Raw genomic sequence first — 144,179 nt, forward strand, 5'->3', positions numbered from 1 at the left:
GGAGATGCGTTCAATTAAATGCAAGCTTTTCACCTCTCGTGCGAATTGTGCAGAACTGTTACTTTAGTCTAAAGACAAACGTATTTAAGGCATTGGTAGCAAATGACATTGGAGGGAGTCTACGATTAGTGCAATTAACAGTTTTTGTCACCATCCTATTCGACATTAGCTTCTGAAGTAAACTACAAATGAACCCAAATTACCTGGCATATTGGAATAATCATTTATCGATTTCCATATTTCATATTTACAAATTAAGTAATTCTGACACAGATCATGTGTAATACTGTTATTAAAAATCCTTCTACAATTGTGCTAAAATATACTTTCCAATCACATTGGTGCATTGTAATCAAAACAATGAAGTTGATTTAAATTGTTTTATACAACTGCTATCCAAAAGCCCTCAGTTGCCCCAAGGATAGTCTCTTTTTATCTTTGTCCATTGCCTCCCTCAGTTCAGATTCTTCACAACCAAACTGCTCCCTGCCTTACACAGAGGCAGCCAAAACTAATGAGACCTGCAAGATGTACAATTGTAATGCAATAATTTTTTTAACCCTGCTGAGGATTCAATGGGGAAGGGGGAGCTTTAATTAAACTGTTCCCTATCCCCAAATTCTCACTGACTGATTTGACAGTTGTTTTGTATTTCTGACTCAATTTAAAAATTCTGATTGCACACTTTATTTCCGCTTAAATCAGAATCATTACGCTGATTCAACAAAAAGCTGACTGGAATTGTTCCCATCAGATCATTTTTAATAAAATATAACGAGACTGGTCTGCTCGATCCTACTGCAACTTAAGAAACCCATTTTATAAATTTATCAGCCAATATAACATTAAATTGTACATTTGTTCTGTATGTTATTTACCCTGAATAATGTTTTCTAAAAAGATGTTCTATTCAAAGTTGTAATTTTTTTTTATGGTGACACACACAGTCCTTATATCGGTGCACAAACCCAAATTCATTCCGCACATGGCCGAAAAAGATGAGAGAGAACATTGGTCAGGAGACGTTTTCCATCAACTGAAGAGCCTGATTTTTAAAAAAGGGATACTTGTGGAGCATCCAACATATATAGAGGCACTGGAGACAGTGTCCCAGGTGTGCTGCAGATGGTGGCTCATTTCTGCAATTCCATGATGAATCTGTGCAGCTCTGCAGTCAACCTGGGCATGTGCCAATTCTAGAATGATCCACACAAGAAGCCTCCCCGACAGAGGAACTAAGAGGTTGAATGAACCTTCTGGCATGGAACTGTGGCTGCTGCCATCGTGCCTTGGGTGCCAGAGTGGAGAGGGCTATCTGCTCTACATTAACTGACTCAGGCTGGATTCGAGACAAGTGCCTCTCAGGGTTTCAACAATCTGATGGCTCTTGTGGCCGAATAATACCTAAGACCCAATACTAGTGATCAGGCTGGCAGGCCCACATGACAACGCTATCTCTTAGGATAGTACCATCTGTATAACCTCCCACCAGCCCCCTCAGATGCCTGCAAATGTAGCAGTCACACTAATCCTTCTGCAGCACAGAAGGCACAGCCTGCAGCACATACCTCTGTGGCTTCAGTTGCCCTGAGATGAGGGCCACCATAGTTCCAAAATATTCCTGGAAGAATGCTGCAGCCAGCCAGCTCACACCCTCCTACCACTGAGGAAACAAAGAGTGGTGCAACTTTGCACTGCCACAAAATGAAGGAATCATGGCAGCTGCCAGGAAAGAAAGTATTAACCTCCATGATTTGAAATAAGCTGCAAATTGCATGAATTATTCCCTTTCCTGTTGAGGTAGTTAATGGCATTGTGAAAGTGTGCATGTATTTTGGGGAATCCTGTCATACATTCAAAGCACAGTGCCCTGCCACACTGTGATGGAAGACCATGGGGGAGCAAATGTACTTGACAGCTCCAGCAAACAATGCATCTTTACACAGCTGATCGACTAATGTTGGAAATATTCCCAGAAGCATGGTAAAATGGCCTTGCAGTAAAGAAATTGAGGGCAGTGGCAGTGCAGTATATGTGGTGGAAGTAATGTGTAGATCCAGTGCTACATCTGCCATAACTCATTGAGGCAAAATGGGCAGGGCAAGCAAATGAAAGCGACACTGGTGGCCAGCACAAGCCTCATTTCAATAGTATAATAATGCAAATAAGGTCCCATGACAAATTTCACATTCTTCTGTAGAGTTCTGATCCAGCTCTCACGCTGGCTATATAAAATGGACACTGGCATAGCCTGGCCAGGCCAGCTGAAGTTGAATTCTTAAAACTAGGTTGCTAATGCAAAGGTTTATTCTAGTGATTTTACTTCATTTAGCATTGATATGTGGTTTTATTTTACTCCCTGCTTTATTTTTATTATGGAGTGCACCATTTTGCACATTTGGATCTCAGTGCTGAGAATGGGAATTGCTTCGGGGGCTCCTATAGCATTGGATCATTTAGAGACAAAGAGACACCAAATTCAGGTGCAGTGACACCCAAAGCATTATGCCCGCACCCATCATTATCCCAGGATCCTGCCAGTCAGAGAGTTATTTTACCCACTTTTCCTGTAGCAGTGAAGGCTACCAGAACACTAAGCTTTCATGCTACTGGATCCTTCCAAACCACCGCAGGGGACATCTGCCAAATCAGACTGTCTGCAGTGTCCAGATGTATAAAGCGACATGTGCAATACTTGCAAAGGGCAACACACATCACTTTTCCTGTGCAAAGGTGGCATCAGCTGGACAGGCACATCATTTTCATCAGGTTGTAGAGTTCCTAAGAGTGCAAGGCACTGTAGATGGCATCCATGTGGGCATCAGGGCTCTTCACATCAACCTCATGGCCTTCATAAATAGAAAGTGCTTCCAGTCAATTAATGGTTAGGTGGTTTCTCACCCCAGAAACATCACAATGCAGGAGAATGCCCAGTATCCTGAAGGCACCCATGATGCTTTCAGTATGCAGCAGTTCACGGTGTCCATAGTATTTGAAGTCTCAAAAGATTGGACGGATGGTTACAGATGGCCTCCCAGTAGCCATGGCTGCTGTTTACGCTGAGAAACCCTGGATCAGTGGAACACACATACCATGAATCACATGCCTCAACCAGAATTAGTGCAAAACATAGTTTCATTCTGCCAAAACCAAGATTCTGCTATTTGGACCATCCAGAAGTACTTCTGTATAGCCCATCAATGGTTTGGAAAATAATCATGGCCTCACGTATACTGCATAACCTTGCAACACAAAGTGGAGCAAACGTACAGCAGGACAAAGAGTAGATCCGTGGTGTAGCAATGGCAAAGGAGCAAAATGAGGAAGAGGAGAAAACAGATGAAGCAGAGGTCTAACCAAGAATGTGTATGCAGGAGTCATTCATTGATGACTGCAGTAATTCACAGATACAAGCCTTGCACACATATTGTAGACACAAGTGTTCCCAGGAACAATATGTTGTACATTTCATCTACTATAACTTAACTGCCACCGTGTGCCAGTCTATTATAGATTGGAACCTTAACATGGTGTCAAGTTTCTGGATTTTTGATCATTTTTCTTTGTAGAAAGGATGTTGGGATTGAATTATGCTTAAGTGGTATTTTAAAACAAAGTGAATTCACACTGCTTCTAAATTTTACAAATATATTAAAAAGAGGGTGGCTAAGAGTAACGTGGGCCCCTTAATGACAGACCCAGACGATACTGTAATTGGAAATCAGGAAATGGCAGACTTACTAAATAGTTACTTTGTATCGGTCTCAACAGTAGAGGATGAGGATAAAATACCAGAGATACCAGGAAAACTAAAAATAAATCAAGGGGAGCAACTAACTAAATTCAATATAAGTTAAAAAATGTTGAAGAAACTAATGTTATTAAAGATAGACAAATCTCCAGGACCTGATGGTTTCCATCCCAGGGTATTATAAGTGTAGGTGCGGAAATTGTCGATGTTTTAGAAATGATCTTCCAAAACTCTCTCGATTTAGGAATTGTCCCCTTGAATTGGAAAATTGCCAATGTCACTCCACCATTTAAGAAAGGTAAGAGAGATAAACTAGGAAATTATAGGCCTATTAGTCTAATGTCAGTTGTGGGGAAGTTACTAGAATCTGCTATTAGGGACAGAGTGACTGAGCATTTGGACAAATTGGATTTGTAAAGGATAAATCATGTCTAACAAACCTAGTTGAATTTTTTGAGGCGGTAACTAACGTGGTAGGTAAAGGAGTGTCTATGGATGATATTTATATGGATTTCCAGATGGCATTTGACAAGGTTCCACATAAGAGACTTAACAAAAATGAGAGCGTCTGGAATTGGAGGCAACCAATTGGCTTGGATAGGGAACTGGTTAGGAGGTAGGAGAGTAGGGATAATGGGTGTGTGCTCCGATTGGCAGGATGTGACTAGTGGTGTTCCCCAAGGATCTGTACTGGGGCCACAGCTTTTCACGATATTTATAAATGATTAGATGAATAGAGAGCCGTATATCGAAGTTTGTTGACGATGCTAAGTTAGGTGGCTCAGTAAACAGTGTAGATGGGAGCAGAAATTTGCAAAGGGACATTGATAGATTACTTGAGTGAGCTAAACTGTAGCAGATGGAGTTCAATGTAAGGTTATCCAAAGAAAGATAGATCAGAGTATTTTGTAAATGGCGAAAAGCTAGGAACTGTGGATGAACAGAGAGATTCAGGGATCAAAGTACAGAAATCACTAAAAGCTGGAGGACAGGTACAAAAATAATTTAAAAGGCTATTGGAATGTTGGCCTTTATCTCAAGGGGGCTGGAATACAAAGGGGCGGAAGTTATGTTACAGCTATACAGAGCCCTGGTTAGACCTCATCTGGAGACTGTGTTCAGTTCTGGGCACCGCACCTCAGGAAGGAGATATTGACCTTGGAAGCGGGTGCAGCACAGATTCACCAGAATGGTACCTGGACTAAAAGGGTTAAATTATGAGGACAGGTTGCATGGACGAGGCTTGTATTGCTTTGACTATAGAAGATTAAGGGTGATCTAATTGAGGCATTTAAGATGATTAAAGGATTTGATAGGGTCAAGAGAGAGAAACTATTTCATCTGGTGGGGGAGTCCAGAACAAGGGGGCATAAAATTAGAGCTAGGCCGTTCAGGGGTGATGTCAGGAAGCACTTCTTCACACAAAAGGTAGTGGAAATCTGGAACTCTCTTCCCCCCAAAAAGCTGCTGAGGCTGGGTCAATTGAAAATTTCAAAACTGAGATTGATAGATTTTTGTTAGGCAAGGGTTTTAAGGGTTACAGAACCAAGGCGGGTAGATCGAGTTAAGATACAGATCAGGCATGATCTAATTGAATGGTGGAACAGGCTCAAGGGACTGAATGGCCTACTCCTGTTCCTAAAGAGGCCACAGGCTATAGCTATTGAAGATGTTCATTAAATCCAGATGATCCAGTTTGCGTAATGTCAGAGCTCAGTCTATGTCAAACTCATACAATGAGGTATTAGTGAACAGTGACCACAATATAATTAGATTTAATCTGGTTAGCCAAGTAAAGGCTACCTACAATTTAATGCTTGTTTCTGATTTCAAGCTAATTTTATTAAACTGGCTGAAGATTTGGAAAAAGTTATGGTCAACCTTATTAGGCAGGGAAATTACTGTTGCGGAGAAATGAGTAGGCTTTAAAACCAAAGAAGCCATGTATGTTCCAAGGTTTAAAAAAAAAAGGGCACATGGCAAAATAAAACCAAAATGGCTGACTAGATAGGTGCATGGACAAATTAGGCTCAAGCAAAAATACTTTTATAGATTAAATAATATAATTCACAGTGCAATTGGGAAATAAAAGCAGCTATCAGTTCAGCTAAGAGAGTGATGGAGAAGAAGATAGTAGACAATTACAGTAACAATGGTAAAAAGCTTTTTTAGCTATGTTAAGAGTCAGAGGACCATTAAAGAATGTATTGGGGCATTGAAAAATGCCTTAGGGCAGATTCAAACAGTGCTGTTAAATGATTACTTCACGTCAGTCTTCACCCCTATGGACAATGCTTAACTACCAGCTATGTAGTTGTGGTTGTACAGTAGATTAAAAAAAAGTAAATATTAAAATAGCTGAGGATATAATTCTAGACAGAATAAGGAACCTTAAAGTAGATCAGGCTGCTGGACTCAAGGGTGATTAAAGAGATGGGACGTTTGCTTTGCAAGCCCCTTACCCAGATTTTTAATAGCTTGCTAGAGTATGGGATTGTTCCCTTCGATTGGAAGGATGCTCCTGTAGTTCCGATTTACACAAAAAGGTGACAAGTCAGATGCAGGGAACTATAGGCCTGATGTCAGTTATAGGTAAGATAGAGGAGTCATCCAGACACTCAACATGGCTCTGGAAGAGGTCATGTCTTACACATTTACAAACTGAGACAGACTGCTGTTACTTTGGTTGAACGGGTTTGTATTGGCTCCAAGAAGCAAATATTAAGAATAACCCAGTATACTAAGAGCTACGACCAAGCACCTACAGTGTTGCACTCAAAGACATTTTGCATGCAACCCCTGCTACATGAACACTTGTACCTCTTGGGCTCAGAGGATATTACTTGATTTCTTCAAGTGGCAGCTAACATAACAGAGTCGAGTCTGTTGAGAATTAAGTGGAAAGTGAAACTAGAAAATATAACTGGAGTAAAATGGATTTTAAAGGCGCTTTAAGAAATATGAAAAGAAAGTTTATTATGTATGAGAAAGGAAGAGAAATACCAAGACTAAGATCAGAGTGGTTGAATAAGGAAGACAAAAATAACATTAACAAAGTCAGATTGTTTTAGAAAAAATATACAAGTCAGCCCCTTAGTAGCCCTGTTGTTTTAAGGGTGTAAGAAGCTGAGCCATGAAGAACAGAAGTCTCGATTTTGATGCTTGGTCTGTTCTGAATTAACTAATTACAGCTGGGGTGGTGATAGGGGAACTATAATTGACCTCCCCTCCCTAATTTTGGGGCGTTGAAGCTATTCAGGGTTGCCCCGTCTCATCGCTATCCATCAATGCCAACTGCAAGTGCATGTCATGAATAGCAGGTGAGAACAGGATCAAGTCCAGCTGCCATATCTCGATATGCCAACAATCACTATCTAGGTTTACGCATGAACAATGGCTACTTTGGTGTGGTAACTAGAGGATGACCACCACTTAAGGAACTGTACCCCAGCAACGAATCAACGCCTTCTGGAGAGGGAAGAAAACTGCCAGGAGAAGGAAAAAAAAATACATGGAAAGTAGTGACCACTTGGAGCCACACCATAGTCAACTGAGTGTAGCAAACAGGAAGATTTGAATGGGCAACAGGATAAAAGAAATAAAAACAGAAAATATGCAGAAATTCAGTCAGCAGTGTAATGAGAAAAGACAGAGTCCTGATGAAGGGTTACATAACCAAAACATTAATTTGTCTTTACAGATGCTGATGGACCTGCTGTGTATTTCCAGCATTTGCATTTTATTCAGGATGAAAAAGGCTGATGCTAGCAACGAGAGACCTAACTGTACTAGAACTATAAAGACTGCATATGACATTTAAGTAATAAATTGGGTACAAATTTTATGAAGGAACAGGAAATTGCAGAAGTATTAAAATTAATTTTTCACATCAATTTTTGGCAGTCAATAATGCAGATAAATTCCAGATGTAGTCATTTATGTACAGGAATAATACATGGATTGCTCTCCCATGGCATTGTACAAGACAAACTAAAAGTAATATTCAAGTGAAGTGAGGTTAGAGGGCAAGGGATAATTGGGCCAGGGCATGCAAACATAATTCAATCTCTACTTTAAAGTCATACATTCTGACCTTATTTTGATATAACTCTTAAATGGCCGACACCTTATCTTGCGACCATGCCCTCTAGTTCTAGACTCTCCAGCCAGGGGAAACAACCTCTCAGCCTCCACTCTGTCGAGCCCCCACAGAATCTTAAATAGCAAAACTTAGGAAGTGGAGGTAACAGAAGAACGTAAAAACTAGGAGCAGGAGTAGTCCATACGGCCCCTCGAGCCTGCTCTGCCATTCAATCAGATCATGGCTGATCTTCAACCTCAACTCCACTTTCCTACCCGATCCCCATATCCCTTGATTCCCCCAAAGTCCAAAAATCTATCTATCTCAGCCTTGAATATACTCAACGACTCAGCATCCACAGCCCTCTGGGGTAGAGAATTCCAAGATTCACAAGCGAGTGAAGAAATGCCTTCTCATCTCAGTCTTAAATGGCCGACCCCTTATCCTGCAACAATGCCCTCTAATTCTAGACTCTCCAGCCAGGGGAAACAACCTCTCAGCATCTACTCTGACAAACCCCCACAGAATCTTATATGTTTTACTGAGATCCCCTCTCATTCTTCTAAACTCCAGAGAGTATAGGCCCATTCTACTTCACCTCTCCTCATCGGTCAGGCCTCTCATCCCAGGAATTAATCTAATGAACCTTTGTTGCACCCCCTCTAAGGCAAGTGTATCTTTCCTTAGATAAGGAGACCAAAACTGTACGCAGTACTCCAGGTGAGGTCTTGCCAAAGCCCTGTACAATTGTAGTAAGACTTCCTTACTCTTGTACTCCAGCCCACTTGCTTTCCTAATTGCCTGCTGTACCTGCATGCTAACTTTTTGTGATTCTTGTACCAGGACACCAACATTTGATAGTTTCACACCATTTAAAAAATATTGTTTTTCTATTCTTCCTACCAAAGTGAATAACCTCACATTTCTCCACATTATACTCCATTTGCTAACTTCTTGCCCACTCACTTAACCTGTCTTTATCCTTTTGCAGACTCTTTGTGTCCTCCTCACAGCTTACTTTCCCACCTAGCTTTGTCTCATCAGCAAACTTGGATACATTACACTCGGTCCCTTCATCCAAGTCATTAATATAGATTTTAAATTTGTAAACAATTTTACAACACCAAGTTATAGTCCAGCAATTTTATTTTAAATTCACAAGCTTTCGGAGGCTTCCTCCTTCCTCAGGTAAATGTTCAGGAGCTCCTCGAAGCCTACGCATTTATACATATAGAACAATACATGTTCTCAATGGCTGAGGACCAAGCACTGATCCTTGCAGCACCCCACTAGTTACCAACCTGAAAATGACCCGTTTATCCCTACTCTCTGTTTTCTGTGCGTTAACCAATCCTCTATCCATGTAATATGTTATCCCCAATCCTATGAGCCCTTATCTTGCATAACGACCTTTTAAGTGGCACCTTTTTGAATGCCTTTTGAAAACTGGTTGGAGCATAAGGGTTTCTCTGCAGTACAAGCTGAGGAGTTGTCGCAGACATATCGATCTACAATAGCACTGGTAGTAGTAGCCACCGCACAGTCCTTGTAAACACCTAGGTCCAGAATTTGTTGGAAAAATAACAAGTTCGCGGCGCACAGCCTTATTAGTGAGTAATAAAAACAGCACTTTGTGGTGAGAGAGATACGCCGTGTGTTGCGAATCGCCACAAATTCCGTTAGTCTCAGAACAACAGGAGCTCGCCGTCAACCTCCCCATAAGTGTCAAGAAATTGCTGGACCTCTGCAGTAAATAAGAATTAAACTCACTATAGAAAGTTAGGGCTGCTATTTCACGGTGTAAGGGCCCTGTTAATGGGGTGATTTATGGTCCTGACATACCACTTAATCTTGGAGGCCCAGAAAGGGAACAATTGAAACTGTGGATTCTCACTCCTGCAGGTAATAAATTGTTCCTAGAGGATTTTTATATTTTTAATTTTTAATCTTACTTTTCCTTTGTCTTTTTTTTTCCTCTCTTAATTCGATCTTTCTTTCCCTCTCTCTCTTTCTATATTTAATTTGACTCCATTTCACCCTATTTCCTTTTCCGTCGTTCACTCTGTTTCTTTCTCTATCCTTAAATTTAATTGGTTAAGGAGATAAGACTATTGGTTCCGTCCTTCACCAAGGTCCCAGATGCCATGTTTCTTCGCCGTGCCGTTATCAATTCACACTTCCAGCAATTTGCGGCGCAAAAATAATTGGAGCTGAAGGGTGAGGAAAAAAATACAACTCACAACGCACACTGCAAGGTGCCCCGCTCCAGCAAATTCTGGGCCATAGTTTTGCCTTCATTAGAGGACACTCTCTATTGTGTAGTGTGTCACTACAACTGTGCCAACTAGGATAGACCCAACTGCCTAAAAATGGGCATTGATGAGGAATTGTAAGCAATTAGCAAAATTGTATACCACTACAATCTGTCATGGTCTGGCATATTCCTCAATCCTTCATCTCCAACAAGCTAGGAAATCAACCCACCTTCAATGAGGAGTGTGAAAGGTTGCAGGAGAACAACCAGACATACCTCAGAATGAGGCACTCTCTTAGTGAAGCTGTAACACAGGGATAACTGCATGTTAAACACCAAAAGCAGGAAGTTATAGATATAGCTAAGCAGTCCCACAGACAGTGGATCAAATTCAGCTGAGAATAGTGGTGGACAACAAGCAACTAATGGGAGGAGGAAGCTCCATGAACATCATTCACAACCATGGTCAACCAAGCCCAGTATGATTGCAAGAGAAAAGGATCAAGTGGTTGCAAGCATCTTCAGCCAAAAAAGTGCGAAGTAAACAATCCTATTCTGTCTCCTCCTGAGGTCCTCATCATCATCAACATAGATGCCAGTGTCCAGCCAATTTGGTTCACTCCAAGTAACATTAAAAAGCTGCTGAGTACAATGGGCACAGTGAAGGCTTTGGACCCTGAGAGCATCCTTGCTGTCGTGCTGAACACCTGTGCACTAGACCTAGCCGGCCTCCTTCCCAAGCTATTCCAACAAAGTTATGACATCGACATCTAATTACAATGTAAAAAATTGTCCAAATATATCCTATCCCAAAAAGCAAAGCAAATCTAACCTGGCCAATTACTACCTGATCAGCCTCATCCTAAATATCAGAAAAGTGATGGAAAAAAACATCAATAATACTGTACCTTGAAGCAATACCTATTTGCCAATAACCTGCTCACCACCATTCAATTCAAGTTCTGCTAAACCCACCTGGTTCCCAACCTCATCGTAGCCTTGATCCAGATGTGGATGAAAGAGCAGAATGCCAGAGCGGAAATGAGAAAAGCTGTCCTCAACATCAAGGGGGTATTCAGCCAAGTGTGGCAGCAAGAAGCTCTAGCAAAATTGAGCTCATTGGGAAAATTCACCCATGGCTGGAGTCATACCGAACGCTTAGGAAAATGGTCATGGTTCTCAGATCAATTACTGAAGCCCCAGGACAATGCCGCTGGAGTTCTTCAGGGCAACGCTATTGGCCCAACAATCTTCAGCTGCTTCATCAATGACATTAGCTCTATCATAAGATCTGAAGTAGGGCTGTTCACTGACAATTATACAGTATTCAGCTCCACTCACAATTCCTTCAATAATGGTAATGATGCTGCACATGTTAATGGAATGTTGGCCTTTATCTCAAGGGGGTTGGAATTCAAACATGAAGAAGTGCTGCTTCAGTTGTACAGATCCTTGGTCAGGCTCCATCTGGAGTACTGCTTTCAGTTTTAGGCACTGAACTTCAAGATTATACTGGCCTTGGAAGGGGTGCAGCACAGATTCATCAGAATGATACCAGGGCTTAAAGGATTAAATTACGAGGACAGGTTGCATAAATTTGATTTGTATTCTCGAGATTAGAAGGCTGAGGGGTGATCCATTCAAGATCTTTAAATGATAAAGAGATATAGAGAAACTATTTCCTCTGGAGGGGGAAATCCAGAACAAGATTGCATCACCTAGGCCATTTAGGAGTGAAATCAGCTTTTCACATAAAGGGTAGTGGAAATCTGGCACTCACTTCCAAAAGACTGTCAATTGAAATTTTAACAATTGAGATCATAGATTTTTATTAGGTGAGGGTATCAAGGGATATGGAACAAAGGTGGGTAAATGGAGGTGAGGTAAAAATCAGCCATGATCTAATTCAATGGCACAACAGTCTCGAGTGGTTGAATGGCCTACTCTTGTTCCCTCCAGCAGGGTGTGGAAAACATCCAGCCTTGGGCTGACAAGCAGCAGGTAACTCATGTGCCAGGCAACGACCATTTCAAAGAAAAGCCCAATCATCTCTCCCAACCTTCAACAGCACCACCTTTTCTGGGTCCCCCAGCATCAACGTCTTGGCAGTCACCAATGAGGAAGCAGCTTATATGGACCAGCCATATCAACACCTTGACTACAAGAGCAGGGCAGAGACTTGGTACACTGGATAAAAATGGCACGCCTGTTAACGTCTCAAACATCTATAAGGCTGAAGTCAGGAGTATGGACTCAGGAATACTCACCTCACACCCTGATTGATCCAATTGTAACACTCAAGAAGCTTAACACCATCCAGGACAAAGCATTCTGCTTAATTAGTGCCCCGCTCCAGAATTCAATATCCCCCACCCGCACGCTGTGGCTGCAGCATATACATGCATTGCTGCAAATTGCCATGCTTACTTCAACAGTAAATCCCAGCCCGAAGATCGCTAGCACTAAGGAGAAGAGCAGCACTATCATGGGACCCATCTACATGTTGCCCTTCAAGTCACACATCATCCTGAATTGGTCATACACCGACAACAACAACAACTACTTGCATTTATATAGCACTTTTAACATAGCAAAAAGTCCCAAGGCACTTCACAAACAAAATTTGACACTGAGCCACATAAGAAAATATTAGGACAGATGATCAAAAGCTTGGTCGAGGAGGTAGGTTTTAAGGAGCGTCTTAAAGGAGGAGAGAGAGATAGAGAGGAGGAGAGGTTTAGGGAGGGAATTCCAGAGCTTAGGGCCTAGGCAGCTGAAGGCGTGGTCGCCAGTGGCAGAGCAAAGAAAATCAGGGAGGTGCAAGAGGCCAGAATTGGAGGAGCGCAGAGATCTGAGGGTATAGGGCTGGAGGAGGTTACAGAGATAGGGAGGGGCGAGGCCATGGAAGGATTTGAAAACAAGGATGAGAATTTTTAAATCAAAGCGTTGCCATTGTAGGTCAGCGAGCACAGGGGTGATGGGTGAACAGGACTTGGTGCCAGTTAGGATATGGGCTGCAGAGTTTTGGATGAGCTCAAGTTTAGGGAGTGTGGAAGGTGGGAGACCGACCAGGAGAGCATCGGAATAGTCAAGTCTGGAGGTAACAAAAGCATGGATGAAGGTTTCAGCAGCATATGAGCTGAGGCAGAGGCAGAGGCAGAAATGGGCAATGTTACAGAAGTGGAAGCAGGCAGTCTTGATGACGGAGAACCAAATGCGACATGAGGAAAAACATTTTAACGCTGCGAGTAGTTATGATCTGGAATGCGCTGCCTGAAAGGGTGTTGAAAGCAGATTCAATCATGGCTTTCAAAAAGGAGTTGGATAAATACTTGAAGGGAAAAAATTTGCAGGGCTACGGGGGAAGAGCGGGGGAATGGGACGAACTGGATTGCTCTTACAAAGTGCCAGCAGGGGCTCAATGGGCCGAATGGCCTCCTTCTGTGCTGTAACCATTCTATCATTCTGATATGGGGTCGGAAACTCAGCTGAGTCAAATAGGATGCCAAGGTTGTTACAGTCTAGTTCAGCCTCACATAGTGGCCAGGGAGAGGGATGGAGTCAGTGGCCATGGAATGGAGTTTGTGGTGGGGACCGAAGGCAATGGCTTTGGTCTTCCCTATATGAGGAAATTTCTGCTCGTTCATTACTGGATGTCGGACAAGCAGTGTGACAAATCAGAGGCAGTGGAGGGGTCAAGAGAGGTGATGGAATAGAGCTGGGTGTAGTCAGTGTACATGTGGAACCTAACATTGTGTTATCGGATGATGTCGCTGAGGGACGACATGTAGATGAGAAATAGAAGGGGGCCAAGGATAGATCCTGGGAGGACTCCAAGGGTAATGGTGTGGGAAGAGAAGCCATTGTAGGTGATTTCTGGCTACAACTGGATAATAGGAATGGAACCAGGCGAGGGCAGTCCCATCCAGCTGGACAACGGAGAAGAGGCGTTGAAGAATGATGGTGTGGTCAACCATGTCAGGTTGAGAAGGATGAGGAGGGGTCGTTTACCACGGTCATGGTAACATAGGATGTCATTTGTGACTTTGATAAGGGCTGTTTCAGTGCTGTGGCAGGAACAAAAGTGTCATTGGAGGGATTCAAACATGGAGCTGCGGGAAACATGGGCACGAATTTGGGAGGCGACAACATGTTCAAGGACTTGAGAGGAAAGGGAAGTTGGCGATGGGACGGTAGTTTACAAGGTCAGAGGGGACAAGGGTGGGTTTTTTGAGGAGGGGTGTGATGATGGCTGATTTGAAGGGGAGGGGACCCCGTTAACAATATCAGCTAACATGGCGATCAGGACGGGAAGTTGGGTGGTCAGCAGTTGGGGGAAATAAGGTCGAGGCAGCAGGAGGTGGGTGTTGTGGACAAGGTGACCTCAGATAGGCCATGAGGGAAGAAAGCAGAGAAACTGGAGAAAGATGCGAGGTTCAGGGCTAGGACAGGGGGAATCCTTAGGGGAAGTTTGGCTTGGTCGGCTGGAGAAGGGAGGGAATCAGCAGAGGCAGCTGAACGGATGGTCTCAATCTTAGTGACAAAGAAGTCTATCAGCTCCTCGCACTTGTTGGAGGTGAGGGTGGAGGGGACAGGGGAAGAGGGGTTTAAGAATACAAAGCCAGTTCCAGTATAAAAGTGGACATCGGAAAATATGTAATGGAAAGTAAAGCAAGATTTTTAGTAGCATACAATATGTACATATATATAAATTATACAAACACACACGTCTGGTTGGACGAAACCTCCATTTTCCCTCACAATCAGATCCAGCAAATTAACATGCAAAACGACCGGCTTTTGGAATACTAATACTAAAAACAGAATTCTGAACTAACCGATTCGTTTTATGCGTACTGTCAAGTTCTCCACTGTGATGTTAAAGCTACTGGAGTAGTTTTACAAATACTGGGTCCATTACAACCATTGCGCTGTGTGATAGCGTTTTGAAAATGTAATAACTTTCAGAATACTGTATAATTAATGTTTATTATTCTAATCATCTTCAGTAAGATATGCAGCTGGTGTCAGTACTTTAAGTGAAATGGAAGGGACATCCTGTTGTAGAAGTCTGTGGAGCAGGACTTTTGGAGCAGGATCTATGCATGTTACATGGAATGATGGGACCACGCTGAAATTGAGTTTCAGTTGTTGTCCTTAATTATGCAAGTATACCTAAATAGATACTTTGTCAGAAGTCATAAAATCATAAAATTAAAAATTACCAAAAAAATTCCAAAGGTCAGCTTTGCACAGTCAGAGCTACTAATCATCATGACAATCAGAAAACAAAACAAGATCAGAAGTTCAACAGCCCACCCATTAAACGTGATATACTATGATAAATAAGCCAAAATTTTAGTTAAAGCAAAATGTAGCAACTATTTTACATGTCATAGTTGCACTGGAGCAAACAAGGTGTTAAACTGATAGTATTGCAACCAAATTATATTTCAGCTATTTTAGTACTGCACAGAGGCACACTTTTATTCACTCACTTCCGGGACTGTTTGTTTTTTGAGACTGTTTGTACCCAGTGAGGTAAGTTTAGTGCTGGGTTCAATTGAGCATTTTCCTTGAGCACTTTTAGGATCTAGTATTGGGTTGAGCACTTCCAAGTCCAGTATAGCAGGGGTTCGACATTTCTTAAAGCTCACCCTACATTCTTCCAGTTAACCCAACTTTAGATAAGCACCCTTTATTGCATCAGTGCCACTTGCATTTTTCATTCATGTTCCAAAGTGATACTGCTAATTTAAGCAGCATGAATGCTGGGAAATAACCGGTTTTGTATTTAGGAAATAACTTACAGCCACTGAGAACTGGAATGAGAAATCCCATCCTCACACCTGTTAGATTTTAGAATTGGATAGCCAGACAGTGAAGGACTGAATACTTTTCATTGCTTATAAACTTTATTTGCTAGGATTCACATTACACCCGCACCCCAAGCCTACTCCCTTATATATGGGAGCCAGAGAGTTCCCAATTGCTCATGCACCCGAACCTAATCATTCACCAATTGATGCAATTCATTTATATACAATTAACAACAGGTTTTTCCCTCCTTTCAGTCTAGGTTGCATTCAAAATTAGGTTCCAGAGATGAAAGGCCAGCACTCTAACCCACTGCACTATTCAGTTTTCTCCACCAACACTTCATAATCACAAACTCTACTTCTAACAAGTAGACCATTCACTGTCCCATAGTAACTACACTCCACAACAGCATTGGAACCAGACCGCTGTTTCTGTTTGATGGATTAAACTTCAAACTCCAGTGGGAGAAGCATAAATCTACAACATCCACCAGGTACTAAAATTAAAAATGTAACATACAATACTAAAATTCAACTATAGAATACCTTCAAAAGGATCCCTGCAGGATAATGTTCCTTTAATGGGTCAACATTAAAAGATTCACAAGTATCAAACACAGTGACCTTCCACATAACAATGCAATGGAGCAGGACTAGACTGGATTAAGGTTCAAATAATAGATGAGAATGCGGACATAAACATGTGCAGTTTATTAATTTACACATGTAATTGATCCTCCTCCTGCCAAATTCACAATGTACGCCACTGTACTCTACAACTCTTAGCTCTAGGTTCTAGGATACTAATCAGATTAGTCACAGTACATGGAGTAGACACACTAAATACCAATGGTAAATATAACCTTGCGAATCATACAGTAGTCGGGAACATTGAGCCTGTTACAAAGCAAAGCCCAGCCAACACCGAGATACTGTGATATACTTCAATTGCATTTGTGCTTACAATGTTTTTGGACTGTCAGTTAATGATAGCAATCTAGTACTTTGTGTACTCCTCAGAGTTTAACTTTATGATAGCATTAATTTTATCATGGATGTGCTAATAAAGTAATAATAGTTCACATATCTGAGTTTGACTTTTTTGATGATCCTGGCAAGAAGTTATCTAATTCACTCAATAGTCTACGGAGCCCCACTGTGATGGGTTAATATAACTTAACATACTTTGAACTTGGTAACGTAAAATAAGCAATCTTAACCTGCTCTTATAAACCTTAGATGTGGATGGGATACCTACAACCCAATTCTCTGATGTGGAATTGAAGTAAAGATTCATCGGATACCCTTTAACTAATATTCCTTACAGGCTTTACTCTTCCCTGTATTGTTATATACCACATTCACAATGCCACTGCACAACTCTTAGCTCCAGGTACACTTATAGCAAACACTGATCAGATTAGTCACAGTACATGAAGTAGTTGCAGTACAAAGCAGGAAGTTATACCAGGTTTTAGTTTCCCACAGAACCCTTTTTATGACCCTTCTGTTACAGCACACAGATCATTCTTTCTCATTACTTCAGTATCAGTCACTATGTTCTCCCAGCTGATACCAACATTCTTCCTTACACAGAGCACTACAAAAGCTTCTGTGGTTTAGCCAGCATCCAGTTCTCAGACAGTTTACACATCCCACATGCCTCCTACTCCAAAATAATTTCCACTATCCATCAAAATAGGGCCCATTTTAATCCCAAACACCCTGCAGAAACCACGACCTACCCCCACCAATCCCGGTGCCTTCCCGCGGGTTGCAATCTTAACCTGCTCTTTTGAGCAGGCGAGCGGGACACCTCCCAGAAGGCTGAAGGGATCCTTCAGCATTTATGCATATTAAGCTCCGATTAAGTCATTGGGTCCCGCCTATAATTGTAACCTAAGGCCTGCCCCAGGAAGCCATTGTAGCTGCCCGGTCAGACCAACCTGGTGGCAAGAGGAGCTGAGACCAAATGATGCCCAGAAAGGTGGGTTACATCTTTTTTTCTTGAGAGGGCAGAAAACCTTGGGGCCCCCCCGGTCCCAGGCTCCCCTGACCGCAGAACCCACCCAATTCCCCTCCCAAACATTTACCTGACTGCCAGAGACTCTTCCTTCGGGTCCCCAGTGGCACCACTTGCTGCCCGAATTACTACTTCCAACTGGGTTCAGGCAGGACTTTGACAGGGCCCATGCAGATTAAGCCCAGGAGTAACAATCTCCCAGCCTCATGCAGCAGAGGGCCAGGCGGTTTGCCGGCTGCCTCGGCCCCCACCTGCACATCTCCTACTGGGAGTTAAAATTAGTCCTAATACTTCCAGTTAAAGCAACATGTCTTTTCACCTTTCTCTTATCAGACTTTGCTTGGTTTTAGTTTCCCACATATTGAAACTGGGGCCCACCACTTCCAACTCATTACCATGAAGTTTTTCCTTCTGTGTTCTTCCTCATACTACAGGCAGAATCTTGTTCTGAGAAGCTGATATTAAGCCTCCACTTTTCTTCAGTACCCAGCTCCTCAGTCATCATGGTGAAAGTGGCTTAAGATCTAGTGAGAATGGGAACATCATCCACATATTTCAGGTACTCTCCTATCCTACCTTCTTACTCACCACATTTGCCTTCTCTACTTCCCATTAGCGCACTCATGGTGCTTTATGTCTATATTGAACAAAGAGATTCAGAAGATGCAGCTCTGATGAGCTTTGTATTGTGTTCTTGAACCACCCACATTTTTCTTCAAACCTCACACAAGCTTTCACTAAGGTCGTGAAAGAGTTTCATTGTCTCAATCGAACATGTCTCAGAACAGCAGTATAGGTTTATAAATTGGTAGCAACAATTCAAAGGCACAAGAAAGGGGTATGAAAGAGTGCAGTTATTCCAAAACTGTTCATCTGCTTAGTGTGTCTGGTAATTTAATAGTATGAATCATTCCAGCTGCTCCAGAAAGTTCCAGAAAATTCACAGGAATCATCTTTCTGTACTTGAATACCTGCTTGATGTCTATAAAAACATACCCATAAATCTTTACCAAACTTCCCACACTTTGTAATTATCTTATTTTTAATTCATTCTTGGAATGTGGGCATCACTGGCAAGGCCAGCATTTATTGCCCTTTGAGAAGGTGTTGGTGGGGCCTTCTTCTTGAACTGCTGCAGTCCGTGTGGTGAAGGTGTGTCCACAATGTTGTTATTACGTGGGGAGTTCCAGGATTTTGACCTAAAGACAAGAATCTGTCTCAGCATGAAAAATTGTTCAGTATACCCATATCCTTTTCTAAAGCCCTTCCCTGTAGCCTTTGACCCAGGTGTCCCTGCATCTTATTCAGTCAGTCTCTAGCAGCCATCTTACTTGGCACACTGAACAGACTTACAATTCTATAAGTCTTGTATGCTTTCTTGTGTAATGGAATTAGTGCTACCAGTTTCCAAACCTAAGATACCTTTTCCATTCTCCACTCAACCTTATGGGACACACAATCCTGTCTTCCTCCAATGTCCACACATGAAGAATCCTAACTGATTTTCACATCCCTAACTCAGCGCACTGCGATCAATTGTAACACCATGACTGCTGTCCCAATTCAGACTCACTAACTCGGGAGAGACTGGAGATCAAACAAGAAACCTTCCTGGACTGTATGGCTCAGGGTATTCATCAAATAAACTCAATAAGCTATCAGGAAACTGCACCCCCCTCCCCATCTTTAAATGCTTCAACAGCAATTTTGCATAGACTTTTCCTCTCCAACTGCTTTACTACTGCTAGTGTCACAGCAGTGTCATCTCTTGTCAACTCACATGCTATATCAGCCAACTTTTCAATTAGCTCTGTCACCTTTTAAAGTATATTCAGTCAGCTATACTTCCTTTGTTTATAATTCTCCAATTAAAGTAAACACATACATGACAGACATATCCTCCATCTCAAAAAGAACATTTTATTGAATGGCAGCAATATATAAAAGTACATTATTATGCTCTTTAGTAAAATCTAATTCTGTTATTCTATTTTTACTATTCTAACTAAAATGACACCGGGTAGTTGTGATTAAAAAACATATCACACCTTTCTCTCGAATATGAATCAGTCTGCACATCATCAGCTGGTATCCCACTGTTCATCATTTCTTCAAGCAATGTCCATTGCTCGCAATGACTAGGAGCAGGCGCACTCAAAGGAGAATCTCTTCGAGTAGGTCACAATAGTGCAGGGGTAGCCCAGCTTATTTTTTGTGGGTGGAAAGGGTACATACAGCGAACCTCAAGGCCATACACAAAGTTTAAATATTTTCCTATTCATCGGCATACTGCTCAAGTTGCGAAGACTAACAGATTTCGGTGCTCTGGTTCAAGAGTATTCACAACGAGGCAACAGTGCCAAGAGAGCGCCCTTTCGCCAAGTCTACAAAATTCACACAGGACAAACCAACAAAAAATATATATATAAATGCACATAGGCCCGAGTTGTCTGGGTTTTGAGAGTCGGATTACCAGGATTTGAGGATCGCAGGTGGCAACTTCGAGGATATACAGGAACCAAAGAGCAATTCTGCAATGTTCGGTGGTACCCCTTTTTCCCTCTAGTCTCCATGGCTCACGCTCTGCAGTGTACATAGACACATGATGTGGAGATGCCGGTGATGGACTGGGATCAGCAAATGTAAGGAATCTTACAACACCAGGTTATAGTCTGTTGGATTATAACCTGGTGTTGTCAGATTCCTTACATACATAGACACACGGAGAGTGGGACGGTGCAGTTTCGAGGCTGACTAACCTTCATTCTCTCAAATTGGTCACAGATTTTTAAAAATTAAGATTCGCTACTTATATATATATAAAAAAAGTTAAAGCCGCATTTACGAAGCTGCCGCTGCGTCGCGAATAGTTGGGCATACAAAATTGCGACAACTTTATATAGCAGGCTGTGTTGAGGGCCATGTCTGAATGAAATTGGACAACATTGCAGATTAAAGTGATTGAATGCGAATTACCCAAATGCAGGTTAATGTCAAGTCTGCTGTGGTAAATATACACACACACACACACACCACACACAAAATTACCCCACGAGCCGACTCGCCGTTTCATCAAACTCAGAATTGTGTACAGGGGCGAAACTCGGACTAGTTGACACACAAAACAGCCTCTCCCACACAACAAATTTTAAAGATGTATTATTCTTATTCACACTGAAACAACTCTTTTTTTTCGGTTCCCCCCCCCCAAAAAAAATTACATTTTTTTTTGTAACCCACAGACAACGAACATAGAAAATAAAATCCACCCCCCCCCCGAGTCCTGCTGTTGTGCGTGATGGCGTGAGGACGCAGAAATGAGAGAAAAAAATCGACATATTTATCTATTCTGTCGTCAGAAACCAAACCAAACCTTCTTCTTCTTCAAGACTCGTATAAGCCCCCCGCCAGGTTACCCGGCTCCTGTCCCAAAAGGCAAGGTGTCGATTCCCCCATCCATCACCCCCAACACAGGCCGCTCCGGCGGTTGTTGTGGTAACGAGGACCTCGGTGTTTGGAGGAGGAGGAGAAGGAGGAGGTGGCCTTGAGCATCCGGGTCCCAGACCGAAGCTATAAGAGTGTGCGCCGGGGCGGGCGGCTGCTCCTTTCACATACTGTCTGCTGCCGGTATTGGATTGTGTCTGAGTCTGACTCTGACTGACTGACTGAGTGTGTGTGTGTGTCTGTCTCTACGCGCCGCGTCCTCCTTTTCCACCTCGACCGGGACGAGCTTTTATGGCAAAGGGCGCTTGTCGTCTTTCTCCTGTAGGTCCCCCTATTACTTTTTAAAAATTCCGCCTAAAAAGAGAAGACGCTTTACCAAATCTTTTGGGCCGTTATCTCACGTGAGTACATTTGGTTTTATTTTGGGGGGGGTGGGGGGGAAGCTTTTTTTTGTGTGTGTTTGTGGTGGAGCTCGGAAGATGCCATGTTTCTTCAAAAAAAAACCCTTTCAAACCGTCCATTCAATGAGTCGAACGGGGTGGGTGTGTGTGTGTTGGGGAGGGAGGGGGGGGGAAGAGACGGTTGGCGTGACAAAAGGCCTTTCATTGTGGTCAAATGGGCTCTCAAAGAAAAAAACCGAGTGGGTTCGACATTTAAATAATGTGAGCGCGGGGCGGGGGGGGGGAGAACACCAGTAACGCGTTGGTGTTGTTTTCGGGGAGCCTGCGTGTCTGTCGCCAGCTGGCCCTTCTGGTCGGCCTTCATCGTTTGAGTGAAGGCGACTTCGGAAATCCCAATGTCCTTCGCGACAGCGCCCGCCCCCTTGCTGGCGAATTCGCCCGCCGATTGGCGGAACGAAGAGCCTCTGCCGCCTGTGTGTGGCCGGCGGGCCTGTCAGTCTAATTACGTCACTGCGCGATGAAGTTGGGCTCCCCGTCCCACGGAACGAGCGACAGTTGAGAACGGAATTTTAATTTTTAAATTTTTTTTTTTAAAAAAAAATAACCGACAGGAACCGTGAAATCCGCATTAAATTTCTCTTCAGCGCCGCAATGTAGTTTCACAAAGTCTGCTTTTCCTGCATTGGCATGAAGTGGACGTGAAGGCCGTGACATATACACATCGTATCACTGCACATTTATATTATAATAAGTTTTTTAAAAACTAGGAGCTTCTCTGTAAGGCGCGATTTTACATTTCCTGCGAAGGGGCCGCACGGTCGTTCCCTCTCCTGTAAGAGATGCTGGTTGCTGCCAAACAGCGCCATCGGCTACGTTATAATCGGAAAGTGGCGCAATGATGGCCGCCGTCCATGTGGCGGGGGGGGCAAGTTGACGCAACACCTGTTCACAAAAACTTCCAGTAAAAGCAGCCTGCGAGCCGGTTGCTAAGAGTTGAACTGCTCCCCGAGGCCGCTTGATTTTGAACGAGTGTGATGGAGCCGTCTCGGTTCGGGTTCCTGGGCTGTCGGCCTCTCGAGAACTTGTAATCCAAAGCACCAAAAGCAAAATAACTGGAAACTCTGACATGGTTCTCAAATAACGAGAATGATGGAAACTTTGAGCCGTGTATATATATATATATATATTTAAATTGTAACCTTCCTGCTCCGGTTATGTTTGTTTTGGCGACAAGAAACTTTCCAAGAATTGAAGCCAGGTCTTTTTGGAGAGGAAAAACGAACAGAATTTCCACCCCCGCCCATCAACTTTTGAACTCTCAATATTAACCCGTTTCTATAATCAATACACGTAGATTTTTTTTTTTGACAAAACATTTTTGAAAAATAACAGTACCTTACTTTCAAACCGTAGAAAGTTGGGATCGAATATCCGATCTCTTAATTCAAACTGCGTGCACGTAGTTTTTTTTTAAAAATAGCTTTTTGCTCCAGTGAATTGGAACAAACAGCATTATGCAGCCTAATTGTGTGTTTTGTTTGCGTTTCCCCCCGCCCATCCGCTTGTGGGTTTTTTTTTTAAAAAAAGGCGCGCCAGTCCGAGGAGAAAGTGGAAGGTGTTGTGCCGGTCATTATTGTTTTTTTTTTAATTAATGGTCGGTAGTGGAAATGTTCCGGTTGGGACCGGCACAGGCCAGATTGATGCTATTGTTGCGTGTGGACAATAGCGCCGGCTGCGCGTGTGGTAATAATAGAGAGTGAAGCGGGGCCAGGCGGAGCCGGAGCCGGGCATGCAGGAGTGCACAGACAGCGCCGGGGCAGCAAATCAGACACCACAGCTGATTTTAAAACTTGCCAAGGAGTGAAGTCGGTCAGAGCTTTTGTAAATGTTTCAGGTAAATAGTGTGGGTTTTCTTCTTCTTAAGGGTTTATAAACTTGGGAGCATCGTCGAGGGGTTTTCAAAAACGTTTGTGTTGAATTGGATAACTCCTTGTTTACTTCCTCCCCCCCACCCTCATGTCCAAACGAAGGACGTTATTTTGAGTTTTGTTCATGTGGCATGGATAGGTCAGAACAGAAATGTTACCCTACAGCGCTATGTTAGACATTTAGTGTGAAAAAGTGACTGAAGAGGATTGAGTCAAGATTGACCATACAATCAATCTATTCTTAATTCGGAATTTCTTAACTCGAGCTATCTCATCGTTCATATTTTTGGCACTAAATCCCCACTTTGCTGTGTTATTTAAAAATTCAAATTATTGGTTCAATATTTTAAGCATAGAAATGACTTGGGATTATCAGAAGTAGAGTTTGGTAACAGTTCCGAGATGGTACAGAAAGTGGGTAAAGCTACTTTTGTTGGACAAAGTTTGGATTTTTGTAGTTTAATAAACTGCAAGTAACTGTACAGTGGAACCCCAATTAACTGCCATCAGGAAGGGGGGCCACTTGGTGGAAAAGCTGTGCCACTAACACCTGACCTGAAGCTGAAGTAGCAGCCCAAAAAAGACAGTACCAAACCCAACCTCAGTTCCTGCCTTAAAGGATTCTGTGTAGTTGAGTGAATTTTGTATGGTGTAGCAAAAGGAATGAAGTGTGCTTGGAAGTTTAAAGTGCACATAATATCCACCCTGAAGTTCCAGCCAGGCAGTTGATGCCCTGACTCCCACTGGTCCAGTTCACGTATAATTGCAAACACTGATCAAAGGAAGGCGGATAATTGGGGCTCTATTGCATTTCAAATGGAGTTAATAACTATAGTATTATGCAGTACTTGGAGTCCTTTGAACTATTTTCTCCCTTTTTATAACAGAAAATATACATGGACCCAGAGCAACAAAATAAACTATTCTGAAGAGATTCTTAGTGTTTACAAGTCTGCCCTTTCAAAATCTGGCTTACTGTTAAAATTAACTTTATTCTAAAATGGCCTGATATCAGCTCTGTCAACAGGAATTCAGTAAAAGTGTAATGGTAAACAAATGAAATTTTCTTACAATGTTCTTTTGAACTGTGGAAAATATTCTGGAGTAGAGTTGTAGATTTTAGGCTTCCAAATGTCAGTTGTGTGTACAGAGAAGCTTTTGAGCTATACAGTAAAAGTCACTTCAAGGGCATGTGGATAAGGATATACAGGGATGATTCCATGATAGCTAATTTCTCTCTCTTTTTCTTATGGACTATCTTGCAGGGTTTAGCCTGATAACCAAATGTGATCAACTGTGCATTATTAGAACAGCTGAGTCCTGCATCTGACTGAAATGCAGGGCACGGAGTGCTGGAGAGTTACACAAACAGCGTAGTCAGTTGTGATAGTCATCTGATTGTTCTCTGCAACCATTGCAGCCTACTGGCATTTCAGTCAGCAGTGAGATTCAGCTGTTTTACTGGCACAATAACATGCCTTATACCTGACTTTACTACCAGGACATATCAATCCTAATCTTTGCCATGCTTATGTATCATGAGTTTCTTTGTGTCCATTCGCATGTGCATTTTGGTGGCCGCTCCAGATCCACACCTGTCACTTCTAGTTCCCTTTTTCTTCTCTATTACCCCCTCTTAGGCCCTTCTCTCCTGCCATCGTGCCTCCTTTCATTTCTCTACACAGCTCCCCCCCCCAAACCCTTGCATCCCTACCCTAACGCTTCACTACCCCACGACCCTCCTACTCTCCTGCCGCTGTTCCAGGTCTGATTCCCTCTTGGATATGCTCACAGCTTCCCTCTGTGCCTCTCGACATCCTCCGAAGGGCCCATCGAGGCACTCGTCATGGCCTCCTTACGAGCAGCAGCCCCAACTGCCCCATCCGACACGCTCGGTCAACCTCCCCGGCCAGCACGCCTGCACTAATCTTGCCAACCTCCTTCCTGCCCCATTCACCCCTCCCATGCTGACCCAGTGGAATCTGCCAGCGGATCAACTATCACCACCCCTCTCCACGTCTCCCTCCAGGATATGAGTTCACTTGTGAACAAGACCCTTGCTGGCCATGACCTTACTGTGGATGATTGCATTGACATCATGGCCTTAACGGAAACTTGGTGATGACACCTTTCCCCCTTACTGAAGCCTCCCTGCCTGGCTATACCTTCCACCACCTGCCCCTCCCAAGCCGCCACAGTGGCAGTGTGGCCCTTATCACCAAATCTCACCTTGGTCTCTACCCCTACTTCTCTGGCACCCTCTCCATCTTTGAGCATCTCACCTTGTTCTACCCCTCACTTTTGAAAGTGTTCGTTCTCCACCACCCACCCAAGTACCACACCAACTTTCTCGCCAAGATATTTTCACTGCTTTCCTCCCTCAGCCTCTGCACTGAGCTACTTCTCATCCTTGGTGATTTCAACCTCCATCTGAATTCACCTTGCCCTCCCTCCTCTGACTTCACTGTCCTCCCTTCACCACTCCCTCCATATAAACTCTCCCATCCATATTCATGGCCACCTCCTCAACCTTGCCATCTCGCCTATCGTTGTATCAATCGCAGATAAGGCCATATATGATCACTTCCTTGTATCCCTCTCCACTCGCATCTCCCTTCCCGCTTCCAACCCCGCATCCATCATCAGATCTGGCTGAACTGCATACAGCACTATTGGGTCCTGCTGTTCTCTGCCAATACTGTTCACTGCTCCAGGATCACCCTGGAATACAAAGATAACCCCGGCTTCGCTTCTCCACTACCAACCGTTGCCTTAAACCCCTATCCTCTCCACACTCACCTCCAACAACAAGTGCGAGGAGCTCGTGAACTTCATTGTCGCTAAGATTGAGACCGTCCATTCAGCTGCCTCTGCCGCATGCCTCCCTTCCCCTAGCCCGCCAAGCCAAACTTTCCTGCCCTAGCCCTAAAGTCGCACCTTTCTCTAGTTTCTCTCCTATCTCCCCTCATGTGCTCTCCAAGCTCACCTTGTCCATGAGACCCACTTCCAGCTCTCTCAAGCTTATTTCCACTAAACTGCTGACCATCCAACTTCCCTGCCTGGCCCCCCCCACCCCATACTAGCTGATGTAAACGTTTCCCTTTCCCCTGGTAATATCACACTTCCTTTCAAATCTGCCGTCATACACCCCCTCCAAAAAAAACTCACCCTTGTGCCTCTGTCCTTGCAAACTATTGCCCCATCTCCAACGTGTTGTCACCTCCCAATTCCGTATCCGTCTTCCCTGCACCTCCATGTTTCAATCCCTCCAATCAGGTTTCTGCCCCGCTAAAGCATTGAAACAGCCCTTATCAAAGTCACAAATGACATCCTATGTGAGTGTCACTGTGGTGCACTATACCTCCTCAATCTTCTCGTCCTGTCTGCAGGCTTTGAGATGGTTGACCACACCATCGTCCTCCATTGTCCAGCTGAAACACAATGCTGAGAGCAGAATGTTTGCCAGCAGTGGGAGAAATCTTTGCCCTTCTACAAATAGTATCATAGCATCGTTTACATTGCCCTGCACATCATGTTCCTCACGCTGCAAACCCAAGTTTTAAAAATTCATTCTCGGGATATGGGCATCACTAGCATAGCCAGCATTTGTTGCCCATCCCTAGTTGCTCTTGAGAAGATGGTGGTGAGCCGCTGCCTTGAATCACTACAGTCCATGCGGTGAAGGTACTCCCACAGTGCTGTTAGATAGGGAATTCTGGGATTTTGACCCAACAACAAAGAAGGAACAGCGATATATTTCCAAGTCGGGATGGTGTGTGATTTGGAGGTAATGGTGTTTCCATGCACCTACCGCCCTTGTCCTTCTAGGTGGTGGAAGTCACTGATTTGGGAGATGCTGCTGAAGAAGCTTGACAAGTGCTGCAGTGCATCCCGTAGATGGCATACACTGCAGCCACTGTGCACAGTGGTGGAGGGAGTGGCTGTTAATGGTGATGGATGGGTTGCGGATCAAATGGACTGCTTTGTCCTGGATGGTGTCAAGCTTCTTGAGCAATGTTGCAACTACACCCATCCAAACAAGTGGAGGGTATTCCATCATAATTCTGACTTGTGCCTTGAAGGTGGTGGATAGGCTTTGGGAGTCAGGAGGTAAGCCACTTGCTCAGAAAATGCAGCCTCTGACCTGATCTAGTAGCCATGGCATTTACGTGGCAGTTCCAGTTGGGTTTCTGGTCAGTAGCAACCCCTGGGATGTTGAAGATGGTCGATTTGACTATGATAATACCATTGAATGTCATGGGGAGATGATTGCACCCTCTCTTGTTGGAGATGGTCGTTGCCCGATACTTGTGTGGCGCGAATGTTAATTGCCGCTCATCAGCCCAAGCCTGCATGATGTCCAGGTCTTGTTGCATGTGGGCATTACTGTGGCAGAGTATCGCTAGAGGAGCGGTGAGTCTGCAACAGACAACAACAAAAAAAAATCAAAAAGTGACGTCGCAACACAAGGAGGAGCGGCAGGGATGAGTTAGTGTAAGTACTTAGTTTAGTGGTTAGTGTTTTCGTGTTATAAACAGTTAAATAGCCTTCAAGCTAAACAAACAGTTTTAAATAACGTTCGCTAACATGACAGGCCAGCTGAAGCCAGTCACTTGCACATCCTGTGCCATGTGGAAACTCCAGAACACTTTGTGTGTCCTGGGAAACCACGTATGCAGGAAGTGCCACCGACTGCTCGAGTTTCAGACCTTGAGGGGCAGCTGGTATCACCACAGTGCGTACAGAGTTTTGTGACTAACACATTTCAGGAGGTGATCACACCATAGCTGGAGAGTTCAGGAGGAGAGGGAGGGAGTGGGTGAGGAACAGGCAGGCAGTGCAGGAATCCCCTGGGAGTGTGGCACTCACAAACTGGTATTCAATGCAGAACACAGAGTGCAGGGGGGAAATTGAAAAAGGATATAAGAAGGGCAAAGAGAGGATATGAGAAAAAATTAGTGGGTAACATAAAAGAGAACCCAAAAATCTTTTATGAACCTGTAAAAGGATAGTTAAAGGAATGGTGGGGCTAATTAGGGCCAAAGAGGAAATCACCTTGTGGAGGCAGAGGGCACGATTGAGGTACTGAATGCGGACTTCACATCAGTCTTCACAAAAGAAGAGGATAAAGTTAATGTCGCAGTAGAGGAGGATGAAAATAGATAGGAAGGAGGTGCTAAATAGGTTGGCATCACTCAAAGTTAACAACTCACCCGGCCAGATGGGATGCATCCTAGGTTGCTGAGGGAAGCAAGGGTGGAGATAGCAAACGCTCTGACCACAATCTTTCTATCGTCCTTGGATATGGGAGTGGCTCTGGAGGACTGGAGGATTGCAATTATTACACCGCTGTTTGAAAAAGAGTAGAGAAAAATGTGGTAACTGCAGGCCAGTCAGTCTAACATCAGTGGTGGGAAAACTACTAGAGACTGTTGTCAAGGACAAAGTTAATTCTCACTTGGAGAAGCATGGGTTAATAAGGGATAGCCAGCATGGATTTGTTAAAGGCAAATTGTGTCTGACTAACCTGATTGAGTTCTTTGATGAAGTATCAGAGAGGGTTGATGAAGGTAGTATGGTTGATGTATATATGGATTTTCAAAAGGCATTTGATAAAGTACCACATAACCGACTTATTTAGAAAAGAGAAGCATATGGGATTAAAGGAATGGTGGATACTTGGGTACGTAATTGGTTAAGAGATAAGACGCAGAGATTGGTGGTGAATAGACATTTTTCTGACTGGAGAGAAGTATGCAGTGAGGTCCCCCAGGGATTGGTATTAGGACCATTGCTTTTCTTATATATAAATGACCTGGACTTGGGTATAGGGTATACAATTTCGAAGTTTGCGGATGATACAAAACTTGACAGCATAGTAAATAGTGAGGAGGCAAGCTTCAGGACATAGACAGACTGATGAGATGGGCAGACACACAGCAGATGCAATTTAATGTGGATACTGTGAAGTGATGCGCTTTGGGAGGAACAACATGGATCTAAATGGTACTATTTTGAGGGGCGTGCAAGTGCAGAGGGACCTGGGGGTGCATATTCACAAATCTTTGAAGGTAGCAGGGCAAGTTGATGAGGTGGTTTAAAAAAAGTGTATGGGATACTTGGCTTTGTAAATAGGGGCATTGAATATAGAAACAAGGAAGTTATGCTAACCTTCACAAATCACTGGTTAGGCCTCAGCTGGAGTATTGTGTACAATTCTGGGCACCACACTTTGCATAGAATTATATAGAATGTTTATGCTCCATGCTAGTGTTTATGCTCCATACGAGCCTCCTCCCTCCCTACTTCATCCAACCTTATCAGCATATCTTTCTATTCCTTTCTCCCTCATGTGTTTATCTAGCTTCCCCTTAAATGCATCTATGCTAGTCGCCTCAACCACTCCTTGTGGTAGTGAGTTCCACATTCAAACCACCCTCTGGGTAAAGAAGTATCTCATGAATTCCCTGTTGGATTTATTAATGACTACCTTATATTTATGGCCGCTAGTTCTGGTCTCCCCTACAAGTGGAAACATCTCTTATACCTACTCGTATTAAACCCTTTCATAATCTTAAAGATCTCTATCAGGTCACCCCTCAGTCTTCTCCTTTCTAGAGAAAAGTGTCCCAACCTGCTCAATCTCCCCTGAGAGGTATAAACTCTCAGTTCTGGTATCATAGTAGGTACAGCACAAGGGGAGGCCATTCAGCCCATTGTGCCTGTGCTGGCTCTTCGATAGAGCTATCCAATTAGTCCCATTCCCCTGCTCTTTCCCCATAGCCATGTAAAAATTTTTCCCTTCAAGTATTTAGCCAATTCCCCATTGAAAGTTGCTATTGCATCTGCTTCCACCACCATTTCAGGCAGTACATTCCAGATCATTACAAATCACTGCATAAAAATGTTTCCTCATGCCGCTTCTGGCTCTTTTGCCGATCACCTTAAATCTGTATCCTCTGTCCTGCTTTTGGACAGGACATACCTGAGCAATTTTCCACATTGTCAGGTAGATGCCAATGTTGTTGCTCTGTTGAAACAGTTTGGCTAGAGGAGCGGCTAGTTCTGGAGCACAGGTCTTCACTACATCCATGACGTTGTCGGGACCCGTAGCCTCTGCTGTGTCCAGTGCGCTCTAAATATCACGTGGAGTGAATTGAATTTGCTGAAGACTGGCATCTGTGATTGTGGGGACCTCAGCAGGAGGCCGAAAAATATCATCCACTCGGCACTTCTGACTGAGGATCATTGCAAGCTCTTCACCTTGTGTTTTGCACTCATGTGCCTGGCTCTGCCATCATCGAGGAAGCTCCTCCCGTTAGTTGCTTGATTGTCCACCCACATTTACAACTGGATGTGGCAGAACTGCAAAGCTTTGATCTGATCCATTGATTATGGGATTGCTTAGCTCTGTCTATAGCATGCTGCTTCATCTGTTTAGCATACATGTAGTCCAGTGTTGTAGCTTCACCAGGTTGGCATCTCATTTTCAGATACGCCTGGTGCTGCTCCTGGCCTGCTCTTGTACGCTCCTCATTGAATCAGGCTTGGTCATCTTGTTTGGTGATGGAGCATTGAGATATGCTGGTCTATGAGGTTACAGATTGTGGTGGAATGCAATACTGCTGATAGCTCACAGTGCCATATGGATGTCCAGTTTTTGAATTGCTGGATCTGTTCTTCATCTAGCCCACTTAGCACGATGGTAGTGCCGGACAATACGATGGAGGATGTCCTCAGTGGGGAGGGGGCTTAATCTCCACAAAGACTGTGTGGTGGTCACTTTTACCAATACTGTCATGGCCAGATCCATCTGTGACGGATAAATTGGTGAGGACGAGATCAAGTAGATTATTCCCTTGTGTTGGTTTTCTCACCACCTGCCACAATCCCAGTCTGGCAGCTGTCCTTCAGCTCGGTCAGTGGTGATTCCACCAAGCTACTCTTGGTGATGGACATTGAAACCTCCAGCCATGGTATATTCTGTGTCCTTGCTACCGTCAGTGCTTCCTCCAAGTGGTGCTTAGGAGGAGTACTGATTCATCAGCTGAGGGAGGACAGGAGGTTTCCTTACCTATGTTAGATCTCAAGCCATGAGACTTTACGGGGTCTAGCATCAATGTTGAAGACTCCCAGGGCTAGTCCCACCCGACTGTCTACCACTGTGCCCCTTCTGATAGGTCTGTCCTGCCGGTAGGATAAGGCGTACCCAAGAATGATGATGGAAGAGTCTGAGGCGTTGGCTGTTGGACGTAGTCATACTCTTGGAATCATACCTAACTCGTCTGTGGGAAAGCTTTCCCAATTTTGGTACCAGTCCTCATGTTAGCGAGGAGGTCTTTTCAGGTTCAACTCGGCTGGATGTGTTGTGTCCTTGCCTAGGTCTCATCCATCGGTTTTATTATTCATATCCTTTTTTGTAGCAGTTTGATACAACTGAGTGGCTTGGTAGGCCATTTCAGAGGGCAGTTAAGAGTCAACCACGTTGGTGTAGGACTGGAGTCACATATAGATCAGTAAGCACAGCAGGTTTCCTTCCCTAAAGTACATTAGTGAACCAGTTGGGTGTGTACAACAATCCGATAGCTTCATGGTCACTTGTGCTAGTATCACTGTTTTATGCCAGATTTATTTAGGTTTTTTTAAACTGAATTCGATTTCACAAACTGCCCTGGTAGGATTTGAACTCATGTTCTATGGATTATTGGCCAGGCCTCTGGATTACTACTCCAGTAACATAACCATTACGCTACCGTACCCTGCAGTACCAAGTTGATTGCATTGAGTGAATAAACCTCACAGAAAATAGGTCCCAAACCAGATGGTCAACAAGCAATGAGGTTAAATATGGGCCCATTAAAGACTGATGCAGGCAAGACTATAATGGATAATTTTAAAAATGGCAGACTTGGTATCTCTTTTCACAGTGAAGAAAGAGGACAAAATACCAGCGGTACAAGGCAACCTAAAATAAGTCAAGGAGAGGAACTTAGTGGATTTGATAAAAGTTTTTTTTTTAAATGGCAATGGAGAAAATAATAGGACTTCAGATAGACAAGGCTCCAGGAACTGATGGTTTCCACCCCAGGGTATTAAAAGAAATAGATGAGGAAATTGCAGGTGTGTCAGTCATAATTTTGCAAAGCGCTCTAGATTCAGGAAATGTGCCTTTTGGACTGGAAAATTGCAAATGTTACTCCATTATTTATGAAGGGAGGGAGGGAGAAACCAGTTAACGACAGACCTGTCACTTTAACATCAATTGTGGGAAAGTTATTGGAATCTATCATCAGAGACAGTGACTGAGCACTTGGATAAATAGCAGCTGATCAGAGAGTCAGCATGGATTTGTGACGGGTAGGTCATATCTGACTAATCTAGTTGAATTTTTTTGATGGTGAGCCACTAGGCGCTGCCAAGGAGCAATGGGACTTAGGTGTCCATGTACATGAATCACTAAAAGCACAGGTACAAAAAGTAATGACTAATGTACGTTAGTCTTTGTTTCAAGGGGGTTGGAATTTAAAAGTGGGAAGTGATGCTTCAGTTGTCTGGGCCTTAGTCAGACCCCATCTGGAGCAGTGCGTTCAGCTTTGAACACTGCACCGTAGGAGAGATGTATCGGATGTGATGGGGAATGCAGATTCACCGGAATGATACTGGAGCTTAAAGGGTTAAATTATGAGGCCAGATTGCATAAACTTGGTTTATGATCCCTTGAGTTTAGAAGTTTGAGGGGTGATCCAGTCAAGGTCTTTAAAATGATAAAGGGATTCAACAGGGTAAGTACAGAGAAACTATTTCCTCTGGAGGGGAATCCAGAACCACGGCGGATCATTTCAAAATTAGAGCTAGGCCATTTAGGAGTGAAATCATGAAGCATTTTTTTATGCAAAGGGTAGTGGAAATATTGAACTCTCTCCTCAAAAGGCTGTGGATGCTGGGTCAGTTGAAGTTTTCAAGACTGAGATTGATAGATTTTTGTTGGGTAAGGGTATCGAGGAATATGGAACAATGGATGGTAAATGGAGTTCAGCCATGACCTAATTGAATGGCAGAACAGACTTGGGGGGCTAACTGGCCTACTGTTGTTCCAATGCTTCAAAAATTGTAAAGGAGACTCATATTTTAACCCTTTAAACCCCAGTATCATTCTGGTGAATCTGCATTCCCCATCACCTCCAAGGTTTTTTTTGTGTGAATATGTTTACAGCTGTGTGACCATAATATTTTCCTTTCATGAGTGCTCAAAATCTGACGGGAAAAATTTATTTAATTTTGAAGATGGTTAATTGTGTCTTGTAGTCTGCTGAAAAAAGTTTTTAAAAATATTTTTAAGTCTATACCTTAACTTTTCATTAGCCAAAAATTAATTTAACTTTTATCATAGTAAACTTCATCCTAAAATAAACAAAATATTTGGAGGAGCTGTTCAGTGGGGTAAAGAGAGAGGCCATAAAAGATAAAATGGAGAAAGGAAATTGTAAATGATTGGTGGTGGAACAAGAAAAGTGGAATGGGCTTATCAGTACTGTTATTTGCAAACTAATGAATTGATGAACTTACCTTATGCTATCCTGGTCAAATGAAAAGAAAAACTTACATCATAGAATAGAAGATACATAGAATAATAACAGCACAGGAGGCCGCCATTCGGCCCATCAAGCCTGTGCTGGCTCTTTGTAAGAGCAATCCAGTTAGTCCCATTTCCCCGTAGCCCTGCAAATTTTTTCCCTTCAAGTATTTATCCAATTCCTTTTTGAAAGCCACGATTGAATCTGCTTCCACCACCCTTTCAGGCAGCACATTCCAGTTCATAACTTCTATTCTAGTGATAAGTGGCATCATAATCCCACTGCAAACCTGATCTTAAAATCAAGTTGTCCCTGTTTTAGTTGTGGCAGAAAATCTGCTGCTAGGTATTCAGTGATCTTTGATGATACAAAGATGGGAGGGAAAGTAGAGAGTGAGGAGGACATAAAAAACCTGCAAGGGGATATAGACAGGCTGGGTGAATGGGCGGAGATTTGGCAGATGCAATACAATATTGGAAAATGTGAGGTTATGCACTATGGCAGGAAAAATCAGAGAGCAAGTTATTATCTTAATAGTGAGAAACTGGAAAGTACTGCAGTACAAAGGGATCTGGGGGTCCTAGTGCAAGAAGATCAAAAAGTTAGTTTGTAGGTGCAGCAGGTGATCAAGAAGGCCAACAGAATGTTGGCTTTTATTACTAGGGGGATAGAATATAAAAACAGGGACGTATTGCTGCAGTTATATAAGGTATTGGTGAGACCGCACCTGGAATACTGCATACAGTTTTGGTCTCCATACTTAAGAAAAGACATACTTGCTCTCGAGGCAGTACAAAGAAGGTTCACTCGGCTAATCCCGGGGATGAGGGGGTGGACATATGAGGAGAGGTTGAGTAGATTGGGACTCTACTCATTGGAGTTCAGAAGAATGAGAGGCGATCTTATTGAAACATATAAGATTGTGAAGGGGCTTGATCGGGTGGATGCGGTAAGGATGTTCCCAAGGATGGGTGAAACTAGAACTAGGGGGCATAATCTTAGAATAAGGGGCTGCTCTTTCAAAACTGAGATGAGGAGAAACTTCTTCACTCAGAGGGTGGTAGGTCTGTGGAATTTGCTGCCCCAGGAAGCTGTGGAAGCTACATCATTAAATAAATTTAAAACAGAAATCGACAGTTTCCTAGAAGTAAAGGGAATTAGGGGTTACGGGGAGCGGGCAGGAAATTGGACATGAATTTAGATTTGAGGTTAGGATCAGATCAGCCATGATCTTATTGAATGGCGGAGCAGGCTCGAGGGGCCGATTGGCCTACTCCTGCTCCTATTTCTTATGTTCTTATGACATGGTACACATGGTAAGCACACAACATTGACAGTAGATTTTGTGTCTGATGCATTGAGTACCACATTAACATCATTTGTGACATTTGTCTTAATCAAAGAAAAAACAGATGTACGGTAATTAAACCAAATTGTTTTACAACAGATTTATAATGCTGCACTTTTAATTCCCAGTCTGCTTTCTTAAACCTGTGAACAGTGTCATTTTTTTAATGTAATTTGATTACTCCATTTAGATGTCTGTATGTCTTCTGTTGTAATGGGTATGACTAATTCCCAAAATTGGGCATGGCTGATTCATTCATAAAATACAAGTTATAGTAATAGGAGACTCGAGTTAGAATGATGGGTATTTTTTAAGGGTATGCCAGATTTATGTGCAGTTATTCCCAGGCAAGATAAAGAGATCATTTATTAGATGTAAAGTTGTCTGAACGCAACAATTACACCAGTATGAAATGTTTGACACTTGTCATTTCTGTGATCCTTCTTGGGTGAGATTTTCAATATATTACCAAATTAAGTTGTATTGTGTTGCCATGCATATTGGGAATTGGATTGAGACTACCTAAATTCATTTCATCCAGGACCTTTACCAAAAGGAGACAGGAGACTTTCATCTAACAGTCCACAGATGAATTAAGCCACTCTGCCACTATAATCACTACAAAAAGTGTATAATAATCCATTTTCAGAGGATTAACAGCATCTTAGTGGAGCAAAACCATGTTTTATTCCACTTAACATGAATTTAATATTTTGGCAGATACAAAAAGAGATCCTACCCTGTAATATGCTACAATGCTGCATAGTGAATGTAACAATACAGAAATTTGGTTGCTAGATCATTTTATAATGTTTAAATGTCACTGAATAACATAGGAACAGGAGTAGGCCATTCAGATCCTTGAGCCTATTGTACTATTCTATTAGATCATGGCTAATCTGTACCTCAACTCCATTTACCTGCCTTTGCTCCATATCCCTTGATACTCTTACCCAACAAAAATCGATCAATCTCAATCTTGAAAATTTCAATTGGCCCAGCATACACAACCTTTTGGGGGAAGAGTTCTAGATTTACACCATCCTTTGCGTGAAACATTGCTTCCTGATTTCACTCCTAACTGGCCTAACGCTAATTTTAAGATGATGCCCTCTTGCTCTGGAATTCCCCACCAGAGGAAATAATTTCTCTATCCACCCTGTTGAATTCCTTCATCATTTTGAAGATCTCGATCCGATCATCCCTCAATCTTCTAAACTCGAGAAAAAAATAAAGTTGATGGATCTGTCCTCATAATTTAACCCTTTAAGCCCTGGTATCATTCTGGTGAATCTGCACTGTACCCCTTCCAAGGCCAATATACCTTTCCTGAGGTTCGATGCCCATAACTGAACGCAGTACTCCAGATGGGGTCTGACCAAGGCTCTATACAACTGAAGCAGCACTTCCTCACTTTTGAATTCCAACCCCCTTGAGATAACGGCCAATATTCCATTAGCTTTTTTGTACCTGTGCACTAGCTTTTAGTGATTTGTGTACATGGACACCTAAATTCCTTTGCTCCACTGCAGCTTCTAGTTTCTCACCTTTTAGAAAATATTCCAATTAGTCTTTCTCAGATCCAAAGTCAATAACCTCACATTTTTACACATTAAACTCCATCTGCCATAGTTTTGCTCACTCAGTCTGTGTCCCTTTGTAACTTCCTGCTCCTATCTGCACAACTTACTGTCCCTCCTAATTTCATGTCATCTGCAAAGTTGAATATATAACTCCAAGCTTCACCCAAGTCATTTTTATATATATATATATATGTGTGTGTGTGTGTGTGTATGTGTGTGTGTGTAGGCCCTAGTACAGATCCGCGGGGAACACCAGTGGTCACGTCCTGCCAATCAGAGAATGAACTGACTCCCTACAACCAATCAATCTAATAAAGTTTGGAATGGGAAGCACGCACCAAGCTTGCTTGTTTCAACATTCTGTAGAGTTTGCAGTGTAGGTGTCAACATCTACATTTTATTTAATCTAAGGGAAGTGAATGACACCAGGAAAATAACTGAAACTTCTTGCTTACTCTAAAGCTGATCAAGTGAAAATTGGTACCATGAAGTTGAACATAATAGACTTTATCTGCCTGGTAAAATGGGAGACATTTGTTTGTCTCAATCCCAACAGCCAAGCAAAAGAAATTGTAGGAGGTAAGTATAATGACTGTTCTCTGAGTGCACCCACTCATCCCTGATTGCCCTTTTGTTTTGAATTGTGGAAATGACTAAAGCTTGCAGTTAGGGTACAGATTTTGAAGTATGGAAGCATTTCTTTTGGTAATTTTGTTCCATTTAGCTGTTTGCATGCATGTTAACATTGTTATTTTTCTCTTTACAGGGCAGAATTTCTGTTCGGGTGTATAACAATTATCCAGAAGGTCTGGGAGTAACACTCTACAGAGAACAGTTCGACTTCAACGCCGAGCCACCTTGGGACCCCAGCTGATAGTGGTGGTGTTCCATCTCCCAACTTGTCCATGTAAGAATAAACTGTTGGTTAGGAGATATACAAATAGCTGTATTTCTTTATTTGCTATTACCATATTGCTTGACTAGAAGAGATAGTTTAAGAATTCACTTGCATACTAGATTCGAAGGAAGTGGATAATCTTGGGAATTATTGTGGATCAGTAAATGGAGTACCGTGGCTATCTACAATAAAAACTTGTCATATGATTAGGTTATCAGCTAGTGAAGTGAGCAATAAGTAGAACTCATAGTATCATAGTAGGTACAGTACAAGAGGAGGCCATTTGGCCCACCGTGCCTGTGCCGGCCCTTTGAAAGAGTTATCCAATTAGTCCCATTCCCTTGCCCTTTCCCCATAGGCCTGTAAATTTTTTCCCTTCAAGTATTTATCCAATTCCCTTTTGCAAGTTACTATTGAATCTGCTTCCACCATCCTTTCAGGCAGTGTATTCCAGATCGTTGCAACTCACTGTGTTTTAAAAAAAAAATGTTTCCTCATGTCGCCTCTGCCTCTTTGCCGATCACTTTAAATCTGTGTCCTCTGGTTACCAACCCTTCTGCCACTGGAAACAGTTTCTCCTTATTTACTCTTACCAAAACCGTTCATGATTTTGAACACCTCTATCAAATCTCCCCTTAACCTTCTCTGTTCTAAGGAGAACAACCCCAGCTTCTCCAATCTCTCCACATGACTGAAGTCCCTCATCCCTGGCACTATTCTAGTAAATCTCTTCTATGCCCTCTCTAAGGCCTTGGCATCCTTCCTGAAGTGTGTTGCCCAGAATTGAATACAATCCTCAAGCTGAGGCCTAACCACTGTTTTATAAAGGTTTAGCATAACTTCCTTGCTTTTTCTACTCTACCTCTATTAATAGAGCCCAGGATCGCGTATGCTTTTTTGACGGCCTTCTCAACATGCCCCGTCACCTTCAAAGTTTTGTGTATGTGCACCGCCAGGTCTCTGTTCCTGCACTCTTTTTAAAATCGTACTATTCAGTTTATATCACCTCTCATTCTTCCTACCAAAATGTATCACTTCACACCTATCTGCGTTAAATTTCATCTGCCATGTGCCTGCCCACGTCACTAGTCTGTCTATGTCCTCCTAAAGTCTGTTACTATCCTCCACATTGTTTACTACATTTCCGAGCTTCGTGTCATCTACAAACTTTGACATTATACCGTCTATACCCACGTCCCAGGTCATTAACATATATCAAAAAGAGCAGTGGTCCTAATACTGACCCCTGGGGAACATCACTGTAAACTTCTCTTCAGTCTGAAAAACAACCATTCACCATTACTCTTTGCTTTCTGTCCCCTAGCCAATTTTCTATCCACACTGCTGCTCTCCCTTTTAATCCTATGGGCTTTAAATTTGCTAACATCCATTATGTGGCACTTTATCAAATGATCATCCATATACACATCAATGTGTATATGGATGATCATCAACCCTCTCCGTTACTTCATCAAAGAACTCAATCAAATTAGTCAAACACGATTTTTCTTCAACAAATCGGTGCTGACTTTCATTTATTAGCCCATACTTTTCCTCGTGACAATTCATTTTGTCCTGGATTATTGTCTCTTTAAAAAAAAAAATTTCCCCACCACCGACACTAGGTTGACTGGCCTGTCATTGCCAGGTCCTCTAGCACTATCCCCATATCTCAGGAGGATTGGAAGATTGTGGCCAGAGCCTCCACAATTTCTACCCTTACTTCCCTCAGTAACCTAGGATGGACCGCCTGGACTGGGTGGCTTTTGTACTTTGAGCACTGCCAATCTTTTAGTATATCCTCTTTATCTATTTTTATCCTATCCAATATTGTTGCTACCTCCATTGAAGATGGATACGCAGTATTCATTTAGTACCTCAGCCATGGCCTCTGCTTCCACAAGAAAATCTCCTTTTTTGTCCCTAATTGGTCCCACCCTTCCTTTGGCTACCCTTTTACTATTTATATGTTTATAACAGACTTTTGGGTTCTCTTTTATGTTAACCACTAATCTGTTCTCATACTCTCTCTTTCCCCCTCTTCCCTTTTGTAGATCTCCTCTACTTCCTGTATTCAGCCTGGTTCTCTACTATATTGTGAACTTTACATTTGTCATAAGCCTCCTTTTTCTGTTTCATTTTAATCCTCATATCTTTAATCATCCAGGGAGCTCTAGCTTTAGAAGCCCTTCCTATCCACCTTGTATATGTGTCTATTCTGTACCTGAACCATCTCCTCCTTGAAGGCTTCCCATTGTTCAATTACTGATTTGCCTACCAATGTTTGATTCCAATCCACCTGGGCAAGATCCCTTTTTAACTCACTGAAATTAGCCCTCCTCCATTCACATTTGATTGTTCCTTGTCCTTTTTCATAACTATTCTAAACCTAATGATATTATGATTACAGTTCCCCAAATGCTCCCCCACTGAAACATGCTCCACCAGCCCCACTTCATTGCCCAAAACTAGATCCAGCACTGTTTCTTTCCTCATTGGGCTAGAAATACTGTTCAGAAAGTTCTCCTGCACACATTTCAGGAATCCCTCCCCTTCTTTGCCCTTTGCACTGTTACTGTCCCAGTCTATATTGGGATAATTGAAGTCCCCCATTATAACCACTATGATTCTTGGATCTTTCTGTAATTTGCCTGCAAATTTGCTCCTCTATCTCCTTTCCATTATTTGGTGGCCTACAGTTATACACCCAGTAGTGTAATAGCTCTCCTATTGTTCCTTAATTCTATCCAAATAGATTCTGTCTTGGACCCCTCAACTACATCATCCATTTCCAGTGCTAGAATAGTTTCTTTGATCAATTGTGCCACCCCCTTCCTTTCTTTCCTTCCCTATCTTTGCTCATGCACCTTGTTTCTCCTTTCTAATGTTTCATCCTGGTGCCCAACTCAGTCTTAATAGTGCCTCACAATGCATTCCACATGGCACGCTAGTCAAAATGGAAATTAATATTCTGTTGAATAAATGAATTGCAATGCAGTCATTATAGTACACAATTCAGGCTGTTTAAAATAATTCAAGCTTTGTTCTGGGGTGATTTCCTTTCTTTTGCTCAATCAATTGTTTTCTGTTCACCTAAGAGGTCATGGTGGACTTCTCTTTCACTGTTATAAGTTGCTCGGTATCGGCCAACCTGCGGAGGGGTTGTGTGTGTGGTGGGGTAATATTTTGGGGGAGAGGGTTTTTGTGTCGAATCTGAATTTCAGTCACAGGCTGGAATTGTACCCTAAATTGTCACTTCAGATCTGTTGACCTACAGGTAGAACTACTGAGTTACTAACTTTTTTTATTCGTTCATGGGATGTGGACGTCGCTGGCAAGGCCAGCATTTACTGCCCATCCCTAATTGCGCTTGAGAAGGTGGTGAGCCGCCTTCTTGAATCGCTGCAGTCCGTGTGGTGAAGGTTCTCCCACAGTGTTGTTAGGAAGGGAGTTCCAGGATTGTGACCCAGCGACAATGAAGGAACGGCGATATATTTCCAAATCGGGATGGTGTGTGACTTGGAGGGGAACTTGCAGGTGATGTTGTTCTCATGTGTCTGCTGCTCTTGTCCTTCTAGGTGGTAGAGGTCGCGGGTTTGGGAGGTGCTGTCGAAGAAGCCATGGCGAGTTGCTGCAGTGCATCCTGCAGATGGTACACACTGCAGCCACGGTGCGCCGGTGGTGAAGGGAGTGAATGTTTCGGGTGGTGGACGGGGTGCCAATCAAGCGGGCTGCTTTGTCCTGCATGGTGTCAAGCTTCTTGAGTTCTTGTTGGAGTTGCACTCATCCAGGCAAATGGAGAGTATTCCATCACACCCCTGACTTGTGTCTTGTAGATGGTGGAAAGGCTTTGGGGAGTCAGGAGGTGAGTCACTCTCCACGGAAAACCCAGTCTCTGACCTGCTCTTGTAGCCACAGTATTTATGTGGCTGGTCCAGTTAAATTTCTGGTCAATGGTGACCCCCAGGATGTTGATGGTGGGGGATTCGGCGATGGTAATGCAGTTGAATATCAAGGGGAGGTGGTTAGACTCTCTCTTGTTGGAGATGGTCATTGCTTGGTACTTGTCTGGCACAAATGTTACTTGCCACTTATCAGCCCAAGCCTGGATGTTGTCCAGGTCTTGCTGCATGTGGGCACGGAATGCTTCATTATCTGAGGGGTTGCGAATGGAACTGAACACTGCAATCATCAGCGAACATCCCCATTTCTGACCTTATGATGGAGGGAAGGTCATTGATGAAGCAGCTGAAGATGGTTGGGCCAAGGACAAGGCCCTGAGGAGCTCCTGAAGCAATGTCCTGGGGCTGAGATGATTGGCCTCCAACAACCACTACCATCTTCCTTTGTGCTAGGTATGACTCCAGCCACTGGAGAGTTTTCCCCCTAATTCCCTTTGACTTCAATTTTATTAGGGTTCCTTGGTGCCACACTTGGTCAAATGCTGCCTTGATGTCAAGGGCAGTTACTCTGACCTCAATTCTGGAATTCAGCTCTTTTGTCCATGTTTGGACCAAGGCTGTAATGAGGTCTGGAGCCAAGTGGTCCTGGCGGAACCCAAACTCAACATTAGTGAGCAGGTTATTGGTGAGTAAGTGCCGCTTGATAGCACTGTCGACGACACCTTCCATCACTTTGCTGATGATTGAGAGTAGACTGATGGGGTGGTAATTGGCCGGATTGGATTTGACCTGCTTTTTGTGGACACAACATACCTGGGCAGTTTTTCACTTTATCGGTTAAATGCCAGTGTTATAGCTGTACTAGAACAGTTTGGCTAGAGGCGCAGCTAGTTCTGGAGCTCAAGACTTCAGCACTATAGCCGGGATGATGTCGAGGCTCGTAGCTTTTGTTGTATCCAGTGCACTCAGCCGTTTCTTGATATCACGTGGAGTGAATCGAATTGGCTTAAGACTGGCTTCTGTGATGGTGGGGATATCGGGAGGAGGCCGAGATGGATCATTCACTCGGCACTTCTGGCTGAAGTGTTGATGGTGGGGGATTCAGCGATGGTAATGCCGTTGAATGTCAAGGGGAGGTGGTTAGACTCTCTTTTGTTGGAGATGGTCATTGCTTGGCATTTGCCTGGCGCGAATGTTACTTGCCACTTATCAGCTCAAGCCTGGATGTTGTCCAGGTCTTGCTGTATGTGGGCACGGACTGCTTCATTATCTGATGGGTTGCGAATGGAACTGAACACTGTGCAATCATCAACAAACATCCTCATTTCTGACCTTATGATGGAGGGAAGGTCATTGATGAAGCAGCTGAAGATGGTTGTGCTAAGGACACTGCTTCAGCCTTGTCTTTTGCACTCACGTGCTGGACTCTGCCATCATTGAGGATGGGGGTGTTTACAGGGCCTCCTCCTCTCATTAGTTGTTTAATTGTCCACCACCATTCACGACTGGATGTGGCAGGACTGCAGAGCTTTGATCTGATCCGTTGGTTGTGGAATCGCTTAGCTCTGTCTATAGAATGTTCCTTCCGCTGCTTAGTATGCTTGTGGTTCTGTGTTGTAGCTTCGGTTGGCATGTCATTTTTAGGTACGCCTGGTGCTGCTCCTGACATGCTCTTCTACACTCCACATTGAACTGGGGTTGATCCCCAGGCTTGTTGCTAATGGCAGAGTGAGGAATATGCCAGGCCATGAGGTTACAGATTGTGCTGGAATACAATTCTGCTGCTGCTGATGGCCCACAGCACCTCATGGATGCTGGATCTGCTTTGAGCTGCTAGATCTGTTCTGAATCTATCCCAATGGCCAGCAGAGATTGAATCGAGAGAGAAAGTGTGAAGAGAAGTCTGATAAGGAGAAAAGGGATATAGAGGGCAGTGGTTTTGAGGAAAGAGGGAGACTAGATGTGGGAGCCTAAGAGACTGTTGGAGCGGGGGTTTTGAATCCAGGAACAAGGTGATATGATAAAAGGAACTGGATCAAGAATTCAAAAGCAGGAGCATGGTGGCTGAGCGAATGGCCAGCAGAGATTGAATCGAGGGAGAAAGTGTGAAGAGAAGTCTGATTTTAGATGTGCGTATGGGGAGGTACAGCACAAAGATTGCAACGGTGGCGCGGGAGCAGGCCGTGGAGCGATTTTAAAAACAAGGATGAGAATTTTGATGCCAATGTGCTGGGGCACAAGAAGCCATTAAACTTGAAGTGAACAGGACTGTAGTATTTGAGTTAAAGCTTGTAAAGGGTTGAGGTGGGGTGCCAGCTAGAAGGATAATAGGTAAGTTAAGTCTTCGAATGATAAAAGCAGGGACTATGCTTTTGGAAGATAAACAATTATTTGTTTAAAATTAGTAATTGTATTTATAGATGTAAAAAAATTCATGTTCTCTTTCGTCTACTGAAAAATGTGGCATGTCCTCAACCTCTGAATTGCATTAACTTAAATTTTTCTGTTTCCTCCTCATGGTCTGTCTGCATTTTGTGCTGAATTGGAGGCAGTTTTAGGCTGTGGTATCATGGCTGCTAGGAACTGCCCAAACTAATTTTGGACCTTTTCCAAATCATTGAAGTCCAGAAACTTTTATCCGATTGTTCTGAGTTAGATTTGAACTTGGATTGCAAAGTTAAAAAGACAGTTTGTTCATCCAGTGCATCAGCCAGTTCTTTCTCCCCACCTCCCAAAAAAGGGACAAAAATGAAAGTTGGCCTGAGTTCGTAGACTTCACTGTTTGAGGGGATGCTGTAAACAGAACAATGATAATGGGCAGAGTTGGTGGAGGGTGGAAAAGGGAAGAACAGCGATCGCCTTAGCTTGACCAAAAGTGGGGAGTCCAGTAGGAAACTGCGGTGCCAATGAGAAGGGAACGCTATAAAGTGTTTTTAATTAAAAACATTAAAATCGAGGAGTACACTAAATCAATTACTGAAGACAATTAATCACGTGGACTCCACAGAGGAGTTTAGCGGACAAATGAAAACCTATTTAATAAATTAACAAAATAGTGATTTGCACTTAAGAACTTGTCATTAATACTATCTGACCATTTAATGTAATGTTAAAAACAAAATGCACCATATTATAGAGTTCTCAACGGAAGTATTACTTCATGCCTCCAGAAAGAACAAATTTCTAAATTGAGATTTTTATCATTTTGTCAAAATACATTCAACCTTAATTTTCTTTTGCTTGTGAGTTGTCAGAATGAGCATATTTCTTTCTTATCTATTCACATTTTGAAAATTTCCTCTGTCACTATTTTTAGGTTAATCACAAACGCACGTGTAGAGAATATGTTTGCGGTTTTGACAAAAGAGCAATTCTTTCCCCTGACACTCCGTCCCAAAGATAAATCTATTCATTGCTGTAGAAAATGTTGCCGATGAATGTCAGATGGTTTAATTGTGCATGTCTGCATGAGCCTGAACCAATACCTGGAAAATTTGAGATTGTGGTTTACGACTAGTGGATTGCCATGACATTGCTCATGGTGAATCGGTGAATATGCAGTTTTTTAACAATAGAGCAGTTATCAACCTGTAAGGGGGCAGATGTTACAGGAAATAAGTGACACTATGCAGGATTTCTGATATGTTTTAAGATTTTCTAGAAATTTGTTTAGATGCTGTGCTGCAGTCACCTTTTTTGGAGAGAGTATAAAATCTTTAGTAATATTAGACTCTGTTTTCTTTTGCAGTTTGTTGCATATTTTAAGAACCCCGATATTGAAGGCTCTGTGAGGACCTTCACTTGGTGTTTGGTTTAGGAGTGTTGGCTTTGTGGATCACTGAAAGATGAAAGGATTTGTTGAACTAGAAGAAAGCTACCCCTTTGACCTTCTGGAAGAAAAAACCACTCTTAGCGATGTTATTGACAACCATATTCGTGAGCATACGCTTGAGGTGAGCATATTTTGTTACATACAGTTTAGTAATACTAAAGATGGGAAAGATTCATGGAGGTTGATGCAAAAGTAATCTACATGCAGTGGCAATATTATTATGCGCAGTATTGCAGTATGTAGAGCCTGTCCTAATAGCTCTAATTGTGGCACTCGGGTGTCTAATGGGAACATAGGCAGCATGCAAACTCCAATACAAATGTGTGTATTGACCAAGCTATCAATGTTAAAACTGATATCGTTCACCTGAGGAAGGAGGTAGCCTCCGAAAGCTTGTGAATTTAAAATAAAATTGCTGGACTATAACTTGGTGTTGTAAAATTGTTTACAAATGTTAAAACTGACATTGACCAATCCATACAAAATCTCCCAGATCACCATGCTTGAAATTTTTCGGACAATTGCAACTCTAATTGGCAGCTAACTTTTTACGCTCATTTGCATTAATCCCTACCTCATTTGTAAATTTTTATCCCAACTATTACAAGGTTACTTTTTACAAACTGAAGTCAAATTAATTTGCTTTTATATAAGAAGTCACATGTTTTATCTGAAATAACTGCGTAATTGTCTCCTTTTCTCTGTAGCTGGAACCTTGATCTAAATTTAGTATAAAGGGCTTACATTTACGTAGCACCTTATCGCATCTCAAGAACGTATCAAAGTTCTTAGTTTTGAAATGTGCAATTAATTTGTTTTATAGGCAGGCGTAGTAGCTGTTTTGTACACAGCAAGATCCCATAATCATCAATGAGATGAATGACCAATTAACCTGTGTATGACTATGTTAGTTGAGGAAAGAATTTTGGAAATTCCCTGCTCTTCTTCAGAAAGTGCCATGGTATCTTTAATGTCCCACAAATCGGCAGGTGGGGCCTTGGTTTAATGTCTCATCCAAGGGGTAGCACCTCTAACACCTTCAGTCTTGCAATGGAGTCCCAGTCTGGATTATATGCTCAATTTAATTGATTTGATTTAATTTAATTCAATTTATTTTAATTCAATTAAAGAGTATTGTGCACAGTTCTGATCTCCCTATTACAATAAGGATATAGAAGCACTTGAGAAGGTGCAAAAACGATTTATAAGTATGATACCAGAACGGAGAGGTTATAATTATCAGGAAAGACTGAACAGACTGGGGCTATTTCTCTAGAAAAGGGAAGGCTGAAGGGTAACCTAATTTTTTTTTATTCATTCATGTGATGTGGGCGTCGCTGGCAAGGACAGCATTTATTGTCCATTCCTAATTGGCTTTGAGAAGGTGGTGGTGAGCCGCCTTTTGAACCGCTGCAGTCCGTCTGGTGACGGTTCTCCCACAGTGCTGTTAGGAAGGGAGTTCCAGGATTTTGACCCAGCGACGATGAAGGAACGGCGATATATTTCCAAACCGGGATGGTGTGTGACTTGGTGGGGAACGTGCAGGTGGTGTTGTTCCCATGCGCCTGCTGCCCTTGTCCTTCTAGGTGGTAGAGGTCGCGGGTTTGGGAGGTGCTGTCGAACAAGCCTTGGCGAGTTGCTGCAGTGCATCCTGTGGATGGTACACATTGCAGCCACAGTGTGCCAGTGGTGAAGGGAGTGAATGTTTCGGGTGGTGGATGGGGTGCCAATCAAGCGGGCTGCTTTGTCCTGGATGGTGTCGAGCTTCTTGAGTTCTTGTTGGAGCTGCACTCATCCAGGCAAGTGGAGAGTATTCCATCAATGTCCTGACTTGTACCTTGTAGATGGTGGAAAGGCTTTGGGGAGTCAGGAAGTGAGTCACTCACGCAGAATACCCAGCCTCTGATCTGCTCTTGTAGCCACAGTATTTATATGGCTGGTCCAATTAAGTTTCTGGTCAATGGTGACACCCGGGATGTTGATGGTGGGGGATTCAGCGATGGTAATGCTGTTGAATGTCATGGGGAGGTGGTTAGACTCTCTCTTGTTGGAGATGGTCATTGTCTGGCACGAATGTTATTTGCCACTTATGAGCCCAAGCCTGGATGTTGTCCAGGTCTTGCTGCATGTGGGCACGGACTGTCATCATTTGAGGGGTTGCGAATGGAACTGAACACTGTGCAATCATCAGCGAACATCCCCATTTCTGACTTTATGATGGAGGGAAGGTCATTGATGAAGCAGCTGAAGATGGTTGGGCCTAGGACACTGCCCTAAGGAACTCCTACAGCAATGTCCTGGAGCTGAGATGATTTATATAAATAATAGAGGCCTTTAAAATTATGAAGGGGTTTGATGCGGTAGACACAAAGAAGATGTGGGAGAGTCCAAACCACCTCCCCTTGACATTCAACGGCATTACCATCGCCGAATCCCCCACCATCAATATCCTGGGGGTCACCATTGACCAGGACAAAGCAGCCTGCTTGATTGGCATCCCATCCACCACCCTAAACATTCACTCCCATCACTACCGGCGCACCGTGGCTGCAGTGTGTACCATCCACAGGATGCACTGCAGCAACTAGCCAAGGCTTCTTCGACTGCACCTCCCAAACCCATGACCTCTACCACCTAGAAGGACAAGGGCAGCAGGCGCATGGGAACACCACCTGCACGTTCACCAAGTCACACACCATCCCGACTTGGAAATATAGCGCCGTTCCTTCATCGTCGCTGGGTAAAAATCCTGGAACTCCCTTCCTAACAGCACTGTGGGAGAACCTTCATCGCACGGACTGCAGCGATTCAAGAAGGCAGCTCACCACCACCTTCTCAAGGGCAATTAGGGATGGGCAGCGATGCCCACATCCCATGAACGAATAAAAAAAATACCAGGGAAGAGGGACTTCAGTAATGTGGAGAGACTAGAGAAGCTGGGATTGTGCTGAGCAGAAAAGGTTAAGGGGAGATTTAATAAAGGTGTTCAAAGTTGAGGGATTTTAACAGAGTAAATAAGGAGAAATTGTCTCCATTGGTGGGTGGGTCGGTAACCAGAGGACACAGATTTAAGATGATTGGCAAAAGTCCAAAGGGGAGATGAAAATTTTTTTGATGCAGTGAGTTATGATCTGGAATGCACTGCCTGAAAGGGTGGTCGAAGCAGATTCAATAGTAACTTTCAAAAGGAAAAGTTTGCAGAAATATCGGGGACGATTGAGGGAGTGGGACTAATTGGATAGTTCTTTCAAAGAGCCGGCACAGGCATGATGGGCTAAATGGCCTCTTTCTGTGCTGTAAGATTCTATGATTGTAACTGTCATTGGATCTTTCTGGTTGCTGGCTGGTGTAATATGGCAGTTGCCTTTCCATAGTTTGCAAACTGTTTAATTTGTTCACTGGAAGAAATGGAACAAATTGACATAGAATGCGTTCAAAGACAGATGGGCATTGCTATCAAGACCTGTCTCATTTCATGGTATATAATCTTCTGATAGACAAACGCACAGGTCAGACGAGGACAAATCAAACTCAACTATTATCAGCATGCCAAAAATCCTTTAACAGTAAATAAACCCTCATAGCTTTTTGTTTTCAACTGGTGCTCAGTAGTACAGTGTGGCCTATCTGCTAATCGTTACTATCTTAATACCAGACGTGTGGAACTAGACATGAACTAGAGGGACTCTATCGAGCACACACAGTCTCCATGCCAAGAGTATTTCACTTCTGAATATGGCGATCTGAGAGCTGAGCACTCCGTCAGGACTGTTGGGGCACTGGAACAAGTATCTATTAAAGATTAGTACTTGTCAAGACCGTGTGGATAATTGCTACCTTCCATGTTGCAAACAGCACCCATGCATAATTTGTGCACTGAATTGAGAGCCTGCAAGCCTGCATTAACCACGGAGCACAATCTCAACATTTGCTTAATGCACTAAAGTGGGGGATTTGGCAGAGTGAGGAGGACTTTTTTTTTTAAAAGTGAGGATGACAGATTAGTGAAATGAAAAGACAAGTAGCAGATGCAATTTAGTGTGGATAAGTGTGAGGTAATGCATTTTGGGAGAAAAAACAAGGAATGACAGCATACACTCAATGGATAGATACCGAAGGCTGTGAATGAACAGGGAGACCTAGGAGTTTAAATATATAATTCTCCGAAAGTGTGAATGTAGGTGGATAAAGCTATTTATTTTTTTAAAAAGGGCATACAGCATTTTGGATTTTACAAATAGTCATGGAGTACAAAAATGAAGAAGTAATGAATTAGTACAAAACATTGAATAGGCCACAGTTAGTGTACTGTGTGCAGTTTTGGATGTCCCAATATAACGCAACATTAAAGCTGTAAGAGCGTGTAGCGTAGATTCAACAGGATAATGCTGGGGATGAGAAACTATAGTTATGAGAGACTAGGACCATTTCCACAGGAGCAGAGATGGCTGAGGAAATTTGATGAAGGCTTTTAAAATAATGAAGGGTTTTGATAGGGTGACTAGCCAAGACTATTTTTTCTGGTTCGGGAGTCAGCAACAAGGGGGTTGTCAATTTAAAATTATCAGTGTGAGAGGCATGAGGTTAGAGGAAATTTCTTTCGCAATGGGTTGTTGGAGAATGGAATGCTCTGCTACTTTGAGTGGTTGAGGCAGAGACCATTGCATCTTTCAAGGGAAAATTGGATAAATATTTGAAACCGAGGAAAATACAGGGCTATGGGGATCAAGAGGGATTAGTTCTTGATTGCTCCAGCAAAGAGCCAGTGTGGACACAATGGACTGAATGGCTTCCTTCTGTGTTTTATTACAAGCAATTGAGGGGGGAGAAGAGGAAAGAGAGACAAAGTTCTGATTTCAGGTTTAAAGAGCCCCTTGGTCAGAACTTGCCATTTTAATGCACAGGTGACATCTGTGTTCAAATTCAAATAAACCTCAAGGATACTGAAGCAGATCTGAAATGTTGACTTCCATTCCTGGTGCTGGAGAAAATATACCAGTTATATTGTCATGCTCCTTTGTAGAAGTGATTTTTAAAAAAACACATGCCTGTGATGATTGGAACTTTACATACTGCCAGTAAAAGACTAGGCATGTTTCTAAATCCACTGTGTCTAATTGGAGTATTTGTCATTTTATTAGCATTTAACCCCCTCCGGGCGATGGGGGGGGGTGCGGAGGGTTCTGAAAACTGCACTTCCATAAATAAATACTGTTTATTAAAGCAAACACTTGAATGTGTTCACCCATTTAAACTTATTTCAATATAGGATATTTTTATGCAAGTGTTGTAGAAACTAGTGCATTATCGGGTACGGCAGCATAGTGGTTATGTTACCGGACTAGTAATCCAGAGGCCTGGTCTAATAATGCAGAGTCATGAGTTCATAGCCCGCCACGGCAGCTTGGGAATTTAAATTCAATTAATTAAATAAAATCTGGAATTAAAAAAAACTAGTATCAGTAATGTGGCCATGAAACTACCGGATTGTCGTTAAAAACCCATCTGGGAAGGAAACCTGCCATCCTTACCCAGTCTGGCCTATATGTGACTCCAGACCCACAGCAATGTGGTTGATTCTTACTTGCCCTCTGAAATGGCCTAGCAAGCCACTCGGTTGTAAAATCTCGCTTAAAAAAAAGTCATAATAAGAATAAAACCGGACGGACCACCCGGCATCAGACAACTAGGCACCAGACACGACAAAGGCAAACCAAGCCCAGTCGACCCTGCAAAGTCCTCCTCGTGAACATCTGGGGACTTGTGCCAAAATTGGGAGAGGTGTCCCACAGACTAGTCAAGCAACAGCCTGACCTAGCCGTACTCACAAAATCATACCTTTCAGCCAATGTCCGAGACTCTTCCATCACCATCCCTGGGTATGTCCTATCCCACCGGCAGGACAGACCCACCAGAGGTGACGGTACAATGATATACAGTCAGGAGGGAGTGGCCCTGGGAGTCCTCAACATTGACTCCGGACCCCATGAAATCTCATGGCATCAGGTCAAACATGGGCAAGGAAACCTCCTGCTGATTACCAGCTACCGCCCTCCCTCAGCTGATGATTCAGTTCTCCTCTATGTTGAGCACCTCTTGGAGGAAGCACTGAGGGTAGCAAGGGCACAGAATGTACTCTGGGTGGGGGACTTCAATGTCCATCACCAAGAGTGGCTCGGTAGCACCACTACTGACCGAGCTGGCCGAGTCCTGAAGGACATAGCTGCCAGACTGGGCCCGCGGCAGTTGGTGAGCGAACCAACACGAGGGAAAAACCTACTTTACCTTGTCCTCACCAATCTACCTGTCGCAGATGCATCTGTCCATGACAGTATTGGTAGGAGTGACCACCGCATAGCCCTCGTGGAGACGAAGTCCCGTCTTTGCACTGAGGACACCATCCAACGTGTTGTGTGGCACTACCACCATGCTAAATGGGATAGATTCAGAACAGATCTAGCAGCTCAAAACTGAGTATCCATGAGGCGCTGTGGGCCATCAGCAGCAGCAGAATTGTAACCTCATGGCCCCGCATGTTCCTCACTCTACCATTACCAACAAGCCAGGGGATCAACCCTGGTTCAATGAGGAGTGCAGAAGAGCATGCCAGGAGCAGCACCAGGCATACTTAAAAATGAGGTGCCAACCTGGTGAAACTACAGCTCAGGACTACAGGCATGCTAAACAGCGGAAGCAACATGCTATAGACAGAGCTGAGCGATTCCACAACCAACGGATCAGATCAAAGCTCTGAAGTCCTGCCACATCCAGTTGTGAATGGTGGTGGACAATTAAACAACTAATGGGAGGAGGAGGCTCTAAACATCCCCATCCTTAATGATGGCAGTGTCCAGCACGTGAGTGAAAAAGACCAGGCTGAAGCGTTTGCAACCATCTTCAGCCAGAAGTGCCGAGTGGATGATCCATCTCGGCCTCCTCCTGATATCCCCACCATCACAGAAGCCAGTCTTCAGCCAATTCAATTCACTCCATGTGATATCAAGAAACGCCTGAGAGCACTGGATGCAGCAAAGGCTATGGGCCCTGACAGAATCCCGGCTGTAGTGCTGAAGACTTGTGCTCCAGAACGAGCCGTGCTTCTAGCCAAACTGTTCCAGTACAGCTACAACACTGGCATCTACGTGACAATGTGGAAAATTGCCCAGGTGTGTCCTGTCCACAAAAACAGGACAAATCCAATCCGGCCAATTACCGCCCCGTCAGCCTACTCTCAATCATCAGCAAAGTGATGGAAGGTGTCATCGACAGCGCTATCAAGCGGCACTTACTCACCAATAACCTGCTCACCGATGCTCAGTTTGGGTTCCGCCAGGACCACTCTGCTCCAGACCTCATTACAGCCTTGGTCCAAACATGGACAAAAGAGCTTAATTCCAGAGGTGAGGTGAGAGTAACTGCCCTTGACATCAGCATTTGACCGAGTGTGGCACCAAGGAGCACCAGTAAAATTGAAGTCAATGGGAATCAGGGGGAAAACTCTCCAGTGGCTGGAGTTATACCTAGCACAAAGGAAGATGGTAGTGGTTATTGGGGGCCAATCATCTCAGCCCCAGGACATTGCTGCAGGAGTTCCTCAGGGCAGTGTCCTAGGCCCAACAATCTTCAGCTGCTTCATCAATGACCTTCCCTCCATCATAAGGTCAGAAATGGGGATGTTCGCTGATGATTGCAGAGTGTTCAGTTCCATTCGCAACCCCTCAGATAATGAAGCATTCCGTGCCCGCATGCAGCAAGACCTGGACAACATCTAGGCTTGGGCTGATAAGTGGCAAGTAACATTCACGCCAGACAAGTGCCAGGCAATGACCATCTCCAACAAGAGAGAGTCTAACCACCTCCCCTTGATATTCAATGGCATTACCATCGCCGAATCCCCCACCATCAACATCCTGGGGGTCACCAAGAAACTTAACTGGACCAGCCATATAAATACTGTGGCGACAAGAGCAGGTCAGAGGCTGGGTATTCTGCGGCGAGTGACTCACCTCCTGACTCCCCAAAGCCTTTCCACCTTCCACAAGGCACAAGTCAGGAGTGTGATGGAATACTCTCCACTTGCCTGGATGAGTGCAGCTCCAACAACACTCAAGAAGCTCGACACCATCCAGGACAAAGCAGCCCACTTGATTGGCACCCCATTCACCACCCTAAACATTCACTCCCTTCATCACCGGCGCACTGTGGCTGCAGTGTGTACCATCCACAGGATGCACTGCAGCAACTCGCCAAGGCTCCTTCGACAGCACCTCCCAAACCCGCGACCTCTACCACCTAGAAGGACAAGAGCAGCAGGCACATGGGAACACCACCACCTGCACGTTCCCCTCCAAGTCTCACACCATCCCGACTTGGAAATAAATTGCCGTTCCTTCATCGTCGCTGGGTCCAAATCCTGGAACTCCCTTCCTAACAGCACTGTGGGAGAACCTTCACAACACGGACTGCAGCAGTTCAAGAAGGCAGCTCACCACCACCTTCTCGAGGGCAATTAGGGATGGGCAATAAATGCTGTTCTTCCCAGTGATGCCCACATCCCATGAACAAATAAAAAAAGAACCATAGAGTCATATGTCTAGACAATCTAGTGACATGCTAATTCGATACATTTAGATTTGTTCAGCTGCTTCATTTGTGTGAAAACTTATCCATGAAGAATTGCATGTTGCCTTAACTTGCTGCTAAACATTTCCAATCAAAATAAATTATTAAATGACAATTTAAGAGTAATGTTTTATTGTCTACTTAATAAGTGGAAGCCTTTAAAGGTAAATTTGTATTATTGATAATTTCAACAATTAAAATAATATGGTTGTGTCGATGGTGACCGAAAAATTCAGAAGTGAATTTGGGCTCAATTTAAATCTTGAACTCAACAACCTTTGTTCATGAATACTTTGTGCCCAAGCTCATTACTTGAGAACATTCATATTATTCCAGTTTTCTATTCAGAACTAGTAATTTCACTTTGCTGCCCATGCCCATGTTATGAGGTTTTAAATAAACTTTCCTGTTCTGCCACTTGTTTTCTGCCCTCTCCTTGGACAGAAGGGTAAATATTTGGAGACTCCTCTCGGTGCATTATTAATGGACAGAAAATTGGGAACGCCATAAATCGGACACACTGACCTCCATACTCAGTTGTCTGACTCGCACTATTCTCGAGTAAAATTCTCCACTGGAAGCAGTGTATCTGAAAAATTAACTGGTTGCCCTTTATAGCTCCTCCAATTAGGAAGTCTTAATGTGTAAACCTCCACTTGCTGAACGTTGGTGTGCTATTTGACTGCAGGGAGCATCACAGTTAAGCAGGATCCTGTTCTCATCTGTCATTCACACACTCCAGAGGGTTGCTAGAGAGCAGTAAGTTGGCCAGCTGAAAGGAAATAACTCAGCACAGATAGCGAATCAAACCTGGCTGGGATCTTCCTGATTATGATGGAGCTGCTCATTGCATTAACCAGTTGAGCCATCAGAGAGCTTTATTTCTGTTGTCACTGTTCTGAGCAGTGTAACCATGAAGAATAATATTTCAGGTAATTGAAGCCAGATTCGCATATAGTTCTTTCTAATTTTAATTGGAAACTAATATTTTTCTCATTTGCTCCCAATTATAGCAAACTGAAAGGAATGCCTTCTTTGTTGCTGATCTTGGGAATGTTGTGAAGAAGAACATTCGATGGCAGAATGTAATGACACATGTGAAACCATTTTACACTGTTAAGTGTAACAGCAGTCAATCTGTAATTGAAGTTCTGGCAGCTCTTGGAACTGGTTTTGCTTGTGCAAACAAGGTGACAGTTGCTATTGTTTGTATTTATATTCTCTTGCATTAATTCTAGAGATCTATGCAATCCACAGTTCAGTAATGTTCTTCAAATACTTAATAATTAAAATGATGTAGAGAATTGGAGCATATAAGCTAATGTCTGAAAACTTGTGTATTTCCTCTCACAGAATGAAATAACTCTTGTGCAAAGCTTGGGTGTAACATCTGAAAATATCATCTACACAAACCCATGCAAGCAAGTCTCCCAGATTAAGTATGCAGCCAAAAAGGGAATAAATGTCATGAGTTGTGATAATGATGCTGAACTTCTGAAAATTGCACGTAACCATCCCAGTGCCAAGTAAGTGTGTAAAGCTAACCAAAATATGTAGTATAGATTGTTTAACATGCAACTGGAATCTTCTCCTCCATTCTGGTGCTATGTGATTGGTCAGTATATTTCATTGAAAAACCATGAATACACTTTAGCACTCTCTGTTCAAGAAGTTACCAACTTAGTAACTAAACTCTGGGTAATATCTTGTTCCTTTTAAATCGTGAGCTGCACTTGAATATGGGCATGAATAGATTTGTCTGTCTTGAGGAGCAATATCACCTAAAGAGGTCTCCATCTTCCCCCTCAGAAATATGAATTAAAGTGAAAAGACAAAGCCTACCAAAAGGTGTTTTACAAAACCAGGACCCTCTAAACATTTGCTATGCATGTACTTGCATCATTTTTGTAAATGTTTTCCATTTCTTCATCAGTATTTTACACAGGTAGATATTCAGTTCTTTCACGTAAAATAATTGCCCAAGACCCTGTTTCCACTCTAAAGTAAAATTATATGATTTGATGTGCAGCCTCTAGATGAGGTCATTAATGTTTTACAGAGCATATTAGACCTCTGATATTGGTTAATCTTAGTTTGTGTTTTACATTTTTTAAAACCCAAACCTTCTCAATATTCTGGTCTGCAAATTACCAATGGGAGACTGAACTGATGTAGTTATAAATTACTTGGAATAGCCTCTCAGGTAAAATATTTATGCCTTAACTAAATACAAATGTTATCTGGAAGATTAACTAACCATTAATATTCAGGCAAGAAAGCCAGAAGAGTGAGCCAGATATCACACTAAGGCAGATCTTGAACAGAAATATAATTTCACTTCCTCAATACCCTCCATAGAGGGTATGTTGTAGTGTACACCAGGGCAGTTGGCATGCTTTTCATGGTTAGCGTTTACAGGCAGTAAAATTAATTACGGTTTCTAGTGCCTAAGTCTGCAGAAATCCTGAATCTCCTAGTGCAGTGCTTGCCAAATTTTCTATGACCCCTGAAGGCACTGATTCTTTGATATACACTTCCCAGAGATGCCAGCAATCTTTTGGTACTTTCCCTAATTGGCCAATCTTTCATGTGTGAGCCTATCTGCAGGCAATTTGACGGAGAGGTGTCACTGCTGAGCCCATTTCTGTTCTTACCTGATACCACATGTATGCAATTTTCAGCAGAGATCAGTGATGGTGATCAGGAGTAGGAGCCCTGACATAATTCCCTCCACCTAGGGGTTCTGAGACCAGTTGCAACATTCTAACTACTATTTTGGCTAAGATTGAACCCGGAACCTTTTGCTTTGTATGGCTTAGGATCATAATTTACCCACTAAGCAACCTGGGCATGCTTACCTTGTTGTTAAACTACCTCTGGGTCTCTAGTCTCCTCCAGTGATGCATTGTAGAGAATATGGTGGGTTACAATGATCATGCCTTCTATTTACTTGGCTATATTCTTGACTGAATATGATTTCAACCCTTGAAAGAAGCACAGTTGATATGGAAATTGTTGGACCTATACCACAGTGGTGAAGTTAATCAGTGAGTCGAGTGTGAAGTCCTTGACTTCTTGGAATATGAATAGGTATTGTGCAGTGGGCAGTTGTGCAAATCGATGGTTCCGCATCTTCTGGGGAAGCTCAGTACCATGGCAGATCTCAGAACAAACATTGCTTGTTGCATGAATGAATTCTGCAAGCAAGTGTTGTGATTAAAAATTGAGTCACTGTAACTATCACCACTACAGCAGAAGGCAAGTTATTGATCATTTAATATTGATCATAGGTTTGTCGAACCCTATCTTTTAGTCTTCATTTTAAAGGATAGGGTTGGGGTCTGCTTTTTTCCATATATGGTTGCATTCCTTAAAAATGATTTGGGGCAACACCATGATTTTGGCTGCTAGCTCAGTGTCTGTGCTGACAATAGTACTCCAGCCTATTATGCTAAAGGGTGTGACTGGGCATTACACAAAACCTGCCTCCCAGAAGTGCAGGCTATGGAATGTTATAAACAACTTGTCTATGCCAAGAGACAGCAAATGCCATCATGTCATCCACAAAACTGACTACACAATCTATATATCATCAAATGGAGAAGACTTGCTTTATGTTCCCCGGACAGACCATGAAACTAAGACTGTTTTACTTGTAAAACCTGGTGACTAGGTTCTTCAAAAATGGATGCTTGTCTATGCATCTGTAATAGGTGATCTGTCTCCTTCAATTTGGAATTCATTCAGTTTTAGTTTAGTTTAGATTTTAGGCGAATTTCTAAAATTCCTCTGGCTATACTTGGTTTCTAATAGTGCATCTTTTAAAAATGAAGAGGGAACATTTTCTCAGTGATATTCTCTCCTTTTTAAATCCCTAGTGCTGGCAGAAAGTCACTAATAGCTGCTTTTATATTAAATTTGTTATATTATAAGAGCTTATCTAATTGCAGAAATAGAAAAATTAGCCTCAAATGAACATTACTGAAGTGATCTTGTTAATTACAGAACTCAAATCTAAAGACAAAAAAAAACATTTTTTTAAAATTTCAGAACTTCCCAAAGCACTGGTTTAAATGCAGTGCTGAAAATGAAGATCAGCCTGTGTGCACTCTCAATTTTTTTCCAAAAGATGGCACTTTTTGATGTATCTCAGTTCACAACTTCACTGAAACCACACATAAATAAAACAAAGTCACCATTTGAAGCTTAGACTGCGCAGCACAGTGTTGCTGTTTATCACTTTTCTTGTTACTATAAGCCTTTATTAAATTGACACAATTGTTCGGGTGCCAGTAAGTAGCTGTTATCAACGCGCTGTAAAGTTTAATTTCTATGGTTGAAATTACAGGGCCGGACAGGCTGATCTTTGTATTCAGTATTCTGATGTTAAAAATTGTCCAGAACAAAATTAATCCAAATGGGAAAAATGTCATTATCATTTTACTTTTAAAATTAAAAAAATTGCAAAAATTATTTGACCATCACAAAAAAAAAATAAAGGATATACTCCAGAAAGTTCTTGTGCTGTACAGGCTTTGTTCAGATATTACCTAGAAGGGGAAGGCACCCATCTTTTTTTGTTTTCTTATTGGATGGGTGATCCATCCACGGTATGTGGAGTATAGCTTAGTTTAAAGAATGATGACTATTACACTTAAAGATATGTAGCACACCTCTTACCAAATTACCTTTTTACTATTGGTACCATTTTAATTTTTTGTTTATTTTAATTCACCTTTTCCTAAAAATTCTGCAGATGATAATTTAGACGAGCTCCATAAACCAGAAGAAAATCCTAGATGACGTTCACTTCAATACTGTTTTTAAAAAAAAAATACAATCTGCTGCAACATTCCAGATATGATTGAATTTAAAAATGAACACCCATTTTACCTGATTTGTGTTATTTCACAATCTTTTCAGTTTATTGTTTTCTGCATCTTATTGCCACTGCAATCAGTTATTGTCTGGGATTGACAAAAATTATATGACCTACTCAAGACTTAAAGCTACTAAAGCAACTGATGGGAAATGGTTGGGATTGTTCGTTCACTAGAAATGCCCGGTTAGCCACAGACAACCTTAAATCTTTAGTACTATTGCTTGCACAGAACAGAACTTTCATCCTTCGGGTCATACAAAGTGCATCTATGTGAACAAAATTAAATGAAGAAAAAGTCTATGGCCTAGAAATTGGATTACACATTGCCTGTTTTTCAGGCAGAAAATGGGAGCTGAAGGCACCACTGTGACTTGCGCAAGCTCAGTTTGCACCGGGAGAGTACCATATACCAAATTGGTTAGGGCGCCCCGGAATCATCCAGCGCACCTGCTCAAAACTAGCCTTGGGCCAATTGCCTATAGAGGGCTGAATGCTCATTTCAGGCGCCTTTGGGAAACGGGATCACGACTGACTGCAGCATACACCGTGCATGCTGCAGTCAGTTTTCTCAGGCCTAAAGCAGCCAATCCAGTAATCCTTAAAGGGACTGCTGGATGCTGCCACCAAAAAGGTACGTAAAAATATTTTTACTACCTAAATATGGAGCCACAAGGAGCAGGAGTCAGATTTTCTGACACTAGTATTATTTAAGTGTTTTGAGTGCACCCCTATGAAAATGTTATAATTTCATTTTGAATTGGAAGTTAATATTGTATGGAAAATCTGCTTCATGATACCCAAAACTGGCTGCACTTTAAAGTTCTACAGTTTCACTAGATGTCCTTGACACTTCTTAGTAAAACTATGTGTAACAGTGGCCTGTTTGTGGCAGATAAATGTTTCAGAATTGGATAGTGGGTTGCTAGGTAATAATGAAAACCTAATGTGCATTGTAATATTGTAAAATAGTTATACTTCCAAAGCCAGCAAAAACATAATCTTGGGTGAGGACGGATCTGTCAAATTTTCTATTAGAAGTTACATTTTTGCTAAGACATATAAAGCACATACATTCAAAGCAGTACAAAAGTGCAGAAAAGAATCAGCTTGCTTTCCTGTCCTGAAGGCATGGCTTATGCTGAGATACAGCTCCAGAGGCACGGTACCAGAAGACTGTTAGCACCCATTCTACATATAGAGCCTGAACAATATGTGTTGGCATGCTATTCTACCACTGGGGGGAATCATAGGAGACTTCAATCAAGTCCACACTACATGTTCATAAAATCACACTTTCCATCAGTTGCTGTTAGGAGTGGAACATTTCCTCCCCCGCCCAAACTTTGCATCCCTATGACCTGTAGTAGTGCCACCTCAGCAGAGATAAGCAGGAGTAGTTTTAATTGGGGGGGGGGGGGGAAAGTCATTAGCTCAGTAATAGTGTTATTCACTAAAAAGTGTTTGTCTTAGTAGCCAGAAACAATTGTACTCAGAGCACAAATTTTTGATTTTTATTGAAATAATTGTGTTTAATTGAATGAGTTAAATATACCGGTGTTCTTAAATGGACTTTTGTTACAGCACCCAGTCAACTCTTTTGATGAAACAATTGAGTCTTGGCTTGCTGCATTTTTTTTCTCCCCCTCATGTCCTGTACAACATATGTAGCTACACATCTAGGCCCTAATCACCAGTTTTCTCTCCTGTGCAGGATTTGTTTTTATTTAGGTTCACATTCCGAGCTTGGAAGTGGGAGCTCCTGGCAACGTAATCTTCATACTTCTGACAGTCTTCAAGCTACACATGTGATGATGATGTAAACCAACTGTGCCCCAATCATCTTCCTCTTCTCTTAGGCTCTTGGTAGACATTGCAACTGCTGATTCAAGTGAAGAAAATGAGATGAGTATGAAGTTTGGAGCTACTTTGAAGGACTGCAGACACCTGTTGGAATCTGCAAAAGAACTAGGGGTTCAGGTGGTTGGTGTCAGGTGAGCAGCATAATTTTTGTTTTCTAATTCAATAACATCAAATTCTGAAGGGATATCATGAAACTAAGCAACGTAGTATGCTTCCTGATAGAAGTTCAAACTGTGGTTTAATGTATAACTTTCAATCATAAAATTTGGTACAGCCACACATTCATACTGATTTTTACAATCTGTGCACCTTGCCCATTGGCGTAATTTTAACATTTAGCTGGTGTAAAGATTCCAGTGTGTTTTTTCAATTACAGCACACTTTCTTTAAGCAATTCAAATCTGAGAAATTGGGACACCAACATGTGTCCAAATGGTAACCTTGGCTTGCTGCATCTGTGGGCTCATTCTGGTTTCTGTCTTCCATCAGAACCTTTGGGGAGTTCTTTAAAGTTCCTGGCCCTGGAGGACTGGAAAAGGCTGCCCTTTAATTGGTCACAAACTACCTTTTCCAGTCTTGTAAACGTGAAAGAGCTGAAGCTTCCAGGTTTACAGGCTTCAGGGGAGGGAAAGAATGGGCGGAGGGGGATCTGGATTTGTGTGCATGGGGGGATCTCCTCTTTATGTGGGTTGACTTGTGTATAGCAGTTTTGCATATTGTGTTTCTTTTAAGTCCCACTTTTGGGGTTCACTTTTTCAATGTATGGAGGAGTCTTGTATTTTTGTGTAAAGGGCCTCGCATTATTACCCACTCACTGGTTTTACTGTGTGTATCCTGTCTCTTGATTTAAAAGATTGGCTATCTTTCCAGTAAAGAATGGAACATAAGCTTGTGACCATGACTCCCCCCAAAGTAATGCAACTGAGATTGGAAAATACCAAGTTAAGGCCAAATAGTTGCCCACAGGAATGGAAATGTGGAGTTCTCCATAGCCTACGCTCTTAGTGCCTGGTTTGAGAATACCATTGAGATCAAAGAGCAGGTCTCTGATTTGGTATATAACCCCATTTTGGTGAAATAGAAGAAAACAACTAAAGTGATGTTCTAGCCAGAGTGCGGGGGAAATGTCGGCTCCACATACTAATGTGAATGTTTAGAACACTCTGTTTTGGTTCTTATGGTTCACACTGGAAAACATGTAATTTAAATGTATTTATCCCGTGCAAGTCAATTGCTAAATATGTAATACTAGAGATTTCTATAAACTAAATGGTTGGAGCTTAGACTGATTAACTCTCTTTTGTCTCATGTTAGAATGCTATCTTTCTCTTGCATGTAAAGTGAGATGCATTTTACTTATCATGTTTTTGCACAAGATGATTTCTGGGGGGGTGGTAGAGGGAATTGAGCTAGTCGTGAAGTGACGTTTAGTTATAAATCCATTAAAGAATTAATTGCATGGTGAAGCTTACACTAATAAAGCACTCAAATGCCATATAATTGTATTCTTCAAACCTAAAATTATTGTGGCTATGCGCCCTGCATAGATGGTATAAAATCCAACGTAGGAGATTTTGCCAGCACTTAAGTGCAATCAATTGAACATGCCCTTTGAAAAAGCAACTATAGAAATGATCTCAAAGTATTTAAAATGTTAGAGAGGGCTTCAAGTAGCTAGAGCAACTGCTTGTCTGGAATTTTAGGTTGGGGTCCATTTACTACCACTTAGGTTTTAGTCATTTTTTAAATTCTGTTTTCTTTCATGGTTTTAAAGACGATGATGAAAATATAGCACAGAAAAATGTGGGCATCATACAGAGACCTGTTTATATTCTGGATGCCTCTTTCTTTGCACCCAGCTCCACTCCAAAATTATGCTTAAGAAAGGGACAAAAATGAGGTTGTGGAACCTAGCATGGTGAGAGAAGTTAGAATCATCCAATGGATATTCGGAGCCCATAGAATTGTTCAAGTACGTTTACTTAAGACCAATTGCACAAAAGACTAATCTTGCAGTCTACGGTCAGACCATTGCTCAAGATCCAAACCTTACTGTTCATGCATGGGAAAAATAAGGGACCCATAAACATAACTACAAATCAATATTAATAATTTGACTAACAGGTAATGGTAGCTTCTACATACACGTTGAAATAGAATTGTTATGGCTAGGACACCATAGTAATTTGAGGCCAATAACATTTTAATGTAGATTTCTGGACACTTGCAGTTTCATATCCCAGGCATTGTTGCAGCCCGGGGTGGGGGGCGGTCGCAGTCGGTTTGAGTGTCATTTATTTGTAGACAGCTCAGGCTCCAGGTTCCAGTCCTTTTTATGTAATTATTGATGGCAATGACTTTCATCATTTATTTATTGGAGGGAAGTGCTACAAACCCTAAAATGTCAACTATTTGCCTTAGCCACCTGGCACACAGCTCTCTTTTTGTAATTTTTTCCACATTTGCCTCTAAAATAGCCAGAAATCTAGTCTTCCAGTCAAATTAGCTGACTTTAGATATCATTATCTCTTATAATGGAATAGAATTAAATCACAATTATTCAAGATTAATAAGTTACTATGTTGAATTGTATAGAAAACTTTACAACATGTAGGCTGAAATGGAATGAAGAAACTAGATAATTAAGTTGTAATTCTGTGTATGCACAGTACAATAGGCAGATATGGATACTATTAAGTTTGGTAACGGCAGGCTTGCAAAGTCTTATAGACTAATAAGTGACTAATGCTAGGTGATCACAAATGACAGCATTCATTCATTTTTTTTAAAAAACATCTTTACCAGGTTTCATATTTCAAGTTCAAACAGCAATATGGAGGCATATTTACATGCTTTAGCTGATGCTCGATGTGTCTTTGATATGGCTGTAAGTATCCTATTGGTTTCATGAAATCTTTGATTAACTGTAATACAGTGAAACCTGTACAAATGGACACTTATTGACAGTCCCAAATAACTTGCATTGCAACAGATACAAGCTGTACTTTGAAACCACAGATATTCGCAAATTACGAACCATGGACAGCCTTTAATTCACCAAGTCTGTTTACAACTTGAAATACAGGACACGCAGGTCAGCGTGCAGCGGCAGCAGGTGAAAGAAACGTTTTTTGTGGAATGTGGAACTCTTTACCCAGCATCCACAGTGGCAGAGAAACCGCTGTATCTCTGGAATTGAATGCTTGCACGGCTCTATCCCAGGGACAGAGCAATTTCTCTGCCGCTATGGATGCTGGGTAAAGAACTCCCCATTTGACAAAAGCCGGGGGCACTCCAGCTGTACAGCAGCCACCTTGTCCTGTGCAGGCTGCCACATAGCAGATCCCAGGATCACATGATCACGACATCCCTCCCTCAAGAAAAGGACTGGGATGGCAGTGAACTGGGAAACCCAACAAACAGAAAATGAACTGAAATCACATCCTGGTGGTAGGCCTCCAGAATTAGGCACAATCCCAGGCGAGGGCAAAAAAAGGAATGCTGCAGGAGATACAGCCAATCCCGGGATATTTATCCCATCCAGTTTACTGTACATACAATGACCATTTTAAAAATAAGGACACCTGCAAAAAAAGGACACCTCCATGCAAGTACCTTAGGTGTCCCTAATTTACAGGTTTCACTGTAACATACAATTTGAAGTATCATTTGTTTGCATCACAGTACAGAAATTATCCAATAGAGGGTGCTGCTCTCAAATTAATTCCTGTTGGTTTACTGAATTTGCCTATTGTGAATAGACTGTGGTTAATGGGTCATCTGCTCAGATTTCAAAACATCTATCAAATTAGATGGAAAATATTAAGTGCCACATACTTAGACAGCAGGCAGGTATCATGTGATGCGTTGGGATCCCTGCTTCTTGGCAATTCAGGATCCATTTTTAAAATTTTTCACTCCTGGTTTATAGTCACAATCTGAGCCAAATCAATCATTGATGCTGTAAGTGACTGCCAAGCAACCCAACTTAAAACACGTCTTTGGGTTTTCATTGTGTTAAAAGATTTGTTCAAAACTATTTTCATTTTTAACTTTTAACTGTGGTTTATCCATAGTTTAATCTTTTACCCTTGTATGTCATTTTACAGGAAATGCAGTTTACAAAGCAAGGTAGTTGTTTCAAAGCAAAATTGACTAAAATTTCCTGATTCCTAGTGTTCTCTGTTCTAGGAAGAGTTTGGTTTCAACATGAATCTGCTTGACATTGGAGGTGGATTTTCTGGAGCAGATGGTGAATTACAGCTTGAAAAGGTATGGAAAAGGCTTCGTTCTAATTGGTGTTAAGCATGGGGTAAGATATCCAATATACAATCCCACAGGATAATAGGACGTGGGTAATTTACCCATGTAGTGAATCTCTGCTTCATGGCCAAATGATAAGCACAGAAGAGAATGCAACCTGGATTGCTTTTACACACTTGATAATAGCTGGTTGCAGAGCATCGTCGGCAAAGGCCTGGCAATAGGTTGCCTCCTCTGCTACATATCTTCTCACCAAAAATTCATCTGGAGGCTTATTAATTTCTCCCATAGAATAGGAAAGGCTAATAAGCTGCTTATTAAAAAAAACTTTTTTTAAAAAAAAAGAATTTGACCATTTTAGTATGCTGTTTGCACATAACCTTCATAGCATGATACAGCACAGAAGGAGGCTATTTGGCTCATTGTGCCTGTGCCGGCTCTTTGAAAGAGCTATCCAATTAGTCCCATTCCCCTGCTCTTTCCTCATAGCCCTGTAAATTTTTTCCCTTCAACTATTTATCCAATTCCCTTTTGAAAGTTACTATTGAATCTGCTCCCACCACCCTTCCAGGCAGTGCATTCCAGATCATTACAACTTGCTGCATTAAAAAAAGGTTCTCTGGTTCTTTTACCAATCACCTTAACTCTGTCTTCTGGTTCCTGACACTTCTTCCACTGGAAACAGTTTCTCCTTATTTACTCTATCAAAACCATTCATGATTTTGAACACCTCTATCAAATCTCCTCTTCTCCTTCTCTTCTCTTTAAGGAGAGCAACCCCAGTCTCTCCACATAATTGAAGTCCCTCATCCCTGGTACCATTCTGGTAGATGTCTTCTGCACCCTCTCTAAGGCCTTGACATCCTTCCTAAAGTGTGGTGCCTAGCAGAGGCATAACCAGTGTTTTATAAAGGTTTAGCAAAACATCCTTGCTTTTGTTCTACATTTGAGTTTTGTGCTATTTGCCTTGAAATTATGCCCTGTATACCCAAGTCCAGGTCATTAACATGTAACAAAAAGAGCAGTAGGCCTAATACTGACCCTTGTGGAACACCACTGTATTCTTCCCTCTAGTCTGAAAAACAACCATTCACCACTAATCTCTGCTTTCTGTCCCTTAGCCAATTTTGTATCCACGCTGCCACTGTCCCTTTAATCCCATGGACTTCAATTTTGCTAACAATTCTATTATGTGGTCCTTTATCAAATGCCTTTTGAAAGTCCATATACATATCATCAACTGCACTACCCTCATCAACCCTTTCTGTTACTTCATCAAAGAACTCAATCAAGGTAGTCAAACATGATTTTCCTTTAACAAATCTGTGCTGACTTTCCAAGTGCCACTTACTTTTGACTCACATTATTGTCTCTAAATGTTTCCCCACCACCGACGTTAGACTGACTGGTCTGTAATTGCCGAGTTTATCCCTCTCCCCTTTTTTGAACAGGGGTGTGACATTTGCAGTCCTGCAGTCCTCTGGCACTGCCTCCATATCTAAGGAGGTTTGGAAGACTTTGGCCAGAGCCTCTGCAATTTCTACCTGCACTTCCTTCAGTAACCAAGGATTTCTACTTTTAAGTTCTGCCAATCTTTTAAGTATCTTCCCCTTTATTTTTATCCTATCCAATATCGCTACTTCCTACTCCCTTACTGCTACATTGGCAGCATCCTCTTCCCTACTGAAGACTGATGCGATATATTCACTTAATACTTCAGCCATAACCTCTGCCTCCATAAGAAGACATCCCTACCCTTCTTTTAAATACCCTTTTAATATTTATATGTTTACAAAAGACTTTTGGGTTCCCTTTTACGTTAGAATCATAGAAAATTTATGGCACAGAAGAAGGCCATTCGGCCCATTGTTTCCACGCCGGCAGAAAATGAGCCACCCAGCCGAATCCCACTTTCCAGTACTTGGTCCGTAGCCTTGTAGATCACAGCACTTGAGATGCACAACCAGGTACTTTTTAAATGAGTTGAGGGTTTCTGCCTCTACCATCCTTTCAGGCAGTGAGTTCCAAACCCCCACCACCCTCTGGGTGAAAACATTTTTCCTCAGCTGCCCTGTAATCCTTCCACCAATCACTTTAAATCTATGCCCCCTGGTTATTGACTTCTTTGCTAAGGGAAATAGGTCCTTTCCATCCACTCTATCTAGGGCCCTCATAATTTTGTACACCTCAGTTAAATCACCCCTCAGCCTTCTCTGTTCCGAAGAGAACAACCCCAGCCTATCCAATCTTTCCTCATAGCTAAAATTCTCCAGTCCTGGCAACATCCTCAAATCTCCTCTATCCTCTCTAATGCAATTACATCCTTCCTGTAATGTGACCAGAACTGTACGCAGTACTCAAGCTGTGACCTAACCAGTGTTTTATACAGTTCCAGCATAACCTCCCTGCTCTTAGATTCAGTGATTCAGCTAATAAAGGAAAGTATTCCATATGCCTTCTTAACCACCTTATCTACCTTCAGGGATCTGTGGGCATGCACTCCAAGGTCCCTTTGTTCCTCTACGCCTCTCAGTATCCTCCCATTTATTGTGTACTCCCTTGCCTTGTTTGCCCTCCCCAAATGCATTACCTCACACATCTCTGGATTGAATTCCATTTGCCACTTTTCTGCCCACCTGACCAGTCCATTGATACCTTCCTGCAGTCTACAGCTTTCCTCCTCACTATCAACCACACAGCCAATTTTTGTATTAACTGCAAACTTCTTAATCATGCCCCCAACATTTAAGTCCAAATCATTAATATATAATCACAAAAAGCAAGGGACCTAGTACTGAGCCCTGTGCGGAACCCCACTTGAAGCAGCCTTCCAATCACAAAAACACCGTCTATCATTGCCCTTTGTTTCCTGCCACTGAGCCAGTTTTGGATCCAACTTGCCATTCTCCCTTGGATCCCATGGGCTTGTACTTCTTTGACCAGTCTGCCATGTGGGACCTTGTCAAAAGCCTTGCTAAAATCCACGTAGACTACAACAAATGCATTACCCTCATTGACCCTCCTTGTTACTTCCTCTCAAAATTCAATCAAGTTAGTCAGACACGACCTTCCCTTTACAAATCCGTGCTGACTGTCCTTGATTAACCCGTGCCTTTCTAAGTGACTATTGAAGCTGCCTCCACCACCCTTTCAGGCAGTGCATTCCAGATCATAACCACTCGCTGCACAAAAAAGTTTTTCCTCAAGTCGCCTTTGGTTCTTTTGCCAATCAACCTTAGGTCTGTGTCCTCCTGGTTCTTGACTCTCCTGCCAATAACAGCTTTTCTCTATCTACTCTGTCTTGACCCTTCATGATTTTGAATACCTCTATCAAATCTCCTCTCAACCTTCTCTGCTTTAAGGAGAACAACCCCAGCTTCTCCAGTCTATCCACGTAACTGAAGTCCCTCATCCCTGGAACCAATCTAGTAAATCTTTTCTGTACCCTTTCTAAGGCCTTCACATCCTTCCTGAAATGCGGTACACAGTCTGTAGTTCTGTCTTTGACCCCCTCAACTATATCATCCCTTTCCAGTGCTAGAACAGTTTATTTGATCAATAGTGCCACCCCCTCCTTTCTTTCCTTCCCTATCTTTCCTGAATACCTTGTCGTCTGGAATATTTATTTTCGAATCCTCCCTTTCTTTGAACCAGGTCTCTGTTATTGCCACTATATCATAGTCTCATATGGCAACTTAACCTGCAGCTCACCAACCTTATTTACGTGCATTTATGCACATGCACTCCAAACTCATCTTAGACTGCCTTGCATTTTCCCCCAGGCTGACCCCTCCTATTTCTAAACTATTCTTAACCCTTGTGCTACTTGTCCCTCCCAGTCCTCTGTGTACCTTCTTTATCCCTAACTCCTGAAACTCTGACTGCAGGACCTCAACCCTCTTCCTTCCTATGTCATTGGTTCCCACATGGACCACGACTTCTGGCTGTTTCACCCCCCCGGCAGAGTGTTCTGCACCCTCTCCGAGATGTCCTTTACCCTGGCACCAGGAACGCAACACACCATGAGGGACTCGCGTCGGCAGTTGCAGATACGCCTATCTGTCGCCTTGACTATTGAATTCCCTATAACCATGCATTCCTACACTTCGCTATGCCCCCCGTGCAGTCCTTTGCCCCACGGTGCCCTGCTCCAAGCTGCACTCTTTTGAGGTGTTGTCATCCTTGCCGGTATTCAATACTGAATCGGTTGGTGAGCGACACACTCCCAGAGGATTCCTGCACTGCGTGCCTCTTCCTCCCCCATCGGATGGCCACCCACTTACTGTCCTGAGCTCTCTGTGGTTGTGGGGTGACCACCTCCTGGAACATACGATCCAGGAAAAATCACAGCCTCCCATATGCCCCGCAGTATCTCCAGCCTTGAAGTGTCCTGGAGTTCCCACATGGTGCAGGAATTTCAAATTCTTTTTAGAGTCGACATATACCTCTTATGTTGTTTGTATGTTTTATCTTAGTACTCCTTTAACTCCTATTTATTATTTCTTTATTTACCCTTTTTAAAGATAGTTATTTCTCAGTAAATGATAACCAACTGCAATTAATATTTGAAAAGTGTATACTAAATTTGACTTACCTTAGTCAACGTAGCAGAGGAGCCTGTGACAGCTGTGAAGTCGTTTTTGCAAATTTTCTTTGAATTTGTTTTCTGCTCTCTTGCCGCACCCGGGGTGCTCCACGCTGTGCCACGCTCCTCTGTTGGGCTCTGCTTTATATACTTGGGGCGGCTCCTGTGGTGCTCTGCGCTCTCCCAACGCCATTATTTTTGAAATGGTTTATATTGTTTTTATTATATGCAGATAGTAGTAGTGCATTTGTTCATAAATTAAGCTAGCTATTATTGGTGGTCCTCTATTTAGTGAGCCTAAATGTTAAAAGTGTTGCTTTATGTATAATGCAAATACGTGTATATGGTTGTATTTTAGTCATGAATTTGTCTCCCATTCTAGGTTTTTGATGCCATTAATCCACTCCTTGATATTTACTTCCCTTCTGAAAGCGGCATTAAAATCATTGCTGAACCTGGTAGCTACTATGTGAATTCTGCATTCACTCTAGCAGTTAACATTGTAGCCAAGAAGGCTGTTGCAAGAGATTCACAGGATCGGTCTGCAGGTAATCCCAAGTGTTCCCATCAAGTTTCATTATTAGTAGAATAGTAAGCTATTGACTCTACCCATAGAAAGCATTTATATGATTGTTATATTATACGTTCATAGGATACTTGTATTGCTATCCTATTAATTGTAATAATTGATTGCAGTGGCTCAATTTTAATTATTTTTATTTGATTTTTACTGTGTTAAGTGCCTATGGCTGTTTTTTTTTTAAAAATGTAAATCTTTCTTCCCCCACCTGCACATTGAACAACTCATTGATGGCATGAAACATTTCTAGATCAAATATAACCAGGTTTTAAGCAGAGTTCTTTCTATTCTGCCCCAAAAACATACTTTAATTTACCTACCTTAAAAGAATACTCCCAATCTCAATTGGTTCACTCCCAGTCCTTCTCTTCCTCCATCCTGATTTGCATGTGACCCATTGTTGTAGTTTCCCTGAATGAGAGTGCCACATTATAGGTGGGTTTGTCCTGTGGATTCTTGACTCACTAGGAACTAGATTGAAGCTACTAGAAACTCTCAAAGATAAGAACAGATGAGGGAGGCCATTTGGCTCATCTAGCTCACCCATCCATAGAAACCTACAATTTCTTTCACAACAGCATCTGATTGCTCAAATGATTTGAGAGTTTGTGCTGCCATACCCTACCCAGAAGACAATCCCAGCTATCAATCACTGTGGAAGAAATGCTTCCTGGCCCCATTCCAGAATTTCCCTATTATCAGATTGTACTTAATGTTCCCTCATTATGCATTTGTGGTTTAACTTGAAATAGTTCTCAGGATTAACCCTTTTTATTCCCTGTAGTATCTCGTACATCTCTATAAGGTCTCCTCTCATACTCCCTTTCAAGGCTGAAGAGTTTCTCTAACCTTTTGTTTAAAACTTCAGCTTCCATAGAATCCTGACACTATTAGACAGAGACTGTCATCACATTAGTCTGGGCTGAATTTGACCTCACCAGAAGGACAGTGTATAAATCGATTGACCATCCAGTCCTCGATGGCTGTTTTTATGTTTATAATAAACAAGAAATTAACAAAAATTGAGTTCTGGAAATGAAACATGATTTCCTTATCTCTTACAGTGGTTGAATCCTCCATGAATGATGAGCCATTCTTCATATATTACATAAGTGATGGTGTTTATGGCTCTTTTGCAAACAATTTGTATGGAACTGTGAATACCATTCCAATTCTTCACAAGGTGAGATTATTATTGTATGGAGGGCATTAGGGAGAGAAACTCTGTTGTCAACTTAAATATACTTGATTTTAAGTCTTTTGAATTCATCAAATGAAATTGAGCGTTTACGTGAAGTGTAGGTGTAATTTTGTACTTCAATCTAACAAAACAACTGGCCCCATCAGTTCAGGTTACAATTAGCATACTTCTAGTAGTGCTGTATTATTCCTCAGGTAGCATATCTTGCTTTTGCGAGTGAAAATGAACACAAGCCATCTCCTCAGTTAGAACATAAGAAATAGGAGCAGGAGTAGGCCATCCGGCCCCTCGAGCCTGCTCTGCCATTCAGCAAGATCATGGCTGATCTTCTACCTCAACGCCATTTTCCTGCACCATCTCCATATCCTTTGATGCCTTTAATATCTAGAAATCTATCGAGCTCTGTTTTGAATGTACTCAATAACTGAGCCTCCACAGCCCTCGGGGGTTGAGAATTCCAAAGATTCACCACCCTCTGAGTGAAGAAATCTCTCCTCATCTCAGTCCTAAATGGCCTACCCTTTATTCTGAGACTGTGACCCCTGGTTCTAGAATCCCCAGCCAGGGGAAACATCCTCCTTGCATCTACCCTGTCAACCCCTGTAAGAATTTTGTATGTTTCAACGAGATCACCTCTCATTCTTCTAAACTCGAGAGAATACAGGCCTATTCTACTCAATCTCGCCTCATACGGCAATTCCGCCATCCCAGGAATCAGTCTGGTGAACCTTCGTTGCACTCCCTCTATGGCAAGTATATCCTTTCTTGGTTAAGGAGACCAAAATTGTACACAATACTCCAGGTGCGGTCTCACCAAGGCCCTGTATAATTGCAGACGGTCATCTTTACTCCTGTTCTCAAATCCTCTTGTAGTAAAGGCCATTTGCCTTCCTAATTGCTTACTGGACCTGCATATTAGCTCTCAGTGACTCTTGTACAAAGACAACCAGGTCCCTTTGAACATCAACATTTCCTAATCTCTCACCATTTAAAATATACTCTGCATTTCTGTTTTTCCTACCAAGGTGGATAACTTCACATTTTTCCACATTATATTCCATCTGCCATGTTCTTGCCCACTCACTTAGCCTGTCCATATCCGCTTGAAGCCTCTTTGCATCCTCCTCACAACTCATTCCCACCTAGTTTTGTGTCATCAGTAAACTTGGAAATATTACATTTGGTCCCCTCATCCAAATCATTGATATGGATTGTGAATAGCTGGGGCCCAAGCACTGATCCCTGCAGTACCCCACCAGTCACAGTGTGCCAACCTGAAAAAGACCCGTTTATTCCTACTCTCTGATTTATGTCTGTTAACCAATTCTCAATCCATGCCAATATATTGCCCCAATTCCATGTGCTCTATCATTGTTCACCAACCTCCTGTGTGGTACCTTAGCGAAAACCTTCTGAAAATCTAAATACACCACACCCACTGGTTCCCCCTTATCTATTCTACTAGTTACATCCTCAAAGAGCTTCCAATAGGTTTGTCAAACATGATTTCCCTTTCATAAATCCATGTTGACTCTGCCAAATCCTATTATTATTTTCCAAGTGTCCTGTTTCACATCCTTTATAATAGATTCTAGCATTTTCCCTACTACTGATGTTAGGCTAACCGGTCTGTAGTCCCTGTTTTCTCTCTCCCTCTTCTTAAATAGTGGGGTTACATTTGCTACCCTTCAATCTGCAGGAATCATTCCAGAATCTATAGAATATAGAAGTTAGTTTTGTTTGCATTGAGAATAAGAATATTTTTGCAGATACTGCCTGTAGCCTGAGAACATTTTTAAAGTTCCATCGTTGCTTTTTTCTGGGTAAGTGTGGGATGGCCCACTGCAGCTGAGGAGTCATTCTAATTTGTTCCTTTTTTCCCCGTTAGAAACCTAATTCAGGAGAGCCTGTATTTGCCAGCAGCCTGTGGGGACCATCCTGTGATGGGCTTGATCAAGTTGTGGAACATTGTCTCCTACCTGAACTAAGCGTTGGTGATTGGGTCATCTTTGAAAACATGGGAGCGTACACATTGGAGCAGTCTGCTTTTAGTGAGTTCCAGAGACTACCAGTTTACTGTGTGATGTCAATAAGTGATTGGTAAGTAACCCAAAATTTGAAAATAATATAATGGCCTCGATAATAACCAATTGATTTGACACAAGTTGGTGAAACGATTAGCTGCCTTTTATATGTGCGTCTTTAATTGAGTTTTTTATTGTCTCAGGTACTGGATGCAGGAAGTTGGCTTAACCTTGGAAACATCTGCGAAGAATTTCTCTTGTGTGCCTTGTTTTCAGCTGAGCCAGGAAGAAGGCTTTCCAGCTGCTAGTTTGTCTGGCATCAGTGCTTAAGTTACTGAATTTTGCAGTTCTGTTCAATCGCATGTCTGGTTGACATTCCAACGTGGAAGAAAACCAGTGGAACAATCCTGCTTTGTTTTAAAATTTTTTTGTTAAATTTTAACTCGAACACTTGAAATAGTTAATCGGGACCAGGCAGAAATCAGCTAGAATAACTACAAGTGGTCATGTGGAAAAATTAACATTTTAACCATCTGAAATGAAGCCTGCGAGTTGATGTAACTTTTTACTTTCTCTTTCTCCCTCCCCCCCTCCCCCCTCCCCCACAAACCAACAATAAAATATGCAACAAAATGGATGACTTGGAAGAGGTGGAAACCTATCACTGGGTTCCCTGCTTAAACAGTTTACATGTTCACAATTTTTATACAGATATTCTTGTTATAGATGTCTTGAGGTTTTTTTGCCCATTTAACAGAATAACCAGAGCAATTTGACTTGATGTGTAAAATGTTTAGGATGTGTAAAATATGTGCTTTGTTCTGTAGTTTAATAAATGTAAAATTGCAGCAAACTTTATATGATCTGTTGTCCCTGTTTTGATTTCCAATAAAATTATATAGCTTCATTTCGGCTTTTTATATTAATTGAACATTGAGTTAAAAACAAAATGCAGAACAGACTGGAGCTTGTTAAAGATGAGAAATCATATTCGTTACATTCACACGTACCATTCAACATAAAATATATTGCTATATAAGATGTTAATAAGGTGGCAGGTCAAACATCTTGCATTAAATATAGCAAAGATGCAAATACGTCACGGGTGTTAATATTTGTCAAGCTCAAAATGCTTGCTACTTCAATGAATAGCAGGCAACCAAAACCACTCAGCAACATTAGTCAAACAGCAGGTCATCATCCTTTTTAAGTAGGTTGGCTGGTGTATCCTACCATTTACAAAGAAGTCAGTTCCTTATTTTGGTTTTAATATTGCTAGGCACCTAAATTTTCCTCATGTATACAATACCAATGTGGTTGGTTTCTCTTAATTTAGTTACCCTGTGTGTTTGTTAATAAAATTTAAAGTTCAACTGAGTAAATTTCAAACTACCTCAAATGGAAAAGGAGAACCCAAGCCCTGGCTGACCCAAGGCTGACATACCCTGCTTCCATTTTTTTTAAGCACTAATAATACTTGCATTGATAAAGCTCCTTATTGCATCAAAACATCTGAGTGGTTTACTTTTGTAAACAAAATAGGTTTCACTTGGCTTCCTACTGTCTTCTCTGGAGCTTTTCTTAAATTGCAGTATTTAAAAGCTGTAATTTCCATGGCTACATTTTTTAGGAAATAAATTATTTTTTGTTATTCACATGGCGCAACTGTTGGCCGCATAGGACAAAAAATTGACCTCATTCCCACTAAAAATCTCAGCCCCATGCACTAAAAAATTCCAGTCCTCCACCCACGCTAGAAATCTACGGCCCCTCTATTTTAAAAGTTCCCATATTCAAAATCCAAACCCTCATGCAAAAATTCGAAACTCTGCTATGCAGTTAAAAACAATTGTACACACACACTATCCATACCTCACCTTTTTGCTGTTCCGAGCCTGGTTTGTTTCCTTTCATCTTAAGTGCACCAGTCAGGCAGCTCCTCAAATCCTCATGGCTGGAGAGCTTGAACTGCTCAGCATTCCAACAGAAGGAAGGAAGTGAGCTTTTGAAGTTCTCTGGTAACATCTTGGACACTGCTGCATTAACTAACTGGGGAAATAGATGAGGGACGTGGTCCTTTCAAGACTTTAAGAATTGATAGTTTAAATTTGGACTTGCTTCCAATACATTTTTTTCTTATTCTTACTATATAAGGCAGCTTTCATAGGAAAGGCTACACTTCCTATGATCACCTTACTATGTGCTGATCATATGGGATCTAGCCTGCTCCAGGGCAAACAATTCTCCCTTTATTGTAAATTTGCTTTTGGAATAGTACTCATTACATATCTTCTGAAGTGGTATATCAGCCACTCCAAATGTTTTTTGTAATAGGCTGAACTATTAAAAAGGTTTATTCATGTGTAGTTATTTACAGAAGTGTTTAATAGTAGAAATACAGCAGGTTCAGAAAGGGTTAATTAAGCAAGCCATCTGATGAGATACTTTGAAAATTTCTTTGCGATAAAATGTACTCGAACAAATTGACAGTCTTATGTCTAAAATTAGCATAGAATCTTTGAGGAATTATTTAAGTATATACTTATGGAGCCATCTCCCATCCATGTGCTGTCTCCTTGCAACCAATTTCCAGCAGACAATCCTGTTGAGATTTACAAGGTGAATATACAAGTAAAATAATTCTAGGTCATGAGCTTTAGTGTAACAAATTGAACTGATGCATAAATCTGCAAAAATATTTCACAGAAATTGTTCTGGTAGGACGTCAGCTCTGACAACTTTGCAATTACATTGATATTCTCAACTTTTTGTCACCTTTAAAGGCTCTTAAGTCATCTCGGGCCAATTTTCTAACCATTCACAATCATGATACATTTGTCAATCCACTGTGCCCCCATTTTTTGATCCACAAGAAAAGTACAAAGTGCTGACTTCACATCACCTCAGACTCCCAACATGCAAGATAATATCAACATCATCAGTCAATCTGCAATGCACAGGTCTGTCAAGCAAGTGCCTGATGCTCTGGCAGAACAAATAACAGCGAATAGTATGCTGCATATCTTCCATCAAATGGTAAGATTGCCTAAAGTGTGGGGCACCATTGTTGGTACACAGTGCTTCTGCATACATACAATAGCTGTGCATGCATGAACTGCAAGCCCATCTGCAGTCTGAGACCATGAGCAGAGGATCATGCAAGTCAATGGCTGCTTTGCTGGCAGCAGTTCAGATGTATTTATTGTAATCCATTGATCCACAAGGAAAAGTGCAAAGTTAGTTCCTTTGAGCCATGGCTTACGAAACTACTACAACCATGAATAGTTAAGCACATACAACGAGGTGCATGCAGCTATTAGAATCATATAATAGGCATATTAAAGCAGCACTATACCTTTACTGATCTCATACATCAACAACAACTTGTGGTGCTTTGAACATAGTTAAATGTCCCAAGGCCCTTCACAGGAGCATTATCAGACAAAATTTGAACTGAGCCACATAGGGAGATATTAGGACAGGTGACCAAAAGCTTGGTCAAAGAGGTAGGTTTTAAGGAGGAGAGAGAGGTAGAGAAGTGGCGAGGTTTGGGGAGGGAATTCCAGAGCTTAGGGCCTAGACAGCTGAAGGCACGACCGTCAATGGTGCAGCAAAGGAAAACGGGGATGCACAAGATTTCTGGAAGTGGTTACAGGGATAGGGAGGGGTGAGGCCATGAAGGGATTTGAACACACGGATGAGAATTTAAAATTTGACCTACAATACAGCCCAGCCAAAGTCTCCAGGGTTGTCATAGTATGCTGCATATCTGCCATCTAATGAGATAACTGTAGAGCACTCAGGAGGAGGAGGACCAGCCACGGTAAATTTTGCATGTCTCTACTCCCAATGCAAAGCCTCACTTGATGAAGGTGAGAATTGGAGAAACATGCACAGAAATCATAATGTCTGATTTTAGGGTGATTATTTTTTGTGAAAATTGAGAGTGCTATGAGTTGTGTGTGCTGACTTCCCTGTCTTCTCTCTCTGTGCTGCCTTTGAGTGGGACTCTTTGCCAGGAGCAAAGCCTCACAAAACCTAACCCATTATCCAACACTGCCAAGAACACTTTATGGATATAGAGTTGAACTTTAAGAGTAACCAAATTTTATTTCCCTAAATGTGTGTATGTAACATTTTTTTTACTCCAGTGCTTCCCCTTTGTGACAGTGTATAATTTGGATAATCTAGAACCTACAAGTGGTAAGAGGAACTGATGTGACTGGCTGCTGCGTGCTTGAGGAAGTGGAGCTCACAACTCCTCAGGCTCTGCCTCATTACTCCTTCTTCTGACCTTTCCTGACCCACCTCTTGCACCTGATGGGATAACTATGCAGCATACAACACTCTACTATCATTTTGGAGATCTTTCTAGCGCTTTACAGCAAAACACCCTCCACCCTATCCAGATAGCAGTATCTTTGTTTCAGCATGCCTTTTGCTCTATTTGTATCTTTGTGGAGCCATGCTCCTCATTTTATTTCTTGAATTCCACACTCAGTCATTGGCAACGACTCAGGAGGGTATTTCTGGTTGCTCAAGATCTATTCATCAACATAAAATCTTACAGCGCAGGAGGCCATTCGGCCTGTCGCGCCTGTGCCGGCTCTTTGAAAGAGCTGTCCAATTCAGTCCCATTCCCCAACTTTTTCTCCATAACTCTGCAAATTAGTCCTCTTCAAGTACATGTCCAATTGCCTTTTGAAAACTCCTATGGAATCTGCTTCCAACACCTTTTCAGGTAGAGCATTCCAGATTTTAACAACCCTCCATGTAAAAATAATTTCTCCTCATTTCCCTCCAGTTCTTTTGCCAATCATTTTAAATCTATGACCTCTGGTTATCAACCCACTTGCCAGTGCAAAAAATTTCTCCCTAGTTGCTCTATCAAAACCCCTCATTATTTTGAATACCTCTATTAGATCTCCCCTTAACCTTCTCTGCTCTAAGGAGAACAATCCCAGCTTCTCCAATCTCTCCACATAACTGAAGTCCCTCATCCCTGGTATCATCCTGATAAACCTCCTCTGTACCCTCTCCAAGACCTTGGCATCCTTCCAAAAGTGTGATGCCCAGAATTGTACACAATACTCCGGTTGAGGCCTAACCAGTGATTTGTAAAGGTTTAGCATAACTTCCTTGTTTTTGTATTCAATGCCCCTAGTTACAAAGCCAAGTATCCAATAAACTTTAAAAACTGCCTTATCAACTTGCCCTGACAGCTTCAAAGATTTGTGAATAAGCACCTCCAGGTCCCTCTGCTCTTGTACCCCCCCTCATAATATTACCATTTAGATTATACTGCTTCTCAATGTTGTTCCTCCCAAAGTGGATCACTTCACCCTAATCCGCTTTAAATTGCATCTGCTGTGTGTCTACCCATTTCATCAGTCTGTCTGTCTATGTCCTCCTGAAGTCTGCTACTATCCTCCTCACTATTTACTATGTTGCCAAGTTTTGCATCATCCGCAATTGTATTCTCTATACCCAAGTCCAGGTCATTTATATATAACAAGAAAAGCAATGGTCCTAATACCAATCCCTGGGGGACCTCACTGCATACTTCTCTCCAGTCAGAAAAACATCTGTTCACCACTAGTCTCTGCCTCTTATCTCTTAGCCACGTACCCAAATTACCACTGTCCCTTTAATCCCGTATACTTCTATTTTCTGAATAAGTCTGTTAAGTGATACTTTATCAAATGCTTTTTGAAAGTCCATATTCATCAACCCTCTCTGATACTTCATCAAAGAACTCAATCAGGTTAGTCAGACACAATTTGCCTTTAACAAATCCATGCTGGCTATCCCTTATTAACCCATGCTTCTCCAATTGGTGAGAATTAATTTTGTCCTTGACAACGGTCTCTAGAAGTTTTCCCACCACTGATGTTAGACTGACTGGCCTGCAGTTACCACATTTTTCTCTACTCTTTTTCAAACAGCGGTGTAATAATTGCAATCCTCCAGTCCTCTAGAGCCACTCCCATATCCAAGGACAATAGAAAGATTGTGGTCAGAGCGTTTGCTATCTCCACCCTTGCTTCCCTCAGCAACCTAGGATGCATCCCATCTGGCCGGGTGAGTTGTTAACTTTGAGTGATGCCAACCTATTTAGCACCTCCTTCCTATCTATTTTCATCCAATATCTCTACTCCCTCCTCCTCTACTGCGACATTAACTTCATTTGTGAAGACAGATGCAAAATACTCATTCAGTAGCTCAGTAATGCCCTCTGCCTCCACAAGAAGATTTTGTTCTTAGTCCCTAAGCGGCCCCACCACTCCTTTAATTATCCTTTTTTATTTGTTCATGGGATGTGGGCATCGCTGGCAAAGCCAGCATTTATTGCCCATCCCTAATTGCCCTTGAGAAGGTGGTGGTGAGCTGCCTTCTTGAACCACTGCAGTCCGTGTTGTGAAGGTTCTCCCACAGTGCTGTTAGGACGGGAGTTCCAGGATTTTGACCCAGCGACGATGAAGGAATAGCGATATATTTCCAAGTCGGGATGGTGTGTGACTTGGAGGGGAACGTGCAGGTGATGTTGTTCCCATGTGCCTGCTGCCCTTGTCCTTCCAGGTGGTAGAGGTCGCGTGTTTGTGAGGTACTGTCGAAGAAGCCTATCCTTTTACATTTTATATGTTTATTAAAGGTTGTTGGATTCCCTTTTATGTTACCCACTAATCTTTTCTCATATTCTCTCTTTGCCCTTATATCCTTTTTCAATTTCTCCCTGCACTCTCTGTATTGTACCTGGTTTTCTATTGTGTTCTCTACCTGACATTTATCATAAACCTCCCGTTTCTGTTTTATTTTAACCTCTATTTCCATTATCATCCAGAGAGCTCTAGCTTTGGATGCCCTATTTTTCCTCCTTATGGGAATGTTTGGTTTGTACTGAACTATCTCCACCTTGAAGGTCTGCCATAGTTCATTTACTGTTTTCTTGGCCAATCTTTGTTTCCAGTCCACCTGTGCTCGATCCCTTCTCAAATCACTGAAATTGCCTCTCTTCCAGTTGGCTATTTTCACTATTGATTTTTCTTTGTCCCTTTCCATAACTACTTTAAACCTAATTATATTATGATCACTATTACCCAGATGTTCTCCCACTGGAACACATTTCACTTGCTCTACTTCATTCCCCAGAACTATGTCCAGCACTGCTTCCTTCTTTGTTGGGCTAGAAAAGTACTGATTAAAAAATTCACCTGTACACCTTTTAGGAATTCTTCACCCTCCTTGCCCTTTACTCTGTTTATTTCCCAGTCTATATTAGGGTAATTGAAGTCTCCTACTATTACTGCTCTATTATTTTTACATTTCTCTGAAATTTGCGGACAGATTTGCTCCTCTATCTCCTTCTCACTATTTGGGGGTCTATAATAAACACCCAGCAATGTAACAGCTCCTTTTCTGTTTCTTAACTCTAACCAAATAGATTCAGTCTTTGAACCCTCCAGTATATTGGCCCTCGGTAGAACTGTGATACTTGATCAATACTGCCACCCACCCCCTTCCTTTCCCTATCCCTTCCTTATCCTTCTAGAATACATTGTAGCCAGGAATGATTAGCCCATGTTTAAGCCTGGTCTCTGTTACAGCCACTATATTATAACCCCATGTGGCAACTTGTGCCTGCAGCTCACCAACCTTATTTGTAACACTCCTCACATTAACACATCCATGCATTCCAACACCATGCTAGTCCGCTTTTTTCCTCCATCTAATTCCTGCTCTTTCTACACTATTCTTTATTCTGTTGCTATTTGTTCCTGCTAGTTTTCTATGCACCTTGACTCTCCTCTCTGCTGCTGCGTCCTGGTTCCCCTCCCCCTGCCAAATTAGTTTAAACCCTCCCCCAAAGCACTAGTTAACCTACCCGCGAGGATAAGGGCAGAAATGCCTTGAAATAATGATGGAACTAGTGACTGGAATAAATAAATGCATTGTGATAAATTCCAAGGTACCTAGCATCCACCTGCATCACGTAATTCTAACGGTCACATATAAACTGGATATTGATGGTGGCAGTCCCTCCAATTCATAAACACCATTTCATTGCTGAAAGGAGCCCATATGACCACACAAGTTCCATTAATGAGGCGACCTTGGGAAGCCAGTCATTCTTTTAAAAAACAGTGAAAAGCCCCCTCTTGCTGATGGTTGTTGTCTTTAGGAAAAGTGATGAAGTCCTTCATCCTGCCAAACAATGTTATCAAGTGACCTGATGTATGCAGTGGTGCACACTGCAGACCGGCTAATCTGACAGTTGGCCCCTGAGGCAGCTTGAAAGGAGCCAGTAACATGGCAGTTCAAAGCGGTAGTCACTTGCAAAGCGGTAGTAACATTCAGATCCCGCCCAGCTGTGGACGAGGCGAAACGGAAACGGAAAAGAGACTGATCCTCGGACCTGTCCAGTAACTGTGACATTGTCTGTACATCCGAATCCGTGGGCAGGAGCAGGATTTTGAGCCCCCCCCTCTGATGCAAGTACATCTCTTCATGTCTAGAACTCTTCATCCCCTAGCTCCCTGAGGGCAAGAGGAATTACCAAGGGAATGCCTATCCTATGTTGCAGGGGCAGATCCCCAGAACAGTAGAGGCAGGTACAAAAAATAAGCAAAAAGCAGCAACAAAGAGAATTGGCCCAAAACCAATGAAAACTCCAGCAATGAGCTAATTCGAGTTAAGAAACAGAAACATATTTTTTGCAAAATGTTACCTCGCTGTGACTTGCAATGGAAAAGGACATTACAGGGGAGAAATTGGATAGGGCCTGTTTTTGGGCGTGGATAGCATGATCTGCTATTACCCCGCGCCCAATGGCCCCTGCGCAGGCAGGACGAGACTTTCCTCAGGTCTAAGGACTTTACATGCTTCCAGCGTTCGTTATCTGCGCCTGCGCTAACTCCTATACCAAGATAGAGTCCTAGCGCATGGCACACTGGAAACGTGCGTGCGCAGCCAAGAGGCCATCTTGGCACTTCGGGGGGCCGCGTAGCGCCAAAACAACGGGCGCTACACGGCCCAAGATATTGTTACATCTTTAACAATATTTGTACTGCAGACCAGAAAGTCCATTTCCCTTGGTGTACCAAGTGATCTTGGAGTAGCCTGTTTTGCACAGCAATGACATCATGCCGGTGTAGAGAGCCAGTGGGAAAAATGGGGCAGGGAAACTCCTCCCTCATTAACTTGTTCTTCAAAGCTTTTAATGGTGCCTGATTTTCCATCTCTCTCCTGTGCTAACGGTGCTTGGGAACTAAAATTCTCTCATGATGTAAAACAAGACAGATCCTTCACATGACTTCCCTCCCCCTTGATTGTTGGTATTATTACTGTGAAATGGACAGGAATTGTACGTATGGTGTCGTCTTGCACCAAAGCTGTGGATGTTGCCTGACTGGCATCGCATTGCCCGTGTTGGCCCTGGTGACAGTGGCTGAACATTGTGCACAGGCTTTGCCGCTGACTGTTGCCACTTGTTTGACCACTGTCTTAGCTGAAGCAGTTGTATCATGAGAAGCTTGCTCTTCTCCCAGTTGACATGCTAAATATATAATGTCTTGTATCCTTCCCTTGAGCAGACAAGACACATGAGGCTACCTTGTCGCAGATGAGGTGTGTTGTTGAACCATTATCATGCTGTGTTGGGTGTCTGTGTTTGACTGATAGAAACAGGAGGAGGCCATTCAACCCATCAAGCCTATTCAATTAGATCTGTATCTTAACTCTATTTACCCACCTTGGTTCTGTAACCCTTAACACCCTTACCTAACAAAAATCTATCAATCTCAGTTTTGAAATTTTCAATTGGCCCCCAGCCTCTACAGCTTTTTGGGTGAGAGAGTTCCAGATTTCCACTACCCTTTGTTTGAAGAAGTGCTTCCTGACATCACCCCTGAATGGCCTAACTCGATTTTTAAGCTTTTGCCCCCTTGTTCTGGACTCCATGCCAGAGAAAAGAGTTTCTCTCGATCTACCCTATGAATTCCTTTAATCGTCTTAAACATCTCAATTAGATCATCCCATGATCTTCTATACTCAAGGGATTACAAGACTAGTCTATGCAACCTGGCCTCATAATTTAACCCTTTAAGCTCCGGTATCATTCTGGTGAATCTGTGCTGCACCCCCTCCAAGGCCAATATCTCCTTCCTGAGGTGCGGTGCCCAGAACTGAATGCTGTACTCCAGATGGAGTCTAATCAGAGTTTTATACAACTGTAACATAACTTCCACCCCTTTGTATTCCAGCCCCCTTGAGATAAAGGCCAACATTCTATTTGCCTTTTAAATTATTTTTTTGTACCTGTCTGCTAGCTTTTAGTGTTTTCTGTGCTTGGACCTCTAAATCTCTCTGCTCCTCCTCAGTTCCTAGCTTCTCACCATTTAGAAAGTACTTTGATCTATCTTTCTTAGGTCCAAAGTGGATGACCTCACACTTCCCCACATTCAACTTCATCTTCCACAGTTTTTCCCATTCACTTACATAGTTACATTGATTCTACAGCACAGAAACAGGCCATTCGGCCCAACAGGTCCATTCCGGTGTTTATGCTCCACACGAGCCTCCTCCCACCTCTCTTCATCTAACCCTACCAGCGTATCCTTCTATTCCTTTCTCCCTCATGTGTTTATTTAGTTTTCCCTTAAATGCATCTATGCTATTTGCCTCAAACACTCCATGTGGTAGTGAGTTCCACATTCTAACCACTCTCTGGGTAAAGAAGTTTCTCCTGAATTGGATTTATTAGTGACGATCTTACATTGATGACCTCTAGTTTTGGTCTCCCCCACAAGTGGAAACATCTTCTCTACGTCTACCCTATCAAACCCTTTCATAATTTTAAAGACCTCTATCAGGTCATCCCTCAGTTTTCTCTTTTCTCGAGAAAAGGGCCCCAGCCTGTTCAGCCTTTTCTGATAAGGATATTCTCTCAGTTCTGGTATCATCCTTGTGAATCATTTTTGCACCTTCTCCAATGCCTCTATATCCTTTTTATAATATGGAGATCGGAATTCTTCACAGTACTCAGTGTGGTCTAACCAAGGTTTTGTACAAGTTTAACATAACTTCTCTGCTTTTCAATTCTATCCTTCTAGAAATGAACCCCAGTGCTTGGTTTGCTTTTTTTATGGCCTTATTAACCTGTGTTGCTACGTTTAGTGATTTGTGTATCTGTACCCCCAGATCCCTCTGCTCCTCTACCCCATTCTTCCTACCAAAATGCACCACCTCACTCATTTGCCAATTATACACCCATTCTGCAAGTTTATTAACGTCTTGTATTTTGTCGCAGTCCTCCTCAGTATTAACTTTACCCCCCAATTTGGTGTCATCCACAAATTTTGATATTGTACTTCCGATTCCCAAGTCTAAATTGTTTATGTAAATTGTGAACAACAGTGATCCCAGCTCAGTTCCCTGTGGAACACCACTTTCCATCTTTTGCCAGTCTGAGTAGCTACCCTTAACTCTCTGTTTTCTGTTTTGTAGCCAACTTGCTATCCATTCTGCTACATATCCCCTGACTCCATATGCTCTGATCTTAGTGGTGAGTCTACCACTTAATCTGTCAATGTCCCTTTGCAACTTTCTGCTCCCATCTACACTATTTGCTGTGCCTCCTAACCTGGTGTCATCAGCAAACTTGGATATACGGCTCTCTATTCCTTTGTCTAAGTCATTTAAAAATATAGTGAAAAGCTGAGGTCATAGTACAGATCCCCGGGGGACACCACTATTCACATCCTGCCAATTTGATTACATACCCATTATCCCTACTTTCTGTCTCCCACTTCCTAACCAATTCCCTACCCACGTCAATCGGTTTGCCTTCAATTCCATGCGCTCTCATTTTTGTTAACAGTCTCTTATGTGGAACCTTATCGAATGGAAGTCCATATAAATAACATCCATAGACACTCCTTTACCTACCACGTTAGTTACCGCCTCAAAAAATTCAACTTGCTCCGTTAGACATGACTCACCCTTTACAAATCCATGCTGGCTCTCTCTGATCAGTTCATATTTGTCCAAGTGCTCAGTCACTCTGTCCCTAATAACAGATTCGAGTAACTGATAACATGTCCCCAGATTAAATGATCCTGTAAGCTCTGAATGTACTGTGAGGTCAGTGCTCTTACTCCATCTCCAGGCAGCCCTCTGTGGAGGGTAAGCAGACTGAGTCCTACCCAGCTATGTTTGGCTCACTATACTCAAGCTGCTCCAGACAGCCATGTACTGAATGACGCTCTATTGGTACCTTGCTGCCACTCCACATGCCTCTGTTGTGCTTGAAGTTAAAGCAGCAGATCTACTGTCTATGAACAGATTGGCCACCTGATTCTTTCAAAGTGAGTGAAGCATCTGCTTCTATACAATGCCATCAGCAGCCATTGTAGCTGACTACACTGCGTATAGCACAGGATGGACTCCCTTTTCCAGATCTAGCTCCCTTCTCATTAAGCAATTTGGCCATGCCTCCCTTATGCTGAAACTACTACTTCTTTTACACCCATCCAAATAGGATATTCTAGTAGCGCCGTAGCTAGGGGTACATAGAATAGAATCATAGAATCATAGAAGTTACAACATGGAAACAGGCCCTTTGGCCCAACATGTCCATGTCGCCCAGTTTATACCACTAAGCTAGTCCCAATTGCCTGCACTTGGCCCATATCCCTCTATACCCATCTTACCCATGTAACTGTCCAAATGCTTTTTAAAAGACAAAATTGTACCCGCCTCCACTACTGCCTCTGGCAGCTCATTCCAACATCTGTTGTTTCCCCCAAAAAAGCATGAATGCAGACAGTGCTGCCCTTTATATATTGATCGTTCCACATCAGATGCAGTTGTACTGTAGGAACATTGCATTGGCGAGGTGGTCTGCACTCTCAGTGTTGACCTGCTTTATCCTTCCAACAGGCTCCTGGGCCACTGGAACTTGCCAGTTTTTCATGCCATGGGCTACCGATTTGCTATCGCTCGTTTTGTGCTATTGCCGAAAACCAGTTGTTACCCTCCACATTTTTTTAGTTTGCATACATTCCTCGCGATCATACATACAAATTGTACCATATTCTCTGCACCCAGAGATACACAGCAGATTCATTTTGCATATCCCGTACAGCCTTCCTGACCATGCCGCAGTCAGTCTTCGAAACCAGTGATTTGTTGTTTCCTGTCCCATCTTATTGCACTTAAAACATTTAAGTTCCTTAACATTGTGCCGATGTGATCTGCTTGGCCATACTAACACACATTTGCACTTGGCTCAACGTGTTGCCTGCCGGTTGGTCAGCATGATGTCTTCCCACTGCTCAGCCATTTCCCTGCACTCATGAGGCCATAAAATGATTGGCCCACTGGGCCACCTGATTCAGGGTTGTGCACTCCTTGTGCAAGCAACTGCATCCTTAAATCTTCGGAACCACTCCAGAAAATGATTTCTGAACTTAGAATCATAGAAGGTTACAGCACGGAAGGAGGCCATTCGGCCCATCGAGTCCATGCCGGCTCAATGCATGAGCAATCCAGCTAGTTTCACTGCTCCGCCCTATCCCCGTAATTCGGTACAACGTGCTACATTTTCCCCTTCTAACTACAAATTCCAAATATCCTCCAGCTATGTTGCCAATTCTCTGTAAGTATCGTACGGAGCTTTCTGCATCTTATTACATTTCTGCCCGTGTGCTTCAGGCATCAAGTCATAAACAGTGAGAATTGCTTGCTTTACAGTTTCACAGTCCACATTGCACAAAGTTCACGGTGGTTTACTAATAATTCCAAACACCCTTATGAATCTAACTTCTTCAAGATTTGGTATAAGATTGGATTTAGTAAAATTATTCTGAACAAGTTATGAGCTGGAGCATCTGGAGCCTCACTTACTGAACTCGCTATCAATAAACCTTTTTCTGCCAGTTCAGATGCTCATCAATACTGCTTCTCTTCCTTCGTCTCGAATTGTGGAGAACCTCCGCAAGTTGTCATTGATGTTCCTTTCCTTCCTCCTCACATTTCCAACATTCTCTTTCCTCCTCATGCTTGTGCTGCTCCTTGGCAGCCTCCAGTTGAAGCACTGCTAAACCTCTTTTTTTTTTTGTCATATCATCAGCGTACCAAGTCCTGTTCACCTACCACTCCTGCCCTCACTGATCTACATTAGCTCCCAGTCCGCCAGCCTCCAATTTAAAATTCTCACCCTCGTGTGTGAATCCTCTCATGTCCCTTTCCATCTCTGTAACCTCATCCAGCCCTAAAATCCCCCACCTAAACTCTCCGTTCCTCTGATTCAGGCTTTTTATGCTTCACCCCCTCCCTCCCTTTCCCCACCATTGGCAGCCAGGCCTTCAGCTCTCCAGACCCCATGGTCTGGAATTCCTTGCCCATCCGCCTCTCCACCTCTCTCTCCTCCTTATAACCCACCTCTTTGACCAAGCTTTTAGTTACCCATCCTAATACCCCTGTCTTCGGCTCGGGGTCCATTTATTTCTGATTACACCTCTGTGAAGCACTGTGGTACATTTTTTTTATGTTAAAGGCTCCGTATAAACGCAAGTTCTTGTTGTTTTTCTCAGTTTGTCTCTCCGTCTCTTTTCGAATTGGCTCTCTGTCTATCATTTTTCTTCCCCAACCTTCGTCCAAATTTTCTTATTTTCTGCACCCTCTCTTCCCGAGTCAATCCTCTCCCTCTCTTTGCTGCAGGACTTTGAGCATTTGGTTATTGATTAAATTCAAACTGCAAAAAGGCTATTTTTCTAATTGAACTTTGTTCAAACTAATGGCTCCTTTTGCTCCCTATTAATATACACCAAAGAACAGGGAAAGGTTTTACTCAGTGTGCACGTCTATGCCAATTTCCATGATGGGCACTTAAGGCTGTGTTACATACATTTTGGCATATTGTATGGAGCTACCCATTCATTAATCTTGTGCCACATCATCATAATGGTGACATTGTAAATGCTCCAATTCTACCACTGTTAAAATGTCATATCACACTGAACTTATTACTGTATCTTCTATTCCTCCCAATGGTGAATATTAACTTTTTCAAACACAATTTTTGGGCAAGTGCTTAACAGGTTTTGCATACTTGCAAGACTGTCTTCCTGTCTAAATTAATGAGAGGACTATTGCCTAGCCACAGTAAAGGAGGAAGTTGTAGAGATATTGGACAGGATATAAATAAAGAGGAGGTACTTAAAAGGTTTGCAGCGCTCAAAGTAAAAAAAGTCACCCGGTCCAGATGAGATGCATTCTAGGTCGCTGAGGGTGGAGATAGCCGAGCTCTGGCCACAATCTACAGCACTATATTAAGAATGGAATCAGATTAAGATGGTAGACTGAAGGATTTGGAGGTACATTGGGTGGCAGAGGGACCTTGGAGGCACATCAGAGAAGGACAAGAGAGAATCAGAAGCACATTTGGGGAAGAAAATAAAGAGACTTGCACTTATATAGCACCTTACACATCTTTCAGAAACGTCTCAAAGCATTTCACATACAATGAATTACTTTGATGTGCAGTGACAGTTGTTATGTAGGCAAATGATGAGATAAAGTCTTGTGTGCAGATATGGGAAACTCACCCATCTGGTATGCGTCTCAAGCCAGCACTGTTTGGGTATCCAGGACATGTGAACGGCAGCCAATTTGGAGGCTTACGAGTACCACACATGACGAATGATTTACTAATCCTGGATGTCACATCTAGAACTATTTCTGAATATTACTATACATGTACCATTTACTTCCCACTTACCAGCCAGAAAGATATGTTCTTCCTGACCACTTTTTGTCCCTCTCAACTTATTCTTCTCCTGTATTCATTGTACCTTTTTCAGGAGTGGAAAGTGATTGCTTTTTCATTCTCAATTGCATGCCTCTTTCTTGGTTCCTCTCTTTTTCTACCTTCATTCTATTTTCTATTTTTTTCAACAACAAATGCTGAATGAGGCTGAACAGCACTGACCTCTGACAGACTATCTACAGCATGAATGGCAACAATCAACCCTCCTCTGTGCAACACAGAAAACAATAAAACAAAGCAAATAAGGAAACATTTAACATTTAATACACAAAAATATTGAATAAACAAAATGCATGGAATAGCAGTGAATTATGGAGAACAAAACTATTATATAAGGGTAACCAAGAACGTAAGACATATGGGATTAAAAAAAAGTTACTCATCCCAACAATACAATTCTTTCCAAAGAAGGTGTTCAGTTAATTCCGTCATTGACATCTACCCATCTAATCTCCTGAGGAAAGGCTCCACAAAGTCTCTCCCTGCTGCCCAAAGGTAAATCAATAAAACTCCTGTCCTATCTCACCTCCCTCACTACATATCCTCAAATGTGGCCTTACATACATCATGTTCTTCCCACTCTCAATGGCCAGATGATAGGTAATTATTTTCTTTCCCACCACTATGTCTCTCTCTCTCTCATCTTATTCATGTGCCTTTCTTCAGGTCTGTCATTTTCTCATTCTCTACGCACCACTCTGATGTGCTTCAGAATTTCCCCACCACCCAATATAGATCCAAATCCTTCCTCTTCCTCCGAATGTACTTCCAGTGACATTGTGCTGGCTGCTTGATGTGTCTTCACAACATAGTTTCAACATCACAGTATTTTCTTTATTTTTTTCCTCACTAATTTCCCCCATTTCCTCTCTTCAAGGTATTGACTGTGTATTTCAGTTCAGTCCAGTACCCTCTAGTACCCACTCCGTTATTATGTTAGCCTTGATAATGAGCATTTGGAGGCTATTCAACTGAATTATACAATTATAGAAAGCCCAATTCGTTATCTCCCAACACATCCAAACTTTCAGCTGGGATTGTTGGATATCAATCAGAAGTGGTAACCCAAGCTGGTTTTTCCCTCCATGACTTGGAGCTCTGAGACCAATTGTATTCCCTGGCCCACTGTCTCGACTGAGATCAGCCATTTCAGCACAGGCTGATGATCATATCTGGAAACCAGCTGAGACTTTAGATTGCGTTCCACCTATATCGGTAGTCATTCTTATCAACCTTGAATCTAATTTTGAAAGACACGTTCATCCAAATGTTTTTTTTAAAGACATTATATACTTTAACTGGAAGTGTATTCCAGCTCTGTGGGGAAGCATATCCTTCTAATTCCAAATCTTTCTTGAGACTTGGTAACGTTATATATTAGAAGCACTATAGTAGGCATACCAGTCCAAGATTTGGTTATTTTTCCAAACCTAACCTCATCCTAATTTGTATTTATTTGATTTACAAGTAGAGAAATCACAGTAATACCTACTCCTGTGATTGTTGGTCTTCCCAATGAAATAAAACACTACACGAACCATGGCTATCAGTTAGTGAGGTTAGTTTGACCACACAAGACTGTGAAGCTCCCTCCGTGACCGCCACCTCCACCCCCAGCGAGGCCATTTTAATTCTCCGTCCCACTCCCACTCTGACCTCTCTGTCCTCGGCCTCTTACACTGTTCCAATGAAGCTCAACAGAAGCTCGAGGAACAGCACCTCATCTTCTGTTTAGGCACTTTACAACCTTCTGGACTCAACATTGATTTCAGTAACTTCAGATCAGAACCACTGCTCCCATTTTTTACGACAGCAAGTGCTGGTAATGGTTCTGCTGTTGCCATTTACAGCTCCTCTAGACCCATCTTTTGTTTCTTTACTTGTCCCTTTACCACCCTCCTTTTTTTTATAAGAAGGGGGGGTTAGGGTGTGCTCATGTGCAGTAAATCAATAAACCCAAAATAAGTGTCAAATTATAATTTTATTATCTCGGTCCAGGATGCACTCCAGTCCCTGCGGTGCCCACCGGTCGCGGAAAGCCTCGAGCGTACCGGCAAACACCGCGTGCTCCCTCTCCAGGGCCACCCGGACGCGGAGAATTCCGCAGAAGAGAGGCAGACAGTCGGAGCGACCGCCCCCACGGGCCGCGTCGAACCTGGACCTGTGAACCCTCCTTGCCTTGCATCATCATCCCTTTTGTCATTTAATCACTCCTGCCCTCCACCCTCTCACAGACCTTCCCTTTTGTTCTTTCCTCCCCTCGCCTTCCTGTTTCTTTCCCCACCGATGCTGTCTAACATGCCGAGTATTTCCAGCATTTTCTGTTTTTATTTCCATTTACAGGGTTCAGCGTCTTCTTTTTAAAACATCAACCTTTGTCTACAGTCCTCACTCTTTCTCAACTCGCTTTTCTGAATCAAATGGAACATTGCATTAAAGTACAGAAATTACAGAGGAGGGTTGGGAGAAAACGAAACTGATCGGGGATTCCTTTAAACATTCAGCAGATTCATGATATTGTTTTGTTTGTTTCAAGGGTGCATCGTGACTTATGAGTCACACTCAGTGCTGTGAGGGAGTGTGAGTGTGTGTCGGGGGGGTGTTGATGTGAGAGTGTGTGTGTGGGCGGGAGGTGTTTCCCTGCCGGTCCCTCTCGGTGCTGCAGCCCTTGCCCTGGCCCTTGCCCTGGTCCTTGCCCTTGCCCTGGCCCTGGTCCTTGCCCTTGCCCTTGCCCTGGCCCTGGTCCTTGCCCTGGCCCTTGCCCTTGCCCTGGCCCTTGCCCTGGCCCTTGCCCTGGCCCTTGTCCTGGTCCTTGCCCTAGCCCTTGCCCTTGTCCTGGTCTTTGCCCTGGCCCTTGCCCTGGTCCTTGCCCTTGCCCTGGTCCTGGTCCTGGCCCTGGTCCTTGCCCTGGTCCTTGCCCTTGCCCTGGCCCTTGTCCTGGCCCTGGCCCTTGCCCTTGCCCTGGTCCTTGCCCTGGCCATTGCCCTTGGTCCTTGCCCTGGCCATTGCCCTTGGTCCTTGCCCTGGCCCTTGCCCTTGCCCTGGCCCTGGTCCTTGCCCTGGCCCTGGCCCTGGTCCTTGCCCTGGCCCTGGCCCTTGCCCTGGCCCTTGCCCTGGTCCTTGCCCTGGCCCTTGCCCTGGCCCTGGTCCTTGCCCTAGCCCTGGTCCTTGCCCTGGCCCTTGCCCTTGCCCTGGCCCTTGCCCTGGCCCTGGCCCTGGCCCTGGTCCTTGCCCTTGCCCTTGTCCTTGCCCTTGCCCTGGCCCTAGCCCTGGCCCTGGCCCTGGCCCTTGTCCTGGCCCTGGCCCTGGCCCTGGCCCTTGCCCTTGCCCTGGCCCTGGCCCTTGCCCTGGCCCTTGCCCTTGCCCTGGCCCTAGCCCTGGCCCTGGTCCTTGCCCTGGCCCTGGTCCTTGCCCTGGCCCTTGCCCTGGCCCTAGCCCTAGCCCTAGCCCTGGCCCTGGCCCTTGCCCTAGCCCTTGCCCTAGCCCTTGCCCTGGTCCTTGCCCTGGTCCTTGCCCTGGCCCTGGTCCTTGCCCTAGCCCTGGTCCTAGCCCTTGCCCTGGCCCTGGCCCTTGCCCTAGCCCTTGCCCTAGCCCTGGCCCTGGCCCTGGCCCTCTAGCCCGGCCTGCGGTGTGTGTGTCCCACGCTGGATCCAGAGCGGGATCATGCCAGCCGTCAGCCGCTGATCACGCACTCGCCGCCCTGCCATTCGTCGCCCTGCAAACACACCTTTGCACCGGATTGGCCAGCGCCCGGGGCCCGGCCCCGCCCCCTCCTCTTGAATGGAGCGGGGGCGGGGCCGGGCCCGGGGCCCCGCCCTGTTTTGATGAGCTGGTCTCAACAGCTGCAAAGTGGCTACAGTGTAGCGGAGCGGCGTTTCCCTTTGTGTCTGTCCGCACCCCATTCATGAGCTGGCCCGGCTGTTTTATTCATAAAAAAAAGCCCTCGAGTGAGTATCTCATTTTGTTCCATTGCTAGTTTTGTTTGTGGAATAATCTCTCTCTCTCTCTCTCCCCCCTTCCCTTAATCAAGCCATTTTGTGATTGTACGTGTAATTGACGTTAACACACCAGTGGGTTCATTCTGTACTTTATATTTCGTGCTGAAATCTTTTCGTTCTTCTCTTTCCCCTCCCTCCCGAATGAACAATATTAATTAATTGATTTATTTTAATTGCATTATGTTGCTCGCTCTGGAAAATGTTTTATGCATTTGGTGAATCAGTATTTCATTCCAAGGAAACAACCTATTCGGTTTAGTCAGTAATTAACCCTCTGTGAACGGCAGGATCCTGTGTGATTTCATCCATCCGTCCTCCCCCACTCACTCTCAATGGTGATAAACTGGGGGGTTTTTTTGGATAGACCGCTGTCGAATGCCGTGCCAGTTTTAAACACGGTCGCAGTGTAAGGTGGAAGTTTAGTTTTCCTGCACCTTGGTTGTTTTTTTTTTTGCATTGTCCTATCCCGGGTTTGCTCTGCGAACCCTTTTTTGTATTGATGCGAGTGAGGCTGGCTGTGTGTTCTCTGCATCCTCTGAGCGTAGGTCGGGAGAGAGAGGGAGAGGGAGGGAGAGGGGAGGGGAGGCTGGCTGTGTGTTGGAGCTTGTTTGGAAGTGGGTGAAAGGTCGCTGCGGTGACTGGGTTCAAGTTCGTGCAGCGGCTCAGCATGCAGCGTTCACATGGGGAGAGCCTGCACCAGTCGTGCCGCCCTCCTAGGCACTGCTTAAAAAGCCATGGTTGTGGGTGGGATTTGGGCTGGGCCGGGCCAAGTCGAGCTTGGGTAGGTCGGGTTCCCGCTGGGTCAGTGAGTGCAGCGGCGGGGATGGGGAGTGCATACATGAGCTTTCTTCATTGGTCCCAATCGCCTGACAGTTGCATTTTTCCCCCCCTCGGGAACTTAAATATAACACGAATGTCTGTTAGTTTCTTCCACCTGAAATAAAAGCAAAATTACCCTGACTTCTTGTGGGAACACTGTAAAGGAAGCTTGTTTAAGGACTCCCAATAAATACCCTGTAGGCTGTGAAAGTAGAACAAAAATAGATGCTTGTAGTTTAAAATAGGTGATGATTAGTATGTGGACAGCTTTTATACCAGTTATTTCGTATGTCAGTCTGTTGGAATGGTACGTGAATCATTTTGGATTGCAAGACACTAAGCATAAAGGGAAAAAATAGAAACACCCATCAATTTGTTATTTGGCGTGGGGAGAGGGAGTTTGATGCATTTAAACTTTACATGTTTCGCAGTAAATATTTAATCAATGTTGTTATCCTCTGACTCAATGTGACCGTGTTGAGTTATCCCTACTTGTTCTCATCGACCTCTCTACATTGTTTGCCACAGTTGGCAAACTCTGTGGAACTGCTATTGCATGGTACTGCTTCTACCTGTCTGAATGCAGGCACAAGACCATAAGAGATAGGAGTAGGCCATTCGGCCCCTCGAGCCTGCTCCGCCATTTAATGAGATCATGGCTAATCTGATTTTTACCTCAACTCCACTTTCTTGCCTTTTCCCCATATCCTTTGACTCCCTTGCTGATCAAAAATTTGTCTAACTCAGTCTTGAATATTCAATGACTCAGCCTCCACAGCCTTTTGGGGTAAAGAATTCCAAAGATTCACGACCCTCTGGGAGAAGAAATTCCTCCTCGTTTCTGTCTTAAAGGGGCGACCCCTTATTCTGAGACTATGCCCCCTAGTTTTAGATTCCCCCATGGGGGGTAACATCCTCTCAGCATCTACCCTATCAAGTCCCCTCAGAATCTTATGTTTCAGTAAGATCTCCTCTCATTCTTCTAAACTCCAATGAGTATAGACCCAACCTGTTCAATCCTTCCTCGTAATACAACCCTTCCATACCCGGAATCAATCTGTGAACCTTCTCTGAACCGCCTCCAATGCAAATATATCATTCCTTAAATAAGGGCACCAGAACTGTACGCAGTACTCCAGGTGTGGTCTCACCAGCACCCTGTACAGTTGTAGCATGACTTCCCTGCTTTTATACTCCATCCCCTTAGAAATAAAGGCCAATATTCTGTTTGCCTTCCGGACTACCTGCTGCACCTGTATGTTGACTATGATGATACCCAGATCCCTCTGTACCACAGCTAGTAATGGCTTCTGTACTCATTCCTGCACCATCACTGCTGAAGTCCCCCATGAATCTATGCTGCCCTTCTGACATCATCCACGGACATTGGTTCAGTTTCCATATGTATCCTGATTATGCTCTACCTCTCTGTAACTTATCACAACCCTATGACCATCTCTGTGCTGTCAGAGTGCCTGTCTGATATTAGCTCATGTATGAGTCGTCATTTCCTCCAGCTGGACGTAGGGAAGACTGAAGTCATTGTTTTTAGCCCCTGTCACAAACTCTGCTCCCTTGCCACTGAATCAATCTCCCTCTCGGCCACTCAACCAGAGCGTGGAAAACCATGGTATCATGTTTGACCTCGAGCCCCACATGTTATTCCTCACCAAGACCCCTTATTTCTACTTCTGCAACCTTGCCTGCCTCAGCCCTTCTGTTGCTGAAACCCTTATCCATGCTTTTGGCAACTTCTCGACTTATTTTCCCAAATACCCTCCTTGCTGGTTCAAAACTCAATCGCCTATATCCTATCTTGTACGAAGTCTGTCCTGCCCATCACCCTTTTCCTCAATCTACATTGGCACCCAGTATCCCAACATATTAAATTAAAAATCCTTGTCCTCATTTTCAGCTCCCTTGCCCCACCCCATCTCTGCACCCTTCCGCAGCATTATATCCTCTCGTGTTCTTTGGTCCTCCATGGCACTGCATGCATTCTCCTTATTTATTCCCATTTATTTCTTCTTCCACCACCCCATGTAAAGCACATTGGGACATTTTCTATGTTAAAGCTGTGGGATAAATGCAAGTGGGGCGGGCGTTGGATTTGATTAATTCATTACTAAACTGCTCTCGTGGGTTTTCTAACAGCATTGGCAGAGGTAAGAGAGCAGGGCAGCATCCCCTCGGATACTATTGCTGAGGGGTGAAGAGGGAAGGGACAGAGTAGAAAGGGGGAACAATGATAAATATTCATAAATACAAAAGGATTTTGTTCAAGCACTTTTTTTAAAAAAAAAATGCTCTCTTTGAGATTGGCAGGATTTTACTTCTATTGGTTACTTTTTTTAGATTGGACTTGCCAGAAGTTGCCCCCTGCCCGTGACTCCAAAAAATTAAACGAGTGACTCCCTGCCATCCAGAATTCAAGGCTCTTTTTTTTTATATATATATAAAAAATGCCATACCAGGAATTGCATGAGTCAGAAACACAAACATACCACTCGAACTGGACGTGTTTTTCCTCCATGTGCAGGCAGGGAGGCAGCCTTGCTAGAACTGTGCCAGCTGTACAGAGCCAAGTGGTGCACTGTCAGGAGCATGTCTTTGAGCAGTGCCATTCATGAATTAGAGAAAGTTGCGCTCTGTAAAGGCACGCTTAAGATTCATGCACTGAGCTCTGCTGACTGGCTTCCAACTGACAACGAGGTTTCTAAGTTTAGAAAACGGAGGCAATCCCAGCATTTTGCAAGTTGAAGAAGGAACCGTGGGTGACTTAACTTCTTTTAAACTTAAAATGTGTGCATTTGGCATTGCTGTGGTGTGTGCAGAGCATCTAGCATATCAACTTTAAAATTCAGTCATTGACCTCGTTCTAGAAAAACAGTTCACTTTTAAGTTTATGTATTTGAATTTTAATTAAAATAGGAGATTGCAGCTTTAAGTAAGCAAGTATGTCTGACGCCCATGTCCGATCACTAATTTCTGTGTCTCGTGAGATAACCCGGATAGATAATGCTGTACTCATACCTGCCTCAAAAAAAGACTGTACCACTGTTTCCCCGAGCCCACTTATTGGCCTTATGGTCATGTTACCTTTGATTCAAGATGAGACACATGTCCCACTACCCGTGTATGCAGTTGATCCATAGGAGTCTTGGAAGGAAAGGTGCACGAGGAACTTGTGGAATGTCCACGTACCCTGTTATAAAAGGAAGAAGCCTGAGTGGTACCGGATACATCCTGTTGCTCTACGTGTGACGATGTGATGTGTTCGAAATGAATGTCCCAGCATGTGATTCCACTCTCAATAAGGACTCTCCCAGTTGCTCTGTTAGTTTGGAAAGATGGGACTCTGAAAGCACGCCAACAAAGGACAAGGAGAATACTGATGTATGACAGATGCTGGACGCCCATGTCCGATCACTAATTTCTGTGTCTCGTGAGATAACCCGGATAGATAATGCTGTACTCATACCTGCCTCAATTCACAATGTACCAACGTTACTGTAAAGGTAGGTCAACAAAAGGAGGCACTACAAGCAGTTCAGTCACTTCATACCTCCCCCCATCCCTGAATCTTAAGCATAGTTTGGAACGTACTGCTACATCTGGGAAACGTCTGGCACGTATGCGACAGGACAACGAAAACACTGAAAAGAGGGTATATAAGTTGGGGAACGCAGAAGGGGCATCTTTGGGCAAGAATGTTCCTTGTCTCTCTAGTAATTTTGTGAAATATTTTGACTGTAGTAACAATTATAATGATGTATTGTAATAAAAGATTCCTCTGCCTACAGACATAAATTGATCATGTTAGAAACAGCTGTGGACGTTAACCAGATTAAAATGATATAAAGGGAATAAGAAGGTTGTAATAGGTGGGTTAGTGCTCGAGCACAGCACCCACCCAATGGGGAATGTGAGAAAGGAATTCAGTCATGTTATCCAGCATGCTTTGGGAAATAAGCTAACTGAGGGCAGCAAAGGCTCATGGGTGTATTTATAACTTAAAACTGCAGACTTGTTATCAGCTGCAAGGGCTGCTGTAAAGACAGCCTTGTGTGTGTGGTGAATATCCTTTCTGAGGGGATGAGATCATATCTCCAGACCCAGTGCATATCCAAGATAAGAAATAGGAACAACATCTTTAAAAGAGTGATGGTGTCGCACAAGCGCACTAAATAGGATCGGGGTGGGGGAGGGAACTGGGTAAGACGTTCACACAAACTCAATCTAGGAACAGCCAAAGACCCCAGTTAGTTATAATTCACAAGACAGTCCGTGACGTGGATGTCTTGTATCATTGCTTGTAATTGGTAGTATATTTATGTTTAAGTAGGTGAATAAAACTATCTCTTTCGAGTTTAGTTGCCCGGACTATTTAATCAATACTGAGTGGACAAGTAAGATTAATAACACTCACACATTCTGTAATTCATTTTAAAATATAATGAGAACAAGTAGAACATTCAATTGCTTATCCTGAAAGTCAGGCACTTGTTACCATTGTTTTGTAACTTATCAAATCTACAGGCCATTCGGCCCACCTGGTCTATGCTGGTGTTTATGCTCAACACGAGCCTCTTTATCTAGCCCTATCAGCATACCCTTCTATTCCTTAATCCTTCATGTGTTTATTTAGCTTCCCCTTAAATGTATCTGTGCTATTTGCCTCGACTACTCCTTGTGTTAGCGCATCCCATGTTCTTACCACTCTTTGGGTAAAGAAGTTTCTCCTGGATTCCCTATTGGATTTTGACTAATATATACTCATGACCCTTCGTTTTGGAATCCCCCACAAGTGGAAACATTTTCTCTACATCGACCCTATCAAACCCTTTTCATTATCTTAGAGGTCCCCCCTCAGTCTTTCTTCTGGAGAAAAGAGCCCCAGTCTGTTCAGCCTTTCCTGATAAGTATATCCTCAGTTCTGGTGTCACCGTTGTAAATCTTTTTTGCACCTTCTCCAATGCCTCTATATCCTTTTTTATAATATGGAGACCAGAACTATGCACAATATTCCAAATGTGGAATAAACAAAGTTCTATACAAGTTTAACATAACTTCTCTGCTTTTCAATTCTATCCCTCTAGTAATGCACCCCAGTGCTTGGTTTGCTTTTTTCATGGCCTAATTTAACCTGTAACGCTACTTTTAGTGATTTGTGACAGTGTTCCCCATTTAGACTCTTATTATCCAAGCAGTATGTGGCCTCCTTATTCTTCCTACCAAAATGCACCACCTCACACTTATCTATATTGAAATTCATTTGCCAATTACACGCCCATTCTGCAAGTTTATTAATGTCTTTTTGCGTTTTGTTACATTGTTCCTTTGCGACGCCCCCCCATTTGATGATGTTCACAAATTTTGAAATTGTACTTTCGATTCCCGGTTCCAAATCGTTAACGTAAATGGTGAACAAGTGGTCCCAGCACCGATCCCTGTGGAACACCACTTCCCTCCTTTTGCCAGTCTGAGTAGCTACCCTTAACCCCCTATTCTCTGTTTTCTTACATCTGCATGCATTTCCTCTTGTAACCAGTTGTCACACTTTTGTCAACTTTTTCACATTGTGAATTCCTGTGTCCACATTTGTAATAGAAACTGCCTATGTAAACTTGTCACTGTGTAATTACATCTTTCCCCCCAGTGGTGGTGCTGCAGCACCTCAGTTTTGTATCTCCCAGCCCCTCAGCATGTGCTGCAGAGAAACTGCTGTGCTCCAACCAACTCTGCTTCTCAAGTTGCCATAAGCTTTGCTATTTAACTATAAATAATACAAAATCGAAGCAGTATCTAAAAATGACAATCTGTGACCTTAAAATGGGGACTGATTTACATTTGCACTCTTTGGTCCAATTATCCCTTGTCATTTAAGGCCGCTTTACCTGAAGACTGCACTTGGTCTTTGCTCATCTTGTGCAAAGCCATGGATGAGCAAATTAATTTTTTTAATAAAAGAAATATTGGCACTTGGATTTTTGGTAATATGTAATGGTCAAAGTGCAAAAATTTTGCATGATGTGCATTTTTCATAGTTCAAGTGGACAACAGTAAAATTGTAAATTATGTTGTTCCAAACCTGGGTTGTTTCTGGAGAGATTATTCTCAGGGTGAATTACTACTAGTTACAGCTTTAACAATGCTCTTCATAGTGATCATGATGTGGAGATGCCGGTGATGGACTGTGGTTGACAATTGTAAACAATTTTACAACACCAAGTTATAGTCCAACAATTTTATTTGAAATTCACAAGCTTTCGGAGGCTTCCTCCTTCCTCGGGTGAATGTTGTGGAAATGAAATCCTCGAACACTTCGCATTTATAAATCACAGAACAATACCTGGTGATTACAGATGGTAGTCTTTCCAACTGCCCGTTGCCAAGGCAATCACAGTGTGCAGACAGAGAGGTGTTACCTAAAAGGCCACTGAATATACAAACCACCAAAAAAAAAGTGGCAGCAATTTGAACTAAGAGTATCACAAAAGAGGAACATTGATGTATTATTAAAATTCATGGACAAAATGCTACATTTCCTGTAGTACGATTGTATAAATACAGCAACATTTATACAACCGAGGAGAAACAGACACTAAGCAATAGTAGAAGTGTAGAGATGTCCAAAAGCATGGTTGAAAAGATCATTCTTGAGGCGTTTAAAAGTGAGGAGAGAAGTAGCAAAGGAAGGGAGTCCCGGAGAGTAGGGCTGAGGCAGTTGAAGGCTTCCATTGCTAATGCAGAGGAGTGGGATGAAGAGGAGACGAGAATCTGAGCAAGGCCTAGAAGAGGCTGCAGAGGAAATAATGGGGCAAGACCATGAGGGATGTAAGCGTATAAGGATCTTAAATTTCAGATGATGAATTGCATGAAAACGAAAGTGGATTTTTGAGTTGATGCACAGGAGCCAATGGAGACCAATGAGAAAGGATGTGATAAGCCAACAATAGTGTGGGGCAGGTTATGAGCAGCAGAGCTTTGAATGAGTTGGAGTTGGAGTTCTATATGCTGGAGCTTGGGAGCATGGAGAAATTAAGTCTGGGGGTAACAAAAGCAAGGATAAAGTTTCAGTGGCAATGGGCATGAGATCAGGAGAGAGGCAAGTGATGTTGCAAAGTGGAAGTCTTGATAATGTATAGTTTATGAGGTTTGATACTTGCCTCGGGATGGACCAGGAGACCAAGGTTTCATTCCATCTTAACAGCAGGAAGGGGGATGAAATTAGGGGCAAGGGTATGGAATATTTGGTGGGAGCTGAATAATACATAGAAATTACAACTTGGAAAAAGGCCATTCGGGCCAACCAGTCCGTGTCTGTTTACCCTCCGTGTGAGCAAATAGCCCTAATTATATTTACTAATCACGTTCCCATAGTCCTTCATCCATCTACCTAATCTAATCTTGAATGTTGACATCGTTTCTGCCTCAACCACTAATCCTAGAAATGAATTTCATAGCCTCACAACTCTCTGTGTAAAGAAGTTTCTCTTGCCCTCTGCTCTAAATCTCTTGGGATTTAGTCTTCCCAATGTTCAAATGGAGGAATTTCTGACTCATCCATTTGATGTCTGACAACAGAGGTTATGGAGTTGAGGCTGGCTGTGGAGAGGTAGACTTGATTATGCCATTGGAGGGACAACATGTAAGTGGATAAACAGCAGGCACCAAGGATAAAACCATGGGGAACACTGGAGATGACCATGTGGATGTGGAAGGAGGAGCCATGGCTGGAGATGTGCTGCCTATATTGGGACAATTAGGAATGGAAGCAAGTGACTGTGGTTCTGTGGAGATGGGTCATAGAACAAGGGAGGATGGTGGTGGAGTGCTTTGAATGAGAGCTCCAGGAGGGATAACACAATGCAGTCGCAACCTCAAAGGTGATCATTGGTGACTTAGACCAGGGCAATCTAGAGCTGTGGCTAGGGGGGTGGCTGGAGACTGAAGGGACTCAAACAGAATTGTAGAACAGTTGAGTATGGAACCAGGTGTTAACATGGACGTTAGAAACAAAAGGAAAGTTTGAGATGGTGGTAATTGTAAAGAAAGGAGGGGGCCAAAGTAGAGTTTTTGACTGGGTGGGGTGGGAAATAGATGTTTTGTAGAGGAGAAGAACAACACCTCTGCAAAGGGAACTATTAATGATTTCAGTGAACACTGGGGCAAGGAAAGGTAATTGGGTGGGAAGGAGTGGATGTAGCAGTAAGTGAGTCTCAACGACGAGGCTGGTGAGAGCTGGAGGGCTCGACGGAGATTAAGATGTTCTGACAGGGTGTAAGAGGGAGGCTAAATAAGGTTAGTACTGTATTAACACTGATGAGTCAGTAAAATCTTGACACTAATTATGTGATTTATTTGCATTACTGGAGTAAGACATTACTCCTGGGGGGAGGAAGGAAGTAGTCTGAGCTACTGAACTGCATCCACAACTAACCAGCTTTCTTGTGTTTTTCTCTCAATAGGAGGAAATGATGGAGACAGGCTTCAGAAGGTGCTGGGACAACGAGTGCTCCTGGAGCAGCAGAACAGAACAAGGTGACATCGAGGCGGTTGAAGCACTCATGTCAATGAGCTGCAACTGGAAATCAGACACCAAAAGTTACATTGAGCTGAGACCACTGACACCAACTTCTGATGTATCTGAGGAATCTGAAGATAGTTTACTGCCCAGTTCTAAAGATTTTCACACATTGCCTCTATTTGTAAGTAACTATTAATGGTGTTAATACTGTTGAGAATTAAGCAGTGTACCCAATTTATAGCCAACGACAGTGAACAATGGGCTTCCCCAATGGCTCACTGGGTCAGTGCAGTACATGTTGTACTGAGCCTTCAAACCAGAGAGGCCCCAGGTTTGATCCCTGGTGTTTTAAGTGATCTCGGCCAGGACAGGCGTAGAGCAGTGTTAAAATTGGCCTCTGTGTCCCAAAGCTGGGTTAATGGAAAATCAGCCACCGCATCCATTGAGCTCTGCTGCAAGTGGGTACACAAAACCAGGCTCGGCCATTATGTCCTCGTGGCTAAATAGAACCGTTTAGGCTCGTACGTGAAGAATGGTCACTTGGCAGAGGTATCAGAAGGCTGTTTGCTCCTGTAGAACCGTATCCCAGCAACGGTTATCAAGCAAAGAAAGATCGATTTACATTCTTTAGGCACCTTTTAGATCTTCAGGAAGTTCCAAAGAGCTTCACAGCCAATGAATTGCTTCTGAGGTGCAGTCACTGTTAAAATGTCGGGAAACTCAGAAATATCGCGCACAGCAAGCTCCCACAAACAGCAGTGAGATAATAACCAGTTAATCTTTGTTTGCGGTGTTGGTTGAGGGATACATATTGGGCAGGACAAGTCCACTGCTCTTCATTGAATAGTACCATGGATCTTCTACGTCCATCTGAGCAGATAAGTGGTGCCTCGGTTTAATATCTCATCTGAAAGACAGCATCACTGACATTGCAGAACTCCTCAGCATTGCACTGAAACCTCTTGCTTTGTTTTTAAATGAAAAACTGCAATGAAGGATAAGATGTGCAGTGTGTTTGAGGGAATGATTGGACTCTAACTTTTTTTTTTTCTGTTTCTAGTGTCTAACCCCACCGTATAGTCCTCCTAACTTTGAGGCATCTCAAATGGTTCATCCTACAATCCCTCCCACTGTTTCGTCTAAAGTGGAACTTTCTTTATCCAGACACACCAGCGGTGCCGCTGAAGCATTATTACCAGTGTCCACAGACGCTGTACAGAGTGCAAAACCAGCAGATGTAGCTACAAGACAACGATCCCAAGCCACAAGTGTGATTCGCCACACTGCAGACGTATTACTGTGTACAGATGGCTCTTGCCCTGTTAGGATGGCCCAGGCATCTGCTGATCAGAAATTAGTACACAGGACAAATCAAGTGGGCGGAAATGAAGAGAAAAGGTTGGAAAGTAATGGCAGTAAAATGAAAAATTGTCCATCACGTGAACTAATTTCTTCAATCAAACCAGTAAATGAAAGCAATAAAGGACCAACAGCAGCTAAAAATCAGAACCAATATTCAGCACCAACTGTGAATTCCATGCCATTCTTGGGACAAGCTCTCATTTCAAGTTCTCAGCCTCCTGTCAGCACGCGGAGTCAGCAAGCTTCAATGTTGGTGACGTCTCCAGTCCATTCTGGTGTCCCGCCAATGCCCATCATCTGCCAAGTGCTACCAGTCACTACAAACAGCCCTGTTATGACTGCTGTAATCCACAACACTCCTTCTGGGAAGCACCCGACCATGAGCCCACCTGTTGTATTCATGGGCGCTCCGGTTTCAAAAGGTGCACTAATGTTTGTTGTGCCACAGCCTACAGTCAAGCATACCAAACCGCTGGTCACTAGCCTGAATGGCACCAGACTTTCTCCTATTGCCCCTGCCCCCGGCTTCATGCCACCTGTCCCGAAGATTGTTGCCCAGGTTGATGTGTCTCGGCACCGCAGTCACATCTGTGATCACCCAGGCTGTGGGAAAACTTACTTCAAAAGTTCTCATCTGAAGGCCCACATGAGGACTCACACAGGTACAGCATTGGCACTTTGGGGCTTCTTATAGTTTTTTTATATAACTTTTTTTATTCTGAAGGCTGAGTTGAGGGTGGTCGAGTGAGATGTTTCCATGGTTCTGCTAATACCAATTTGGGCACTGGGAGGTGCATCAGGGCATGCTGTTAATTGTCATTCTAATTTACTCTCCATTACCCTGGGATAGCGGCAGGCCGCTGCTTAGTGCCTCCTCAGCAGTGGCTAGAAGCAGAGGGGTCTACTGGGCCCTTTGCACTTTTTTCAAGTTATGGCCTGCTAGATACACCGTGGGGGTGCCCTGAATCCCCCAAAACGGGTGGGTTGGGGGGCGGGTGGAAGTTGAAAAGAGTTGTTTTTTGGGTACCGACCGCAACCCGGCTTTATTTCTGGGTTTAAGGTCGGCGCAGAAAAGTACAGGCTTCCCACTGGGAATGCAAAGTCCGAAAATTTTGCGGTCGCGACCCAAAAAAACAACTACTTTCAACTCCCACCCGTTCATGGGGTTTAAAATCACCCCCTGTGTGTCCAATTAGTTTTTCAGTAGGACCAAAGAATGTGACATGAATTTTTTTTAAACAAACTAATTCTTTTTTACAATCTCATGAGAAAGATGATAATTTATGGATTGCCCTAACTGGATTTAAATAAGATAGTACACATTATTATTGAAATTTGTATTTTTAAGGGGAAAATTGACATATTTTGATTCAGTATGGAGAGATGTATCTTGGATGTATTTTTAAATAATCAGTCTTCAATTGACTGACCTGGATCATGGCAAATGAATTTCAATATAGACAAGTGTGAGGTGATGCATTTTGGTAGGATGCATAAGGAGGCCACATACTGCTTGGAAAATAAGAGTTTAAATGGGGTAGAGGAGCAGAGGGATACAGATACATAAATCACTAAAAGTAGTGTCATAAGTTAATTGTGCACTGGGGTTCATTTCTAGAGGGATAGAATTGAAAAGCAGAGAAGTTATGTTAAACTTGTATAGAACCTTGGTTAGACCACACTTGGAGTATTGTGCACAGTTTCTGGTCTCCATATTATAAGAAGGATTGGAGATGGTGCAAAAAAGATTCACAAGGATGATACCAGAGCTGAGAGGGTATCCTTATCAGGCAAGACTAAACAGGCTGGGGCTCTTTTCTCTAGAAAAGAGAAGGCTGAGGGGTGACCTGATAGAGGTCTTTAAGATAATGAAAGGGTTTGATAGGGTAAACGTAGAGAAAATGTTTCCATTTGTGGGGGAGACCAAAACTAGAGGTCATAGATATAAGATAGTCACCAATAAATCCAATAGGGAATTCAGGCGAAACTTCTTTACCCAAAGAATGGTAACAATGTGGAACTTGCTACCACAAGGAGTAGTTGAGGCAAATGGCATAAGATCCATTTAAGGGGAAGCTAAATTAAACACACGAGGGAGAAAGGAATGGAAGATATGGAAAGGAAATGGTATGCTGATAGGGGTAGATGAAATAGGGAGGGAGGAGGCTCGTGTGGAGCATAAACACCAGCACAGACAAGTTGGGCCGAACGGCCTGTTTTTTTGTGCTGTAGACGCAAAGTAACATTGTGTTTCTTTTCCAAAATGTAACAATGAATTTATTAATGTGTATCCTATTACAGGTGAGAAACCCTTCAGCTGCAATTGGGAAGACTGTGACAGAAAGTTTGCACGTTCCGACGAGTTATCCCGGCATCGCAGGACCCACACGGGCGAAAAGAAGTTTGCGTGCCCGATGTGCGAGCGGCGGTTCATGAGGAGCGATCACTTGACCAAGCATGCTCGCAGGCACCTGTCCGCTAAGAAGCTTCCAAACTGGCAGATGGAGGTGAGCCAGGTGAATGACGTCGTCCCTCCGGTACCTGCTCCATAAACAGTGCAGCCTCAGTGGTCACTTTCACACCAACTACAATGCAAACACTTCCTTTATGGGAACGGTGGTTCAGTTGGAATGATGGAACTGTTGAGGGGGAATACAAGAATGGCAAATTTTTATGTATTATATATGTATCTTATAAATGTTTATGCATAAATGTGAGCAGAGCGTAGCATGCTGAACTGAGAGATTACTGTAATACAAGAAATTTGCATGGACAGTATGTTTCGCAGTCAGGAACTTGGGACTTACTGCACAAAAGGAAAACTGTATACGTTTTAGTCGCAGTTCCTGCTTGCGTGAAAGCATAGCTGAGAGTATCAGAAGTGTGGGAAGGGTTCTCTGCTCGCTAACACTTCTAACTGGGGGAGTGTGTGAAGCAGCTGTGCTCTCTCTCTCTCTCTCTCTCTCTCTCTCTCCCCACGTGCTTGACTGCAGAGGCAGGTCAACTTGCCAGCACCGAAGCTTGTTTGAGATGCCTGTGAGCAAAGCAGCAGCTGGCTACCGTACCAGCAGGAGTAAGTCCTCCACGGTCAGAGGGGGCAAGGCGAAGCAGAGCACTCGCACACGCTCCTGATTAATATTCGTGTTGGTGAGTGGAGAAAGCGACAGGAGGAACCGTTATGGAACATCCGTGACTCTGGCAGAAACGCCCAGAGACCAAGAATGAGCACACTCTAATATTGTACACTTACCTTTGGCGTTGGTGTTGGGGGCACTGGGATAGAAATTACAACTTGGGCGGACGTGCAAAACGTACAGGATTGCTTCGGCCGCCCGTTCTGTGCCCGGCCTGATATTCAAGTTAATGGAGCTGAATATCTGGCCGGGCCTATAACAGGCGGCCGATGCAACCCCGCCAGTTTTGCGTTACTGGTTGAGTTCCTACCCCAAAGTCTCTGCTTTAGGAAACGATGGCCATGGGGCATAAAGACTGCTCAGTGGATGTTTGCGTACGTCAAGATGAGAAACTTACGAGGGCGAATACTGTAAAACTGGTTATTTTTATGATGAGTTTTTATGGGACTGCTGAATTTGCAAATATAGCAAGTTAAGTTTTTCATAAATCTTGCAATCCTTTTTCACTTGGAGCAAAGGTGAAAGTTTGTCACAGGACTGCCACAGATACCGGGCTATGAATAGTGCTACACTTTTAAGTTTATAAATTTTACCACTGTATACATTTAGATGTTTTGTAACTATTTGTGGCGCTATTTATTTTACACTGTCACTACAAACTGTTGTTTAAAAATCTACTTTGTTACTGAACTTGTTGCTTGTCTTCTGGGTGTCCAGCACATTGCCTCCTCCGTTAGCAGTGCGTCCTTTTTTGTCACGAGCAGTTTGCAAGCCGTCGTGCACCGGCGTTTTCCTATATTCCACGTTACAGAGTATAGTTCTATGTCTTATCTCTCCTTTTTACTGTGGCAATATTTTGAATAGAATGTCCCTTCTGCGAGGACAGCATGTTTGTTGCGTTAACTGTATAATCCTTTTTTATCGAGCAGGGTTAAGAGTCAAGAATGCATCTCCCCTAATTGTTGCTTGCTTTAATAGTATTTACTGAATGGTGCACCTTTTTATGATTCAACTACAAGAATTTTGCACAATGTTTCTTTCATTGATAAACTTTGTTTACATATTTGTTAAATACTCAGATAATAAATTTTCTATTGCACATTAAGAATACAGTTTTGTCTTTAATTTACATAAATGATTGTTTTAGTTGTGAATGCAAAGGGTCAGTGGTAGGATTATCACTTCTATCTACTACAACATATAGTGGAGGACTTGGCAGGTACATAGGCAGCTGACAAAGCTGGTAGTTAACTTTGGCTTCAATAATATTTTTAATTGCAAGGTTCCTGCTTTATTTGTAGTGCCATTTCTTGTGCGTAATGATGTAAAATTAGGAAAGCTTCTTGTATGCACTCTCGAAGTCTGGCACATCTGGATCCAGCTTGGTTTTCCAGCCAGTACAACTAACATTTGAAAATACTCCTCCATTTTCGTCAATCTCCCATGACGTTACACATGGAGTCAAGACCAAGTGCAGCTTTAGAGGAGGCGAGGGTGAAGGGGGGCAGAGGAGGAGGGGCTGTGTCAAAGGGTGGGGGGAGTTCAGTGCCCAGGATCAAATATGCAGCTCAATAGGGGGTGGTGCTGATTTGTGGTGGTTGGGAGGGAGGGGAGGACTGCAATACCAAAGAAGGTTTTGCGACCTTGGGCGGGGCGGGGAGGGAAGGGGAAGAGTGAGGGGAGAGATGTTAGGCTGGTATTTGGGGACAACTTGTGTCCTTTGGGAAGAGTACCAGGGCTCATTCCGTTGCTCACCTGAGGGAGGTGTTAACTGGTGGTTCACTGGGGTTTGTGTTCCAGGGGTCGGGTTGGTAGATGGGCGATCATATTGAAGGTTCACACAAGATTGGGGGAAGTGGAGGAGGGGGGTTTGAGCGAGAGTGGTGTGAGATGTTCCTGTGATCAGTGAAACCACAGCTCAAAGCAAATTAGTCAGGAATGGTGAAGATCTGGGAAGTGTGACTTCTTTCAGGTGAGGGGACAACAACTTCAACAGTGAAGGAGGGGGAGTTCACTGTCAGTATACTGGGACTGTCACTAATGTTAGATGACTGGGGGAGTTCACTCAGTATAGTAGGGCTGTCACACTTGTGTTCGATGAGCCCCACCCTACTTAATGGATCAAAGACTGACGCTCGCAGCAGCACCAATGGAATATCTTGGCTACTCGCCATTTTTGGTGGTATATAGAGGAGGAGAGAAAAAAGAAAACAAACAAAATGTGTTAATAGTACCAGAAAGTTTTATTTTGTAAATAGAAGACTTCTGTCAGCAGTATAAACAGTGACGATGCCTTGCTGTGAAATTATCTACATTCTATTGTGCATTGGGCATAATACAAAAACTTAACAGTTTGGAAAGCTGCAGCGAGTTAGACAGGCTGCAGCTGGAAGGTCCAAGGCCCCGCTGAGAGACCCTTCGTGGCTACAGCCTTTTTTTTGGAAGCACACCCATCAAATTTGGAATGTCAAATTAGGGACGCTGTGCTACAGTGGAGTATTTTTTTAATAAAGCAATGCGATGCTGCTTCCAAGTCTGAAGTACAGTGGGAGTATTAATTTACCTATCGTGCTGGATTACTGTTTCATGGAGCCTTTCAGAGCTTTGCACGTGTGGCCATTTGTTATGTGAGTCGAGGTGTTGATGGGTTATTCAAGAGAGGGGCCTGTTTCGGGCAAGCCAAACCCATTCTGTGCGGTTCCAGCTGGCTAGCGATCAGAAGTGGAAATAGTTGAGGGTAAAATAGTCTTTAGCACGACTTGGTGCACAGCTTGGCCGGGAGTGCATATTGGGAATTTATCCATGATTAAAATTAATGCTTGGAAAATCACAGTAGGGGAGACGTGTCCTGATATGCACTCCTTGCGTGCGAGGCACTGTACTAGAAGTACTAAAGGCAAAAACTTAACTCTGACTTTTTTTTTCTCCTCTCCCCAGACGAAGGGTGTGGAGGTCAATTTGGTTCCCCCAGCACTACCCTTCCTGAAATCGGCACAAACTTGTCTTTGTGCCACACCAGAGTTGGTCAGGGATTTGCATCAGATTCCTTTCTAAATCTCTCCGACTCTCTTGCTGGTGTTATTCGTTACACCCAAGTGTGGAACAACTGACTCAATTGCTGTCTTAACAAGTTTTATAGTTTAGTGGCACCACCAAGTGGTTGCATGTTGCTTAGGCAGGGAGTTAAGATTTGTTTTGTGGATTAAAGACAGTGCCTCAGGTTAATTCGGCTGTAAAAATAAAAGCTAATGGAATTCAAGGTTTTACCTTGAGAGATATGGAATATAAAAGCCAAGAAGTAATGATGAGCCAATATAAAACTTTAGTAAGACCTCAGTTAGAGTTCTCCTTTGAAATATATCGCCGTACCTTCATTGTCGCTGGGTCAAAATCCTGGAACTCCCTTCCTAACAGCACTGTGGGAGAACCGTCACCACACGGACTGCAGCGGTTCAAGAAGGCGGCTCACCACCATCTTCTCGAGGGCAATTAGGGATGGGCAATAAATGCCGGCCTTGCCAGCGACGCCCACATCCCATGAACGAATAAAAAAAAACTCCACTCACTTCCTCCAAATAAAAGGTGTCGCTATGGGAACCCGTATGGGTCCCAGCTATGCCTGCCTTTTTGTCGGATACGTGGAATGTTCCTTGTTCCAGTCCTGCTCAGATTCCCTCCTTCACCTCTTTTTCCGGTACATTGATGACGGTATCGGTGCCGTTTCCTGCTCTCGCCCTGAAATGGAAAATTTCTTCAACTTTGCTTCCAATTTCCACCCTTCCCTCACCTTCACATGGTCCATCTCCGACTCTTCCCTTCCCTTCCTCGAATTCTCTATCTCCATTTCTGGGGATAGGCTGTCAACCAATATCTATTATAAACCCATCGACTCCCACAGCTAACTTGATTACACTTCCTCCCACCCCGCTTCCTGAAAGGACTTTATTCCCTTCTTCCAGTTTCTCTGTCTCCGTTGCATCTGTTCTGACGATACCACTGTCCACACCAGTGCTTCCGAGATGTCTTCCTTTTTCCTCAACCGAGGATTCCCCTCCACTGTTGTTGACAGGGCCCTTAACAGTGTACGTCCTATTTCCTGCACTTCTGCCCTCACCCCTTCCCCTCCCTCCCAGAACCACGATAAAGTCCCCCTTGTCCTCACCTTCCACCCCACCAGCCTCCAAATTCAACGTATCGTCCTCTGCCATTTCTGCCACCTCCAGTGTGATCCCACCACCAAACACATCTTCCCCTCCCCTCTCCTTTCGGTATTCTGAAGGGACCATTCCCTCCGCGACACCCTGGTCCACTCTTCTATCACCCCCAACACCCGCTCTCCTCCCCACAACACCTTCCCGTGCGAGCGCAGGAGATGCAACACCTGCCCTTTCACCTCCTCCCTTCCCACCGTCCAGGGCCCCAAACACTCCTTCCAGGTGAAACAGTGATTTACTTGTACTTTCAATTTAGTATACTGTATTTACTGCTCACAATGCAGTCTCCTCGACACTGGGGAGACCAAACACAGACTGGGTGATCGCTTTGCTGAACACCTCCGCTCTGTCCGCAAGTGTGACCCTGACCTGCCGGTCACTTGCCATTTTAATTCCCCTTCCCACTCCCACTCTGACCTCTCTGTCCTCTGCCTCTTACACTGTTCCAATGAAGCTGAAGAGAAGGTCGAGGAACAGCACCTCATCTTTCAATTAGGCACTTTACAACCTTCCGGACTCGACATTGATTTCAATAACTTCAGATCATAACCACTGCTCCCATTTTTTCAGACAGCAGGTGCTGGTAATGGTTCTGCTGCTGCCATTTACAGCTCCTCTAGACCCATCTTTTGATTCCCATTCCCACCCTCCTTGCCTTGCACCATCATCCCTTTTGTCATTTAATCACTCCTGCCCTCCACCCTATCACAGATTTTCCTCCCCCCGACCACCACCTTTCCCTGGCTCTGTACTTGCTTAAAAACTATTACATTTTTAACTTCTTTCAATTCTGACGAAATGTCTTCGACCTGAAAGGTTAACTCTGTTTCTTTCTCCACAGATGCTGCCTGATTTACAGCATTTTCTGTTTTTATCTCAGTTAGAGTACTGTGTGCAATAATGGGCTCCACGCTGTAGGAAGGATAATGAGGCTTGAGAAAGGGCACAGTATTCACTAGGATGCTGCCTGGAATTACAAATATGAAGGAAGACTTGAAAAATCGGGGCTTTTCTTGTTAGAACAGTGCAGATTACAGGAAAATATGATATAAGTGTTTAAAATTATGGAAGGATGAGACAGGGTAGGGAAGCAGAAACTATGGGGATAAATTCCATCTGACCTGCCTGATTTTACCTGATGGGCTGTAAAACAGGCATCTGACCCAGAGGTTCGGTTAGGTTAAAATTGGGTCTTATGTCATTCAATATTAGATTAGGTGGATGAAGGGATATGAGAACAGGGTGGATGAAGGGATATGGGAACAGAGTGGATGAAGGGATATGGGAACAGAGTGGATGAAGGGATATGGGACAGAATGGATGAAGGGATATGGGAACAGAGTGGATGAAGGGATATGGGAACAGGGTGGATGAAGGGATATGGGAACAGAGTGGATGAAGGGATATGGGACAGAATGGATGAAGGGATATGGGAACAGAGTGGATGAAGGGATATGGGAACAGAGTGGATGATGGGATATGAGAACAGAGTGGATGAAGGGATATGGGAACAAAGTGGATGAAGGGATATGGGAACAGGGTGGATGAAGGGATATGAGAACAGAGTGGATGAAGGGATATGGGACAGAATGGATGAAGGGATATGGGAACAGAGTGGATGAAGGGATATGGGAACAGAGTGGATGAAGGGATATGGGAACAGAGTGGATGATGGGATATGAGAACAGAGTGGATGAAGGGATATGGGAACAAAGTGGATGAAGGGATATGGGAACAGAGTGGATGAAGGGATATGGGACAGAATGGATGAAGGGATATGGGAACAGAGTGGATGAAGGGATATGGGAACAGAGTGGATGATGGGATATGAGAACAGAGTGGATGAAGGGATATGGGAACAAAGTGGATGAAGGGATATGGGAACAGAGTGGATGAAGGGATATGGGAACAGAGTGGATGATGGGATATGAGAACAGAGTGGATGAAGGGATATGGGAACAAAGTGGATGAAGGGATATGGGAACAGGGTGGATGAAGGGATATGAGAACAGAGTGGATGAAGGGATATGGGAACAGAGTGGATGAAGGGATATGGGAACAGGGTGGATGAAGGGATATGGGAACAGGGTGGATGAAGGGATATGGGAACAGGGTGGATGAAGGGATATGGGAACAGGGTGGATGAAGGGATATGGGAACAGAGTGGATGAAGGGATATGGGAACAGAGTGGATGAAGGGATATGAGAACAGAGTGGATGAAGGGATATGGGAACAGAGTGGATGAAGGGATATGAGAACAGAGTGGATGAAGGGATATGGGAACAGAGTGGATGAAGGGATATGGGAATAGGGTGGATGAAGGGATATGGGAACAGAGTGGATGAAGGGATATGGGAACAGGGTGGATGAAGGGATATGGGAACAGGGTGGATGAAGGGATATGGGAACAGGGTGGATGAAGGGATATGGGAACAGAGTGGATGAAGGGATATGGGAACAGGGTGGATGAAGGGATATGGGAACAGAGTGGATGAAGGGATATGGGAATAGGGTGGATGAAGGGATATGGGAACAGAGTGGATGAAGGGATAAGGGAACAGAGTGGATGAAGGGATATGGGAATAGGGTGGATGAAGGGATATGGGAACAGAGTGGATGAAGGGATATGGGAACAGGGTGGATGAAGGGATATGGGAACAGGGTGGATGAAGGGATATGGGACAGAATGGATGAAGGGATATGGGAACAGAGTGGATGAAGGGATATGGGAACAGGGTGGATGAAGGGATATGGGAACAGAGTGGATGAAGGGATATGGGAACAGAGTGGATGAAGGGATATGGGAATAGGGTGGATGAAGGGATATGGGAACAGAGTGGATGAAGGGATATGGGAACAGGGTGGATGAAGGGATATGGGAACAGGGTGGATGAAGGGATATGGGAACAGGGTGGATGAAGGGATATGGGACAGAGTGGATGAAGGGATATGGGAACAGGGTGGATGAAGGGATATGGGAACAGAGTGGATGAAGGGATATGGGAACAGGGTGGATGAAGGGATATGGGAACAGGGTGGATGAAGGGATATGGGAACAGGGTGGATGAAGGGATATGGGAACAGGGTGGATGAAGGGATATGGGAATAGGGTGGATGAAGGGATATGGGAACAGAGTGAATGAAGGGATATGAGAACAGGGTGGATGAAGGGATATGGGAACAGGGTGGATGAAGGGATATGGGACAGAATGGATGAAGGGATATGGGAACAGAGTGGATGAAGGGATATGGGAACAGAGTGGATGAAGGGATATGGGAATAGGGTGGATGAAGGGATATGGGAACAGAGTGGATGAAGGGATATGGGAACAGGGTGGATGAAGGGATATGGGAACAGGGTGGATGAAGGGATATGGGACAGAATGGATGAAGGGATATGGGACAGAATGGATGAAGGGATATGGGAATAGGGTGGATGAAGGGATATGGGAACAGGGTGGATGAAGGGATATGGAAATTGTGGATGAAGGGATATGGGAACAGAGTGGATGAAGGGATATGGGAATAGGGTGGATGAAGGGATATGGGAACAGGGTGGATGAAGGGATATGGAAATTGTGGATGAAGGGATATGGGACAGAATGGATGAAGGGATATGGGAACAGGGTGGATGAAGGGATATGGGAATAGGGTGGATGAAGGGATATGGGAACAGGGTGGATGAAGGGATATGGGACAGAATGGATGAAGGGATATGGGACAGAATGGATGAAGGGATATGGTAACAGAGTGGATGAAGGGATATGGGAACAGGGTGGATGAAGGGATATGGGAACAGGGTGGATGAAGGGATCTGGGAACAGGGTGGATGAAGGGATATGGGAACAGGGTGGATGAAGGGATATGGGAATAGGGTGGATGAAGGGATATGGGAACAGAGTGGATGAAGGGATATGGGAACAGGGTTGTTGAAGGGATATGGGAACAGAGTGGATGAAGGGATATGGGAACAGGGTGGATGAAGGGATATGGGACAGAATGGATGAAGGGATATGGGAACAGGGTGGATGAAGGGATATGGGAACAGGGTGGATGAAGGGATATGGGAACAGAGTGGATGAAGGGATATGGGAACAGGGTGGATGAAGGGATATGGGAACAGGGTGGATGAAGGGATATGGGAACAGAGTGGATGAAGGGATATGGGAACAGGGTGGATGAAGGGATATGGGACAGAATGGATGAAGGGATATGGGAACAGGGTGGATGAAGGGATATGGGAACAGAGTGGATGAAGGGATATGGGAACAGGGTTGTTGAAGGGATATGGGAACAGGGTGGATGAAGGGATATGGGAACAGGGTGGATGAAGGGATATGGGAACAGGGTGGATGAAGGGATATGGGAACAGGGTGGATGAAGGGATATGGGACAGAATGGATGAAGGGATATGGGAACAGAGTGGATGAAGGGATATGGGAACAGCGTGGATGAAGGGATATGGGAACAGAGTGGATGAAGGGATATGGGAACAGGGTGGATGAAGGGATATGGGAACAGGGTGGATGAAGGGATATGGGAACAGGGTGGATGAAGGGATATGGGAACAGGGTGGATGAAGGGATATGGGAACAGGGTGGATGAAGGGATATGGGAACAGGGTGGATGAAGGGATATGGGAACAGGGTTGTTGAAGGGATATGGGAACAGGGTGGATGAAGGGATATGGGAACAGGGTGGATGAAGGGATATGGGAACAGGGTGGATGAAGGGATATGGGAACAGAGTGGATGAAGGGATATGGGAACAGGGTTGTTGAAGGGATATGGGAACAGGGTGGATGAAGGGATATGGGAACAGGGTGGATGAAGGGATATGGGAACAGGGTTGTTGAAGGGATATGGGAACAGGGTGGATGAAGGGATATGGGAACAGGGTGGATGAAGGGATATGGGGACAGGGTGGATGAAGGGATATGGGAACAGGGTGGATGAAGGGATATGGGACAGAATGGATGAAGGGATATGGGAACAGGGTGGATGAAGGGATATGGGAACAGGGTGGATGAAGGGATATGGGACAGAATGGATGAAGGGATATGTGAACAGAGTGGATGAAGGGATATGGGAACAGGGTGGATGAAGGGATATGGGAACAGGGGGGATAAAAGAATATGGGAACAGGGTGGATGAAGGGATATGGGAACAGGGGGGATAAAGGGATATGGGAACAGGGTGGATGAAGGGATATGGGAATAAGGTGGATGAAGGGATATGGGAACAGAGTGGATGAAGGGATATGGGAACAGGGTGGATGAAGGGATATGGGAACAGGGTGGATGAAGGGATATGGGAACAGGGGGGATAAAGGGATATGGGAATAGGGTGGATGAAGGGATATGGGAACAGGGTGGATGAAGGGATATGGGAATAAGGTGGATGAAGGGATATGGGAACAGAGTGGATGAAGGGATATGGGAACAGGGTGGATGAAGGGATATGGGAATAGGGTGGATGAAGGTATATGGGAATAAGGTGGATGAAGGGATATGGGAATAGGGTGGATGAAGGTATATGGGAATAAGGTGGATGAAGGGATATGGGAATAAGGTGGATGAAGGGATATGGGAACAGGGTGGATGAAGGGATATGGGAACAGGGGGGATAAAGGGATATGGGAACAGGGTGGATGAAGGGATATGGGAATAAGGTGGATGAAGGGATATGGGAACAGAGTGGATGAAGGGATATGGGAACAGGGTGGATGAAGGGATATGGGAACAGGGTGGATGAAGGGATATGGGAACAGGGGGGATAAAGGGATATGGGAATAGGGTGGATGAAGGGATATGGGAACAGGGTGGATGAAGGGATATGGGAATAAGGTGGATGAAGGGATATGGGAACAGAGTGGATGAAGGGATATGGGAACAGGGTGGATGAAGGGATATGGGAATAGGGTGGATGAAGGAATATGGGAACAGAGTGGATGAAGGGATATGGGACAGAATGGATGAAGGGATATGGGAACAGGGTGGATGAAGGGATACGGGAATAAGGTGGATGAAGGCTTATGGGAACAGAGTGGATGAAGGGATATGGGAACAGGGTGGATGAAGGGATATGGGAATAGGGTGGATGAAGGGATATGGGAACAGAGTGGATGAAGGGATATGGGACAGAATGGATGAAGGGATATGGGAACAGGGTGGATGAAGGGATATGGGAACAGGGTGGATGAAGGGATATGGGAACAAAGTGGATGAAGGGATATGGGACAGAATGGATGAAGGGATATGGGAACAGGGTGGATGAAGGGATATGGGAACAGGGTGGATGAAGGGATATGGGAACAGGGTGGATGAAGGTATATGGGACAGAATGGATGAAGGGATATGGGAACAGGGTGGATGAAGGGATATGGGAACAGAGTGGATGAAGGGATATGGGAACAGGGTGGATGAAGGGATATGGGAACAGGGTGGATGAAGGGATATGGGAACAGAGTGGATGAAGGGATATGGGAACAGGGTGGATGAAGGGATATGGGAACAGGGTGGATGAAGGGATATGGGAACAGGGTGGATGAAGGGATATCGGAACAGAGTGGATGAAGGGATATGGGAACAGGGTGGATGAAGGGATATGGGAACAGAGTGGATGAAGGGATATGGGAACAGAGTGGATGAAGGGATATGGGAACAGGGTGGACAAAGGGATCTTGGAACAGGGTGGATGAAGGGATATGGGAACAGAGTGGATGAAGGGATATGGGAACAGGGTGGATGAAGGGATATGGGAATAGGGTGGATGAAGGGATATGGGAACAGGGTGGATGAAGGGATATGGGAACAGAGTGGATGAAGGGATATGGGAATAGGGTGGACAAAGGGATCTTGGAACAGGGTGGATGAAGGGATATGGGAACAGGGTGGATGAAGGGATATGGGAACAGAGTGGATGAAGGGATATGGGAACAGAGTGGATGAAGGGATATGGGAACAGGGTGGACAAAGGGATCTTGGAACAGGGTGGATGAAGGGATATGGGAACAGGGTGGATGAAGGGATATGGGAACAGAGTGGATGAAGGGATATGGGAACAGGGTGGATGAAGGGATATGGGAACAGGGTGGATGAAGGGATATGGGAATAGGGTGGATGAAGGGATATGGGAACAGGGTGGATGAAGGGATATGGGAACAGGGTGGATGAAGGGATATGGGAACAGAGTGGATGAAGGGATATGGGAACAGGGTGGATGAAGGGATATGGGAACAGGGGGGATGAAGGGATATGGGAACAGGGGGGATGAAGGGATATGGGAACAGGGTGGATGAAGGGATATGGGAACAGGGTGGATGAAGGGATATGGGAACATAGTGGACGAAGGGATATGGGAACAGGGGGGATAAAGGGATATAGGAACAGGGTGGATGAAGGGTTATGGGAATCGGGTGGATGAAGGGATATGGGAACAGAGTGGATGAAGGGATATGGGACAGAATGGATGAAGGGATATGGGAACAGGGTGGATGAAGGGATATGGGAACAGGGTGGATGAAGGGATATGGGGACAGGGTGGATGAAGGGATATGGGAACAGGGTGGATGAAGGGATATGGGACAGAATGGATGAAGGGATATGGGAACAGGGTGGATGAAGGGATATGGGAACAGGGTGGATGAAGGGATATGGGACAGAATGGATGAAGGGATATGTGAACAGAGTGGATGAAGGGATATGGGAACAGGGTGGATGAAGGGATATGGGAACAGGGGGGATAAAAGAATATGGGAACAGGGTGGATGAAGGGATATGGGAACAGGGGGGATAAAGGGATATGGGAACAGGGTGGATGAAGGGATATGGGAATAAGGTGGATGAAGGGATATGGGAACAGAGTGGATGATGGGATATGGGAACAGGGGGGATAAAGGGATATGGGAATAGGGTGGATGAAGGGATATGGGAACAGGGTGGATGAAGGGATATGGGAATAAGGTGGATGAAGGGATATGGGAACAGAGTGGATGAAGGGATATGGGAACAGGGTGGATGAAGGGATATGGGAATAGGGTGGATGAAGGGATATGGGAACAGAGTGGATGAAGGGATATGGGACAGAATGGATGAAGGGATATGGGAACAGGGTGGATGAAGGGATACGGGAATAAGGTGGATGAAGGCTTATGGGAACAGAGTGGATGAAGGGATATGGGAACAGGGTGGATGAAGGGATATGGGAATAGGGTGGATGAAGGGATATGGGAACAGAGTGGATGAAGGGATATGGGACAGAATGGATGAAGGGATATGGGAACAGGGTGGATGAAGGGATATGGGAACAGGGTGGATGAAGGGATATGGGAACAAAGTGGATGAAGGGATATGGGACAGAATGGATGAAGGGATATGGGAACAGGGTGGATGAAGGGATATGGGAACAGGGTGGATGAAGGGATATGGGAACAGGGTGGATGAAGGTATATGGGACAGAATGGATGAAGGGATATGGGAACAGGGTGGATGAAGGGATATGGGAACAGAGTGGATGAAGGGATATGGGAACAGGGTGGATGAAGGGATATGGGAACAGGGTGGATGAAGGGATATGGGAACAGAGTGGATGAAGGGATATGGGAACAGGGTGGATGAAGGGATATGGGAACAGGGTGGATGAAGGGATATGGGAACAGGGTGGATGAAGGGATATCGGAACAGAGTGGATGAAGGGATATGGGAACAGGGTGGATGAAGGGATATGGGAACAGAGTGGATGAAGGGATATGGGAACAGAGTGGATGAAGGGATATGGGAACAGGGTGGACAAAGGGATCTTGGAACAGGGTGGATGAAGGGATATGGGAACAGAGTGGATGAAGGGATATGGGAACAGGGTGGATGAAGGGATATGGGAATAGGGTGGATGAAGGGATATGGGAACAGGGTGGATGAAGGGATATGGGAACAGAGTGGATGAAGGGATATGGGAATAGGGTGGACAAAGGGATCTTGGAACAGGGTGGATGAAGGGATATGGGAACAGGGTGGATGAAGGGATATGGGAACAGAGTGGATGAAGGGATATGGGAACAGGGTGGACAAAGGGATCTTGGAACAGGGTGGATGAAGGGATATGGGAACAGGGTGGATGAAGGGATATGGGAACAGAGTGGATGAAGGGATATGGGAACAGGGTGGATGAAGGGATATGGGAACAGGGTGGATGAAGGGATATGGGAATAGGGTGGATGAAGGGATATGGGAACAGGGTGGATGAAGGGATATGGGAACAGGGTGGATGAAGGGATATGGGAACAGAGTGGATGAAGGGATATGGGAACAGGGTGGATGAAGGGATATGGGAACAGGGGGGATGAAGGGATATGGGAACAGGGGGGATGAAGGGATATGGGAACAGGGTGGATGAAGGGATATGGGAACAGGGTGGATGAAGGGATATGGGAACATAGTGGACGAAGGGATATGGGAACAGGGGGGATAAAGGGATATAGGAACAGGGTGGATGAAGGGTTATGGGAATCGGGTGGATGAAGGGATATGGGAACAGAGTGGATGAAGGGATATGGGACAGAATGGATGAAGGGATATGGGAACAGGGTGGATGAAGGGATATGGGAACAGGGTGGATGAAGGGATATGGGAACAGGGTGGATGAAGGGATATGGGAACAGGGTGGATGAAGGGATATGGGAACAGGGTGGATGACGGGATAAGGGAACAGGGTGGATAAAGGGATCTGGGAACAGGGTGGCTGAAGGGATATGGGAAAAGGGTGGATGAACGGATATGGGAACAGGGTGGATGAAGGGATATGGGAACAGGGTGGATGAAGGGATATGGGAACAGGGTGGATGAAGGGATATGGGAACAGAGTGGATGAAGGGATATGGGAACAGGGTGGATGAAGCGATATGGGAACAGGGTGGATGAAGGGATATGGGAACAGGGTGGATGAAGGGATATCGGAACAGGGTGGATGAAGGGATATGGGAACAGGGTGGATGAAGGGATATGGGAACAGGGTTGTTGAAGGGATATGGGAACAGGGTGGATGAAGGGATATGGGAACAGGGTGGATGAAGGGATATGGGAACAGGGTGGATGAAGGGATATGGGAACAGGGTGGATGAAGGGATATGGGACAGAATGGATGAAGGGATATGGGAACAGGGTGGATGAAGGGATATGGGAACAGGGTGGATGAAGGGATATGGGACAGAATGGATGAAGGGATATGTGAACAGAGTGGATGAAGGGATATGGGAACAGGGTGGATAAAAGAATATGGGAACAGGGTGGATGAAGGGATATGGGAACAGGGGGGATAAAGGGATATGGGAACAGGGTGGATGAAGGGATATGGGAATAAGGTGGATGAAGGGATATGGGAACAGAGTGGATGATGGGATATGGGAACAGGGGGGATAAAGGGATATGGGAATAGGGTGGATGAAGGGATATGGGAACAGGGTGGATGAAGGGATATGGGAATAAGGTGGATGAAGGGATATGGGAACAGAGTGGATGAAGGGATATGGGAACAGGGTGGATGAAGGGATATGGGAATAGGGTGGATGAAGGGATATGGGAACAGGGGGGATAAAGGGATATGGGAACAGGGTGGATGAAGGGATACGGGAATAAGGTGGATGAAGGCTTATGGGAACAGAGTGGATGAAGGGATATGGGAACAGAGTGGATGATGGGATATGGGAACAGGGGGGATAAAGGGATATGGGAATAGGGTGGATGAAGGGATATGGGAACAGGGTGGATGAAGGGATATGGGAATAAGGTGGATGAAGGGATATGGGAACAGAGTGGATGAAGGGATATGGGAACAGGGTGGATGAAGGGATATGGGAACAGAGTGGATGAAGGGATATGGGACAGAATGGATGAAGGGATATGGGAACAGGGTGGATGAAGGGATATGGGAACAGGGTGGATGAAGGGATATGGGAACAAAGTGGATGAAGGGATATGGGACAGAATGGATGAAGGGATATGGGAACAGGGGGAATGAAGGGATATGGGAACAGGGTGGATGAAGGGATATGGGAACAGGGTGGATGAAGGGATATGGGAACAGGGTGGATGAAGGGATATGGGAACAGGGTGGATGAAGGTATATGGGACAGAATGGATGAAGGGATATGGGAACAGGGTGGATGAAGGGATATGGGAACAGGGTGGATGAAGGGATATGGGAACAGGGTGGATGAAGGGATATGGGAACAGGGTGGATGAAGGGATATGGGAACAAAGTGGATGAAGGGATATGGGACAGAATGGATGAAGGGATATGGGAACAGGGTGGATGAAGGGATATGGGAACAGGGTGGATGAAGGGATATGGGAACAGGGTGGATGAAGGTATATGGGACAGAATGGATGAAGGGATATGGGAACAGGGTGGATGAAGGGATATGGGAACAGAGTGGATGAAGGGATATGGGAACAGGGTGGATGAAGGGATATGGGAACAGGGTGGATGAAGGGATATGGGAACAGAGTGGATGAAGGGATATGGGAACAGGGTGGATGAAGGGATATGGGAACAGGGTGGATGAAGGGATATGGGAACAGGGTGGATGAAGGGATATCGGAACAGAGTGGATGAAGGGATATGGGAACAGGGTGGATGAAGGGATATGGGAACAGAGTGGATGAAGGGATATGGGAACAGAGTGGATGAAGGGATATGGGAACAGGGTGGACAAAGGGATCTTGGAACAGGGTGGATGAAGGGATATGGGAACAGAGTGGATGAAGGGATATGGGAACAGGGTGGATGAAGGGATATGGGAATAGGGTGGATGAAGGGATATGGGAACAGGGTGGATGAAGGGATATGGGAACAGAGTGGATGAAGGGATATGGGAATAGGGTGGACAAAGGGATCTTGGAACAGGGTGGATGAAGGGATATGGGAACAGGGTGGATGAAGGGATATGGGAACAGAGTGGATGAAGGGATATGGGAACAGAGTGGATGAAGGGATATGGGAACAGGGTGGACAAAGGGATCTTGGAACAGGGTGGATGAAGGGATATGGGAACAGGGTGGATGAAGGGATATGGGAACAGAGTGGATGAAGGGATATGGGAACAGGGTGGATGAAGGGATATGGGAACAGGGTGGATGAAGGGATATGGGAATAGGGTGGATGAAGGGATATGGGAACAGGGTGGATGAAGGGATATGGGAACAGGGTGGATGAAGGGATATGGGAACAGAGTGGATGAAGGGATATGGGAACAGGGTGGATGAAGGGATATGGGAACAGGGGGGATGAAGGGATATGGGAACAGGGGGGATGAAGGGATATGGGAACAGGGTGGATGAAGGGATATGGGAACAGGGTGGATGAAGGGATATGGGAACATAGTGGACGAAGGGATATGGGAACAGGGGGGATAAAGGGATATAGGAACAGGGTGGATGAAGGGTTATGGGAATCGGGTGGATGAAGGGATATGGGAACAGAGTGGATGAAGGGATATGGGACAGAATGGATGAAGGGATATGGGAACAGGGTGGATGAAGGGATATGGGAACAGGGTGGATGAAGGGATATGGGAACAGGGTGGATGAAGGGATATGGGAACAGGGTGGATGAAGGGATATGGGAACAGGGTGGATGACGGGATAAGGGAACAGGGTGGATAAAGGGATCTGGGAACAGGGTGGCTGAAGGGATATGGGAAAAGGGTGGATGAACGGATATGGGAACAGGGTGGATGAAGGGATATGGGAACAGGGTGGATGAAGGGATATGGGAACAGGGTGGATGAAGGGATATGGGAACAGAGTGGATGAAGGGATATGGGAACAGGGTGGATGAAGCGATATGGGAACAGGGTGGATGAAGGGATATGGGAACAGGGTGGATGAAGGGATATCGGAACAGGGTGGATGAAGGGATATGGGAACAGGGTGGATGAAGGGATATGGGAACAGGGTTGTTGAAGGGATATGGGAACAGGGTGGATGAAGGGATATGGGAACAGGGTGGATGAAGGGATATGGGAACAGGGTGGATGAAGGGATATGGGAACAGGGTGGATGAAGGGATATGGGACAGAATGGATGAAGGGATATGGGAACAGGGTGGATGAAGGGATATGGGAACAGGGTGGATGAAGGGATATGGGACAGAATGGATGAAGGGATATGTGAACAGAGTGGATGAAGGGATATGGGAACAGGGTGGATAAAAGAATATGGGAACAGGGTGGATGAAGGGATATGGGAACAGGGGGGATAAAGGGATATGGGAACAGGGTGGATGAAGGGATATGGGAATAAGGTGGATGAAGGGATATGGGAACAGAGTGGATGATGGGATATGGGAACAGGGGGGATAAAGGGATATGGGAATAGGGTGGATGAAGGGATATGGGAACAGGGTGGATGAAGGGATATGGGAATAAGGTGGATGAAGGGATATGGGAACAGAGTGGATGAAGGGATATGGGAACAGGGTGGATGAAGGGATATGGGAATAGGGTGGATGAAGGGATATGGGAACAGGGGGGATAAAGGGATATGGGAACAGGGTGGATGAAGGGATACGGGAATAAGGTGGATGAAGGCTTATGGGAACAGAGTGGATGAAGGGATATGGGAACAGAGTGGATGATGGGATATGGGAACAGGGGGGATAAAGGGATATGGGAATAGGGTGGATGAAGGGATATGGGAACAGGGTGGATGAAGGGATATGGGAATAAGGTGGATGAAGGGATATGGGAACAGAGTGGATGAAGGGATATGGGAACAGGGTGGATGAAGGGATATGGGAACAGAGTGGATGAAGGGATATGGGACAGAATGGATGAAGGGATATGGGAACAGGGTGGATGAAGGGATATGGGAACAGGGTGGATGAAGGGATATGGGAACAAAGTGGATGAAGGGATATGGGACAGAATGGATGAAGGGATATGGGAACAGGGGGAATGAAGGGATATGGGAACAGGGTGGATGAAGGGATATGGGAACAGGGTGGATGAAGGGATATGGGAACAGGGTGGATGAAGGGATATGGGAACAGGGTGGATGAAGGTATATGGGACAGAATGGATGAAGGGATATGGGAACAGGGTGGATGAAGGGATATGGGAACAGGGTGGATGAAGGGATATGGGAACAGGGTGGATGAAGGGATATGGGAACAGAGTGGATGAAGGGATATGGGAACAGGGTGGATGAAGGGATATGGGAACAGGGTGGATGAAGGGATATGGGAACAGGGTTGTTGAAGGGATATGGGAACAGGGTGGATGAAGGGATATGGGAACAGGGTGGATGAAGGGATATGGGAACAGGGTGGATGAAGGGATATGGGAACAGGGTGGATGAAGGGATATGGGAACAGAGTGGATGAAGGGATATGGGAACAGGGTGGATGAAGGGATATGGGAACAGGGTGGATGAAGGGATATGGGAACAGGGTGGATGAAGGGATATGGGACAGAATGGATGAAGGGATATGGGAACAGGGTGGATGAAGGGATATGGGAACAGGGTGGATGAAGGGATATGGGAACAGGGTGGATGAAGGGATATGGGAACAGGGTGGATGAAGGGATATGGGAACAGGGTGGATGAAGGGATATGGGAACAGGGTGGATGAAGGGATATGGGAACAGGGTGGATGAAGGGATATGGGAACAGGGTGGATGAAGGGATATGGGAACAGGGTGGATGAAGGGATATGGGAACAGGGTGGATGAAGGGATATGGGAACAGAGTGGATGAAGGGATATGGGAACAGGGTGGATGAAGGGATATGGGAACAGAGTGGATGAAGGGATATGGGAACAGGGTGGATGAAGGGATATGGGAACAGGGTGGATGAAGGGATATGGGAACAGGGTGGATGAAGGGATATGGGAACAGGGTGGATGAAGGGATATGGGAACAGGGTGGATGAAGGGATATGGGAACAGGGTGGATGAAGGGATATGGGAACAGGGTGGATGAAGGGATATGGGAACAGAGTGGATGAAGGGATATGGGAACAGGGTGGATGAAGGGATATGCGAACAGAGTGGATGAAGGGATATGGGAACAGGGTGGATGAAGGGATATGCGAACAGAGTGGATGAAGGGATATGGGAACAGAGTGGATGAAGGGATATGGGAACAGGGTGGATGAAGGGATATGGGAACAGAGTGGATGAAGGGATATGGGAACAAAGTGGATGAAGGGATATGGGAACTGTGGATGAAGGGATATGGGAACAGGGTGGATGAAGGGATATGGGAACAGAGTGGATGAAGGGATATGGGAACAGGGTGGATGAAGGGATATGGAAACTGTGGATGAAGGGATATGGGAACAGGGTGGATGAAGGGATATGGGAATAGGGTGGATGAAGGGATATGGGAACAGGGTGGATGAAGGGATATGGGAACAGGGTGAATGAAGGGATATGGGAACAGGGTGGATGAAGGGATATGGAAACTGTGGATGAAGGGATATGGGAACAGGGTGGATGAAGGGATATGGGAACAGGGTGAATGAAGGGATATGGGAACAGAGTGGATGAAGGGATATGGGAACAGAGTGGATGAAGGGATATGGGAACAGGGTGGATGAAGGGATATGGAAACTGTGGATGAAGGGATATGGGAACAGGGTGAATGAAGGGATATGGGAACAGGGTGGATGAAGGGATATGGAAATTGTGGATGAAGGGATATGGGAATAGGGTGAATGAAGGGATATGGGAACAGAGTGGATGAAGGGATATGGGAACAGAGTGGATGAAGGGATATGGGAACAGAGTGGATGAAGGGATATGGGAATAGGGTGGATGAAGGGATATGGAAACTGTGGATGAAGGGATATGGGAACAGGGTGAATGAAGGGATATGGGAACAGAGTGGATGAAGGGATATGGGAACAGAGTGGATGAAGGGATATGGGAACAGAGTGGATGAAGGGATATGGGAACAGGGTGCATGGAGGGATATGGGAACAGGGTGGATGAAGGGATATGGGAACAGAGTGGATGAAGGGATATGGGAACAGGGTGGATGATGGGATATGAGAACAGAGTGGATGAAGGGATATGGAAACTGTGGATGAAGGGATATGGGAACAGGGTGAATGAAGGGATATGGGAACAGGGTGGATGAAGGGATATGGAAACTGTGGATGAAGGGATATGGGAATAAGGTGAATGAAGGGATATGGGAACAGAGTGGATGAAGGGATATGGGAACAGAGTGGATGAAGGGATATGGGAACAGAGTGGATGAAGGGATATGGGAATAGGGTGGATGAAGGGATATGGAAACTGTGGATGAAGGGATATGGGAACAGGGTGAATGAAGGGATATGGGAACAGGGTGGATGAAGGGATATGGGAACAGAGTGGATGAAGGGATATGGGAACAGAGTGGATGAAGGGATATGGAAACTGTGGATGAAGGGATATGGGAATAGGGTGGATGAAGGGATATGGAAACTGTGGATGAAGGGATATGGGAACAGGGTGGATGAAGGGATATGGGAACAGGGTGGATGAAGGGATATGGGAACAGAGTGGATGAAGGGATATGGGAACAGGGTGGATGAAGGGATATGGGAACAGGGTGGATGAAGGGATATGGGAACAGAGTGGATGAAGGGATATGGGAACAGAGTGGATGAAGGGATATGGAAACTGTGGATGAAGGGATATGGGAATAGGGTGGATGAAGGGATATGGAAACTGTGGATGAAGGGATATGGGAACAGGGTGAATGAAGGGATATGGGAACAGGGTGGATGAAGGGATATGGGAACAGAGTGGATGAAGGGATATGGGAACAGAGTGGATGAAGGGATATGGAAACTGTGGATGAAGGGATATGGGAATAGGGTGGATGAAGGGATATGGAAACTGTGGATGAAGGGATATGGGAACAGGGTGGATGAAGGGATATGGGAACAGAGTGGATGAAGGGATATGGGAACAGGGTGGATGAAGGGATATGGGAACAGGGTGGATGAAGGGATATGGGAACAGGGTGGATAAAGGGATATGGGAATAGGGTGGATGAAGGGATATGGGAACAGGGTGGATGAAGGGATATGGGAACAGGGTGGATGAAGGGATATGGGAACAGAGTGGATGAAGGGATATGGGAACAGGGTGGATGAAGGGATATGGGAACAGGGTGGATGAAGGGATATGGGAACAGGGTGGATGAAGGGATATGGGAACAGAGTGGATGAAGGGATATGGAAACTGTGGATGAAGGGATATGGGAATAGGGTGGATGAAGGGATATGGAAACTGTGGATGAAGGGATATGGGAACAGGGTGGATGAAGGGATATGGGAACAGGGTGGATGAAGGGATATGGGAACAGAGTGGATGAAGGGATATGGGAACAGGGTGGATGAAGGGATATGGGAACAGGGTGGATGAAGGGATATGGGAACAGGGTGGATGAAGGGATATGGGAACAGGGTGGATAAAGGGATATGGGAATAGGGTGGATGAAGGGATATGGGAACAGGGTGGATGAAGGGATATGGGAACAGGGTGGATGAAGGGATATGGGAACAGAGTGGATGAAGGGATATGGGAACAGGGTGGATGAAGGGATATGGGAACAGGGTGGATGAAGGGATATGGGAACAGGGTGGATGAAGGGATATGGGAACAGAGTGGATGAAGGGATATGGGAACAGGGTGGATGAAGGGATATGGGAACAGGGTGGATGAAGGGATATGGGAACAGGGTGGATGAAGGGATATGGGACAGAATGGATGAAGGGATATGGGAACAGGGTGGATGAAGGGATATGGGAACAGGGTGGATGAAGGGATATGGGAACAGGGTGGATGAAGGGATATGGGAACAGGGTGGATGAAGGGATATGGGAACAGGGTGGATGAAGGGATATGGGAACAGGGTGGATGAAGGGATATGGGAACAGGGTGGATGAAGGGATATGGGAACAGGGTGGATGAAGGGATATGGGAACAGGGTGGATGAAGGGATATGGGAACAGGGTGGATGAAGGGATATGGGAACAGAGTGGATGAAGGGATATGGGAACAGGGTGGATGAAGGGATATGGGAACAGAGTGGATGAAGGGATATGGGAACAGGGTGGATGAAGGGATATGGGAACAGGGTGGATGAAGGGATATGGGAACAGGGTGGATGAAGGGATATGGGAACAGGGTGGATGAAGGGATATGGGAACAGGGTGGATGAAGGGATATGGGAACAGGGTGGATGAAGGGATATGGGAACAGGGTGGATGAAGGGATATGGGAACAGAGTGGATGAAGGGATATGGGAACAGGGTGGATGAAGGGATATGCGAACAGAGTGGATGAAGGGATATGGGAACAGGGTGGATGAAGGGATATGCGAACAGAGTGGATGAAGGGATATGGGAACAGAGTGGATGAAGGGATATGGGAACAGGGTGGATGAAGGGATATGGGAACAGAGTGGATGAAGGGATATGGGAACAAAGTGGATGAAGGGATATGGGAACTGTGGATGAAGGGATATGGGAACAGGGTGGATGAAGGGATATGGGAACAGAGTGGATGAAGGGATATGGGAACAGGGTGGATGAAGGGATATGGAAACTGTGGATGAAGGGATATGGGAACAGGGTGGATGAAGGGATATGGGAATAGGGTGGATGAAGGGATATGGGAACAGGGTGGATGAAGGGATATGGGAACAGGGTGAATGAAGGGATATGGGAACAGGGTGGATGAAGGGATATGGAAACTGTGGATGAAGGGATATGGGAACAGGGTGGATGAAGGGATATGGGAACAGGGTGAATGAAGGGATATGGGAACAGAGTGGATGAAGGGATATGGGAACAGAGTGGATGAAGGGATATGGGAACAGGGTGGATGAAGGGATATGGAAACTGTGGATGAAGGGATATGGGAACAGGGTGAATGAAGGGATATGGGAACAGGGTGGATGAAGGGATATGGAAATTGTGGATGAAGGGATATGGGAATAGGGTGAATGAAGGGATATGGGAACAGAGTGGATGAAGGGATATGGGAACAGAGTGGATGAAGGGATATGGGAACAGAGTGGATGAAGGGATATGGGAATAGGGTGGATGAAGGGATATGGAAACTGTGGATGAAGGGATATGGGAACAGGGTGAATGAAGGGATATGGGAACAGAGTGGATGAAGGGATATGGGAACAGAGTGGATGAAGGGATATGGGAACAGAGTGGATGAAGGGATATGGGAACAGGGTGCATGGAGGGATATGGGAACAGGGTGGATGAAGGGATATGGGAACAGAGTGGATGAAGGGATATGGGAACAGGGTGGATGATGGGATATGAGAACAGAGTGGATGAAGGGATATGGAAACTGTGGATGAAGGGATATGGGAACAGGGTGAATGAAGGGATATGGGAACAGGGTGGATGAAGGGATATGGAAACTGTGGATGAAGGGATATGGGAATAAGGTGAATGAAGGGATATGGGAACAGAGTGGATGAAGGGATATGGGAACAGAGTGGATGAAGGGATATGGGAACAGAGTGGATGAAGGGATATGGGAATAGGGTGGATGAAGGGATATGGAAACTGTGGATGAAGGGATATGGGAACAGGGTGAATGAAGGGATATGGGAACAGGGTGGATGAAGGGATATGGGAACAGAGTGGATGAAGGGATATGGGAACAGAGTGGATGAAGGGATATGGAAACTGTGGATGAAGGGATATGGGAATAGGGTGGATGAAGGGATATGGAAACTGTGGATGAAGGGATATGGGAACAGGGTGGATGAAGGGATATGGGAACAGGGTGGATGAAGGGATATGGGAACAGAGTGGATGAAGGGATATGGGAACAGGGTGGATGAAGGGATATGGGAACAGGGTGGATGAAGGGATATGGGAACAGAGTGGATGAAGGGATATGGGAACAGAGTGGATGAAGGGATATGGAAACTGTGGATGAAGGGATATGGGAATAGGGTGGATGAAGGGATATGGAAACTGTGGATGAAGGGATATGGGAACAGGGTGAATGAAGGGATATGGGAACAGGGTGGATGAAGGGATATGGGAACAGAGTGGATGAAGGGATATGGGAACAGAGTGGATGAAGGGATATGGAAACTGTGGATGAAGGGATATGGGAATAGGGTGGATGAAGGGATATGGAAACTGTGGATGAAGGGATATGGGAACAGGGTGGATGAAGGGATATGGGAACAGAGTGGATGAAGGGATATGGGAACAGGGTGGATGAAGGGATATGGGAACAGGGTGGATGAAGGGATATGGGAACAGGGTGGATAAAGGGATATGGGAATAGGGTGGATGAAGGGATATGGGAACAGGGTGGATGAAGGGATATGGGAACAGGGTGGATGAAGGGATATGGGAACAGAGTGGATGAAGGGATATGGGAACAGGGTGGATGAAGGGATATGGGAACAGGGTGGATGAAGGGATATGGGAACAGGGTGGATGAAGGGATATGGGAACAGAGTGGATGAAGGGATATGGAAACTGTGGATGAAGGGATATGGGAATAGGGTGGATGAAGGGATATGGAAACTGTGGATGAAGGGATATGGGAACAGGGTGGATGAAGGGATATGGGAACAGGGTGGATGAAGGGATATGGGAACAGAGTGGATGAAGGGATATGGGAACAGGGTGGATGAAGGGATATGGGAACAGGGTGGATGAAGGGATATGGGAACAGGGTGGATGAAGGGATATGGGAACAGGGTGGATAAAGGGATATGGGAATAGGGTGGATGAAGGGATATGGGAACAGGGTGGATGAAGGGATATGGGAACAGGGTGGATGAAGGGATATGGGAACAGAGTGGATGAAGGGATATGGGAACAGGGTGGATGAAGGGATATGGGAACAGGGTGGATGAAGGGATATGGGAACAGGGTGGATGAAGGGATATGGGAACAGAGTGGATGAAGGGATATGGGAACAGGGTGATAAATGTGATTCGAAGTACTTGTTCTCATGGGGGGTAAACACCAAGACACACTGATTGGCCGAATGGACTGTTTGTGCGTTGTAACTTTTATAAGGAAGCTGATCGATGTAAACTTTCCCTTACTCCCGTCCTCTGCAGTGAATCACTTTTTTTCCAAAGAAGCACAGCACGATGTCCTGTTGGTTTCGAGTCAGATTGTGCTGTGTGCTCTGTTCCGCTGAGTGGATGTGAGGGAACCACCTTATGTGTTGGAGCTCTTAAAGAGGAAATGATTTTTTTGAAATTGTTTTAACATTTTCATTTTCCCACTGTCTTTTCAGTGCTGACTTTTGATCTTTTGTTCTGAAATTTTAAAATTTATTTTTCTGGTACTTTTTTTGAAAAATTGAGATTTTTTTGGGGGGGTCAGAGCAGTGGGGAATCTTTATGTTGAACAAAAAAAAATGAACCCTAGCCCACAACCTGTAATATTGCTCAAAAGCACATGTTATATCTTTATAGAGAGAGAGAGAGGGTAGCAGGTACAAATGTATAATGTGTTTTTGTTGTCTTTGTGTTAATGCTGGTGTTTGTATGTTTTGCCTTGTGCCTTTTTATTTGATTTGATATTTTCTGATGTTTTGTGTTTATCTCCCATTAAAAATTTGCGGGAGGAATGAGAGAAAAAAATGGAGGCATTTGACTGACTAGAACACAAAGGTAAATATTTTGGATCAATTTCCAAGCCTCTACTAATTTTTGAGCCATCCACAGGCAGGTTGATTTTTGTTCTCTTACTTTCACCCCCTGCCTTGGGCCTGTGCTCCAGAACTGCATTGAATCCACAGTCAAAAATCAGGGGCCCTTCCTTCACTCTTACTGTGTGTAAAATGGTTGGCTTATTTCTCTACAAACCAACACCGATGGCACTTGAAAGCAATTAATTGCATGTGAAGCACTCTGGGATGTTTCTAATAGACGTGAAAAAGTGCTCTATAAATGCAAATCTTTCTTCTAAAAGCGTAAATTAAAGATAGACGTGGGAGAGCTTTTCTGGTTGCCATGGCCAGCAGTGTGGAATTGGAACAAGTGATTGGAGGGGGGAGGTGGAGGGTTGCTTGGAGCAGTAAAATCAGGCGGTGATCATCCTTGTCAGACCTGTGCTCCAGTGAGGCCTGCTCTCACACGAAATGTGGAAAATCTTCATTTTAATGTGCCAATACATTCAATGAAGCACAGCACAATGTCCTGTCCATTTAGAATCAGGTCGTGCTGTGTGCTCTGTCCCCCCACATCTGGAGTGGGTGTAAGGCCAGGTGATTTTTTTTCCAATTGTTTTAAAATTTTAATTTTCCCTGTACCTTTTTAGTACTGCTGATTTTTTTGTGCATTTGTGTATTTTCTGTGAATTTTTAAAATTCATTTTTCTGGTACTTCAAAAAGAAATTTAGATTTTTTTTTGGGTGGGTGGGGCAGCTCTGTAGGGAATGTTTATGTTGAACTAAAAAATTGAACCTCTGTCCACATCCTGTGACATTGTTCCTTTTATTGTCCCTTTTTATTTGGGTCGATACCGTTTTTAGTGCTGATTTTTTTGTTCCTTTGTGTATTTTTTCTGAAAATGTTTTATTCATTTTTGTTTTTGCCAGCGATGTCTCTTTAAACAGGTTGATGCTGCTTGTTCTGTTTGCCCGGTGTGCTGCTGTTATTGTCGTGCAAGAGGCAAAGCACCAACATTAAAAAATTTCAGTGTGGCTGAAATTGTTAAAATTACCAACCAGCGTTGGGAGTCCATGGTAATGCCAGGAAACGTAACAGGCAGAGAGTGGGCCCTACAGGGGCCTATTGAAGGGCAGCAGGTCACAAAGTCCCCACTTCCAGCAGGCAGCTCAGGGAGACAGCAGGAAGTCATTGAAGGGGACACGGCCGGGCGCAGGTAAAGTAGGAGCTAAATAAAACTTGTGTGCAGGCCCAGCATAGATACATAGATGTGCAGAAAGAAAGCATAGCCAAATCTCTGAATTGAAAATTCACAAGACCACAGGCCCGGAATACACAAAATGGTGAGTGTTCACTTCTTAGTTTCAACTTCAGGTCATTAAATATCAGTGGGCAGAAGCAATAGGAATGCAATGATATCCTTGTATTACCAACCAGGTAATACTGTCTACAACAGTGGGAAAACATCTCACAAGGCACTTTACCAGATGACAGAGCTCCTTTAAAAGGTGACAGAGCCCCTTCAGAAGGTAACAGAGCGCTTTGAAGCAGGCTCAGTCAGATGTTGCAAACCGTAATAACAAGTCAGGCATTCAAACGTAAAAATTTCATTTTGAAAAGTAACTAATTTGCAGAGTAAATGACCGTTTAAATCCGGTTATTTTGGATCCTGCATTTACCCCGAGGTACAGTTATTTTCTTCACTTGACTGAAAGGTAATGACATGCCAAAGTGCTTTTGCTCTAAGCCAAATACAGAACTTAATTAATTAAGTACAACTGTAGTCCTTTAATCTCCAAATTCCTGCTTTTATCAAAGACTTTGAGACCTAATTGTGTCTGATTGAGCAGCATCAGTTGCTCAATAATGCGTTTTACAGATACATGTGATTCTTGCTGCAACATTTCACACAGATGAAATTAAAAGCAGGACATTATGGAAAACAGCAGGCACATCAGGATCAGAAAAGAGACCAGTTAATGTTTTAGGTGGAGACTCTTCAGTTCGACTGTCTTGAGTACAAGTTTGAAACTAAATTAATGAAACATTTCAGTTGTTTTGTATCAAAAGGGGAGCATCTGAAGGGTTGTATTGTACGGTGGGTTAAACACTGGTAATTCACCTCTGGGACCTGGGTTAAAGCCCAGCAGAAACTCTGATGGGATTAAAATTTATTCTGTTTGCTGTCTGCAAGGGTCCTCAGTGCTGTGAGCGCACAGCACAAAATTGGCACTGAAATGGCAATCTCACTCAGAGGCCACAGCATGGCTGGTGTGGGAAATCAAAATATGTCACACTGGGTGCAGCTCTGTGTTTCTGAGGTTGGGACCGAGGCACACTGTCAGGGCACAGCAAAGGAAGCTTTACTCTGCATCTAACTGCCTTATAGGTAACCTGGGAGAGCTTGATTCTGATGTGGGAGCCTGAAATGGAACGTGTTTCATTCTGCAGAACCAACATCCCACACTGAGCACGGAGGGTTAAAAGAAAAGGAGTATGAAAAGCCTATCAGTGCCAGCAATAATGAAAAGCCTTTGAAAAACATAGAAACATAGAAAATAGGAGCAAGAGTAGGCCATTCGGTCCTTGGGGCCTGCTCCGCCATTCAAAGTGATCATGGCTGATCGTCTAACTCAGTACCCTCTTCCCGCTTTTTCCCAATACCCCTTGATCCCTTTAGCATTAAGAAATATATCTGTCTCCTTATTGAATACATCTAATGACTTGGCCTCCACTGCCTTCTGTGGTAGAGAATTCCACAGGTTCACCACCCTCTGAGTGAAGAAATTTCTCCTCATCTCGGTTCTAAATGGCATACCCCGTATCCTGAGACTGTGTCCCCTGGTTCTGGACTGCCCAGCCATCGGGAACATCCTCCCTGCATCTGGTCTGTCTAGTCCTGTTAGAATTTTATATGTTTCGATGAGATCACCTCTCATTCTTCTAAACTATAGTGAATACAGGCCTAGTCGACCCAATCTCTCCTCATACGTCAGACTGCCATCCCAGGAATCAGTCTGGTAAACCTTCGTTGCACTCCCTCCATGGAGAAAACCGAAATAATCATTTTTTTCTTTTAAAGTACTAGAAGTGGTGTTGCTCACAATCAGTTGAAGGTTGCACTGTTGTGAGGAGTTGACCTGGAAATCTATGGCCCCTCATTCTGCTGGCTCGAATTAACTGGGTATCATGCTGTTGGATAAGATCAGGCATGATTAGATAACACCAGAACGTATCCTATAAGACAAGGGTTGTTATAGAGGTGCCTGTCCATCTGTGTGTGAGTCTTGTATATTAAATTAACTTATAAGTCTGCTGCTGTTGCCCATTTACAGCACCATAGCTAACGGCTTCCCTGCTGTTGTACAAACGCAGTCTATAAGTCTATCTTCCCACAAGAGGGCAGCGCTGGTATGAGATCAGTGTTCACCACAAAAAAATCAAACCAGTTCGAAAAGTTCGGGGTTTGAATTTCCTCTTCCTGCAGAGATTGTGCATTAAATGAGAGTTTGTTGATCTCTCCTGCTGGAACCTGTCAAGTTTTCTCAGTGCACTTTATTGAAAGTCAGGTGTCAGTGGAATATGTCAGAGGAGGTAATGGTCAAACTCTGGTCAGGCCACACCTTGACGACCGTGTCCAGTTCTGGGCGTCAAAAAACAAGAGAGAGATTCAAGTGCTGGAGACAGTGCAGAGAGGAGCCATGAAGCTGATCCACGGTGTCAGGAGGACGAGTTCGGAGAAAAGACTGAAGAAACCTGGGCTTTGCAGCCTGGAAAGGAGGCGTCAGAGAGGAGGCCTTGTAGAGGGATATAAGATTGTTAAGGGTAATAGAGAGTGTTAACTTAGGATATTACTGAACTAAAGAACAAAAAAGGGGCAATCACACTGCTGGGAGTGTATTGTAGACCCCCAAACAGTCAGAGGGAGATAGAGGAGCAAATATGTAGGCAAATTTCTGAGAAGTGCAAAGACAATAGGGCAGTAATAGTGGAGGATTTCAACTACCCTAATATTAACTGGCATACAATCATGGCGGGTGGGAGCGGTGATGTGGAACACGGAATGTAGGAGAATGAGTAAGTGTACTCACTTTTGCTGACCTAGTTAGGTCATTGAAGCGCTTCCTGCACTGGATCCAGGTGCGGGAGATGTTGCTGCTGCTGGTGACCTCCTCTGCCACCTCGAGCCAGGCCTTCTTGGTGGCAGAGGCAGGTCACTTCCTCCCGTCCGTGGGGTAAAACACTTCCCTCCTCCTCTTCACCCCATCCAGTAGCACCTGGAGTGAGGCATCGTTGAACCTTGGAGCAGCCTTGCCCCTGGGCTGCTCCATTGTGGTGTGTGGGTGTTTGCTTCAGGATCAGCCATTGAAGGACTGCCCCTTTAAATAGAGCTCCTCCAGCTGACAGCCTGTGATGTGGGTGCGCAGTCCGCCCGCTGCGCAGCTTTCGGACGCCAAACCCGGAAGCCACGTTTAGTGGCTCCAATTGAATTGTGATTGTGTGGGAAACGGACATTTTTTATTGGTCGGGTTAGCCACTGACCCCCGCTGCCATCCCACCTCCACTCTAATATCGGGGCCAAGGGGTTCAGAGTAAACATGTTCCCACAGAGAAAAAGGGTGGGACGGCCAAATCTAGAGTCCCCTGGATGACAAGGAGCATACAGGGTGAGATAAGGCAAAAAAGGGAAGCTTATGTCAGACACCGAGAGCTCAATACTGCAGAAAGCCTAGAGGACTATAGAAAGTGCAGGGGTAAAATTAAAAAGGAAATTAGGAAAGCAAAGAGAGGGCATAAAAAAATACTGGCAAGTAAAACCCAAAGATGTTTTATAAATACATAAAGAGCAAGAGGATAACTAAAAAAAGAGTAGGGCCCATTAGAGACCAAAAAGGTAACCTATGTGTGGAGGTGGAAGATGTTGGTATGGTTCTTAATGAATACTTTGCGTCTGTCTTCACAAAAGAGGGGGATGATGCAGAGATTGTAGTTAAGGAGGAAGAGTGTGAAATATTGGATGGGAAAAACATAGCGAGGGAAGACGTATTAAGGGGTTTAGCATCTTTGAAAGTAAATAAATCACCAGGACCGGATGAAATGTATCCCAGGCTGTTAAGAGAAGCAAGGGAGGAAATAGCTGAGGTTCTGACCATTATTTTCTGATCCTCCCTGGCTACAGGCGTGGTGCCGGAGGATTGGAGGACTGCTAACATTGTACTGTTGTTTAAAAAGGGAGAAAGAGATAGACCGAGTAATTATAGGCCAGTCAGTCCAACCTCAGCGGTGGGCAAATTATTGGAATCAATTCTGAGGGACAGCATCAATCGTCATTTAGAAAGGCACGGGTTAATCAAGGACAGTCAGCATGGATTTGTTAAGGGAAGGTCGTATCTGACTAACTTGATTGAATTTTTTGAGGAGGTAACAAGGAGGGTCGATGAGGGTAACGTGTTTGATGTATTGTACACGGATTTTAGCGAGGCTTTTGACAAGGTCCCACATGCCAGACTGGTCAGAAAAGTAAATGCCCATGGGATCCAAGGGAGAGTGGCAAGTTGGATCCAAAATTGGCTCAGTGGCAGGAAGCAAAGGGTCATGGTTGACGAGTGTTTTTGCGACTGGAAGGCTGTTTCCAGTGGGGTCCTGGAAGGCTCAGTACTAGGTCCCTTACTTTTTGAGGTCCTTCTGGAAAATGATTTTGTACTTATCCACAGATTCTAGTTTTGTCAACCCAAGAGAGGCCTCGGTTAACCACCATCCTGCGGGAGTACCACGTAGAGGTGTTGTGCAGGCTAAACTGAGTATACCCACTTCTTATTTTTTTGGAGTTAAGGTTATGCCCACCTTTTGGCAGCATGTAAATAAGAATATGCCGAGTATACTCTCTTTTTGATTTTTGGAGGCTAAGGCCAGGCTCCAAAAGCCCAAGACAGCAAATGGTACTCGATGAATAGGACAGCCATCGTCTGATGAAGACCGCGAGGCTCTGTGGTAGTTATGTAATGAAGAGCTATTTTTATACCACACTATTTTATTAACAGTGTTTCATTTTGAGACCAACGTCGAGAAATTTATGTTGGCATTATTAGTTGACGAATGCTGAAGATGTTTGGGTGGTATTCCTTTGTCTGCTATTTTAACGGAATAGTTAAATAAATGGGCTAACATTTCCATGGGCACCACACTTTCGGAAGGATGTCAAAGCCTTAGACAGGGTGCAGAAGACATTTACTAGAATGGTACCAGGGATGAGGGACTTCAGTTATGTGGAGAGACTGGAGAAGCTGGGCTTGTTCCCCTTAGAACAGAGAAGGTTAAGGGGAGATTTGATAGAGGTGTTCAAAATCATGAACGGTTTTGACAGAGTAAATAAGGAGAACCTGTTTCCAGTGGCAGAAGGGTCAGAAACCAGAGGACACAGATTTAAGGTGATTGGTAAAAGAACCACAGGTCCACATGAGGAAACATTTTTTTAGGCAGCGAGTTGTTATGATCTGATATGCACTGAAAGGGTGGTAGAAACAGATTCGATAGTAACTTTCGAAAGGGAATTGGATAAATACTTGAAGGGAAAATAATTTTCAGGGTTATGGGGAAAGAGCAGGGCAGTGGGACTTATTGGATAGAGCTGGCACAGGCACACTGGGCCGATTGGCCTCCTTCTGTGTTGTACCATACTATGATACTATGAAAATAGTGATCAGAGGAATATCATAAACAGTAATTTCTAAACTCATAAAAGTATGATGGTACAGCAAGAAACACAAACACGTTATTTTGTTTAGCACAATTCAGGCCAGCTTAGTGGGAAGTATTTTCTTGTATGAAGTAGTCCACAGATCAGAAATTGTTGAAGTATGTATAAATGGTCTTCTCTAAAATATTGGCAAATGCACCAAGTACAGTACCAAAAGTCTGCATTTTCTGGGAGACCCACCCGTCCCCCTGAAAAAAAACCACACACTTGTACAAGATATTTACTTTTAAAATTGCCACAATACTGCTGCTATCAGGGGGCTGACATTATCATTTTGACATCGGTCCATTGACTCCAGGAAGAATGTTTCTGCCCTATCTGTCAATTTATGCACTCAAGGCAGCGTGTGACAATTGGATCCCCAAAAGGAAAACACAATTAAGGTAATAAAGAGGATGTGCTATGTGGGGATGTGAAGAGAGTGAGCATGCAGGAGTTGAGGGAGGAGGTAACACAGGAAAGAGGAATATTAGCAGACATGTCGGAGATGGCGAGGTGGTTAGTTTGGGGCATGCTAGATATAGGGAGCAACATCAGGAATTTGGTTGATGCAATCGAGCTGTAGGCTCTTGAATCCTCAGGAATCTACAAATCCTCCAGCTGTACCATGGTCTAGTAGTTCAGAGTACCGCAGATCAGATTTCCAAGGACACAGAAGGAGAAATCTTCACTGGGCAGCTAGTTATATTTAGGAGTGAATGGTCTCTTAAAAACACAAAGAAAGTAATGTGTGAATACTCGTTAAAAGTGGAAACACTGAAGTAACTATTGACATTTGTGTTATTGTTTGTTGTGATAATATATCAGTTTGAGCATGAGAATTCCCTAAAATCCAGTGAGTGCTGTATCAGTAATCGAGGCAGATCCAGACTCAGGTCAAGCAGTTTGTAAAACGGAGGTTGTACAGCTACTGGCAAGTTGCTGAGTGTTTTAAACCTTGGTAAATCTATTGCTTTATCGTAGATTATAATGAACCCTAAAACCAGTCACACATAAAATCAACACCCATGTGTTTTCTACCAATTTAAAAATATTTTGTATTTTAATATGACATGAACACACCCGGACATTTATTTTATGCACACTGAATTTTCAATTCAATAATAAAAGTTGTTTGTGAAATAAATTATATTTTCATTTCTGTGTGTAGTCTGCTTTTCAGAACGTTCTTGGCATTGAGCTCTTTTTTCTGTATTCATCTTCGTAAATAGGTTCTGTGGTAAAGTTATTCGATCTGTAAGTACACGTGCCCAACATTTTTTTCCATTAACAGTGCACCGCACCATGACTGAATACTCTTAAGAAAAGTGTTTTCTGCGTAATGGCATCACTGATGCCCCTAACAGCCATGTTATCTCATTTCATCTGACAGATCCATGGTGTATTCTGTAGAGTTGCTATGTCAAACAAAAAGAAACCAGAAACAAATTAAATACAAATTTCTTTAGTCTACAGTCTGATGTCTGAACAACAAAAATGCATTTTCAGCATCCCACATGTGCACGTTATTACTACTTAAACAGATATCAGTGCATTATTATACCATTCTCAGCTTCACATTAGGGGTTCAGGACCTGCAATAAGACTTTGAGCTCATAATCCAGACCGATACTCCGATGCAATACTGAGGGAGTGCTGCATTGTCAGAGGTGTCGTCCTTTGGAATGACAAGTTAAATTGATTGTGCTGTCTGCCTCTTCCAGTAGTTCAGGTGGGCATTAAAAATCTCATGGCACTATTTGAAGAAAGGCACGGTCTCTGCGTCCTGGCCAACATTTCTCCTTCAACCAATATCACCAAAAGATATTAACTAGTCACTCAACTCATTGCTGTTTGTGGGACAATAGCTGATACATTTGGATACATGGCAACAGTTAACAGCACTTCAAAAGTACTTCATTTTGTATGAGGCACTTTGAGATGTTTTGGCATGATCAGAAGCAACATAAATGTAGGTATTATTATTATGTTTGGTACTAGAGCCTGTTACCTGAGAAAGAACAGAGATTCCACAAATATTTACTTAACTAGCAGCCAGCCCCATTCCGTTCTCTACCCTTAAAGCCTTCTGGCTAGTATATACAACGACAGCAATTGTGTTGGGAGTTTGAGTTATTCACAGATATCTGTGATGGCATTCTTAGCCTTGCAATTCTACTGAACCATTATTGTTAAGGTAATCTTTGCATATATAGATGCAGCTGATAACCCACAGGACTTCAGGGAGTTCTCCTGGATAATGTTACGATGGTTAGAGAAATAAGACAATGTGTTTCTGATTGACCCACGGTCACTCCAGCAGGCATCTGAGAAATGCAGTTACACATAAGGTGACCGCAGCTGTCTCTTTCCTGCACCAGGAATACATAATTTACAGGAGTCTGTCACTTGAAGACCTCTTAACAACTCACAACATAGCAGCTATTCAGAGAGTCCAAATCTATAAAACAACTTTTCCTGACCAGTCAATACAAATTAGGGTAGTCTGTAGATTGCCCCTCCTCAATATGATCATGACAGCCTCTTCAGTAACCGTTCACCATTTTGAAATTTGCCCTGGTACTCAATGACCATCTCTTTGTTTGTAACTATTTTCTGGTGGAGTTAACAATAGCATAGAAACTGGGTCATTCTCGCCTCTGAATTACTTTATAGAATTACAACTTCGGACGAACCTGATGTTATTTGTTTACATAAGTGAAGAATGTGCCAGCACACAAAATATGCACCAGTTCACTGTGGAGCTTTAGAATGCAGCACAATGTTAACAAAGGTGGAAAAATGCTGGGTGCCAACTCACACTGCAAAACGCCAACTTCGCACAAATAAAACTAGAAGTTATCTTGGCAACATTAATGAACAAATGCTTAACAGGTTCATATAACATTCCTCTGTCTACTGTTCTAAAAGAAGAGTTAACCCAGTTATAATGAACTAATTCATGCCTGCATTAAAACAGTGGATGAAGGAATGTGATTTAGTGTTCGCCCATTAACATCAGCAGCAGTGATCTCTAGCATATAAAATCCACGGACATTTAGCCCATGATGCTTATCCCTGTAAAATGCACTTAGAATCATAGATTCATAGAAAGGTTACAGCACGGAAGGAGGCCATTCGGCCCATCGAGTCCATGCCAGCTCTATGCAAAGGCAATCCAGCTAGTCCCACTCCCCTGCCCTTTCCCCATAGCCCTGCACATTTTTTCCTTTCAAGTACTTATCCAGTTCTCTTTTGAAGGCCATGATTGAATCTGCCTCCACCACCCTCTCAGGCAGTGCATTCCAGATCATAACCACCCGCTGTGTAAAAAAGTTTTTCCTCATGCCACCCTTGGTTCTTTTGCCAATCATCATAAATCTATGTCCTCTGATTCTTGACCCTTCCGCCAATGGGAACAGTTTCTCTCTATCTACTCTGTCTAGACCCCTCATGATTTTGAATACCTCGATCCAATCTCCTCTCAACCTTCTCTGTTCCAAGGAGAACAACCCCAGCTTCTCCAGTCTATCCATGGAACTAAAGTCCCTCATCCCTAGAATCATTCTAGTAAATCTATTCTGCACCCTCTCTAAGGCCTTCACATCTTTCCTAAAGTGCGGTGCCCAGAACTGGACACAATACTCCAGTTGTGGTCGAACCAGTGTTTTATAAAGGTTCATCATGGCTTCCTTGCTTTTGTACTCCCTGCCTCTATTTATAAAGCCCAGGATCCTGTGTGCTTTTTCAACCACTTTCTCAACCTGCTCTGCCACCTTCAACGATTTGTGTACATATACCCCCAGATCTCTGTTCCCGCACCCCTTTTAGAATTGTGCCCTCTAGTTTATATTGCCTCCCCTCATTCTTCCTACCGAAATGTATCACTTCGCATTTTTCTACATTAAATTTCAACTGCTATGTGTCTGCCTATGCCACCAGCCTGTCTATATCCTCTTGAAGTCTATCACTATCATCCTCACTGTTCACTACACTTCCAAGTTTTGTGTCATCCACAAATTTTG

At 43.9% G+C, this 144,179-nt stretch overlaps 2 protein-coding genes across 4 annotated transcripts; both read left to right on the forward strand.

Moving 5' to 3' along the window:
* Positions 1–21,518: 21,518 nt before the first annotated feature.
* On the forward strand, positions 21,519–74,713 carry LOC137320246 (antizyme inhibitor 1-like). 2 transcript variants are annotated; one of them, XM_067982014.1, is made up of 12 exons: positions 21,519–21,773; positions 37,973–38,113; positions 45,755–45,959; positions 55,474–55,650; positions 55,814–55,986; positions 61,199–61,333; positions 64,008–64,089; positions 65,394–65,474; positions 70,433–70,598; positions 71,695–71,813; positions 73,720–73,931; positions 74,059–74,713. In XM_067982014.1, the coding sequence occupies exons 3-12, from the start codon at positions 45,852–45,854 to the stop codon at positions 74,183–74,185; spliced, it is 1,380 nt and encodes a 459-aa protein (XP_067838115.1). In that variant the 5' UTR covers positions 21,519–21,773; positions 37,973–38,113; positions 45,755–45,851; the 3' UTR covers positions 74,186–74,713. The 2 variants fall into 2 exon arrangements, with proteins under 2 accessions (XP_067838115.1, XP_067838116.1); XM_067982015.1 differs by lacking the exon at positions 21,519–21,773 and adding an exon at positions 23,373–23,667.
* Positions 74,714–93,502: 18,789 nt separating this feature from the next.
* On the forward strand, positions 93,503–108,619 carry LOC137320250 (Krueppel-like factor 10). 2 transcript variants are annotated; one of them, XM_067982018.1, is made up of 4 exons: positions 93,503–93,628; positions 102,970–103,209; positions 104,089–105,052; positions 106,692–108,619. In XM_067982018.1, exons 2-4 carry the CDS (start codon positions 102,976–102,978, stop codon positions 106,940–106,942), a joined length of 1,449 nt encoding a protein of 482 aa, XP_067838119.1. In that variant the 5' UTR covers positions 93,503–93,628; positions 102,970–102,975; the 3' UTR covers positions 106,943–108,619. The 2 variants fall into 2 exon arrangements, with proteins under 2 accessions (XP_067838119.1, XP_067838120.1); XM_067982019.1 differs by lacking the exon at positions 93,503–93,628 and adding an exon at positions 97,659–98,016.
* The last annotated feature ends 35,560 nt before the right edge of the window (positions 108,620–144,179 follow it).

The sequence above is a fragment of the Heptranchias perlo genome, chromosome 3 (genome assembly GCF_035084215.1).
Source record: "Heptranchias perlo isolate sHepPer1 chromosome 3, sHepPer1.hap1, whole genome shotgun sequence".
Taxonomy (NCBI): domain Eukaryota; kingdom Metazoa; phylum Chordata; class Chondrichthyes; order Hexanchiformes; family Hexanchidae; genus Heptranchias; species Heptranchias perlo.

Excerpts from the sequence above, each read along its gene's own strand:
- LOC137320246 (XM_067982014.1), top strand. The coding sequence starts at position 45,852 with ATGAAAGGATTTGTTGAACTAGAAGAAAGCTACCCCTTTGACCTTCTG. Across the intron at positions 61,334-64,007 it reads GTTCAGGTGGTTGGTGTCAG|GTTTCATATTTCAAGTTCAA; the intron begins GTGAGCAGCATA and ends CATCTTTACCAG. Across the intron at positions 65,475-70,432 it reads GTGAATTACAGCTTGAAAAG|GTTTTTGATGCCATTAATCC; the intron begins GTATGGAAAAGG and ends CTCCCATTCTAG.
- LOC137320250 (XM_067982018.1), top strand. The coding sequence starts at position 102,976 with ATGATGGAGACAGGCTTCAGAAGGTGCTGGGACAACGAGTGCTCCTGG. Across the intron at positions 103,210-104,088 it reads TTCACACATTGCCTCTATTT|TGTCTAACCCCACCGTATAG; the intron begins GTAAGTAACTAT and ends TTCTGTTTCTAG. Across the intron at positions 105,053-106,691 it reads CCACATGAGGACTCACACAG|GTGAGAAACCCTTCAGCTGC; the intron begins GTACAGCATTGG and ends ATCCTATTACAG.